Genomic DNA, 144179 nt, shown 5'->3' on the forward strand with positions numbered 1-144179 from the left:
TCTGTGTGTGTGTGTGTGTGTGTGTGTGTGTGCTTCCAAATTTCCCCTTTTTGCAAGGACATCTTTTATATTGGATTAAGGCCCATCCTAATGACCTCATCTTAACTAATTACCTTGGCATTGACTCTATTTTCAAATAAGGTCAAATTCTAAGGTCCTGTGAGGCTTAGGACTTCAACATATGAATTCTACGGGGTGCGGTTCGACGCGTAACAGCAGCCTTGTTCATAGTCACCCTTCCCCAGGATGACTGCTGGTCTCGCCATCACCATGCAGTTGGTGTATTTTCTTCCAGGTTTGCTCTACACGCATACGAACACTCGCGAAATTTATTTTGTAAAACATGGAATCATACAGTTCTCTAATTTGCTTTTTTTTTTTTTACTGAACAAAATGTTCTGAACACCTTTCCACGTGACCAGACACAGATGATATTTAAATGGGTGTATAGAATTCTATGCTTTGATGAGCCATGTTTTATGGATCTAAGAGATGTTCGTTTTTCCACGTTTGCCCTTCAAGCAGAGCAGCCACGAAGATGCCCATATGCAGAGCGCTCTCTGGATTCCTAGCTGCAAGCGGGTCCGCTGGTTTAAAATGGCCCGTGTCTTGCAAAATATTTTGACACATATTGACAACCTGCCCTCCAGAAACGCGGAGGTGACCCTTCACACTCCCGCCGCCAAAACCCTTTCTCCTCCATACCTGCTTCTCCCCAGCCTTCCGTACTTCAGCGAGGACAGCTCCGTTCTAGCGGCCGGGGTCAAACCTTTTTTATTTTTAATTTTGTTATCATGTTTACTTATTTTTGAGAGAAAGAGAGACAGAGCGTGGGTGGTGGAGGGGCAGAGAGAGAGGGAGACCCAGAATCTGAAGCAGGCTCCAGGCTCTGAGCTGTCAGCACGGAGCCCCATGTGGGGCTCAGCCCCGGGGATCATGACATGAGCCGAAGTTGGACGCCTAACCCACCGAGCCACCCAGGCGCCCCTGAGGTCAAATCTTGAAGTCATCCTTGTTGCCTTTTTGCCTCACACCTCGCACTGAAGCTCTCAGCAGGTTCCCTGAGCTCTGTCCCCAAAGTCTATCCAATCGGACCGCTTCTCCTACCTTGGTCCACATCATCTTCTCACGTGGACCATCTCCCTGGTTTCTCACCTTGACCTGACCGGGGTCTGCCCCGCCCCCTCAAAGTCTGTTCTCCCTACAGCCGCCAGAGGGCGCACCTTAAAACGCAAATCAGACCCTGCCCGCCTCTTCTGGGACTTGCCAGAATAAACCGCAAGGCCCTAGCCAGGGGGCTCCAGATCCTATTCCGTGAGGCCCTGCCTGTATCCTTTCCCCGTTTTTCCATTCCCGTGTTTATCTCATAAAAACACAGAGAAGACTCCTTTGCATATTAAGATTATTAGCTCCGTCCACCAGAAGTCACTGGTATTTTTCCCATTTTGACATCTGCCTTTTTATCGCATTCATGGACTGTTTTGATATGTAAATTCATCACATTTTCCATTAGGATTTCTTCCTTGCCTGTACACTTAGAAAGACTCTCTCCTCTTTAAACTTATATATTCACCAATATTTCCTTCTAGCATTGTTATATATAGAACATCGAAAACATTGCTCACTACTTAAAAAAAAAAGTTCTTGACAGTTGTAATGTATTGGCTTCTCAAGACAAATTTTAGAATGCATTTTCTTAGTTGTCTGCAAAACCCTACTGGGATTTTTGTTGGGGGGTGCTTTAATTTGGGGGAGAATGCGTATTCCTATCCAGGAGTTTGGTTTGTCTCTCCATTTATTTTAAGCTTTAGGGCCCCCAGTACAATTTTGTGACTTTTTAAAAAATTTTTATTCATTTTTTGATAGAGACAGAGTGTGAGTGGGGGAGAGGCAAACACCGAATCCAAAACGAGCTCCAGGATCTGAGCAGTCAGCACAGAGCCAACGCGGGGCTCAAACTCGCGAACGGTGAGATCATGACCTGATCGGAGTCGGACGCCCCACTGACTGAGCCACCTAGGCGCCCCTTGTGGCTCATCTTTACCCAAGTATTGTATATTCGTAGTTGTTCTCGCGAAGGGAATGCTTTCGGGGCCGACTCTTTTCCTGGGGACCCCGTAGCAGGCCGGGCCCCTCCTGCTGCCCCTGGGATACCTGGAGGGCGAGAGCGCCCCGGCGCCGCGGACCACTGGAACTCCCAGTTCCACCCGCAGCCCCGCGGTCCCGAGCGGCCGCCTCCGCTGCCTGCCACGGCGATTCGGTGGCGCCCCCTGGTGGCCGTTACCGGTGTGGCGCTTCTGCTGCCTTTCAACGCCACGCGGGCATCACCTTCCCGGCTAGACTGTTGAGTCACCTCCCCATGAAGGAAGGCAAACGATTTTCAACATTTTGGATTCAGCAAAATACACCTCGGAAGATGAATATGAAAAAGTCACCCTAAAGCCAAGCCGCCACTTGAAAATGTAGCAGCTATTTATGTATTCACTCCGAATCGGCTGATGCAACGGGTCTTAGGGGCCAGGCCGCCGCGACACAAACGCGAACCGAGACAGACAAGGGCCCCACTGTTCCCCTGCACAGTGTATTCTAGTGAAAGGAGACACAGATAATCAGATAAGTCAACGTGATTATTTCCAAGAGAAATAAATAATTCGAAGAAAAGAAAGCAGGAACAGAGGCGGTGGGCGTGGCCAGCACTGGCTAGCGGCCAGGGCAGGTGAAGAGGTGTCCCATGGAGGGACAGGGGAACGAGAGGGCCACGCGTGGAGACGGGTGAGCTAGATACGACTCACTCTTGTCCAGTCCGGAGCCCGTCTTTTCTTTACAGAAGTGGAAATTCAGTTGGGAGAAAAGTGGAATATATACGTTCTTACCGCCTTGTCCATTCCTTCATAGCCGTAGTTTACAATGCTGTTATGTTTCACCCACAAGAAAGAGCACAGTTCCTATTCATCACGTGGGGAAGTGGGGTCTGCAGGCCCAGAAAGTGACTCTTGTTCCCGGAATGTGGCTGTCGGGGCTTTGGCCTGGGTGTGGGAGGCATTTCTCTTTTGGCTTTGAGCTGTCTTTCGGGCTGGCTTAATGACATCTTTTTAGGCTGTAATTATTGTTGTCGATACGAAAGAGCAAGTCTAGGAATCGATGACACATAGCGTCCTGGGCTAAATTGGGTCCCCCCCCCCCCCTTCCCAAGTTGAAGTCCTGACCCCACTACCTCAGAACGCGATGGCATTTGGAAACAGCATGTTTGAGGAGGTAATTAAGTTAATGCGGGCTTGGGGGTGGGTCCTCATCCAATACGACCGGAGTCCTTATAAGAAGGGGAGATCAGGACACAGGCACACACAGAGGGAAGACCACGTGAAGACAGCGAGGGGGCGGCCCCTACGAGCCAAGGGGAGAGGCCTCAGTTGGAACCAACACTGACCACAACTTGATCTTGGACCTCCAGCCTCCAGACTTGCCAGAAAGTAATTTCCTACGGTGTAAGCCAGACAGGCTACGGTACTTGTTAGGGCAGCTCTAGGGGACTAATCCATGTAGATGAATGTTCTCTTTAGAACGAAACTTAATGGTTTCGTTGAAATGAAACGATGATGGTTGAAATGAAGGGCTTACTCTAAGAAATGTTTGTAAACACGAGCTTAGAAGGTTTAGGAGCACCTACAAGTGGGGAACCACGAGGTGGGAATGCGGTGAAGCCGAAGGAAGCGGAGACCTGACGGATCCTGCTGGCCCTGGGGTGAGGAGGGAATGTGTTAGCGGGAAGAAGGTAGAACGTGGATGCTCAGAGGGTGGGGACCAGGCAGCTTGTAGAAACTCACTCATTCAGCCGACACTGAGTCAGGGTCACCTACCGGCCAGGGGATGGCAGTGAATCAAAGCTAAGGAAGGGACCGTGAACTTGGGGGCAAACAAGACAACAGGGAGATGCGCTGGTGAGTCAAGGAGACGTCATCAGGTTTTTCCAGAATCTGCTGAGATAGCCCCTCAGCTCTGCCCTGTCGTCACCCACCCTTCTGCCCTGCTGGACGCTCAGCAAACAACCTTCCAGTTTCCAACTGAGCTTTCCACGTCCCCTGACTGGGAAAGAGATATCCCCTCCCTTCGCCACCCCCCACTCCCCTCGCCACCGCCCCCCTCCTCCCCCAGCCAAGTTTTATATATTGAGGACCTGCTTTGTGCCAGGCACTAGAGATACACAGCGGGGGGTTGACAGGGTCCCTGAAAAGGGAGGCTTTGTGTTCTGGATACGGAGAGAAGTGGGTGGATCCAAGATTGGCTGCACGTAGAGTCAGAAGAATGTGGGAGGGATTGGATCCATGGGGAGGTGGGAAGGAAAAAGAACTCCTAAGGATGATTCCTGGGTTGGAGGGCCAAGGAATAGGCTGCATAATGGGGAAGTGGAAGGGGAATCTAGAATTTTCTTAGGCATCTGGGGTTTCAGATGCTCTTTATGCATCCAGGAGATACCAAACAGCAGCTCGATTTGTGAACTCTGCAATCAGGTTGGGCCGGAGCTAAAAATGTGGGATTCGGCAGTTTGCAGACAGAATTTAAAGTCATGGGACGAGGTCAGGTCACCTGGATAAAGGAGCCGGAGGCCAGGATGACTTTTGATATATTAGGTTTTTATTTTCGTTTATATTAAAATACTTTCTCATTTCCCTCTTTCTTTCTTTCTTTCTTTCTTTCTTTCTTTCTTTCTTTCTTTCTTTCTTTCTTCTTTTTTGACACAGGATTATTGTGAAAAGTGTTTTTTAATTCCTAGATATTTGGGGGATTTGAGAGCTGTCTTTATGTAATTGATTTCTAATTTATTTCCACTGTGGTCAGAGAACGGACCCCAAATAATTTAAATACTTTTTCTTTCAGATTTGTTGAGCCTCACTTGGTGATCCTGTATACAGTTGATCTTGACACACGTTCCACGTGCCCTTGAAAAAACTGTGTATTTTGTGCAGTTTGGGGTTTTAAGTTCTACAAATGTCGATTATGGCAGGTTGGTTGGTAGTATTCGAATCTCCTGTATCCTCAGTAACTTTTTATTTTATTTTATGATTTTTAAGTTTTTATTTAATTTCGAGGGAGAGAGAGAGAGAGAGAGAGAGAGTGAGTGAGCATGAGAGGGGGAGGGGCAGAGAGAGAGGGAGACACAGAATCCGAAGCAGGCTCCAGGCTCCGAGCTGTCAGCACAGAGCCCGATGCGGGGCTTGAACTCACGAACCGGAAGATCATGACCTGAGCCGAAGTCAGACGCTTAACTGACTGAGCCACCCAGGCGCCCCTCCCCAGTAACTTTTTAAAAACTTAACTTCAGGGGCTCCTGGGTGGCTCTGTCAGTTAAACGTTTGACTCTTGATCCCAGCTCAGGTCATGATCTTACGTTTTGTGAGTTTGAGCCCCACGTTGAGCTCCTCGCTGAGTGTGGAGCTGGCTTGGGATTCTCTCTCTCTCTTCTCTGTCTGCCCTTCCCCCGCTCTTTCAAAATAAACAACCATTAAAAAAAATTAACTTCATTTATTAGAACAGTTTTAGATTTACAGAAAAATTACATATAAAGGACAGTTCCCAGATGCCTCACATCCAATTTCCCTCACAATTAACATCTTACATGTAGATGTTTTATTCACATCAGGAATCCATATGGATATACTATTATTAACTACAGTTCATGCTTTATTCAGATTTCCTTAGTTTTTAGCTAATGTGACTTTTCTGTTCCAGGATCTTACCCAGGATCCCACATGATAGTAATTACATTTCCTTAGGCTGCCCTTGGCTGTGATATTTTCTCAGACTTTCCTTGTCTTTTTTTTTATTATTATTTAAAAAAATTTTTTTTAAATGTTTTTATTTACTTTTGAGACAGAGAGAGACAGAGCATGAGCAGGGGAGGGGCAGAGAGAGAGAGGGAGACACAGAATCCGAAGCAGGCTCCAGGCTCTGAGCTGTCAGCCCAGAGCCCGACACGGGGCTCGAACTCACGGACCGTGAGACCATGACCTGAGCCGAAGTCGGATGCTCAACTGACTGAGCCACCCAGGCACCCCTGACTTTCCTTGTTTTTGATGACCTTGACAGTGTTGAGGTATTTTGTAGAAAGTCCCACTGGGGGATTTGTCTGATGTGCTTGTTACGATTAGATGGGGGTTAGGGGGTTGGGGGAGGAGGACCAGAGGTGAAGCGTCATTCTTACCGCGTCATGTCAGAGCTACGTATTATCAACATGCCTCACCCCTGATGCTGCTGACCACCAGGCTGAGGAGACACTGGTCAGTTTACCTGGGCATCCTGCCTTTTATCGGGCAACCCTCTCCAGGGGTCCTCCTGGCCTCTGCCAAATGTCCCCGTGGAACATCGGGGATGTAAGAATACTCTTCCAAATACATACATTCTTCCCCAGTGACTTACATCTGGATGTAGGAATGTTCTCAACGTTCCAAGCGTTTCTTTCCCAGCCGCCAGTGCTCTCCGCCCATCACCGAGAGTGTTTTTTCTCTCGTGGGAAATAAACCGGCTTCGGTAACGGCCCACGATCCTCTTGAATTTTCCCGATGGAATTTTGGCTCCCGTTCCGCAGTTGTCCAGCGCGGCCGGTCCTGCCATCTGCTTTGGAAAGATTCTCCTCTCCCGTTAAAGGGCAGATTCCTTCCAGCTTGGCTATTTGCTGAGCGTTCGTTTGTTTGTCTCGCTGTAATTCAGGAAGGACTCAAAATTTCTGCTGGCGTTATTGCCTCGCCCTTTCTGTGTTTTCCTGACCTCGGCGAAGCTTTCGCAGTTTGAAGACTCTACATCTGCGGGGTTATACTTCGTTTTCCTCGGCTGATTTAGTGTGCATCTGGTTTCCTTTCAAGTGTTTTGAAATAACGCTTTTAACTCAGTGGCATCAACCAGTTTCTTCAAAAGTGCTTCGATTTGTCCAGGAAGCGTCTGTTTGCTCCTGTGTTCCTTACGCCGGGTCCCCGGCCCCACCATCCAGGCTATCTTCCCCCGAGACCACCACCCAGGCGCTCCTCCTTGGTGAGCGGTCACCTAGAGGCGTCATCTGATTTTCTTCCAAGTTTTCTTTTTTTTTTTTTTTAAATTTTTTTTAACGTTTATTTTTGAGACAGAGAGAGACAGAGCATGAACGGGGGAGGGTCAGAGAGAGAGAGACACAGAATCTGAAACAGGCTCCAGGCTCTGAGCTGTCAGCACAGAGCCCGACATGGGGCTCAAACTCACGGACCGTGAGATCATGACCTGAGCCGAAGTCGGACGCTTAATCGACTGAGCCACGCAGGCGCCCCTCTTCCGAGTTTTCTAACATTCCACTTTGTTTCATCTGTCCACTGACCCTCCTATTCCCTTCTTTGGCTTCTTGTGAAATCAACTTCGCGCATCCCTGAAGGTCATCATTTTCATCCAAAGTGTCTTTACCGTCGTCCCAAGCTGTCCTTTTCTTCCTTCTGATGTATTTTGAAGATTGTTCTGGCTGCAGGTACGTGACAGCGATGTGTTCTGACACATCTTCTGAAGACTGAAGGTTTCTTATGATGCTGGCTGCCCGCTCCACCTGTTCTGAATGTTCAGATTTCCCTCTGACACGTCCTTTTCTGAAAGCCTCTGTTTTAAGTCCAAGAAGAGTCGGTGGTTTCCAGCTCTTTATTAATGGTACCCAGGTTTTTAAAAAGACTATCTTTTTAAAAAAATTTTTTTTAATGTTTATTTTTGAGAGAGAGAGCATGCGAGTAGAGGAAGGGAGGAGAGAGAGGGAGACACGGAATCCAAAGCAGGCTCCAGGCTCTGAGCTGTCAGCATAGAGCCCGACGTGGGGCTCGAACTCACGGACTGTGAGATCATGATCTGAGCTGAAGTCAGACGCTTAGCTGACTGAGCCACCCAGGTGCCCCCCAAAAGACTATCTTTTTTAAAGAAACATCTTGAAGTCACAGTAAAATCGAGAGGAAGGCACAGAGACTTCCCATATCCCATCTGCCTCCACTCATGCACAGCCTCCCCCATCATCAACATCCTCCACCAGAGTGGGGCATTGTTACAGTTGATAAACCTGCATTGACGTGTCCTTATCACCCATGGTCTTAAGACCCAGCCTTATGGTCTACACTAGGCTTCCTCCCTGGTGTTGTACATTCTGTGAGTCTGGGCACATGTACAATGACACGTATCCATAAGGTTTTTTTCACTTCCCTGAAGATCCTGGCCATTTTAGTAAGTATGTGGTGGTGTGGCCTTGATGTTTCAATTTGTATTTCTCTGATGATCTCTGATGTACGGCATCTTTTCATATGCTTCTTTGCCATTGGAATATTTTCTTTGGTGAGGTGTCTGTTAATAATGGCCCATTTTTAAATCAGGTTGTTTGCTTTCTTATTGTTGAGTTTTAAGAACTCTTTGTATATTTTGGATAATAGCACTTTGTCAGATGTGTCTTTTGCAAATATTTCTCCTAGTCGGTGGCTTATCTTTTCTTTCTCTTGATAATGTCACTTGCAGAGCAGAAATTTTTAGTTTTTCTTTTCTTTCTCTTTCTTTTTTCTTTTCTTCTTTTCTTTTCTTTTCTTTTCTTTTCTTTTCTTTTCTTTTCTTTTCTTTCCTTTCCTTTTCTTTTCTTTCTTTCTTAAAAAGAGAGAGCTCTTGAGCCAGAGAGCAGGGCAGAGGGAAGAAGAGAGAGAATCTGAAGCAGGTTCCACACTCAGCTTAGAGCCCAACGTGGGCTCGACCACCCCATGACCCTGGGATCATGACCTGAGCTGAAATCAAGAGTCGGGCGCTCAACCGACTGAGCCACACAGGTGTCCCAAAAATTTTCAACGAAGTCCTGCCTATCAGTCATTTCTTTCGTGGGTTATCCATTTGGTTGTAAAGAAAAGGTCATCACCATATCCAAGGTCATGTCTCCTATGTTATCCTCTGGGAGTTTCATAATTTTGCTTTTTACACTCAGGTCTATATCCATTTCGAGTTAATTTTTTATGAAGGGTGAAAGATCTTTGTTTAGACTCTGGAAGAGCCCCCGGAACCAGTCGCCGCCCGAGTGGCTGGGATTATACGCTTTCTTTCTACTCACCATCCCCTACCCCTACTGCTGTTTTCTTGACCAAACTCAGTGGAGGGGATTTCTGGGTCGAGTGAACTGTTCTTGTGTTGGGGGCTCTTCCAGACTCCCGTCTGTCTTAGGAACCCTCTCCATTTTCTAAGCTCTGCCCGATTTCCTCTTACCCTTGCAAAGTTTCTCCATCCATGGCAGGACTGCTCTTATCCAGACCTCGCAGCACCTCCCCGTGGAAGCTCCCCTCAGCTCACCCACGAGAGCCTCAGTCCTCTCGGGAACTAGTTCATCAAGGCTCCCCTGTGCCTGCCAGCCTGGACCCAGCATCACCACGAGTTGGAGAGGAACACCCTGAAGCTACCGGATGTCCCCACCTCTCCTGGGACGCCACCCTCAGCCAGCAGCTTGCTCTTCCGGAAGCACCTCCCGAGGGCCTCAATTCTTGGCATCCCCTCTGCACTGCCCCCAGACAGGCTGCTGTGGAATGAGGATGAACCAGGCCCCCAGGATCCCCACCAAGCCTGGAGGAACACGTGGTCCTGCCTTATGCCCCGTCTGCCTGCATCTCGGATGGGACACAGAGATCACGGCCACCATGTTAGTTGGTGATGCTTCCCCCAGCCAGACTCAGAGCCACCACCCCAGTGACAGCTCGGGAATGTCCTCCTCACATGCCTCGTTCATGAGCAGTGGCAGGCCATGGGGCAGAGGCCCTCTTGGAAGGTCCAGTGGGAGGGTGGGTGCCCTCCCCTCCTCAACAAGAACTTGGGCCAGTCTTCCGGTTGCTTCCTGGGCTTGAAGACCCAGGAACGCTCAGGTTCCCAGCCTGGGGTGGACAGTCGCCTCCCTGCCTTCAGCAAGTCTGAGCTCCTGGCCCCTAAGAACCTAAGCCACCAGCCCAGCTTGGGTTCATGTTATTTTGTTCCATCACTGAGCGGCAGCCCTGATGGTGGTTTGTGGGCATTTGTCCCCAAGACGCTCCCCTGCCATCTGCTGGAAAGCTGTCAGGTTGAATAGACAGACTTGGATATGATAGGAAGGTGATGGTGCCCCTAGAGGCGTGCAGTGTGGTCCCCTGTTGGGATGTAGCTCTTGAGCTGAGCTTGAGTGATGCCCGACCCCTGAGCTCCCCAATCGGGGGAAGCTCACGGTCTAGGGGGACAGGGACAGACCCAGAAACAGAAACAGAAGGTGTGATATGCAGGAGAAGGATGGACAACCAACTGTGGGGGTCCAGCTCAGACCCACACCCTTTCTTGGGTGGCTGCACTTCCGGGTGTGGGTCCAGGCCTGGCTCAGTCCTCTGGCCCCCAGGCGGGTCCGCACCACACCCAGCCCCCCTGGTCTCTCTGGTGACCACGGCCATCGTGGGTGGCATCACAGCCCTGCCCTGTGCCCGGGGCCCATCCTCATCCTGGAGAGGTCCATCTACCTCAACCCCCTCAACCCCCAGCCTGTGCCTGGGGGCTGCTCCTTATTCCTTTGCATGGAAGCCGGATAACCAGCGGTTGATGTCACCTGCCCTCTCTTGCTTCTCCAGGTGTGGCCCCTGGGCCGCAGCACCTGGGGGCTGGTTAGAAGAGCAGAATCTCAGGCCCCATCCCAGACCCTCCGGACCAGAACTAGCTTTTTATCAAAACCCCTACGTGAGCAGCAAGCACATCACTGAGACCGGGCAGCACCTCGGAGGTGGGAGCACCTAGGGGCTGGGAGAACCACGGAGGTGGGAGCACCTCGGGGCTGGGAGAACCACGGAGGTGGGAGCACCTCAGGGCTGGGAGAATCACAGAGGTGGGAGCACCTCGGGGCTGGGAGCGTCACAGGGCTCCAGGAGCCTATGACGGTAAAACACTCCAGTCTAACGTACAAGGAGAGTGCCAGATGAATAGCTGCTTTGCTGTTAAACAGGCGATCAGAGTGGGAGGGATTCTGAGACCCCCCCCCCTTTGCTACTGTTCATTTTGCTCCTGGGGTGGGGGGGGTCACAGGTAGAAAGTACACCAGGTGAGTTGTCTCGCAAAGCAGATAAAGAGATCACAGGGAATAACTTCTGAAGCTCTGACTCCCCGGCAGGGGTGAGTGGGTTTCCTTTATTTAGGGTTAGGATGAATATTTAGAAAGGGGAGGGCGTCATCGTACGTGGAGGGCGTAGGGCCACGCATGCACCGTGAGGAAACGTGCCTATTCACACAGTGTGATGTAAGTGAGGCTCGTGTTTGTCTTCGGGTGGGGACTTCAGTATCGTCATGAGGTACAGGTAACTGGGTCACTCGTGGGCCATTCCACGGTCCATCTGCGCAGGTGGAAGTCAGGGCTTGAGCTCAAACTGGTCTGGGCCGTCTGGGCCGCTTGAGCTCTTGGTCCGTCCGGGCGGTTATGGCTTGAAGGGTAGTGTGGGTTTCCGTCAGAGGATGCTGTGCCCGTCTGGTCCTTTGCCTGAGTTAAGAGATAAACTGGAAAGAAGGGCTCAAGGCAAACATGTGGGAGAGAGGCTGATGGGTATAAGCAGGTGAGCAGTAAAGGTTAGGTGTTGGGCTGCAGCTGGTGACAACTGGGCCTCAATTATCTGCTTACTGATGATTTTTGGAGGAAGGCAGGCAGCTGGAAGAGCGTGTGGAACGTCGGACTAAAGAAGAGGTACTGCCTGCCGGGTCCACTCCTGGCTCTGCTGCCTGCTGCTGTGTGGCCTTGGCCAAGTTGCTTGACCTCTCTCTGTGCCTGTTTCCTCATCTGTCAAATCAGGATCCCAGAGGACCCACTTATCCGAGTGTCGTGAGGATTGAGTTAGCCCTTGTAGACACTTGGTAATCACTCAGTCAATATTAATGAGGGTTGTAGGCGGTTAACAGAGAACCTTGAAAGAGTGGGGCTCTGTTGACATGGGTGGTTTCGGAGGATTTAGCACATGGAGGTCAGCAAATATTTACCTGCCAGTTACCACAAAACAGAAATTAAATCAATACTCATTCTTTAAAAAAAAAAAAAAAATTTGTTTTTGGGAGAGCACAAGCAAGGGAGGGGCAGAGAGAGAGGGGGACAGAGGATCCAGAAGCAGGCTCCGCGCTGACAGCTCGAACTCATGAATCGGGAGATCATGACCTGAGCCAAAGTCCGATGCCCAACTGACTGAGCCACCCAGGTGCCGCATCAATACTTCTTCCGTATTGCATCATCACGCAATCGAATTTCTAAGTCTGTTTCCTAAGGAGGGAAGAGAGTTTTCCCGATTTGAGAATGCTTGTTATAATTATCGTAAGGATGACTGATTTGCAAGTCCCGGACCAACACATCTCAAGGCGGAGCCAAGCAGGATTTGCTGTCGACTGGATGGGAGGAGGGGGTAGCCGATGAGGCAGGAAGTCCAGGATGATGTTAAGTGTTAAGTCAACACTTAAGGAACCAGGGCTGGAGGGGCTGGGGGGGTGGGGTGCCCTGGCAGGTGGGCTGACGTGAGTTCCGGGTTGGGCCCGCCTCATCCGGGACTGCTGTTGGACGCCCATGGGCCGTGGGTGGCTGCAGCTGGAGAGTGAACTCCGGAGGACGGGTTGTGGGTGCTGCTGGGTCCCCTCACATCCCTCAAAGCCACGTGGCCCTGGGGTTCAGCGGTATCTGCTGGGTGTATATCCCCCTCCCCGGGGCAATATTTTTGGATCATTTATTTTGTTGCCACCATTGTATTACAAAACATTTCAAGTGTTCAGAAGATACTACAAGGGAATTTTACAGGGGAAAATGATCTGATGGGGAGAAGAGACAGATGCCTCATGCAGAAAAATTCCAAATAATCGACGTAGATACTTGCTCTCAAGGAAGTGGAGCCTAATCCCCACTCCGTGAGTGTGGGCAGACATAGCAACTGTTTCCTGGGGACAGACTCGAAAGAGGGAAAGCGAACGAGCAGCTTTACTGCAGAGAAACCAGACCATGCCGTCTCCACCAGGTGATCAAGGTCAACATCAAGGGATTGAGTCACGGGGCTGCGCGCACCCTTGATGAGCTGTGATGAGGGCAGCGCTCTCTCTGGGTGGTCTCCTAATCAGGAGAGAAATAATCGGACAGATCCCACCTGTGGGGGATTCTACCAAGTGCCTGTCATGGAAAACACGCAGAGTCTGAGACACTGCCCAGCCAAGAGGAGCCTACCGACACAGGAGGGCTAGTAAGTGTCATCGTGGGGTTCTGGATGGGATCCGGCACAGGGAAAGGGAAAACTAGGGACATCTGAGTAATGGATGCGCTTTAAGTATTAATAATACTTTCACATATTAATAGTAGGACATCAATATTCGTCCATTAATTATGACAAATACACCACGCTAATTTACGACGTTAATAATAGGAGAAACCAGGTGCAGGGTGGATATGGAAACTCCCTGTATCATCTTTGCCTTTTTTTCTGCAACTCTAAAATTCTTTCAGACAATAAAGCTGCTTCAAAACCAAACAGCCATATACCCACCACCTAAATTCTGCCCTTCACACTTTACTGTCCACATCAGACATTACGTGTGTATCACGCATCTATCCGTCTCTGTTTACCTCTCTTGACTGCCCTCTCTTTTTTGCTCAAGACGGCACGTGGGAAGCTGGGACAGGTGGGCTCTCAATGCCAAGGGGTCTCGGGGTCTCCAGGTCTCCGGGTCTCCGAGTCTGGTACGCTCTAGGAATGCCCCGTCCCCAGCCTCGGCTGTAGCTGGAAACAAAGAACTCTACTGTCACCCAATGGATACTTAGAGAAATGAAAGTTGAGTGGTTGAGGGCCAGCTGAGGAGGCCCAGCAAGGCAGGGAGCCCCTCTGGCTGGGGGCCAAGGCAGGACCCCTGACCCCTTGGCCAGTTCTAGCCTAGACCTGGACGTCTGCCAACTCTGGCCCCAGTTCCCAATGGCGCAGCCATTTCGTAAGGTTATGCGTACTACACTTTTCAAAAAAGTCTTTTCTGGAAGGAGGTAGAGCATGAGGGAACCGGGAGTCTTCTTTCCAGTTCTGCTAGTATTTTTGATGACCAGGAAGAACAATTTCGGAGCAGTGGCAGGGCCTGTCCAGCTGCTTTGGAAAGAGAAGTGTCTGGGGGCAGGGGCGTCGGCTGACGGGGCTTGGGGGGGCCCGGGGCACCGGCGGGAGGCCCAGGTCTGCGGCCTGTCTGGGGCCACAGGTACCTGGTGTCCGGCTTTGCCACACACGCTGTGGCCACAGCGCCTCCTGAATATGGAGGCGAGAGGGACGGGAAGCGTGTGACCTGAAGGGCGGGCGGCACAGCTTGGTTGTTCCACGTCCTGCTCTTCTAAGAGGGGCCCCACCCATGAAGCGGCTGACCACAGGCGTGGCTGCTCATGCCTCAGGGTTAGGAAAAGGAACAGAGTGTGCCTTAGTCTGGGTTTCCCCAGCAGCAGAGCCCGGGACAAGGGTTCGAACACTGGTCATTTATTCGGAACTTGATCCCAGCAAGCCCCTGTACAGAGTGGGACGGGAGCCAGGGGAGGGAAAAGATCGGATACAGCGTATGTCATTACACCACTAACATTGTGGTTTTGGGGCTCCGCCCTGCTGGGAAGCCCCCCCGCCCCCCGCCCATCCCAGCTGACGGCTGAGGACGCTGGGGCGAGGGCTGCTTCCAGGGACTCTTAACTGCCACCCTTCTGGTGCCCTGGCCCAGGGTAAGTAGCTTCTAGAGGGCAGAAGCGGGTGCTACGGGGAGGCTGGGGGCACCGCTCGGTCCTCTGTGTGTTCATGTGTCGAGGGTTGGCACTCGACCCGACCCCGCCCGCCTCATTCCCCATGGGGAGAGGTCCACGGCGGGGCTGCCCGAGGGCCGGGGAGAGGACCCCTCGCAGAATCAACGGAGCACGAGAAGGTACTATTTGGGTTAGGAGTGGGGCCGGGACGAGGGGACCCTCATCCCTTCTCCACACAGGTGACACCGTCAGGTGGGGAGATGTCAATCTCTCTCAAGTGTGGAAGGGGGTGTGTGGGGCAGCTCACCAGGGAGGAAGGAGAGGAAACCGGCTGGGGCGCGGCCTCGTCTGGAAGCTTCCCCTGGGCTGGCCCCGAGGCTCCCCCTACAGCCTTGTCCGCTGCCCCCGCTTCATCTCCACCGAACCGAAGACCCAGGTGCTGAAGAACAGAACAGGACCGTGTTATTTCCACAGATCACCAAGTACGTAGGTGATAAAAATTTGTTACCGAGGAACAGGAGTCCTGAGGAGCTGAAGTTCGTCTGGTAGAGAATGCTGAAAAGTTGAAATCTTCCCCCTAAATCTCTAGTGGCTGTCTTCTGGAAGGGCTACCTAGAAAAAAGTACTGCACAAGTTATAGAGGACACGACCTCCTACCTAGAAACCTGGCTGTCCCTGTACTGGGAGCCCCAGGTCCCCGGGGACGAGCCCAGCACTAGCCCTCGGGGCCCGAGGTCGTCGGCTCCCACCGGACCATCACGCGGGCAACCACACACCAGCGGGGCCGCGGCGGTCGCTGTGAACAAACGCCGTGCGGAGGCGTCACGCCACTCGTGAGGGGACACAGCTTTGTGCAAAGATCACCACCTCTTCGGTCAGCGTGAACCGGGGCAGGGACGAGTCTCCACGACAGGCTGTGAAGGCCTTTGTCCCTACTGACCGTGTCTTGGGTTCTAGACCCCGCGGAGGATCGCAGGCTGACCACAAGCGGTCAGGCGGGCGGGCGCTGACCGTCAGCGTGGAGAGGTGTTCAGATGGCTCCTGAGGGAGGCTTCCCTGTGGGGTTAGTTCCTGGGATCCAGCGCACAGGCCTTTGAGATTGTAGTGTGTGGGGTGTCTGGCCTCGTCCCTCACACCTTCCAGAAACAAAACGGCCGGAGAGAGGGCACGAGGCTCTGAAAGTGGCGGGAAGGCCGCAAAGGGCCGGGGAGGAAGAACCCTCCTTGTAAACCGAGCGGTAGCTGAAGGGCAGTGTGTCTGGGGGCATTTCTGGCAAATTCTCAGGGGATCGCTCATTCATGACCTCGGAATGGCAGAAAAAGCCATCGGGCACTGAGGCCTCACAGAGCTGGGAGAGTCATGATCTTCTTTGGCCCTTACAAATAATATATATAAATAAGGAGGGCAGGGTAAGTGCTACACGTTGACCCCCGAGCAGCCCGAGACTCGCTTTTTCTTGGTGCGGGGAAGTGACACCGACAGGTGACAGGTGGGAAGTAGAATGTGAGCTAACGCACAAGTCCAGCCCTCAGCGTGGCCACTTCCTGTCTGATCAGAGAAAGGGCCAAGTCACAAGGTGTGACCTCACGGGGCCGTGTCATCTCTGGAGACGAGGGACCGAACTACCTGGAAGAAACAGGCAACGAATAAGATGTGTTCGGATGCGGGGTTGTGGCAAGGACATGTCCCAGGCCACGGCCCCAGAGAGTGGCGATCCCATTTACAGACAAGGGTTAAATTAAAAAGCGAGGACAGGGCTGTGCACCCCACAGCACAGGAGGCCCGGGGACAGAGGGCTCTCTCGCCCTCACTGTGATCTCACCCTTGGAACTTCTAATCCTCCTGCCAAATGTACAGTTTTACCCTCGAACATTAATAATAAAGGGTCTCAGAGCCATGGGCAAAGGGTCCGCTCCCCAAACGCTAGGGTCTAAAAAAAGCAATCAAACAAGGAGTAATATACTGCACGTGAAAGGCAGGGCGAGGGAGCTGGGAGCCCGGTCGCATAACACTCCAAAAGTCGTGTAACTTTTAAGGGAAAGTCGCACCAGACACCAAAAATCAAACCCTGAATAGGAAAAAAGACTTAGAAAGGCATGTGTGTTAGCTGTTTCCCGTTAGTTTGTGACAAAATGTGGACCGGGGTGTCTCCTGACAGGGCTGTTCACAGAGACACAAATGCAACTCTCTGGAAGACACCATAAAAACGGACAGCGCTGTTTCTCCAAAATTTTATTTTTAATTTAAATTACAGGGCCAGCCAGATATTCTGATAAGAAATTTACGTTTCCTCAGGAGAAAGGAAATGCTTTCAGGGCACTGTTAACAACTGTATACATCTCCACCTTTTTTTTTTTTTAAGGGTTAAAAATCACATTGAGTAACTGTACCTGACTCATGTAAAATTAAACCTTTGTAACACAAAAAGAAACCACTTCCAGTATAATAGTTTTGGTGATATGAATATATTAAATGATCGCAACTTTTCACCTTTGAAGGTTTTCACATTGTTGTTAGAAAACAAAAACAGAATGGGTCTTAACTATCCCCGGCTCCCAACGCAATGGTGGCACATCGCCGATCTCTGGGACGTGCTGCACCCTCGCTGTCTCCCACACACAAGTGCAGGTGCCACCGCCCAAGTGGAAGCTGTTTTGTTGTTTCAAGTTCTAAGAGCCAGCTTGGCGGGGAAACTTTTCTTCCACTTGGTGTAACTGATGTTTTCGCACCAAATCCAGACACCAAGCACTGGACCGCGAGACCCAGAACGTTTCCTCACGGTCGAGTCCCCCGTTCCCTTCCTAAGTATCTTGGGTATTTTTCATTTCCGGGAGTTTGGATCGCTTTCCCGACTTCCAGTAGAAAAACGTGACTTATTTTACACAGATTTTGGAAAAGACAGCCTCAGGAAAAGCAATTATAATGCAGACTGCCTTTTGACTGAGATAGGATAAAACACATTTATATCTTCTGGAGCTATTTTCCTCGCCGGTATTCCCAGGAGGTCTGAAAACCTGCCGATGCTTAAAACATCAATTGGGAGTCTCATGTTGCTGGCTGATAAATAATTCAATTAGTAAGAGAGGCTAGCAAAGAGTAATTATATAAATTTCTTAATCAGCTACAGCCATGCTGAATTCAAACTGGCAAACTCTGATTTGTTAAGTTGTTAGTTGTGATCTTTGTATCACTAAGATGAACAGATACCATTCTAAGAACTTGACATAGATATGTTCTAGGAGACGTTCTGCCGTGGTCACAGTAACAAAGTGGTGCAAAATCAGTTACTTTATAAATACTGATAATTTGCAGCATTAAGGAACAGGACATTAAAACAAAATAAGTTTCCCCATAGGACACCTATGACTAGGGGCTCTTCTTTTCCTAAGAGAAGCCGAAGTTTTAATTATTCAGTTTCACAACTATTGTACTGGATTACTTACTCTAAGAAAGAAAAGGTGCTCTACAGAGGTTCCCCCCCAACCCCATGAAGAATCAGCATGAACTTAGCATAATCAGCATCATTCATGTCTGGCAAGCTCATGACTCATTGAAATGAATAAGGCTGATACTGCGCAGGGAAGCGTGGCTGGCTGAGTGCCAGGCCTACCGAACGGCACCCCAGTAGATAGCTGAATACAAAGGATTGGTTTCCATTTTGTCTTTTAATGCTGTGATACTTAAAAGTTAAATCAGCATTTTCATGTGATCGGAAGTCTTTCAATTACATATGAGCATTCATTTTTTTTTTTTTTTTGCAAAAACTCAATATTAGGTAATAGTTACATACTAATACAGTAACATTCCTCTGCTGTACAAATTAAATCATTTAAAAGAAAGGAGCATTCTAAGAATTATATACAAAAGAAACCTGTAAGCATTGTTGAAATGAAACGCAAGGTGTCACTGTTAGCTCTACTGGTTTAAAATACCTTCCAAAAAGTAAAATTAACAAATACCCTTCAACATATCCAGGTTTACAAGTCTCAAGAAAATCAAATGTCAAAAAATTCTAGAAAGCTGTGAAAAGCATATATACATTTTCCTCATGACCTTATGAAGCTTCACGCCTTTGAAAAGTTGCTATCGATTCATTCGCACGCCAACTTTATCCACCCCAAAAGCTCCTACCTTGGATACAGCTCCCCTCTGATCTCAAACACAGCTCTGCTCGATCTTCCTTCAGCGAAGGCGTACAACCTCACCACGAACCCACGCTCAGATCTTTAACAGAGATCAAAGCAAGCACGCAGGTTGAATCTGAAAACACCAACCCCCTTCTTCCCTAAACCACACCGTCATCTACACATCTGCCTGCAGGAGCCTAGCCAGCCACGTTCAGAACTCTCACAGCAAACAGAGTCCTCGAATTCTGAAGCGACACACAGATCAAGAAAAAGTCCACGTGTGCTCTAGTGGGCAAGAAAGCAGCAGCTACGTTCTCCAACTTGGACTAAAAAAAAACAAAAAAGGTAAAATGAAAAACCGTTCACTTAACAGCAGGTTAGCAGTAATGTTCCTCATGAACCGAGAAGAGTGCCTGATGCTGAATAGCTAACAGCAAACGCTGAATCTGGATTTACTATTTTAGGCGTTGATTGGAAATTAGGCTTCTTGCTGAGCTGGTCTCTTCAAATCCCTGATCTGTTTAACTAAATAGGTCTTCTCATCGTTAAATTGTTCGTCCTCGGTCCTGTCATTCTGAAACTTGCTGAGGAACTCTATGAGTTTGGTCTGGTTCTTGAGGAGGATGTCTAGGATGGGCTGCGTCTTGTTAGGATTGGCTACGAACACCTGCACGGAGAGAAAGCAGCATCAGTCGCAGGAAGGGATGAGACCCAGATGTCCGCCCACAGCCAGCAGGGCACGCGTGGCACACGCCCGATGCTTCCCCGGGGCCTGTGGTCAAGTCATGGTTCAGAGGATTTTGTTTTGGAAGACTGCATTTTACAAGTGGGGGGGGGGGGGGTGAGGGGTCGGAGGGTGAGGTGGAGAATTACATGTTTCAGCACAGAAAGGACTGACAGATTCATTCATGCTCTGAAATTCTGCAGCTTGGTATTAAAATATAGACTGATTTCAGAATAAAATGGGCAGAAATTATTTCTGGGCAAGGAAAGTCAGAATGGATTCCAAGTACTAAAACCTCCATGAAAAGCATTAAAAAATGCACTAAAAAATGCTTTACTTCGTGATTAGCAGTAGTCTACATCAGAAATGAATGATTCTCCCCTTGTCCCCCAGTGCAGATGGTGTACCTTTCTGGGTCTGTTTTTGTCAAATGTTGTGCTACACAAATAGGAGCTCAGATGACCAACACGAAGCTAGTAAAACCACAGCTAGTGGTAAATGAAGTGAGATGAACAACTGGAGAAGGAAATCCTGTCTGTGGCTCCCATGCTGTACCTTAAACACGTGGAAGGCCTCAAACTGGATGTTACGACTCTTGTCTCGGAGGAGATTCATCATCAACTTGAGGTTCTCTGGTTTACTGATGTATTTTGTCATAATTGTGAAGTTGTGTCTGTCTAACAGTAGTTCACCGAGAAGCTGAGAAGACATTTAAACAATTACTCTTACATTATCATCGAGATTTCAAGTAAGTCCAAAGTTTAAAAAAATAATTCACTTTATAATCATCACTGTTAAGCCCAGAACAGTAGGCACTCAAAAGACCGATGAGTGGAACCGAATTACGACCTACAAGCTACCGAGAGCCCACCACCTGCCACCCGACCACGTACACCGTTCTTCTGGGGGCTTAACCTATGCAGAGTCCAACACCGCTCCCTGGTCTTGACATGTGCCAGCGCACATTTGGCCCAGAATCTGAAACTGTCACAGCCTACTTTTCACATAAGCATTCCTGTTGTCTCATTAAAAAACAAAAACGGAAACAAAAAACTATCAAAGAAAATGGTTAGAAGATAGGTTATTGATAATTCTTGTTTGACTTAACTACAAATCTTAGTGTAATTAATTAAAATTATTTTATTTACTTGGATTTCCCAGGGAAGAGTGTTTCAGGGCCAAAGGTTTCCACACACTTACCCTTGAACTCGCCAAAGTTATGCTTTTATCATACCTGATTCAGGTACGTTTATGAGTATTTCTCTGTTCATTCTTTCTTTAGCAAACTATCCTGAAGATACTCTAGTTTTTTCTTAATGATTCATCATCACTAATGACATTAAGCTAAAAAAATGTCTGTCTCCAGGGCTTACTGAGTTCTAGAGTCATTATATACCACATCGGTCCTTGATTTTCCAACCGTCCCTGCTCGCTCTAGCTCTCTTCGTCTGAAACCAGTAGTCACCTCCTCATGTCAGTGAGTCAGCTTCTAGGTGAGGTCTAGCATGCCCGCCGTGGAGGAGGAATAGAGTTGCAGTCCTTGGGGCTGGGGCTGGGGCAGGGGCAGGGGCAGGGGCAGAAGCTGGGCCCCTGCATCAGCCCACCTGGGCTTAAATCCTGGCTCCCCACTGCCTGTAAGCTATGCAACCTTGAGCACATTAATTTCCTGGTGCCCCAGTTTCATCATCCACAGTGGGAGTGGATGACAGTACCTATACCTCCTGAGATATATGCATAGTGGGAAATAAAAGCACGAATATGTGCAAGGCCCGTGGGACTGGAGTCTACATAGAGACATGGACTGAGCTCTAAGGGAAGGAAAATGCATGAGTAGAGTTATTCTGCCCTGGATTAATTGCTCTGGTTAATTCCTTTCTGGATTCTTGACTGTGTCCTAGATAGTTGAAAATTTCCAGACAACTATCTCTAGATAAGTAATATGTAATATTAAATAAAAAATAACCTGATGTGCAGGAGAACAAATCTATTCTACTTAGGATTTATAATGAAATTCTAGAAAGAATTCAAAAGCTCAAGCTCAGGTTTCACATCAATCTGAATCACGAAATGTACAACTATCAGGGCACCTGGTGGCTCAGTCGGCTGAGTGTCCGACTCTTGATCTCAGCTCAGGACGTGATCTCACGGTTCATCAGTTCGAGCCCTGCGTCTGGCTCTGCGCTGACAACTCAGAGCCTGCTTGAGATTCTACCCCCCCCCCCCCACCCCGTCTCTCTGCTCTTCCCCAGCATGCGTGAGCGCACATGCACTCTCTCAAAATAAACTTTAAAAAAAACCCCACAAACCCAAAATATACAACTTTCAAGGTAAGAAGCAACAAGTATTTACTCTTACAAAGACTCAAAAGTTACTATTAAGCATGTGAAGGGGTACAGCTTTCCTGGTGTTCATTTTCTATCACAGACACCAAAGAAATACCAAGCATGGCTCACTTGGTTATCTGGAGGAGGATAACTGGTAATTCTTTAAATTTCTTGAGACCTAAACAAAAAAGTTGGAGGTCTTGCACAGGGAATACGCATTTGCTGGTAAAATAAATAGAGGAATACTTAATGCCTGTGTAGCTGGAAAAAAAGAGCACAAGTAAAAATCCATGTTTAAAGTACCACTGGTTCTCGCAATTGCTGCATGCGTCCTGAGGTGTCACAGAGCCGCGGGAGCTGGGGACCGGCCCCATGTCCGTGACCGAGGGCTCGCACACAGCGGTCTTAACCGTCCTTTTCAGGTTGGCAGTTCCAAAGTGGCCAGAAGGTCTTGAATGCCCTTCTCCTTAGCGAAGCAACCCCAAGATTCAGAATTTGATTTGCGGACACACTACCTTCCTCCCCCTCTCGTGAGAGGTATTGGCCCTGGAAGCTACTATCCTAGGTAGTCCTGCCTGGCCTCCTTGGCCTTGGAAGACACTGGCTCCATCCAGCTGCTCATCCCTGTGTGACTGCTGGGGAGACAGGGCATCCTGGCCCTCAGATATGAAGAGGTCACTTTACTGTGTTGAGAATCACAGGGGAGCCTACATTATATTATAAATATTACAAGTGTATATGACATTATAGTACACTGATGTACAGGGAAGACAAATTCCTGAAACAGCTGCCAGAATTTCCACACCCACCCCTGAGGATGAAAGGACTGGCCTTACCGGCGGCCATCGCCCAGCCAGCGCACCTGGAGAGATGACAGGATGGGCTGGGTGGCGAGGCCCCAACAGCGGCAATGAGCAGAGAGCACCCCAGCCTGAAGGGCCATTTCGGCCGTGATAGATTTCCAAGCTGCGGCTATTACTGGTCCCCAACTGTAGGAGTTAGTCTTAAGAGAAAAGAAGGAAGTATCTGGCCAGATGGAAAGGATTCTTTTGGACATTTGGGTGGTAGAGAGTGTTCTAGTCAAAGGATACAAAGTATAAAAGAGGCTCCTGAGGTCCTTTAGTCAATCCCCAGAGAAAGGTAAGGTCTTGAAGAGTGCTCTCCCTCTGGCAGGAGGGCAAGCAGGAATGGAGTCCCGATCAAAATGAATTTGGACACCTCTGAGAGGAACAACTCGGAGCAGAACAGAATTTGAAGTGGACCCAGCAAAAAGTACAGGTCGAGTTAGGATTCCGCCTTCCACCCCCAATCCTTTGTGAGCTGTACCTACAGTTCCTGTCAGCACCACTTACTGACAGAGTGAGGGGTATGCTTTTGTTAACTGCAATGAGAATCTTCTAGAGCAGAGGTCAGCAAACTTTCCGTAATGGACCAGAGACAGTAAATGTTTCAGACTTGGCAGGCCCATAGAGTCTCTGTGGCCACCATTCAAATCTGCTGTTATACTCTAAAGTAGTCTTATATGATATAGAAGTAAATGAATGTATCTATGTGCCAATAAACCTTTATTTACAAAAACAGGCATTGGGCTGGATTTGGCTCATGAGCCCTAGTTTGCCAATCCCTATTCCTGAGTTTTAACTTTTTTTTTTAAGTTTATACATTTAGAGAGAGAGAGAGAGAGAGAGAGAGAGAGAGAGAGAGAGAGAGAAAGTGTACGCGTGTGCATGAGCAGGGGAGGAGCAGAGAGAAAGGGAGAGAGAGAGTTTGCCCAAGCAGGCTCCGTGCTGTCAGCGCATGGACCAGGCCAACACAGGGCTCAAGCTCACGAACCGTGAGATCATGACCTGAACTGAAATCAAGAGCCGGCACTTACTAGGCCACCCAGGCGCCCCTTGAATTTAAATTTCAAATGGAAGTATGCATGTCCTGGTCTGATACAAAGCGGCCAAACCTGCCTGCGGTTGAAGGTTTCACTGCTCATGGCCGCCCTGCCCCCTCCTCATGCAACAGCCTGCGTCATCCCGGAAGCACAACAGCTACCAAGACTTCATCTAGTTGGTATGAGTCTAAATTTCAAAAACAGGCTTCCAAATCTAAAATACTGCATTGCTAAGAGGTAGAGACCTCTTCAAAATTCTGCATATTCTATGTTGATTTCTCCACTTACAAGCAGGTGGGCAGGTGCCCTGTGCCGACCACAGCTGGACTTCGTTTCCACAAAAATCCTGACCAAGGACAAATGTATCTTCCTCTCAAAGGTCTAAGACCCACACCAGCATATCTCCCATTCCCCAAACACAAATTTCATGCGCAGGGTGAAGAGAAGTAAAATACATAAAATAATCAGCCATACCTTGAGTGACTGTCTTTTTGTCACATAGTTTTCTGAATGAAGTAACTTCTCATATTCACTGAAGAACTAAAAGACAAGAAAACATGTATCAGGAATTATTTTCTTAAAGACTGGTAGAGGACCTTAAAAAGCTTGAGCACAAACTTCTAACACCACGAAGGCCAACCACTGCCCATCTGTCTCACACAGCCTTCCTCAGTGGCGCTCAGAGACCCTCAGGCCCCCGCCCCGAGGATTACCTCCAGGAGGGGGGCTCCTGGGACCGAGTCCCACCCAGTGCTGGCCAGGCCCACACAGCTCGAACCTGGTCCTCCTCTGTCATCCAAACTCCACACGCATAAAACAGAACTCCTACCCTCCAGCTGTCTGCTCAAGGTGGAGTCTGGTCTCATTTCTTGGTTTTAGGTTAGAAGATTTCCTATTTTTTTTTTTATAGTTCAGTGAGTCCAAAGCATATAGACAAAGAGAAAGTCACCTATTCTTTCAATGCATCAGGCAAGAGGAGAAAATAATTAAAACCAGACAAGAGGAGAAATTCAACACTCTCAAATAGGTAGGTGTCCTAGAAAAGGTGGGACTTGGGCTCAATCTTGAATAATAGCAGGGATTTCAAAAAAGGGGAGGAGATAAAATGGGAAGGACACAGCATGAGTGAAGGCTGGAGAATGCACAACGTGACACACTTAGGAAGTGACACATGTCCACCAGATTTACACAGTGCTGCTCACTAACAAGCACGGTGTCACTGGCATGGTGAGGCGTGGCAGCCGATCAAAGCAGGAGGTAGGAAATGGACAGGAGGGACACAGGGTCCAAGGCCACAGTTGCTAACACGGGGCCTATGCTTCATGAGGGGTCCTGCTCAGCCACTCAGCTGTGATGCAGAGCAGGGACTCCTCGAGGAGCTGCTCTCAGGGAATTGCACTTCTGTCACCTCACCTCGAGGGCTGCATCTGCTACAGGCCACCGTGATCAGATCCCCCTGAGAACGCCCCTGGGAGAATGTGTTTTGTTTTACAGATGTTGTCATCTTTCGGTTGATTTTGTTCCCCTGAGTGCTTTCGGTTATTAGAAAGCTCAGGGCCGAAGTGTACAGGATTTGAGATCGTGTGATTTTGTAATTTTGTGTAAAAGCAATCCTCCCGGTTTAATTTAAATTACCTGCCTCCTCACTTTCCTTCTCCCTCCCTCAGATCTGACTGCATTATCTACACATTTCTGTTAGTTGCCTCACATAAATATTCCTGAAATTTTGTTGACCAATGTCATCTATTGATAACCTGGCTGAAGGTTAATAATTGTAGTAATATTAATTACTAGCAAACTGACGTCAATGCCTGAAGTTAAATTTCTTGGAAATTGGTTTGTATCTTTGGTAGGCTTTAAACTAAGATACTGGTATGTCAGATTCTTTCGAATCTTTGAGGCCATGTCGTAGCACAAACAATCCGGCTGACGTTTACTGACGCGCTCACCGAGTTCCGGCAGTGCCCTCAGGCACTCGACACACATTCTTACTTAATCCTCACAACAACCCGCCACAACGCTTAGGTGCGATCACGATCACGAGCCTTCTTTTAGGGCTGAAGATCCTGAAGGCAGAGGGTGAACGAAGGCAGCCGCCCAAGGTCTGGCAGCACAAGGTGGGGCTGGCGCCCGAAGCCCACACTTCTAATTGCTGCAGAAAGGCACCCGTGAGGTGACTGTGCTGCCGTCTGAAACCAACGCACAAAGACACACACCACACCCCGGTGGAAAATCAAAAAAACCTGACCGGCAACGTTTAAGCCCCTCCGGAGACTGCCTCCGAGGGACGGGGATGCACTCAGCACTGCATGCTACCGAGTGGAAGGGAGAGGCGAACACACAGTTCGAAAGCGTAGATTCTGCCTCTGAGAACCTTACAACTGAAATTTAGTTGAAGAGTAAAGTGAACAATGAAGTATCAGCAGTGACTAAGATTTCAAAAATTCAAACGACAAGTGAAGAATGAAAACCCACGCCAAATCTCGCGGGTCAGACGGGAATTTCAAGCGGACTGTTATTATCCTGACTTCTCCAAGAACACCCATCGTCTGGCTGTGGGCAGCGTGTAAGTCAGGCCAGTCCGGCCTAAGGATGCGCCCCTGGGCACGGCGGGGGCAGAGCTGGTGCGAGGTGGGGGCGAGCACCTGACCCTGGGACCTGAAGGCTGCTGTGCGGGTCAAGGGCACTCAAAATTGTTTATGTCGCTCAGGATGTCGGACATCAACTCAAACTGCTGGGCTAGTCCAGTGTCCTCACTTTACAAAGAGGACGGACTTCTGAATCCCCGGGGTAATGGCCTCAGCCATGGCCCCGAGGAGCCAGTGGCAGGAGCAGGGCTTCCCGAGGCAAGTGCTCTGCTCGCCCTCGCAGCTGCCGCCCCACTCTCTCTCCCGGAGGTGGCAGCAGTGTGGGCAGCCGATGGAAAGGAAGGGAAACTTAAAGTTTGATAATAATTTTCTTTTTATCTTAAATGTATTAACTGAGGGTCGATGGGGGATGGGAGACGCGGGGAGGGTGGGTGACGGGCATTGAGGAGGGCACCTGTTGGGATGAGCACTGGATGTTGTATGGAAACCAATTTGACAATAAATTTCATATTAAAAAAAAATGTATACTGTCCTTTGGCAGCAAAGGGCTTTTACTTCCTCCCCTAAAGCAAGAAAAGAAGGGTAGCGTGTCAATCAAAAGATAAAAATTCTGCTTCTGACCAAGTAACAGTCAATACCTTAGTTCAGTAGAGAAATGATTACAGCACCGTCTAAAACGATTACATATGCAAAATAAGTATCCGGGATACAATCTAATTTCAATCTTTCATTTCTGGTACAAAACTTACAATTTTAAAGTAGAATTTCATATACTTACTTTATCATAATGCTGTTCCAAAAATTCTGCACTGAGCAATTTATGTCTTGTAAGTAAATCCTAGAGAAAGAAAATACACTATTTTACAGCGGTTCTGCATTTAAGTTCTTTTAGAAAGAGAATCCTAAAACATGCCACGCCATTTTACCTGATAAAAACTGTTGTTAAACTCACTATACTTAAAAACATTTGCACATGAGTTGTACTGAAAATGTGGATTCTACGGAAGAGCAAATAAAATCATTAATAACTGGCAACTGTGATTGTGATGGTGATGATTGGTCACGGGTCTACAGCTCTTAGAAGGAAAAATTTAAAAACAAACACATAAGGCAAGAGAAATACAAATTCAAAGAAGGGGAACATGGCAATAAAGTGAAAGAAAAGTAAATGATTGTGGTAAAGTATCAAAGAGAATACTGCTTCTGGAGGAGAAAGAGGGAATTTCTTTCACTAGAAAAAGTACTGGAGGTTCCATTTTCTTCCTCCTAACTTCTGTTATATTTAATTTCATATCTAATGAAGTCTTTTTTTTTTTTTTTTTTTGGATGCAAAAAGGTGATTTTATTAAAGCACAGGGACAGGACCCGTGGGCAGAAAGAGCTGCCGGAGACAGACTGTTTTAAAAAAGCCCCATTGTGTTATAAACATTAGCTCCTAAGTAAGCACAAAGCTGCCGAAGTGTAGGATCAAACATCAGAGTGACCTGGAGTCCAGCTGCATTCCTCACCACGTGGCTTTCCCAGAAAACAACTCCAGGATCATTCATTCAGAAAACATATACTATGTGCCAGGTAAAGTTCTAGGTGCTGGGGCTCCAAAGACAGAAAGATGTGGTCCCTGCCTTTAAGGACCTAAAAGTTAGCAATGACTAGCCTGGGTCTCACCACATGGGAAAGAGAATGGGAACTCAGGACAGCATAAATGGTCAATATTTGATGAATTATGGAATAAAATTCCTTTAGAGCGGCCTACTGGAGAGGTTAGTGCCAATAATCCCCTTTCTCCGAACCAACTTTCCTTGTTCTCTTAGCTGTTTGTGTTTGAGTGGCCCAGGTCACAACGAACCATTGTTTCCTGAGGTATGTCCAAGTGTAAGATCGGTCCTGAGAAACGTTCGAGGAAACGTCCCATGGCCAAATGCATGTGGAAAATGCTATAGCTCTGGTTCCCTTGTGGGGAGCTGGCAGGTCTCGAGAGACCCTACAGGGAGCTCTTCTGTCATGTACTTTGTTACTGCCCTTCCCAAAAGGCCTTCCTCACACAGGCTTTCCCCTTGGCCTGCTGACCTACTGACCACCTTCGGATCTCGCCCCCACATCACTGCCATAGCTTCCAGACTGGTCACCAGCACGGACAAAGTTGTCTTTACGTCTGTGAGATTACATGACTGCCATCTCCCATGCTAGACTATAAGTTTTATAAATACCACGTTCATGTCTATTTTTACGAATCTTTGAACCCCCAGCACCGATGCAGTGCCCAGCACATAGAAGAGTGTGATATTTAATACATAAATGAATGAACCAACAAAATCAGGAAACAGGTTTGGGAAAACATCACATCAAGCAATCCTTAAAGCATGCTTTTAAGAAGGTTTCTAACTCCACCCCAAAGATTTACCGGTGTTCAAACTGCTGGATAGGGTACGCATCGTATGCCTTTCTTGGGCCATTTTTTCCAAATCCCCCTTGGGGATTCAATAGACAAAATTAGAAAACCTGGAGTTTGAGCATCCTCAAGAAGCTGGAAGAGAAATGCCATGAAGCTTCCCAGTATGGGGGAGGAGACGGGGGCGGGGAGAGGAGAATTTATATTAGTGTACTGGCCCACAGGGTCAGCTATTAGGGAGACAGGGACATGAGAACTTGAGGGCAATATATGAGGCATGCTTGTTAAAGGCACCTCCTCCTTCTCTATAGTTACTGCGATCTGCTTATGGTGGTCCCCCCGGTGTAGGAACCTCAAGGGCAGGGGTTTGTCTGGTTCACTGCTGAACTCCAGCACCTAAAGAACAGTGCCTGACACAGGGTAGGCAGACTCGTGGAATGAGCCGAATGAACAAATGAGTAAACGGATTAAGGGATTAGTGTGTCAGGATCCATATAAGACTATGTGTCATTTCTACTTTTTTTGTGGCTAAATCATTCTGGAGACCACTAGAAGGAAGTACAGAGAAAAGAACTTGGTGTTCACTGCTCTGCCATAACCTGACAGAAGACAATGCCAAAGGAGGGGATCTTAGAGACAATGGCTCTCAACTACGGTTGAATTTCAGGAACAGGAAGGTAGAAGATATTGCTCTAGAAAGCAAAATTCCTAGACACGTTGTGCATACACTTTTACTGAAGTTTTGAGTAAGAAAACTACTCTGAAGGATAGATCTCAAGTAGGAACAAGAGCCTCGCAGCTGGGCCACACACGAAAAGGGGACCTCCAACGTTTCCCCAACTAGGAAAGATTTTCTTCATTATCATCTGGTTTAAAGAGACCAGGAAACTCAGGAAACCACTGCCAATGTAGGAACCAAATCTCAATGGCCTTGGAGTAGGAGAGACTGAAGGGGTGCTCTGAGATGGCTAACATAGGAGACGGACCCCAATGCACAGCAGGACGAAAGCCCCTTGTTAAGAGGGCCACACCAGGGCCTGGAGAGGAGAGTGAAACACTGGTAGGAGAGAAGAACTGCTGAGAGCCAGCACAGAGAAAAAGGCTGATTCCAAGCTGGGAAGAGAGGAGGTGGGGACTTGGGCAGAGCCTCTACCTACTGAGCGATGAGAAGGAATCTCACCCTAGGAGCTGGAGCCACGTGCTTTGGAGGGCTCCCCCAGGGTCGGGGACAGAAACCGACAGAAGAGAAGATGAGGGGGAAAGGTCATGCAGTCAGTGGTCAGTGAGCTGCAAAATTTCCAGCGTGCCACATGGTCCCAGACCACGAACTGCTGGGTCGGCTAGCAGTGGGGAGGAGAAGCAGGATCTAATTTCCCACCTCCCTAAATTCCAGTACATCCAAGGCCCTGGTAGCACTGGCAGACAGGGGTCACCTCCTGAGCCCAGCAGATTGAGCACCAACTTCTGGGTACACTGAATTTAGAAAGATTCCTAAAAGTGGGTCTGGGACTCAAACAGCATGTTGCAAGGACAGTCCTGGGATCCCTGAAGAAATGCTGTTGACCCCGGGGCTCGATTTCACAGAGCCCTGGCAAGTTGTTTGGCCCAATTTCTTCCTTGATGCTTGACCATGTACCAGGACGAGAGACTCAACTCTACCAAATGTGTGTGGTTCACTTTTGGAGCTCTTAACAGAAAGTTCTCCCTGTGCTAGAGTCAAACCTGTCCCCAGGTTATTTCCAGAAACTGTCAGAGCCGACAGAAATAGGTTCAACCCACTTTCTATAGGACCCCAACTCCACATACATGAAGTGCTCTCACGGCAAGTCCCTACCGAGTCTTCTCTTCTCCAGGCTAAATACGTCCAACTTCCTTTAACCACTCCTCGAAAGACAGGATCTGAGTCCCCCTCACCATCTACTGTCTTCTGAAAGCCATCTATTTGTCTATGTGCCTCTTACAGTGTAGCGCCTGGAACGGAACACATTTATGTGCTGTTACCTTAATGGCTCATGGTGGGGCCAGACCGTCAACAGCTCCTTAGGTCACACACTACGTGGTCACATGTAGCTCTGGGGCAGCAGCATCATACTGTTTAATTTTTACTGCACGTATTCAGAATTCTGTGTACTCAGAGTGGGCTCTGTAGGCAGACTGCCTGGGTTCAAACTCTGGCCTCCCATTTTTTGCCTGACCTCACCCAATACTTCTAGGCTTCAGTTTCCTTCTCTGTAAAGGAGATAGTAAAAATACCTCCCCCAGAGAGTTGGTTGAGTAGGGTATGAAATTGCCTGCACTTTAGTAATTGTTATACTTAGCAATTATTATATTTAGTATTGACTATATTATTATGCCTTATTCCCACATCCCTTATTTATAGAGTTGGGTCTTCAAGTGGAAGACGTCAGTTTGTTCTGTTCCATGCTGGCCTCTCTGGATCATTCTGAAGCCTTATTTTAGGATTACCGCGGTCTGCTGTCTTTCCCTTTGTAGCTCTCACCTATACATTTGAGAAGTTGTAGGCCTTGTCACATTTTATCTAAGTCATTAATAAAAATGTTCAGCTAGACTGAGACAAAGCCCACTGGAAATCCACTAGAAATTTCTCTCCAGGGTGATGGCAATCCATTTTGCAGCACCTTATGCATATGACCTTTAGTTAGATGTAAATCACTACACTGAAATTCTACCTAGCTCCTGTCTTTTCATTGATTCCATCGAAACAGATCTGTACAATTATTCAACATCCAGTATATCTTCATAGTTATAAAGGAGTAATTCTAATAGCTGCTGTTTGCTCCACACATAGTGTGTGGGGACACAATATTACCCTGACATACTAGTATTCTTACCTCTATTTTAACAGATGAAGAGCTTGAGATTAAATCCGCAGCAGGGCCGGGAACCGAACCCAGGCAGCCACACTCTGAGTACCCTCATCTACTGGCAACTATGAGATTAATATGACTGAACTTACTCTTCGTGAATCCATGCTGGCTGTGGGTACACGGTTTCCTTTCCAAAATGCTCAGATATCATCTCTTTAGAAACACTTTCTAGAACCTTACACAGGTAAAACATCAAGCTCCAAGCTCCACCAGCCTCTCTGGGGAATCTACCTTCTTTTACTCTGGAAAAATTGGAAATATATTTGTTGGCCTTCTGATGCCCCTCCCGTCTCAAGTCCTCAAAAAAGAAATCACGAACAATATTTGGCCACTGAGTTACTATCTTAGTACACATTCATTTAAGCTATGGATCTTGTTAGTTTTAATTCAGAGGGGGTAGTTTTAATTTCCTTTTGAGACCTAGCACCCATTCCACAGATTTGTAAATTCCAAGTTTATGGATGAGCTGCATTTCTTCAAATTTTTTTGTGCACAGTGCAGTTTCTGGGGAGACAGGTCTGGTCACATTCTTCAAGGAGAGTGCGAGCCCCGGATCTACCCTCCTTTTCCGTTATGCAAATATTCTCTCAAAAAGGACGCCAGCAAACCAGGACAGGAGAGTTCTTCCTCCCCCTAAGCACCTTTGGCGTGAGGCTATCAGACCCTCACCGCTCTGACGGGGTTCCCTCTCAGAAGGATGGGGAGGGAAGGTATGTTCTGATAGGTCCCGTGCCTCTCTCTCACATGTCGTCTTGGTCTGGGCTCTGCTTGATTTTGTCTTGGGCAGCTCTCTGTTCAGGGGCCTCTTTAGGGAGCGCTGCCCTTTCTACGTAATCAGGAGCGGCTGAGATACAGAAGCCAAGCCAGCTTCCCAACAAACACGGTGTCTTCCAGAGTCCATCCTTCGAATCCTGAACCATCTTTGAAAGCTTCCCTTCTTCAGGGAGACACTACCTGCCTGGCTCTGCCCAGTCTTTTCCTCTCTGGCTTAACATGAGCTGACAGGGTTGATTTACCCACAGTGATTCCATCACCACCATTTTCTCCTTGGGGAGAATGGAATTCAAAGAAGCAGCCCTAACTGAGGGCTGATAATGAAATTATCAGCAAGGCCAATCGAGACTGTCAGATTCTGTGAATCACATTTCTGGCACAGCGTTAACACGTCTCCTTCCCGTCAGCCAGCCGTGCCACCTGTGCTAGGCGCATGGCATCGAGCACTCCGCTGGGCCGGGAGGTACGACTGTGCCCCACCCCCCACTCCTCTCCTTCCCACCCCACCCCCACCTCTCCCAGAGTGGCCGCTCGCAGCTCATGGCTTGCTTTCTACACAGGATCTCTTCCCAACATGTGGTATCACCACACCTCCCTTCATAACAGGCCTGCTGCTTTTCTTTTTTTTTTTTTTTTTTTTTTTTTTTATAACGTTTTTTATTTATTTTTGGGACAGAGAGAGACAGAGCATGAACGGGGGAGGGGCAGAGAGAGAGGGAGACACAGAATCGGAAACAGGCTCCAGGCTCCGAGCCATCAGCCCAGAGCCTGACGCGGGGCTCGAACTCACGGACCGCGAGATCGTGACCTGGCTGAAGTCGGACGCTTAACCGACTGCGCCACCCAGGCGCCCCAGGCCTGCTGCTTTTCAATGGAGCATCCCCTTCCACCAATATATCCTAATTATGAGTCCTAGCCCCAAAATGCAGTGACACAAAGACATCAGATTTGTCACTTTATGTTATAATCTCGAATTCATTTCATTCTGCTTTATAAATTGACATATAAATATCTGAGATCTTACCTAAGGCTTCTGACATCCTCTTTAATAGTTTTAGGAAAATAAATCCTCGGGTACTTCTCACGCTATTACCTTATTCTCATTCCAGGTGAAACCCTAATGGCCAGGTCCCCAGGTTTTCATCCTGTTTTAAGGGTGTTCATTCACTGTGAGGGACATATTTTACCTAGAGACCAAGGCGTATGCTCATTATCTCAAGGGCTGTTTACCCTCATAAAACTGACCCTCACGAGGAAGTGGCTACTTCTCACCATAAGAGTGTCCATGGTTCCTGAGCATAGCTGTCTGCAGGTTAGTATGTTAAATCCTGATTAAAGTAGAGGTTCTAAATAGTCACCTATGAGGTCAGACATTTTATATAAGGGAACGTAACATACAAAGGTGTACTTTCATTGTGAGGAACACTAACAAATATTACTGCTTTATTTACTGTAAACAGCACAGAACCTTGCAATTCAAAACACAAATCTGCATGTTGTACAGTGCTATTGAATCCTAGGTGCGTTTAATTTATACAAATATAGAACAGGGCGATAGGGTGTACTGGGAAGGGAGGCCACATAAAAACGTGAACAGGGCAGGCAATTCTGCTCCCCTTGCCCCGAGCGTTCAATAAATAAGCTTTGGCATGAACATGGGACGGAGAGCTAAGTCCATTGTTCCCCAGGGCCTGTCCACAGTGTGGAAACTTCTGCCCTGATTGTGCTTCTAATATTTCAAGACATGCATACTCCAAATTAGCATGGCCCTGAACAGAAGACAACGGCTTGGTGTTTAACCAAAGCAACTGCGACAGTACGTTCCAACACAGGAGAAAAACTCGTTTGTCCCACACACTGTGTATCAACATACCACGCTGATGAGTATGTTCACAGAAAAGTGTACTTGTGACCATACTGCCCATACTTTTAGACAGAGTTTGCAATCTAACCCTCCCACCCTGTCGAAGCTGTGACTCTACTGCACACACCTAAGTCACACATACACACAGAAAGCAGATCTTCTCTCTTGCCGCTAGAGGGCAGACGGGTATAGACTCAGAGGTTAGACGTTTAGGAAAGAACAGCAAACTGGTTAATCTCACAAGTATATTTAGAATTCTACAGTTTTTATGTTACCTTGAATGTGGCAAATGCATCTGAAGCTATGTCAAACGTTGACATTTCGACATATCTGAAGAAGTCATAGAATTGTTCTGACCACAGAATGATTTTTGCAAGTGGTTCATGTCTGATGCATTCTCTTAACATTATCCCACAATTTAGAGCTATTTCTGGAGATTCATACCTGCAAAACGAAAAAAAACAACAACAAACCAACCATGATTGCTGTTTCAAAACCCCTATCACTAAACCGTTCACATTTTTAGAACAGGAAGTTGAGATGTGTCTTAATCAAGTGACCAGAGTGGGTTACAAAAGGCATCTCTGTCACAGCAGGGTGTGGTGAGCTCAAGTGGGTTTACCCCAGAGGGTGTGCGCACGCACGTGTGTGCACACACGCACACATACACACACACACACCTAGCTGGCAACAACTGCTTCAACCCAAAGAAAAATAAAAGGCATGGGAGTGATCACATAAATAAACATTCCTTATTGAAGCTAAAAGATTTGAGAAGTATTCGGGGTCACACCCCCAAACGAATTCGTTTTACGTGGGGTGCCGTCAAGACTTCAGAAAACCCAAAAGCTGAATTAAAAAAAACACAACAGGAAACAAACAAAATCGTTTCCCAAACTCAGAGTATCTACATAGGTCTATCAAATATGCAGCATTTTTACTTCGTTGTTTCAAGTCAATACTCAAAACAGCGCCTCCAAGGCTCTTGACAATGCCAAGCCTACGAAGCCAAAGGCCTGACCCTGTGGTCACAGAGCGCTTGTCAAGGAGGCCCTGCGGGACTTCACAGTGGGTACTGGGGACGCCCTGGCATCTGTTCGGCACCCATGGCTGCGTCTCCCCTCTGTCAGGAAGGAGCCCCGTTTTGCTCTCAGCCCCACCGCCCCCAACCCCCCCACTGCCTCTTGGGCTGTACGTGCTGGCCACGTGTCCTTCCCAAGCGGCGTCCCCTCTACCCTCCCGCGCTCGTTGCATTTCCCCACATCCAACTAGCAAGGACCTCCTCCTGGCCGAAACAGACTTCTCTCATGACATAAATTCCACTACTTAGTGTCCCAATGGTGCTGACCTCTGCATCTCTGTCTTTGGAAAAGGAAAGAAAAAGCTCTCTCAGTTCTCCTTTCCACCCCTCGGACTGTTCCTCTTTCTTGCCTGGCCGAGGGCATCCCTCCGGTGCCGCCAGCCTGCTGGTGGTGGGGCATGCCCCCCCCCCCCCCCCCCCCGCGACTCCTAAATCCCTGCTCAGGTCTGCTCCTGGACCCTAGTCAGGCATTTTCTGTTGCCACTGGACACTTTCAGTGAAAGGTCTACCGCAGCACTACATCTCAAAATTCGAATCTCTTCTCCCTCCACAGAACAGCCGCCCTCCCCTGCTTCCTCATTTCTGTTTTCTGGCACCGTGATGTGGTTTCAGAAACCGGGTCTAAGGTCTTGCAGAACCTCCTCGTCCGATAACGGAAGCGTCCTAGAGCTGCAGTTACTACTAGCCACACGTGGCTACTGAGCACTCCAAATCTGGCTAGTTTGACCGAGGGACTGAATTTTACGTGTTAAGTTAACGCAAAATGAAATGACCGCCTGCAGCTTGGAAGAACTGCACTGGACAGAACAGTTCAAACCTCCCGCCTTCGTCTCTTCTCAACGCTTCCATCTTTAGAGCCACCACTGGTCCTCGGGAAGACTTCTTTGAAACATTTTAGTTTCATTTCCTTTCATCCATTCCCACGGCTGCATTAACCCACACCTAGAGAAAGGTAAGTGCTCCCTAACCAGCATCTTTGCTTAAGCTCTGTCTTAACGAATTTACCCAGCACACAAGAAGATCAAGAGCATTTCCAGTTGAGGAGTTCAAAATGATTTCTCCTGCCCATCAAATAAAGACAAACTTCCGGGCTTAAACGTCCAGGCTCATGAGATCCGCTCCTTCAGGAAAACGTCACCGTCCATTCTGCCATCAAGCACTCCAGTTATCTCCCTATTGCTGCCAATCACCATGTTCATTCCTGTCCCTGGACCCACTCTCCTTTTTTCTACTAGAATTCTAAACCCTCTGGAACTTCAATCCTTAGTCTCACCTCTTCCACCAACCCTTGCCTTATTGACTAAACCCACACCGCACCCCGTTATCCCACAGTCCTAATCGTTATCTGCAGTGTTATCCTTCTGTTACACACAGGTTCATCACAGAGCCTCAAGAAATGACTCCTTTGGATCACTTATGGCACAGCTTCTAGCAGGCTGACTGGCGCTTGGGTGACTACAGTGTCTGCCCACAAAGTGGCTGGTCAAACAATTCACCTTCGCTGATCTGAATTTAACAAGCAGGAGACCGGAAAGACAAGAGTAAGACAGTTTGGTACAACAAGTTGGGCAGGTTTTGAGTGGTTTTTCCAGCTTGTCTTAAATGAGTAAGCCATAAACTATCGAGTACAAGGCAAACAGTTATGCTGTACAACCTGTTAGCACCAGAGTGGAGAGCACATTCACATTTAAGTCACCGGGGGGAAAAAACTGCTGCCTCCAGATGCAGCCTAACACTAGCGACAAGCCTATGTTGAAACGCACAGTGACTCCGCCGGATGGCTAACGTCAAAGCACTTACGGCCTACGCGGTGGTCACACTGCAGGAGAAGAGTCTAGACTCGTTAAGTGAAGTACAAAAACCTTAAAAGGTAGCTCACAAGGCTCCTTGAAGAAACGGCTATTTCCAGGTCTGAGGCGGGAATCTGTACAAAATCAGCACGGGTCGTCTTGTGCCAGAAAGCAAGGAAGCTATCAAAGACTGATGGGGTCCTGCCAAAAGGACACAAGAGCCAATCTGAAGGAGCTTCCCGATGGCCCAAGATGATGCAACTTGGATATAAAAATTTGGACATCATGACTGTGATGGATTGAAACACACCAAGTATATTTTTAAAAACCCACAACTGGAGTTCATAACGACCTGATCACCAATTTAAGAGAAAAGAGGACAAAGGAACATGTTAAATGAAACCACAGGGATGTAAAATTCAAAATATGTGATTTTTCTACAAAACATATGACCCCGTTGCTTCAACAAGTAAATGGCATTAAAAAAAAAAAAGGTGTAAGAGTCATATTAACCAAATTCAGTTTGTGCACCTCGCATGGAACTGGATTTAAACAAACTAACTGAAAAGTGACATTTTTGTGTGTGAAAATCAGGGACATCTGAACATTGGGTACAAGACAATGTTAGGTCTGTAAATGGTATGGCGAGTATGGTAGGGGAAAAAAAAAATCCTGGGGTGCACTATGTACTGGGGACGCACGCTGAAGGAATCTTATGTGTGAGGAGGGAAACAAGGAGGCAAAGCGTGTGAAGTAATAACGACAGAATGTCAACAACCGTCCGCACTGGGTGACGGGTAGGAAATGGCTATTTTATTCCCTCCAGTTCTCTGCGCAGTTTCCACTCTAAGGGCTACGCGGGACGGGGAGACAGGCGCTGGCGGGCACGGGCACCGGCACCAGCTCCTCGCCTCCCTGGCGGACGTCTCTGCTGCAGCCACTCACGTGAGAGCTGTCAACTTTTAAGAAAAAGATAATTTAAAGATAAACTGTACCTCAAAATTCTGACTTTAACAACGTTTATATCGTTCTTTTGGCTACTCTTAAGCGAAAACACAGGCCAACTAATTGATGATTTTTAACCACCACTGCTTTCTACGGAAAAGGAAATACTCAGTTTAAAAATACACAAAGGCATCTGGAAGGTGCTCTAAAAACACCAAAATTTCAAACTACTCACTACATGCTTACACACACAACTCTGGATTGGTAACAACAAAAAATGAGATGCCAAAAGTTCTGTATGGCAACATCTGAAGAAGCAACCAACAGAGATTTAGAAACAGAATGAAGGAAACAGAATGCTGGCATCAAACACATGCACTGACTCATGCTTTGTCTAAACAAGTTTGAACTTGGGGGAAGTGTTAAACCACAGAGATGTGAATCAGAGGGAGGCAAGCTACGATGCGAGCGGTAGGAGAGCAAGCTGATTCACGCCAGCAGTCGTGCCAGTAAAACGCCTGTCCGCCAAGTTAATAGAACAGCACCAACACTGGGACAAACAGATACACACCAGACCCAGAGCTGGCGAACAACTCCTGTGTGAAGCAATAAGGTGACCCTGCCAATCGGGGAGGCTCACTGATGAGGGAGAAGAGGACTGGTTTTCTTTTGAGGTTTCGGTTTTTAGGCTTTTCTGGTTTTTGTTTGTTTTTTTCATACTGACAGACTACCACAAATGCCTGCTTACTAGTCCAGTAGTTAAATGCGCTGTCAAGTACCAACCACGTCGGTTGGTGAGTGGACACAAACAGGTACAAAGCAAAGAGCACTACTTCATAAGCATGTTCTTTGTTGACCGAACAGAGTCAAGCTATGTAGCATCCAAGCTCCATTTACTAGGCAGCTTTCACCGTCTCACAGTGTGCATGTCTGCCCAAAGATGTCTTTAAGCACACGATTTAACTGATATTTCATATAAATAAACTTCTAAAATCTAGAGAACAGAAAGAAGACCACAGAAGACTTTTTTCTTCAGTTGCATAGGAGCTGAGAATTTAAGGCCTCACGATTCATCCACCTTTAAACTCCCATAGGTATTTGCAAATTCAATTTAACTCACTGGCTGAATTTTAAGAGGGAAGTGTGTTCAGGGCACCTGGGTGGCTCAGTCGGTTGAGCGTCCAGTTCTTGATACAGGCTCAGGTCATGATCTCAACAGTTCATGGGTTCAAGCCCTGTGTCAGGCTCTGTGCTGACAGTGTGGGGCCTGCTTGGGATTCTCTCTCTCCCTCTCTTTGCCCCTCCCCCGCTCATTTTTTTTTTCCTCTCTCTAAATAAACAAAAAAAAAAAAAAAAAAAAAGAGGGAAATGTGTTCAAGATCTATGGGAAAATGAAATGACTGAACTACAGAGAGAATACTTTCCCACATTCACCATCGTGTTTTTGCCTAAGACCATCTTTCCTTTTTATTTTTCAACTGAGAATATAAATTTTGTTATATTGTACATACCCTTTCAATAACATGAACAAAATATTCTGTTGAGTGCAGATGTATTCAACAGTAGGAGTTCTTGTACCAATTTGTCTTCTGAGAATATTGTTGAAAATTTGAGCCACGTCTTTTTTGCCCTATTAGGAATACAATCATTAAAATATTTACCCGACTAACGACCAAAAAGCCCAGCCACCCTCCCAAATAAACTCAAATTAAGGCATTGCATATTTATATAATTATGACTGAATAGCTGACTTTAAAGTGCTCATAGATACTAAATTTTCTTTATTTATAATTTCAAATTCTAAGTCTTAATAGTATACTATATTTACCATGAGCAATGTATTCAAAGTGAAATGTTACTACATATAATTTCTAACCCTTAAAATCATGCAGACTCAGATATGAAAAATAAAACCTTGCTATATGCTTACAATGTTCAGGGATCTGATTCCCACCCATAGGGAACAAACAGCCTCCAATAAAATGCTCGTGTTGTAAACAATACACGTAATTTCCTCTTATACTGATGGATGAGGAGAAGCTGCACGCTGCTAGTATAATAAAAATGAAAGAATTCTGTAAGAAGCTGAGCTTTCATGGCAAGCAGACATATCCCCCTATTTAGTTAGGTCTGTTCAGGAGAGATTTTCTTTGATTAATCATGAAGGTTCTAAGTACCACATGATGTAGCAGTTCAGAGACCAGAATTATGTAACTGTGCTTTACAAGACGCAATAGAAGGACGTGACTGCTATACAGTGAACCTTATGATAAGAAAACTGCATAAGAAATTAACAAACGGAGAACTGAACCCCAGGAGAGGTTTCAGAAGGGCCACTTGTTACGAGGCTGACGAGCCTGCAGGGCACTGAGTGAAATGCTAGCTTTCCAGTGCCAGAGATCATCCCGGGGCCTGTGCTAGATCAGGAGCGGCAACGGCAGTCTCGAAGAACCCATCTCAAGGGCACACACTTCTTGGTAAATTTAAGTCACTAAAGTCCCAAGTGAACATTAAATTCAGTGACCACGTTGGGGAATGAGATGTGTGGACAAAGGAGAAGGAACTGGACGTTCCAGTGCGTTCCCCACTTTGCAGGCAATAAAAACTGTTGTTGGTGGAATTTGATACACTATTAAAAATACATGAAATCGGCTCCCTGAATGGAAATATCATTTTTATGTGTTCTACAGGAGAGCAATACTTTCTATTGTCCTTTATTACCAATATTATTCAAGCAACCTACGAACCACACTCTCTCATGACTCTTCAAAACTGAATCTGGCTATGTATCTGCCATTCTTTCCCCTGGTTTTTCAGGCACCTGCACAGACATCTGATCGACCACTCAGGATGATAAACACTGGGGCTTAAAACAAAGCCCACCCGTGACAAAGACTCAGAGGAACCTGCTCATAACCATGCCACAGCCCTTCATTACCATATATACTTCTCAGACTACTTTTCAGACTGCTGTCAAGGACCATTATTCTCACTGTTAAATTCACTAGCTAAATGGCACGATTCAGCTGCATAAGCTTGGGCAGTAATAGCAAGTGCCTCCCAGGGCCAGGCAGGAGATGCATATGGGCCCAGCAGGCCTGGAGACAGAACAGCAAGCTGCTGTGTGCAGCACACCCAAGCATGTCATGGTGTAGTGGCTGCTCTGTTCCAGCTGAGGGGCCGGGTGGGCCCACAGGCTCAACGCTGCCAGAGCTAAAATTTTCAAGGGAAGCCAGAAATTCAAAACTGTGCATAAAATCTCCTGCTATTTAACCATTATCCTAATTTAAACATTTAGAAGTAGTGCCACGCGAACAAAACGCATGATCTCTGCTGTAATGAGTTCTCAACAGGTTAAGCAAAACAAAAAACACAAATACATAACTGGATGTCTTCTAAAATCTCTTCTACCTCTAAAATTCTAACATTCCACAGTCTTTAGATTTATACTCTGAGAACGAAAGGCCAGTGAATTAGGTGAAACAGCAGGTGTTTATTAACTATGATGTAAACAAAAGGGCACAATGAATACCTAAGAAGCTTCGTACACGACGTGGTGGAACAGGAGAAGAGAGACCTGGCCCAAGCCTGGGGCGCCCCTGAGCTCCTGCCCAGCTCTGCTAATTAGGTGGGCAGCCTGGGCTGGCTTACAGGTCAGTAAGCCCTGGGCCAAGAGCTCGACAGGAATCTTAGGATGTTTCAAAGGACAGAACACAAGGAAAAGGACCGTGAATAAGGTACTGGTTTTGAAAAATAAGAAACTGATTTCTGACCTCAAAGTCAATGAGCTGTAAATCTGCTACCAGGGTACTCAGGAGCCCGCTGTTGTAGAGTTCTTGAGCGAGCTGCGCCACCGCCTCTGTTTGTGGCTCTTTCTCATTCGTGCCATACAGAATTTCTTTCATGGCAACCAGATTTTTGGAAACTTCTTCTGTAGCCTAGATTTGGGGGGAGAGAAGAGAAACAACTCATTAAAAAAAAAAAAAAAAATATATATATATATATATATATGTGTATATATATATATATAAAAAACATACCTACACTTGTTAAACACCTTCTCTCTACATTACCTACCCAGAAAGCTACGTAAAAGACACAAAGGTGTGCAAGCCCTGTGCCTGACCTGGGAGCTGAGCACTGTGGACGTGTGTACACGTGGGCCCCGACACACGTGTTCGAGGAGGGGCCGGCAGGTTACAACATGCACCCTTGAATACTGCCGACAGTGGTACTGTAGCAGGAACAGAACAGGGAGGGAAAGTTTAATCCGCCCCACCTGGCAGGGAAACAACAAGGAAGAGGCACCTGAGCTGACCGGAGAATGGGGAACACTGACAAGCAAGAATGAGGGAAAAGGAGACTGAGGACAAAGGAGAGGCATGAGGTGCCGATGAGGGAGCGGGAAGAGCACAGGGTCTGTCCAAGAAAAGGCATGGGGGAAATGAGGTAATGACACAGAAGGGGGCTTTGAACGTAGAGTTAAAATGTTAGGAATAAATAAAAAATCACTAAAGAGCCTCCACTTCTGGCCAAGACGGAGGAACAAGCGGCCAATTTACCTTCCTCCATGGAAAAGATGAAAAAATAGAAATTATATGAAACAATAAATTTTAAACCCTGAACTTCGGACAGCACAGGGCAGTCAGTGATCCTTGAGAGGAGGGAAACAAATGAAGTGAGGCTCACACCTGCCCCAGCTTATTGCCTGGAGAGGGTTTCCAGGCCACATCACAGGGAGGGAGAAGGCAGGCAGAACCAGCCATCTCCACAAGTTGAGGAGACAGCTGGGAAACTGCAGGGCAGGGTACCAGAGAGGAGAGAGATTAGCTTCTGTAGTGGAGTACTGATAAGCAGGTGCATGGGAGGAACACATCCAAAGTCAGGGAACAGCCATGGAGCTCTTTCCAGACAGCCTGCCCATCTCTGGTCTTCTCCAGAAAACCCCCTGTCAGGTTCTGTAACTGTTCTTTAAGAAAGGGGGGGGGGGGCTAATGCCCCAATCCCATCTAGAATGGAATGATGCAGAAGACACTAGACCACAACCTCCCTGTAAATGTCACAAATGTTAATGTACCCTGAGGCTACCATCAAGAATTTCTGCAACTAAATCAGAGAATTCATTTGAAGCCAGGTCTCTGAATGACACTGCAATGAAGGCTTTCATTTGGCCTCATTAACAGCCCATCATTCAACTCTGTGGAGGTAGCTCTAGACTGTGAAGGGCATCCAACATATCAGCTATCACTCTCATATTTGCAATCATCCGAGGATCTGACACGGCCACCTCCCATGGCCTCCATCGTTAACCACAACACTGAAAAGGAAATAACTGAATGGAACCCACCGTTATGCCTTTGAATCATCATACTTTTTTCAGTTAACAATCTACTAATAATCTTTGGGCATGGTCCTCAGTGACTTACATATAAACTTATTTCCAAATCATATGCAAACGACTTTCTGTTAAATACTTTGATAAAATACGAAAACATTTGACCCATGAACCACAAAAGGGTTTGAACTGTGCTAGTCCACTCACACGCATCTTTTATAGGACAGTACTATAAATGTATTCTCTCTTATGATTTTTCTTAGTAGCATTTTCTTTTCTCTAGCTTACTATAAGAATACAGCATCCAACATATATAACACACAAAACGTGTTAACTGTTTATTTTATTGGTAAGGCTTCTGGTCAACAGCAGGCTATTAGTAGTTAAGTTCTGGGGGAGTCCAAGGTTGTATATGGATTTTTGACTGTGTGTGGGGGGGAAGGCAGCGGCCTTATCCCCGTGTTGTTCAAGGGTCAACTGGATACTATTTCTTCCACATTTCCTGAACATAAGAAAACAAGATAAAGTTAATTTGGTATGATCTTTTTATTAGGCCTATGCTGATTTCTAAGGACTACTACTTTCTTTTCTAAATGTTTAAAATCATCCTATTAATCCCATACAAAACCTTATTCAGTACCAATGATAAACAGAATCTCTAACTTTTCCAGTCTGCTGTTACTACCCTGTTCTGTTAACGCCTTAGATTTCTGATCGCAGTTCATCATCCAATACATCAATTTTAAGCATCCCAAAATGTACTTTTTGGGGGCCAGTAGGTAAAATCATTTATCAATAGTCAATGTTCTCTTACAAACTAAGTACATGTGTTACCTCTGTAATTTCATTTTATTCATCTTTATTCTTCAGATGATTTTCTTTGACAGGGAGGAACCTGACATTCAGCAGGTTTTCGGAGTGTATTATCTGTGGGTTTTATACCAGTGACCCTAAGTAGTAGGCCTTAGCCCCGTGTGCTTCTCTGGCTAGCTTACCGTTGTGAGGCTCTTGGTAACCTTTCATATGCCTCAGCTTACAAATGCTCTTCTTTGAAGTCACGAGTTTAGATCTGAATCCAGACCATACTCTGTGCTGTCTTCCGACAGCAAAAGACAAATAAGAAGGAGGGGGGTGATAGTTAAAAGGTATGAAGTTTCTTTCTGAGGCGATGAAATGTCCTAAAATCGACTGTGGTTATGGTTGCACACTGTGAATAAACTAAAAACCACGGAACTGTGTGAGTTACCTCAATAATGCTACTTAAAAGAATAGGGAGGAGAGAAGCAAGGAAACAGAAAGCAACTTACAGTATTTCTGAGATGAAAGGCAACCTAGACCCACTCTTCTTCCACTCAGAAGACAACACTGTCACCTGTATTATGGGTGGTGGCGGGATGCGGGGGGCCGGCGGGGGGCACCAATGGCCTTCCCACATCTGCTAACCACTGCACTCATCTGCTTATGCTGATCCTTCTGGATTCCACTCACTGTCTGGCTTTCTCAGGAACTCAACATGTCTATTTTCTCACCTCCTTCTCTAGTCAACTCCGTCTCACTTGTTTTTCCCCCAATCAGGTTTTAAATATGACCAGAATCATTAACAAAATCAAATAAGCTCTCCTTTGACCAACCACACAGAACCTTCCCGGCTACTGCCCACCTGTAATTAAGCCTCTAAAAAGCATCTACCTGTGAGTGCTACAGTCCACATCTCCTTCCTAGTCACTTCCAGCCCAATCCCACGTGGCTTCTCCACTGAGTACATTACAGCTTTTAGCCAGTCACCAATGACCCGCCTGCCAGGAAACAGAATTCTCAGTCTTTAGTACATGTCAGCTCTTGGCAGCATTTAAAGGTGTTGATTACACCCTTCTTTTAAAACTGCTCCTCCCCTGTCCTCTGTGACTCACCACCACCCTAATTTTTCCTGCCTGTCTCCCTGGTTGCTCCTTCTTGGCTCGTCCCTCTTGAAGAGGCCATTTAAATATTGGGAATTCCTCAAGGCAGGGTACAAGGCCTCTTCTTCTCGTTCTATCATCTCTCCCCCGGTGATTGTCATCTACACCCACAGCTTTAATTAACACCTAAATGCAGATGCCTCACAGATTCCTATCTCTAATCCAGTTCTCTTACTAGTACATTCCGCAGCCTACTTGAAATGTCTCCACTTGAATGTCTTGAGGTACCACAAACCCAATGCTACCAAAAACAGAACTCCTGATCTTGCCCTGATGCCTGATACATTTTTCTCTTGTTCTCTATTTCAGGGGATGATACCACTCCCGCTGCTCTTATGAATGTCAGAAACTCAGAAGCCATCTTCAACCCTTTCCTCTTTCTCACCCCATCCCAATACCTAATTCAACACCGTGTCTCCCCAATCCATCCATTTATCCCCGTACCACCACCACCCACATCAGAGTTCCCATAATTCTTGCCTGGACTATAGTTTACTGACTAATTTTCTTGAATTCCTTATAATCCATTCTCCGTATCACAACTAGAATGATCTTTTTTTTTTTTTTTTTTTAAGTCTATTTATTTAATTTGAGAGAGAGAGCATGAGTTGGGTAGGGACAGAGGGAGAGAGGGAGAGACAATTTTAAACAGGCTCCGTGTTGTCAGCGCAGAGCTCAACGCAGGGCTTGAACTCACAGACCGTGAGATCATGACCTGAATTGAGATCAAGAGTCAGATGTTTAACTGACTGAGCCACCAGGGCGCCCCTAGAACGATCCTTTCTTAGCACAAATAAGATTGTCATTACCTTTGCTTCAAATGCTCCAATTACCTACTGTTCTCGGGAAGGAGAAAATTTCTTAACGTGGCCTGTAAAACCCTGCATGGTCTGACCCCATCTTACCTTACCCTGGGCTACAATTTCTCCCCCACTATCTCTACGTCAATACTCTGGTCACACCGGAATTCTTTCAGGATCCCTGCGCATGTGGTCTGCCAGGCCCATGCCCTGCCCCCACCTCCCGGCCACCTCACATTCTTCCTTCATTGCTCAACTCAATGCTCGCTTCCTCAGAGGTGATCTTTCTAGGTAAATTCCATCATACATTCACCACCACCACGTACTTCTTTTCTCACGGTTGCATGTAATTCTGCTTTTCCTTGTGATTTCTAATTAACGTATTTTCTTCTGCTTTGTCAGGAGCCCAGTGCTTGCAAGTGTGCTATACACGGTCGATGAATGGCTCAACATCTGCATCATGATCATGGGGATGTAAAAAAAATCCAAATGAAAACCGAACACAGGGAAATATGATGTTATCACACCATGAAGCCAACGAATTCCTAAGACATAGTGCATCCAAGAAAGGTAATCTACCTGACAGAGCTACATCAGTGAGCAATGAACATCAATCCCTGTGCCATCACAGAGAACAATCTGGAAGAAGACACCCCAAACTGAGTATAGTCTGCCTATGGCAACAGGTAAGAAGAATATATATATATATATATATATATATATATATATATATATATATATATATATTTTTTTTTTTTTTTTTAAAGTTTATTTATTTTGCCAGAGAGAGAGAGAGATCGATCAAGGGAGAGAGTGCGCACACATGTGTGAGAGCAGGGGTGGGGCAGAGAGAGGGAGAGAGAATCCCAAGCAGGCTCTGTGCTGTCAGCGTAGAGACTGACTCGGGGCTCGATCTCACAAACTGTGAGATCACAACCTGAGCTGAGATCAAGAGTTGGATGCTTACCCAACTGAGCACCCCAAGGAGAATATTTTCACTTTTCACTTGCTCTATTTCAGATCTGTATATTTTACAATTCACATTTTATTTTTTTTTAAAGGAGCAAAAAAAATAAAGGGAATGAGATAAATAGATCAAAGTGCTTACTACACTGGTGCTGATTTATCTTCTTTAAAAAAATTTTTTTTAATGTTTATGTGTATTTGAGAGAGGGAGAGAGAGTGTGAGCAGAGGAGGGGCAGAGAGATGGAGACAAAGGATCTAAAGTGGGCTCTGTGCTGACGCAGTGAGCCAAATGTGGGGCTTAAATCCATAAACCGTGAGGTTGAAACACGACCTGAGCCGAAGTCGGACACCCAACCGACTGAGCTACCCAGGTGCTCCTGATTTATCTTATCTCTGCTTCTGTTCACTTTTTTCACTCCTCCCCAGAAGATATCCCCTCTAAATTTCTAAAACTTCAAACAAATACTAGTATTACATATGTAAGTAGTTTACATATGTAAGTAGTAACTAATCACACCTTGAAAATCAACAGGGCCACAAACAATGCCAAATGAAAAGCTAAAGACTGGAATGAGTTTAACAATAAAAGGCTAACTTGAACTCATCAGAAACAGAGAGTGGCACTGGGGACAGGAGACTTCCAAACCTGGGCATATCGTGCTCTCTCTGTATCTGAACATCTAGCTTCACTCCTGCCATATTGAGATAAGACTTCATAATGAGGAAATCCATGGTTAGTTAGCATCTACAGAAGATAATCAGCAGCATGATATGAAAAAACTAAACCTCATCAACCTTGTTATTTACTAGCAGTCCTGATAAATGAGAGATCAGGTGCATATTTCAATTGAGGACTTTTAATTTTATGCATATTTCAACTGTTTCTGTGATGTCTGTTCCATATGACATGGATAACTGTAAGCTGATTAAACTACAACTTAAAAAAAAAAAGAAGAAGAAGAAGAAGAAACCTGTCCAAAGTTTACTAAAACATGATCAGAAAACCTTAAGAAGTATTTCACCTGAAAAGGTGATGTGGCGGGTGTTTACTGAATGAAGATACAAGAGAGAACAGATACCCTCGCCTGTTCTTGTGTAGATTTGGCTTGGTTCCCTTCATCAGCATTCACAGTGGTGACCCCGCCTAGCCCCCCCCATCTCTGACCTGCTTGCATTAAGTCAACATGTTCTCTGCCTCTCTGACCACATCCTCCTTACCTGCACCTCCTTGTCTGTCCCTTCACACCTCATGAGCAAGCTACTCACACCTGCATTTCTCCAAGCCCTATACCCTTTCAAACTGCTGAGATCATCATGTCACCTAAGCCACTGGGCTCCTTAATGACCACGTGGCCTATCCTGCTAAGACTGCATGTTTTAGTGCTGCCCGTGCCCACAGCTCCAGGTCTCTTGCCCCCCTAAACGTTGGATGTTCTTCACTGGAACTTTCTCTATTTCAGCAACCAGGGTTCTGAGCACTGTAGAGAAAGGGCCGGAACCTGCGGACACTTGGTTTGCCAAAGTTCATGCTGTTCAATTGCCTTCAATCCAGTCAGAAACATTTCTACAAACTGGATTATTTCTAACCAGTAACTCCTAGCAGCAGATGTTTCAAAACTGCTCTACTTTCCTCAAGAGACTTCAGTCTTTCTCTCTGCTCCCTATCTGAACATCTAGCTTCACACCTTCCATGCTGAGATAAGACTTCATAATGAAAACGTCCCTGACTTCCTCCATCCATCTTGATGTATTTCTGCCATGCTCCATCTCAACTCTGGACACACACCATAATCACTTGGGGCCTTGAAAAAAGATGCCCCATCCCCCCGAGAGACTTACTAATGACAAAAGGAAAAATAGTACTTTCACATGCAGACACCATCACACAGGAGATCAAAGTAAATGGCAACGAGACCATTGAGCTCATAGCCTCCTGAGGAGGCGCTGCAAAGGGTACAGCATTCTGTGATTTTCTGGCCAAAAAGGCCTCACCTGCATTGAATCATAAGGAAACATCGGCCAAACCCAAACAAAGAGACAGTCTACAAAATAACTGGCCAGTACTTTTCAGAAGCGTCAAGGTCACAGAAGTCAACAGAAGACTGAGACACTGTTCCAGATTAAAGGAGAGCAAGGAGACGTCACAACTAAATGCAAAGTGACATCCTGAACTGCATCCCGGTCCAGAAAAAGGACATGAGTAGGACAACTGATGGAATTTGAAAAAGATCCATGGATTAGTTAATAGTATCCTATAAATGTCAGTTTCCGGATTCTGATCATTAGACTGTGGTTATGTAAAATGTTAACATTTAGGGAGGCTGGGTGAAAGGCAGTCTCTCTGCAATCATTTTGTAAGAATAAAAAGTTCATCTACTCTCTTATTTTGCTTTTTCTTCACAGGTGAGAGGCATCTCTCCTTAGTTCCAAGGCTGATGGCTCAATATATGTGTGCTGGAGAAAAGGCCCCTAAACAGAGAGTCTGGTCTTTCCTTAAGTCCCCCCATGTGCCATTTTGCCAGTTGTGTGGCCTTGTGGAAGGTGTAGATTCCATACCTTCAGACCTGAGACTCCAAATAAAGGTCCTCCCTATTCTCTACTGCCCTCTCCTCTCCTCACCTTCCTGCCCTGATATCTTTGTGTCTCCTCAAGTGACCCTGAATGCTCACACTACTCCTCTCCACCCTCGGAACCCCCCCATTCACAAAGCCTTCCCTCACTTCCCCCACTCTCGTCCTCTGATGCCACAGCAGTTGCTACGCTGTTTCGGCCCCTGGCCTTGTAGCCTTAGATCTTCTCCTCTCTACCTCGCATTTCCCTAACTTACCCTCGGGCTATGGAAAAGGCTTGCTTACATTTTTTTATCCCCTCCCCTCTCCAATGTCTGAGATGGTGACTTACACGTGGCCTGACTTCAGGATTTTGTTAACTGACTAAACCAAGCCTTTTAGTTAGTCGAACTCGGTGTTGTGGGACACAGATGTTACCCTTGGGTGTCCGCTGAGCATCACATTAAGTTTCATGGGCACAGACTACTAACAGCAGCCAATTGTTTTACAAATACATGGTCATGAAGAAAACCATGCGGAACAATTAGCACCCCTCATGACCAGCCACTCACGTGACTGGAAAATGATGCGGATCATGCCTCACTAATTATGCTGCTGCCCTGTCTGGGTGAGAAGCACAGAACTGTAAGTTCTTAGTTGTTTTCTTGAGGCTTTTGAGCCACACACAGTGGGAATTTGGGGATACCCCACAGAGCAGAGTCACAGGGACAAGAGTCCGGGGCTTGGTAAAGCTTCTTGGAATCAAGGCTCCAAGGTGAGAAGCCTTGCTGCTAACTGCCAGAGGTGAGGCATATTAATCCTATGCCAGAAGCCTCGCTGACTTCCACCTACAGCTTACTGGTAACAACTTCATTTCCAATTAGTATCTTCAAGAAATATTTTAAAATTTAACAATGTAAGTTACAGGATCAACCTAAAGCAGTAACCACCAATACTCCGAAGTTCACCTCCCACACTCACTTCACTAGTAACGATATCAGATCCATACCTCTTTCCCTCCCAGCGTGAGGACACAGGAACTACTTCAAATTTTTAAGTGTAGTATCCATATGATAACCTCTCCAATTAGAACCAAGGCTGGGAGCCTCTGCACCACCTGGTTTCCCATTAAAAAAATACAGTGAAGTGGCAAAATAATTGGTAAGCCAAACATTGGTGAAAATGGCCTATCTCAAGACCACCACCAACTCAGAAGGTTTCGTGTGAAATCTCTTGCCTTAGCCCAATGTTCCCACAGCACCCATCACTGTACTATTTTACTGTCATTAGGGGCAACCACTAGGCACAAAGTAGTGATACAAAAATACCATTTTAGAAGAGGAGAGACTCACTCACTCATTAGTGCTTGCAGACCATGTCCCTAAAGTGCTCATGTCCCTTTTCACCCTCCTCATTTGGACCCAGGCCCAAATACTCAGTAGATCTCAAAGTGGCCTCACAGCAGGAATGCGAGGTGACAAGGTAGCTACTCATAGGTGCAGGCACAGGGTTGTATCTGGTGGGGTGTAAGACTGGGTCTGCCCGCTCTCTTACCCCCAGTTTTTAATACTGTTACTAGGTAAGCCTAATGTTAAGATACAAAGCACACTGAAAAATAAACACAGCTAAAGTAGTATGTTTAAAGTACAGATATGCCTGATTGCAAAATTAAAAGGTAAAAAACCCTTTAAAAAAAGATATTCTACTTCATAACGATAATTAAGTTAAAATGGTCCAATATGTTTTCCCTCCTACCAGAGGCAAAGACTTCTAAAAGATACACTGGGGGGGGGGGGGGGGGTGGAAAATAAAATGAAACAACACACTAGATGGCAATTTGGCAAAATGTAGCAGAAAGTTTTAAAAGGTGCAATCTCTATGAATCCCACATTACACCTCTAGGAATCTATCCAAGGGAAATAGAGAATTATGCAAAGATGTAAGTATAAGCAGTGTGATTTACAATAGCAAAGAATTAGAAAAGTTATCCCACTGACCCGGTTAAATTATAATGTACCCATAAAACAGAAGACCATGGCAAGCTTTAAAAATAAGTAGATCTCTACTGACATGCAAAGATGTTAAGATTAAAATGAAAACATAAACCGGGTTACCGAACAGTATGATCCCACATTCATTTACTTATTTGCCCCAGAGACAGAGTGAGAGGGAGGACACTAGAACAAGAATGAGAATCTGGAAGGATATCCCACCATGTCAACACTAGTTATTTCATGTAGTAGTGGAATTAGGAGGATAAAGCTCCTAAAGATAAAGATACACATATAGAAATCAATCACAACTATCAGACATAACGAAAGGAGCACAGCTCTCTCAGACACGTGCACCCCCATGTTACCCACAGAGTGTTTCAGAAAAGAGAAAACAGAAGGTGCCGATGTCAGCCTCCTCTTGCCCCACCAAACGATTTCAAATGAACAGGACTGTGGCAGATAGATGCTAAAGTAAGGAGAAAGAATCTGATGACTAAGGTTGTGAGCCATGAATACAAAGGCAACATTTCTTTTTCTTTTCTTTTCTTTTCTCTTTTCTTTCTTTCTTTCTCTTTCGTCCTCTCTTCCGTTCTCTCTCTCTCTCTCTCTCTCTCTCTCTCTTTCTAAAGATTTTATTTTTAAGTAAACTTTATGCCCAATGTGGAGCTCAAACTTACAGCCCTGAGACCAAGAGTCGCACGTTCCACTGACTGAGCCAGCCAGGCACCCCAAGGCAACATTTCTTAAACCAGTCGGTCAGGAGGAGAGGGACCAATCCTCTCAGAGAAAATGAATCATGAAATGAACTGTTAAGTTTGAGTGATGCTGCAGTATGCAATCAGAGCACCTTAAGTGTTGAAAGAGACATCAGCAATCCTCCAAGTAAGTGGCTTTTAAATCCTTTTGGGGCCACTGATATTCTGTTCTCTACTCTGTCCATAATCATTTTTTCAAAATAAAAATCTTACGTAGAATCCCAATATACAAATGAGGATAAAGGAAAACTAAAAAAATGTACAAAGGGAGGAGCGCCTGACACCAGAGCCTGCTTCTCGATCTCGAGCACACACCCTTGGAACGTCAGGCTTAAAAGCAAACACACACACAAAACACACATTTCCACCTGCCCCCACTTCTAACCACACTAAAACTCCCTGCTATAATCTGTCTCATTAGAAGTATCAAGTTCCTCTAGATAAGCAGGTAGCAAACTTTTTGTGGGTCATATAGTCTCTGTCACAACTACTCAACTCTGCCACTGCAGCAGGAAAGCAGCCACAGACCGTGTCAATGGATGGGCATGTGTTTAATACTACTACTTTATTTATTAAACCAGGTAAGGGGCCATCCTGGGCTGCAGTTATTGACTCATGCTCTGGAAAATATCTGGTGGGTAGAAAATAGGCCAAAGGGTACTTGACCCTAGAGTTGGCTACAGGCAAGCACCACATCCTCTCAATTCTCCCTCAGAAATCTAGTCTCCTATCTCAATCCTCCTTATCCTTTCATGTTCCCTCTCGCCGGAGTACTCTTACGAAGTGCATCTTCTGCCATTACGTCCGTCTTCTCCAACACACTTCCCATCTCGCCCCATCTCTGACCGAAACGCAGCCGGTGGGAATGGGAAGTGGTACGGCAACTCTGGAAAAGAGTTTGGCGGATTCTTGCAAAACCAAACGTAACGGTTACCTTATGACTCTTGTACTCTTGGGCATTTATCCCAGAGGAATGAAAACCTATGTCCACACAAAACCCGTACAAAAATGTTCACAGCTTTATCTGTAACAGCCAAAGACTGGAAACAGTCTAGATGTCCCTCAATGGGTGAATGACTAAACACACTGGGGTATATCCACAGAATGGACTGGAACTCAACAATCCGGAGGCATTACTGCTACTCAAAACTACCTGCATTGATCTCGTGGGAATTAAGCTGAATGGAAAAAAGCCAGTCTCAAAAGGTTATACGCTGCATGATTCTATTTATAAAATATTCTTGAAATAACAAGATCACAGATTTGTGGTTGCCAGCAAGGGTTAGGGAAAGGGGGAGAGGAGATGGGTGTGGCTATAAAGGGGTAGCAAGGGGGGGCCACTGCGGTGATGGAACAGTTCTGTGTCTGGATTGTGGTGGTGGTTACAAAATGACCACATAGCTACACAGACAAAATTGGTGAAATGTGAACTAGGCCTGTGGACCCCACCAATGTCAACGTCCTGGTCCTGATACTGGACACAGTCATGTGCCATGTTACCACTGGGGGAAACTGGAAGAAAGGCACATGGCATCACCCCGTATACGTTTTTGCAACTTTCGTAAAGAAGTAATTATTTAAAAATAAATTTAAAACAGAGCAAAACAACGACAACAAAGATTTCTCCAGCTCCCTCGGTATATCTTTAGGTTGTACAAAAGGCCTTTTTCAAACCACCACAACCTACATCTGTAGCCTCACTTCCCACCACAATCCTCTATCCAGTCACCCCTATCATGTCACCCTGAACTTGCAACCATGTTCTGGACATTCCATTCCCTCTCACACTTTGCCTGGCAACGCCCTAAAATCCAGTTCAAATACCACTTCAAACCTAACTTTCTACACGTACCTCTCCCTGACAGAGGCCATAACTGCTTTATCCCCTTGGTTCCCACAGAACTTCATTCCTACCTCCAAGCCTCTGTATACTATAATATTTATATACCTATTTCATCTAGTAGATTATAAACTCCTTAAGAATGGGGATAAAATTTGATCCATGTGCCCATCTATCTGCCCACATATATGAGGGCACTAAAATGTCTGTGGATTCAATCAAGTTGGGAATCATCTTTTGCATTAGATGACAATGGAGGTAATGAAGTCATCTTTTGCCAGAGACTGTCCTTCCAACCACTGTGCGCATGAAACTTGGCATAAGGAAACATAATTCACATGGGAATCATTGTTTATAAAGCATTCTTTTTTAGAAACAATTTTGAAATGATCTATTAAGCAGAATTTTCCATGCTTCTGTTCACCATTAGTTTATATAATCGAGTTTATTATAATTTACATGTGACTAGTTTTTATTGAGAAATGTCTCAAAAGAGCCCAGATTTTTGGGGGACTGGGGAGGGAGGCTTAAATAATTTATTATTTTGTCTTATATTTTTATATTTTTGCATTTTATACCCATTTTAGCAAAAAAAAAAAAATCATTTAGCAAACCAGAGTCTTCTAAACACGTAGCAATCTATATTTAATACTTAAATATCAATTCATTCTCAAAAAGGGATCTATTAAATGACCTCATTGAAAAAAAGTAAGTTCTTAAAGCAAAGTAAATTAAGATAAAGGATGAGATGAAATCTAAAAGTAAACTGAAACATGTTGATGCCATTGATAAAAGCAATTCTATTTTCACAGTAATTCTTGTGTTAATTAAAAAAAAAAAAAACAACTCCTATAAACACACACACACATGCACCTCTCTACTAAAGAAAATGTCTGAGTCTTCTAAGCGGAAAGATCATGGGCTAAGAATAACCTATTAATAACCTTATGGTGTCAAAGATTACTCTAAACAAGTTTAGTAACCATGAGTCACTATTAAATGGCCATCCTAGGAAAGGCTACTCCCTCTGCCCCTCTTAAATATGCCAACATAGAGCAAACTTATTCCTCTCATGAAATGAGTGAATATAGCTATTCAACACTGTGAACACATGCATTCACAGCGATGAAGGGACCCAAGTATAAGCTGAACGAGGCAGTCATACCTTCTTTATATAGCATGCCGTGGGCAAAGAGTATGTAAATAGTCATTACATACACAGATTTATGTGGCTGTTAGCAATGAAAGAAAAAATTCCACTCCATCCCACTCCACCCCCATGCCCTAGTTACCTAAAAATAAGGATGGTAAGATAAACCATTTTTTTCCTAAAGGCATAAGGAGAGTAGTTTTTAAATTCTTTTAAAAAGGTGTGACACGGGTCCTAAGGGATTAATCTATTTGTATTATACACAATTCATAATATGGCAACTGTGTACAATATAAAACAAGTAAAAATACCAACACGTTACAAATAGGGGAATAAGCACTCAAATCTTGTATTTATCATTTTGTCCACAAGATCACAAGAAATGAATGAGAAAATGCACATGGATGTAATGAGTAAATCAGAAACAGGCATAATTTCACAATGGGTTTGGCAGAACTGGGAGTGAATTCCATCTCTGACTCCAATACAATGGGTTGTATTAGAAACAATAGCTTTCTTCATGTGGATCATGAGAATAACAACAGGAAACTGCTCTACCTCGAAATAAGATGGATGCCTATTCTCTATGAAGGCACGTTGCAAAATACAGTGCTGTATGCACATAAGGATGTGTCAACCATGAAAGCCTGTATTTCTTTTACAAGAACTAAGTGGGCTCTTAGCCTTTCCCATTCCTTAGGAGACAGAAATCTGCTATCTCATAAGGAAGACAATTTCCACCTATTATTTTTCCTCACGGCAAGATGAAATTGGACCCCCTGTTTTACTTCCACTTACAGGTCTTAGTTCTATCTCCTGCGACCATCTAGAACCTTCCCTTTCCTCATACGAGATATTCCCTTAAAAACATTTTACTAAGAGCCTAGGGCCCACATTTTATTCTTTCTCTACTTCACATCTCCAGTTCATTCGATTATTCCTCATGGCAGAGTTCTCAATTTCTGTGTCAGCTGGTCACTCCTCTCTCAACACATTCTAGTTTCTCTACATTTTCAAGTAAGGATTTGTCTACTCAGAGCAGATGATCACTATGAATTTAAACAGTGTATTTCTATTATTGCCACCTAGGCTTTCAACAGTCTTTCTGGGTATTCTATGACATGATCTATTCTCAGGGCAAACATATGTGGTTTGTAAGCCAACTCTATCTCAGTTGGTCCATGGACAGTCTTTTCTTACTCTTTACTGACTTATAACTGACATGCAACAAACCACAAAGATTTAAAGTGTACAATTTGGTAAGTGTGGGCTTACGTATACACCCATGAAACCATCAAGACAGTAAACATATCCATCACCACTAAGATTCCTCTGTAGTCCCATACTTTGCCAACCTCACTCTAACCCTCCACATCCCTGCCAATCCCAAAGCAACCACTGATCTGCTTTCTGTCATTATGGCTATCCATAGAGTATTGTATAAATAGAAGCATACATTATGTACTCTTTATAGTCTGGTTTCTTTCACTCGACCTCATTATTTTGAGATTTGTTCATGTTGTTGTGTACAGCAACAGTTCCTTCTTTTTTGTTGCTGAGTAGTATTCCATTGTATGGAAGCACCACAACTGGTTTATTTACACACCTAGGCTGTTTCTTATTTTAGACTATTACAGATAACGTCGCTATGAACAGTTAGACACAAGTCTTTGTGTGGACGTAGATTTCTTGTTCTCTTGCGTAAATACCTACGAACGGGATGGCTAGATGTAAGTTTAGCTTTTTAAGAAACCGTCAAACTGCTTTCAGAAGTGGTTTATCATCTTACATTCTCACCACTTCCAGATGTTCTACATAATAATCTACATTTGCTACAGCCCAAGTTTTCAATTTTTGCCATTTTAATAGGTGTGTAGTGGCATCTTCTCATGGTTTTACTTTGCGATTCCCTAATGATAAACATCTTTTCAAGTGCTTATCTGAAATCTGTATATTTTCTTTGATGAAGTGTATATTCAGATTTCTTGCCTGGCTTTTACTGGATTGTTTGTTTCCATATTGTTAAGTTTTCAGAGTTCTTTACATATTCCGGATGCAATCTTTCATCAGATATATGCTTTGCAAAGATCTTCCACCATTCTGTGGCTTTTCAGTCTTTTAACAGTGTCCTTTGAAGAGCAAAAAGTTTTCATGTTGATGAATTTCAATTTATTTTTTCTTTTAATAGAGTATGCTTTTGGTGTCACATCTAAGAATGCTGTGCCTAGCTCAAGGTCACAAAGATTTTGTTTTCTTTTAGAAGCTTTATGGTTTTAGGTTTTACATTTAGTTGTGTGATCCATCTTGAGTTAATTTTTGTATATGGCATAGGTTATGGGTTCAACATTTTTTTGCATATGTGGCTATCAAATTGTTTCAGCACCAACTGTTGAAACAACAACCCTTTCTCCATTGAACTGCATTTGCTCCTTTGTCAAAAACTTTCCATATATGTGTAGATTTATTTCTAGATCCTGTTCTGCTTCCCTGTCCTATTTGTCTATGTTGATGCTACACTATTTTGATTATTGTACCTTTAGAATTATTGGTATTAGATGGTGTGAACCTTCCAACTTTGTTTTTGTTCCAACTTGTTTTGATTATTCGAAGTCCTTTACTTTCCACACAAATTTTAGAACCAGGCTGCCAATTTCTATAAAAAGCCTGTTAGGATTGCAATGAATCTATAAATCAATTTGGGAAGAACTGACATTTTAACAATACTGAGGCTTCCAACCCATGAACAAGGTATATATCTCTCACTTATTTAGGTCTTTCAACTCTTAGCAATATACTGTAGTTTTCAAATGCACAGATCTTTCATTTGATTTGTAAGATTATCCCTAGTGTTTCATATTTTTGATACTACTCCAAATGATTTTTTTCATTTTGATTTTGTAACCTGTAACTTTGCTGAACTTATGTATTAGTTCTACTAGCATTTTTGTAAATTCCTTCAGCTTTTCTAGGTTGTGTCATCCATACATAAAGACAGTTTTACTTCTTCCTTTCCATGCTTTTTTTTTCTTACCTGACTTATAGGCTAAAAACTCCAAGCACAAAGTTAAACAGAAGTGGTACTTTTATTTAACAGAAACTAAACAGACATCCTGTTTTCTTTTTTTACTCCTTTCTTATTTTTGATCGTAGACATACATGATTCAGCCTTTCGCCATTATATGTAGTGCTAGCTGGAGGGTTTTCGTGGATGCCCTTTGTAGACTGTGGAATTTCTATTCCTAATTCGCTGAGAGTTTTATCAGGATCAGAGGCTGGTTTTTTTGTTTTTCCCTCTTCCTCTTTTTCTTTCTTTTCATGTACTGACATGAGTTTGTCAATACAATGAATTACACTGATTGGTTTTTGAATGTTAAACCAGCCATGGGTTCTGGAAATAATACATCGCCTGGTCATGATGCATTGTCCTACTATTAGATTCAATTTGCTAAAATTTAGTTTATAATTTATGCATCTATGCTCATAAGGGATATTAGTCTATAGTTTTCTTGTAATGTCTTTGCCTTTGGTATCAGGATAATCCTGGCCTCACAGAATGAGTTAAGAACTATTTCTTCTTAACTTTTCTAAAAAAGTTTGTGCAGAAATTGTGTCATTTCCTCTTTAAATGTTTGGTAGAGATCGTTAGTGAAACCATCTGTGCCTAGATTTTTCTTTGTGATTAAACTGTTAACTAAATTTTGAATTATTTTAATGGATATACGGCTACTAAAGTTACACACTTTTTTCTTGAGTGAGTTTCAGGACGCTGTGTCTTTCAAAAAATTTGCCCATTTCATCTAGTTGTCAAATTTATTGGTATAACGATGCTCAACTCACAATATCCTTTTATTACCCTTTTAATATCTGTAGAATCTGTAGTGATGTCAACTCTTTTGTTCCACATACTGGTCATTTGTCTTTTCTCCTGATCAGTCCTAGCTAGAGTTTATAAATTTTATTCATCTCAAAGAACCAGTTTTGGTTCTGATTGTTTTGTTTGGTTTTGGTTTTCCTGATTTTTATTTGACAGATTTCTGCTTTGATCTTTATTTCTTGATGTTTAATTTGCTTTTTTTTTTTCTAGTGTCTTAAGGTAAACACTGAGACTTTTCTTCTCTTCTAGTATTTGCACTTAGTGCTATAAAATTTCCCCAAGTAATGCTTTAGCAACATCACACTGATTCAGATGTTGTGTTATTTTTATTTCACTCAAATAATTTTCTAATTTCTCTGATGCATGCATTATTCAGAAGTATGATGTTTAGTTTCCAAATATTTTGGAATTTTTCCCAGGCTCTGTTATCGATATCTAATTTAATTCTATCGTGGTCACAGAACATATGTTATATAAATTTATCTTTTTAAAGTATTGGACCTTCTTTTAAGGCCCAAAATATAGTCTACATTTACTAAAAATGTGTCATATGTCAAAAGGGTGTAGGAGTGTTCTGCTGTTGTTGGATACAGTGTTCTATAAATATCAATTAGGTCAAATTGGTTGACAGTATCATTCTGGTCTACTAGAAGATCCTTGCTGATTTTCTGTTTTGTTCTATCAATTATTGAGATTGGGGCACTAAAATCTCCAATTATAATTGTGGATTTGACAGTTTCATCTTGCAGTTTTATCAGTTTTTGCTTTGTTTTATTTTGCTTTAAGGCTCTGTTACCAGGTGCATAAATATTTAGGATTGTTATGTCCCTTGGATTAGTTGAACTCTATTTTATCATGAAATGATTTTATCCCTGGTGATATTCATTGCTCTAAAATCTACTTGTGTCTGATATTAATAGAGGCACTCCAGCTTTCTTTTCACAAGTATTAGCATGGTATATCTTTTTCCATCTTTGTAATCTAAATGTGTCATTATCTTTAAAGTTCATTTCACATAGGCACATAAAGTTAGGGCTTTTTCATTCAATCTGACAATCTCTGCCTTTTAACTAGGTTATTCAGCCCATTTATATTTAATGTGATTATTGATATGGTACATCTGAGTCTATCAACTTACTGTTTGTTTTCCATTTGTCCCATCTGTTCTTTAATCTTTTCCTCTTTTTCTGCCTTTTTTTGGCTTAATCAAATATTTTATTTTCTCCTTTGGAATCTAGTCTGTTGTATTGTTGTTGCTGTTTTTTAAGATTCTAGTACAAAGCTATACTTTGATCTGTACTGCATTTTATCAGTTAGGATCACGCCCTTCCTTCAAGCCTTACCCTACCAACCCTAACAGCTAACCCTCTGGTGCCTGATTCAGTTACCTATAGAGTTTACTATCCTTCTACAATATTTGTAATTCACAGACTCTGCTAATAATCCCTTTAATTCTCTTCATACAAATCAGTAACAATAAATGTCACAGTTTAGAGTTGAGGACAGTATCTTACAACAGATCACTAGAACCCTGCCTAGAAGCTTAGAGTGATCCACTAATCATGTACTAGGTATAATTATTCATCCAATCATTAAAAATGTCCTCTGAGTATCCTGAACTAATTAATGAACATAAACCTATGTGGAAGATACTAGGCCCAACAGGGTAGATCTCCCAAGAAGGGTCATTTATCTCACTACTTCTGTGTGTGGTAGCTTTAAAGGGAATGTGATCCTTGGCCACCATCATAAAATCTGTAAGATACCTGGCTATTATACCCTCTTATTGGTCACAAACTCAGAATACAAATTGTTACATACTCTCAGTAATACCTGTTTTATCCTATTAAGTAGGAATTAAGAGTTCAGAAGAGTCATAAGGTGACAGTATTTCAAGTTAACTCTGCTTTGTATTCCATTTTCAATAAATCCAAATAGTTATTGAGCTGTCTTTGGAAGGTTTACATTCTAACAGGAGGAAGAAAAAGTAAACAAACATCATTAGTATATTAAAAATGTTAAGTGCTACAAAGGAAAATAGAATAAGATCAAGGGGAACAGGAAAGCCAGGGAGGAGAGCTGCATTTTAAACAGGGGGTTGGGTGAAAAGTGACATTTGAGCAAAGATTTGAAGGTGATAAGGGAGTAAGCCAAGCAGAGAGCTGGGGGAAGAACATTCTAGGCAAAAGCAACAGCCAAATGCAAAGGCCTAAAGGCAAAAGCATGACTGAAGTATATCAGGAAAGGAAGTCGATGTGGGGGGAGCACTTGGAGAAAGGCCCATTGAAGCCCTGGGTCTGACTGTCCAGGGCAAGGGTCATTGTTTATTTTTTTTGCTGAAGGGCAGATAGTAAATATTTTAAGCTTCGCAGGCCACATAAGGTCTCTGCTGCATATTCTTATTTGCTTTTTAAACCAACCCTTTAAAAATGTAAAGACCATTTTTTTTTTAATGTTTGTTTATTTTTGAGAAAGAGAGAGAGACAGAATATGAATGGAGGAGGGGCAGAGAGAGAGAGAGGGAGACCACAGAATCTGAAGCAAGCTCCAGGTTCCCAGCTGTCGGCACAGAGCCCAATGCAGGGCTCGAACTCATGAACCGTGAGATCATGACCCGAGCTGAAGCTGGACACCCAACCGACTGAGCCACCCAGGCGTCCCAGTAAAAATCATTCTTAGCTCACGAGCCTTACAAAAACAGGCCTAAGCAAAGATTTGGTCTGTAGAACTTAGTTCAGGTCCTTGTAAGTACTCTGACTTTTACTCTAAGGGAAATATTGTTTGACTCATGTTTTTTGTTTTTTGTTTAATTTTGTTTTTATTTTTGAGAGAGAGAGAGAGTGAGCGCGCGCAACCAGGGGAAAGGGAGCAGAGAGAGAAAGAAGCTTAAGCAGGCTCCATGCTCAGTGCAGAGCCCGATGCAAGGTTCAATCCCACAACCCTGGGATCATGACCTGAGCCAAAATCAAGAGCTGGACACTTGACCAACTGAGCCACCCAGGTGTCCCATTTGAGTCATGTTTTGAAGGAACGAATATGGCCGTAGGGAGGCAAGAGAGACCAGTTCAAAGGACACTATGGTATTTCAGGGCAGAAGACAAGGGGAGACCACACCAGAGTGTGTAGCAAAATGGGAGACATGGTTAGAGTCTGGCTTTTAAATCCCCCCAACCAAAGTGAATGGATTTGCTCATGAATTGGATTTGGGAAGTGTGAAAGGAGTCATGGATAACACAAGACTTTTGGCCTGAACAAGGACAGAAGGACCAAATTTCATTAACCATGCTTGGAAAGACTGTGAATGGATGTGTGAAGTGGGTGTTTTGCTTCCAAACAAAGTAGAATTTATATTTCTTCAATCCGGCTACAACTTTGTAGCTCATTTATTTATTCTTCTAAAGCTTCAGAATAATTAATGACTTGTCAACTTACAAAAAGATCCTGCTCTGATTTGAATGAAATCACTTTAAGCTTAAACATTAATTTGAAAAGAAACGACATCTTAACTATATTCCATCTGATAGAGTGGACCAGGTATTCTTTGGTGCCTCTGAACAAGGTTTTATAGTTTTCTTCAAACAGGTTCTGCATCCTTCCTGATGAAAGTATTCTCAAACATCTTATTTGTTGTTGTTGTTATTGTAAATGAGATACTTGCTTAAAAGAACTACAATTTCTAGATAGTTTTGATTGGTATTTAGGGAGGCTATGGATTTAGCTGCCTTGTAAATAAACTCATTTTTACGTTGATTTGCTTGTGTTTTGTACAAATATATGAGAATGTCAATAATGTAATTCTCCCTGTTTATTTGCAATAGCTGTATTTTTTATTTCTAAACCATTTCTTCCTTCCTTCCGTCTTCCTTCCTTCCTTCCTTCCTTCCTTCCTTCCTTCCTTCCTTCCTTCCTTTTCTTTTCTTTTCTTTTCTTTTTCTAAACCATTTCTTTATGCACTGGCTGGATTTCCAGAACAAGGCTAAATAAGTCATAGCAAGCACTCTGGTTTTATGGGACTACCTTCAAGCTTTCAGTCTTAAGTATGAGGTCAAAGTTGTTTTTCACGGTTTTTAATTTAGTGGTTAGATTTTCACCTTTCCATGTATTTTCAGGTCTCTGTTCCCTTTTTTGCCATTTGCATCAGTTGCTACTACCTTTTGAATGTTGATAACAAGGTGAATTGGGAAATTGCAGGGTTCTCCTCCCTCTTCTTAATCTATTTCAGAAAAAGTAATTTCTACAAGTTGCCTTTCAGAGTTGTCCCTTTCCACTGAAATGAAATTTATTTTTCATAAATTCAACTATTTTCCTTTGCTTTGTTTATCCTAATAGCAGGAGGTCTATTCTTGCTAAGGTTTAAAGAAATAGCTCTCAACCTTGGTGTTACGGATATTTGGGGCCAGGTAACTCCTTGTTGTGGGAGGCTGTCCCACGTTTAGCAGCATCTCTGGCCTTTCCTAACTAGATGCCAGTAGCAGCCTGTGCTCCAACACAGATTAAAACCAACAATGTCTTTAGACATCGCCAAATGTCCCACAGAAGGCAAACTGCCCCTGGTTGACAACCACTGGTTTAGTCAAGTAGATGATATGGATTCTAACGGAGACTAAACATGCTTTCTATAACTTACAGGACTCACCTCCAGTGCCACCTCCTCATATAGCCCATCTAAGTTAGGACACTCCCCCTACCTGCTGCCACCCCCCACACACCCACACACCTTCAGTCGACTACCACAGAGGTCAAAGCATGGACTCCTGTGGACCCTTGAGACCCTTTCAAAAGGCCCAGGAGGTCAGAACTGTTTTCAAGCAATACAAACACATTTGCCTTTTTCTGCCGAATTGCCATTTGCACTGACAGTGCTGACCCTCTAGCCTGAGTCAAGGCGGGGACAACAAACTGTACCGGCCATCATTGCCATCTTCATCACCATGTACTCAGTTTAAAAAAAAAAAAAAAAAAAAAAAAAAATGCCATTTGGCTTAAGAATGTCATGGGAAAGCAGAAAAAATATTCATTTTATTATATTTTGATATTTGATACAGGGGGTATACGTAAAACACCTTCTGCCCCTTATTAAAGTAAATGGGTTGTCTTACAGAAAAGTAATTGTATGACAGAGCTACAAGCTGAATAAGCCACTTTTTTAATGGAACATCATTTTAACGTGAAAGAAAAACTGACGAATCATTCAGGCTTAGATATTTGGCAGACATTTTCTCAAAAATGAATGAAGTGAGAGCTTGTCACTTTAAGGAAAACACCCTATAGTATCTGCTGCCCAATTTGAATTCTGAAATCTGAACACAACATGCATAAGTCTGACCACTTCCCAGTACTTCCAGACTTTTCTGATGGGATTAGTGGTAATACTTAAAAATGTGAATTTTTGAAATTGTATAATGTGTCAATATTTGGAAGATGTGTATACCTCAGTGATCCAACACTTTCTAAATGATCAATGCATGTTACAACATCATGCATGGATAAAAGATCTTTTCAGGGTGCCTGGGTGGCTCAGTCAAACATCTGACTTCGGCTTAGGTCATGATCCACGGTTCCTGAGTTCGAGTCCCACAGTGGGTGAGCCCTGCTTCCGGTGAGCTCAAACCCCGCTTAGGGTGAGCCCTGCTTCTGTCTCCCACTCCCCCCTCTCTCTTTCTCTCCTGGAATTCTCCCTCTCTCTCTCTCTGCCCCTTGCTCACTTGCGCCCTCTCTCAAAACAAAAAAATCTTTTCAAAATGCAGAGTATGAAAAGTTTATTTATATACTCTCAGATTCTATTACAATCAAGGAGCTATCAATTGGGCTTTTTTCCTTTTTTATTAAAGATTTTTGTTTATTTATTTCGAGAGAGACAGAGACAGCACGTGTGGGGGAGGGGAAGAGACAGAGGGAGAGAGAGAATTCCAAGCAGGCTCTGTGCTGCCAGTTCAGAGCCTGAGGTGGGGCTTCAACTCATGAAACCGTGAGATCATGATCTGAGATGAAACCAAGAATCGTAAGCTTAACCAACTAGGCCACCCAGGTGCCCCAAGGAACTATCAATTGTTGAATTTTGGTGTGGCTATCAAAAATATTCAGAATTATCTGAAAGGCTATTAAAACACACCTCCTTTTTCCACCCATACATCTGTATAAGGCCAGACTTTATAACTTCAACCAAGGAACATATGACATCAGAGTGAATGCAAACACAAATATGAAAATCTAGCTATCATCTGTTATACCCAAATTTTTAAAAAAGTTTTATCCTATCATAAACATTTATCTATTATCTTACAATGGGAATGCAAGAAACTCTAGAATTTCCATGAAAGATCTAAAGTTGAATTATAAAAAAATTTTACTAATTTTAGATTGCTTCTTTGGTTTTAAATATTTATTTGGGGGTGGGGGCAAGGGTTGAGAGAGACAGAGGGAGACAGAGGATCTGAAGCAGGCTCTGCACTGACAGCACAGAGCCAGATGCAGGGCTCAAACTCCTGAACCATGAGATCATGACTTGAGCCCAAGTCAGATGCTTAACTGACTGAGCCACCCAGGCACTCCTAGATTGCTTCCAATGACAGAAAGGTAGATTAACTCAATAGCCTGTAACAAATCTTAATCCCATGGGTGTGAACTTCGTTTTTTTATAGGAACACAGGTAAACCACATCTTAAAAAGATGGTAGTAGTTAAGCAGTCTACTATTCAACCCAAGAGAGGAAACAACCTCCTAAAGTAAACAATAGGGTGCAAGGGGTCATTCCAGTCAAATACTCATTCAAGACACAGCAGGTATCCAGCCCATGGTAGACAGGTACTGTGGAGGGCACGGGTGGGCCAGAAATAACACTGGAGTCAAAGAGCTCATGTTCTAATAAGAGAGAAAAAATACAACACAAATAAAATCAAGTTCAAAGATGGAGGCAGTGCTGGCATTTCCAAAGGAGGTGACCAGAAGGTAGAGATTTGTTTTAGGGGGCAAGCATGAGGAAGCAAAGGGAGTATTCTGGGAAGCCATCTAGGAAAAAGAGAGGTATAGGGTGGTTCTGAAAGATGAATGGGGGCTGGGGTGAAAATCCAAGGGGGTGGACAAGACGAAGGCATTAAAAATGGTATCGCTGACCATTTGCTTTAGTTGCTCTAGTGGACAGAGGCAAGCTGAGATTGCCAGAGCTCACAGAATAGTGGGGAGAAGGGTTGAAAACTGCCTAGAAAAGCAGAGACCAGGTCATGAAGGGTCTTGTGTGCTATGTGAGGAGTCTGCACTGAAGGTTTAAAGCAGGGGAGATATTTCAGAAAGAGCATTAAGGAGGCTACTGCTAAGATCCATAAGAGAGGTCATGAGGATCTTCATCAAGTGGGAATGGCAGTCAGGATCAATTCCTAATCCCTTAGGAAGTAGGATTCATAGTATTTCACGAAGATGACATTTTAAAGAAGGAGGAGAAGGGGTGCCTGGGTGACTCAGTTGGTTTATCTGACTTCGGCTCAGGTCATGATCTCATGGTCTGTGAGTTCAAGCACCACATCGGACTCTGTGCTGACGGCTCAGAGCCTGGATCCTGCTTCAGATTCTGTGTCTCCCTCTCTCTCTGCCCATTCCCGGCTCGTGCTCTGTCTCTCTCTCTTTCAAAAATAAATAAACATTAAAAAAAAAAAAAAAAAAAAAAAAAAGGGAAGGAGACAGATCAGGATGAAAGCCAGGTTTTGGACTGTGGTGACTGGACAGAGGGAGACACTTGTCATTGATACAAGGAACACAGAAAGGAAACTGGGAGAGATGCCACTCCAAGAAGACCACAGGTGGAAACACTGATCAGATAAACCACTTCAACAATGAACCCCCCTCCCCACCAAATTAAATAAATTTGAGAACCTGAAATGAAAAACTGAGAGAAAAGTGAGAAAGCGATCTGTTGGATGGCAGTATGGAAGAAAGTACGTGGTGTCTAGGTAGCAGCAAATGCCATTTGAGGACTCTATTTTAAAACCCCAAATAAACGCAAATTGGGATTTACTGATCTTTTAAAATCACTTCATAATCTGTCTTACATTTGCTCCTAATCAAAAGATTGAAAATATAACATAAAACCAAATGCATACCTTTTCTGCTTTTTTGTCAGAAATGTCTTGCTTTTCCAGAACAGCCATGCTCTCCTTCAGGTTCTTCACAATGTCTGCTGGGGACTTGTGAGACTTCCCAAATGGGAACGGCATGGCGGCAGCGACAGATGCCTCGCTGCGCTCTGCCTGCTTCACCTGGGGGCACAGCACAAGGCACAAGTGAGAAGAAGTGGGGTCAACAGAAGACATACTTTCCAAACCCTAATCTGGGAAGAAACCCACTGTCTGAGAGAGTCATTTTACGACAAGACTTGCAAAGTGAGTAGGAACGAGGAAACCTACAAATATACACAGGAAATGATAATGCAGAGAGATCTTAGAATTACATAATGTTTCGTACCTCTCGAAACACCTTTTTTATCACCTGCTCCCCTAACCACCCATTTGAGGAGGAACATGCTGGTGCTGGTGAGCAGGGCAACTCGCACTGCCAGGCCCCACGCTAAGCACTTTAATTCATCATCTTATGGGATCTTTTCAAACAGTTCCCCGAGGGACATTATTACTCCCATTTACAGGTGAACTTTAATGAGGTCAAGAAACTGGCTCAAGGTACCAAGCTGTAAAACCAGCTCAGGTCGATCTCAATCCAAAGTGTCCTTAATTACCACACGGTACCTCTAATTAACAGGTATCTCTTACGGTTGAGGAAACTGAGGCAAAGAGCTAGGTAAGGAGCTTAGCCAAACAGCACTAGCAACAGGCTCACTATCTAAGTCTCTCCAGATATGCCCTGGCCTGTGTTCATGCTGTTTCCTCCTAAGCACCCCGGGGGCACCCACCACCTTCTCTTCAGTCAGTCAGGGTCTCTGAGTTGGAGAATCTTGGACAGAGCCTTGGGCAAAGCTCCCAGCGGATCCTCAAGTCCCTTACGTGACAGTTTCATCATGGACTCTTTCTGCCTGGAGAGGACTATCTCCTGTGAAGGAACTCACTGGATAAAACCCTTGGGGTAATGAACTTCTGGAAGTTCTTAATTTCTTATGGGCAGCAGAAAACAACATTCCAACCACATAAACCACAATATTATATCATGTAAAAGGAGGACATCCACTAGAAGTCACCATGAAAAAACAAAGTTAACAAGACAAACAATGGAAAGTAACTCGGGAACCAGTCAGAACTTACAACTTCTTTTACTAAATGGAAAGAAGCTATATTCACAGACATTAAACGACCTCATGAAGATACCAAAAGATAACTTTTTTTCCCACATGTGAACATGAAATATCTCCACTGCACAGCATCAGTAACACTTCTTTTGAGCTTTGCCTAAGACTTTATTTGAACAAAGTATTTAAGTGTTTTTTTCTCCAGGGTTTGAGATACAGTGACCTGTTTACAAATAAACATATAGGGGGAAACCTTCATTTGCATGAAGGTCAATGTTAAGCCTACAATTAAATCATGAGCATGTATGTTAATTCTTGACATGTTTTGATATGATCTGTCCTGACCAATCTTTACACCCAAATATCACCTATATAGCTCACTTCCTACCAGACTGTAAATCCTTCTTTGATCGCATTAAAACCACATCTCCATTAACAAAAGAGGTATGTCCTCAAACACAGGTTTCCAAAAACCAAAGATGAATACATTCGTTTCTAAATATCTTTTCTATGATAAGAAGTTTGGATTTTATAGGTGAGTTATCCCAAGTGGCTGTTATATTATCTGATTACCTGGCTAGATGGTACATAAATCGTGGTCACTCTTTTCCATTATTTTCTTTTTAACCTTTTGTTTTTTGAGGGGGTAGGGAGTAATGCAGATGCTTTTCCATAAACACAGTGGACTCAGAATCACAGTAAATCCTCTGAAAATGCAATCTTTCCTATTTGTACTCTGCAAATAATAGCAACGATGCTACAAGTCAATGTTGGGTGGAGGGTGGGAAGAGTTTAATGGTATTTTGCAGGAAGTGTTATGGTGCTATGCAACAGAGATATTTTCAGCTTGGGCTCAATGGTGGAAGAAGTGACTTTCCAGGGCAAAGGGGGTTTTAAAAGGTTCTACCATAAACCAGATACTCGTCATAGCAGAAAGAGTACAGCTGGTGAAGATAACACATATAAAGTGCTTCTGTGAGGGAAAGAGGAAGCATGACACAATCATTCCTTTTTTAATTAGTATACCTATGCAGCCAAGATTTTGCAGAACATATATACTAGTAAGACTGTGCTTTGAGGAAATACAGTTAGTATTTCCTGTACTAAAAACAAGAAGTGGACACTCCTCAGCAAGATCCTTGAAGGATGTGAAACACACAGGCATATGTCTGAGTTTTGGAACTGACAATCCCAAGAGTATGGACATAACCAGGCTGGAAGCAGCAATGGTTAAACAAGCATTAACATGGTTAAGAGACACCTTTCACCGTAACAATCTACCTATCTTCCCTGTTTTCCTTCTTCCTCCTTTATCATCAGCAGTATTTCATTACAAATATCTGAGGGAGTTTTAGGGACTAATAACAAGAGCCCACTGACGAAGGCCCTTCGATAACTCTTCACCGCCCTTATAATAAAATACAAATTCCTACCATGGCCCTCCTAGACTTTGCCCATCTCCAACTCATGGCCCAGCATCCCGACCTTTAACATAGAGGTCCAGCCACACTGAGGTCCTTTCTGTTCTCAGAAGATGCCAACTACTACTAAGCCCGAGTGCCACATTTGCAAATATGGTAAGAATCTTAATTTTTAAATCTAGATGGTGGATATATGGATTTTCATTGTTACTCAGCTTTTGTGTATGTTCAAAGTATTTCTTAATACTGTTTCAAAACTGCCTAAACTACGTTTTGGACATAACTGGAGATCATGAAAGAGATAGACAAAAATATATATTACAATTGAAAAATCATTTAGCTTTCAAATACAAATTTCCTCTGTCCCTCAAAAAAAAAATACATATATATGTGTATGTATGTTTTTGGCTCATAATATACCTCAGCAGGATTCTTTGGACTGAGTCAAAATTATTATTGCGATTGGGAGAAAACCGACCACTGTTAGGGTTCTAAAGAGGGCTGTGGAAACCCATACCTACAAATCTCAAAGTGGAGATAAGCCTGCTCCTGATGGTAAACAAACAGCAGTATATGCTTGAATCCCAAAGATAAAGAAGACTTGGAGGGGAAATTTAGCTTGAAATTTTGAGGGATCGGGGGAAGGGTGGGGTGGGAAATAATGAAACATACTAGTTTCATATTAAAATTAACATTTATGGAATTGCACACTAAAGCTGCACGAAAGGAATCTATGTGAACATGTAGCACTGCATACCCCTTAGCTTCCAAGCACTGCTCTCCCTTAGTTGTTGTTTTCCTTTCTCTCTGAATGCCCTTTCTTTCTGCATTTAATTCAGTGACTCATCTCTACTCCAATGTTGATGTCCTTCAGGGTTCCACCCTCAGCTGTGTTCTTACTCTGTATTCTCTGATTGATCTCACCTACCCATGGTTTCAATAACCTGAAACCCATTTCCTGCTCCAACCAAATGGACTACATTTCCAACTACTATTCTCTATAAATGTCTTCCAGGCAACTCAAACCTCACCCCAAGTCCTGTTTCTAAGTTCCCCTTCACAGTGAATGAATCCATCGTTCACCCAATCACAAAACCCAGTCATCATACCACTCTTTCCACTTGTTAACTCTTCCATATGTGATCAATTCACAGTTTCGGTCAATTCTACTTTCTAAATCTCTATCCTACAGACACCAAATGTGGATCTTCACTGTTCTCCACATAGGGCAGTGGTTGTCAATGGGGCCAATATATCACTTTTAGGGGATGTTTTGGGAAATCTCGTTCACACAATGATTGGTTAGTATACTAACACAAATCACTCTCTCTCTCTCTCTCTCTCTCACACACACACACACACACACACACAAAATAACAACAACAACAAAAAACAAAACCAAAAACAATTTCTGTGCTGTTGTTCACATAAGCATAGCCTTCAGCTAGATTCTATATATTCTTGGGGGTGTGGGGTTCGGCTAGGGATCAGAATAATGAAAGTCTTTCTATCTACTTCTGCATCTATGCCAGCCACCGAGAGTCAAACTTATAGTTTTTAAGAAATGGTTACATTATTCATTAGCAAAATGCAAACACTGAAGCACTACACAAGGCAGACAGTGAAAATCACCTGCAAAGCCTATAGAGACAACAGGTATTAACAGTCTGTCGTACATTCTCCTTTTTATTACTTGCTCCATGTCTGAGGTCGTTCGTACTGGGAGTCTACTCTCTTCTTCAAACAGAGACCAGATGATACTAGAAACGGTCACTTAATTTCTTACAAAGAACAAAAACTGCACATCACTGTTCTGTTATGTGAATGCTCTGAAAAGTACAATGTTCCACCCCCAAGAAAGTGCTGGAGAACATACAGAACACCTACTGGGAAAATAAAAGTCTAACATAATTAGAGTTAGCATTGCTGGGCACTGCCCTTCTTAGGCAATCTGTTTTGGCTTGTGCGGACACCCTCCTAACTGTAGCTAACTCTATTCACCTGTGTATTGACAAATACCGAAAAGTAGTCAAATGGTCCATAAGCCACTGATTAGGACATCCATTCATTTAAATACCAACTATGCACTCACAATATGCCACAAGCTAAAGGCATCAAGGGCACCTGCTCTACAGAAGACAGCATTCTGGTGTGTATGGATGTGGGTGTATGTGTTTAGAGACAATAATGAGAAGCTGCTGAATGACAACACATTCCTAGACGGCTGAGTTAATGGGATTCTATACTAACACACTGTTAGATCTGACTCATAAACACTTGGTGGTCAAATGCAAAAACTGAAAATTGACAAACAGTCCCACATACAATAATAAGACTTGCACACACGGCTGCTAAGGTAAATCAAGCAGTCATGAGAAGTGTGGAATGTACTGCACACTTAAACCCATTTTTAGACAGCTGGCTCTGAGACCTCACCTCCTGCTTCTACAGTTAGTGTTACTTACTTCAAATTAATACTCAATATCTAAAACATGCCAGACTATCCATATAGTAGTGTGGGGCAAGTATATAAAGCACAGTGGTTAATTACACAGCTTTATTTTTTTTTAATTTTTTAACATAATTTATTGTCAAATTGGCTAACATATAGTGTGTAAGGTGTGCTCTTGGTTTTGGGGTAGATTCCCGTGGTTCACTGCTTACCTACAATGCCCAGTGCTCATCCCAACAACAAGTGCCCTCCTCAATGCCCATCACTCATTTTCCCCTCTCCCCCACCCCTACATTCACCCTCAGTTTGTTCTCTGTATTCAAGAGTCTCTTACGGTTTGCCTCCCTCCCTCTCTGTTGTAACTTTTTCCCCCCCTTCCCTTCCCCCATGGTCTTCTGTTAAGTTTCTCAAGATCCACATACGAATTGAGAACATACGATATCCGTCCTTCTCTGACTTATTTCACTCAGCATAGTACCTTCCAGTTCCATCCATGTTGCTGCAAATGGCATGATTTCATTCTTTCTCACTGCCAAGTAGTATTCCCTTGTATATATAAACCACATCTGCTTTATCCATTTATCAGCTGATGGATATTTAGGCTCTTTCCATACTTTGGCTATTGTTGAAAGTGCTGCTATAAACATTGGGGTACACATGCCCCTATGAACCAGCACTCCTGTATCCCTTGGATAAATTCCTATTAGTGTTATTGCTGGGTCGTAGGGTAGTTGGTTCTATTTTTAATTTTTTTGAAGAACCTCCACACTGTTTTCTAAAGTAGCTGCATCAGCTTGCATAATTACACAGCTTTAAAGATAACCTGGGTTCAGATCCTGACTGCCTCATGCCTTAGCTTAGACTTTTGAGACCCTTTTCCACATCTCTAAAATGAGAAAAATAGCTTACCTTACAACTTAGCACAAGAATTAAATTATATGTTTGAACATGCTTATTAGCACAGCATCTGCATATGGTAAAATTTGAATAAATAGTAATAAAGGATAGTTATGCGGGGTTTTTTGTTTCTCCTAACATCTGATTTGTGGGGTGTCTGGGTGGCTTAGTTGGTTAAGTGTCTGACTTGGGCTCGGGTCATGATCTCGCAGTTCATGAGTTTGAGCCCTGCATCAGGCTCTGTGCTGACAGCTCAGAGCCTGGAGCCTGCTTTGGATTCTGTGTCTCCCCCCCCCCCACCCACCCAAAAATAAACAAACATTTTTTTTAAAATTTAAAAATAAATAAAATCTGATTTGTGATCATTTCTAGAATGAAAAATGGGTAAAAAAAAAAAAAGGTATCTACATAGATTGGACAGCAATATAAAATGGTGATCTTATTCGTCTTTTTAATTTTTTTTTTTTAACGTTTATTTATTTTTGAGACAGAGAGAGACAGAGCATGAACAGGGGAGGAGCAGAGAGAGAGGGAGACACAGAATCTGAAACAGGCTCCGGGCTCTGAGCTGTCAGCACAGAGCCCGACGCGGGGCTCGAACTCACGGACCGTGAGATCATGACCTGAGCTGAAGTCGGACGCTCAACCGACCAAGCCACCCAGGCGCCCCCTTATTCGTCTTTTTAAACCTGCATCTTCCAAGTTTTGATTCAGCTTTTGGATGAAAAGGCTACATGCCCTTCTTAGCTGTAAATAAGATGCAATAACTTACCTCCATTAAAATAAACCATGAATAGCTTTAAGAAGCATTTGGACCTTTGGTTAATTACCAAAGCCACCAAATACATACATAGATCATCATTAACTATATCAAAACCAAAATTAAGTGTCCAAGAGATACAAGACTTTGGAGTGTGTTTTGCAATTAATATACCTTGCAGGGGCCAACAGTGTTCAAAACTGGGTACTATTCAGGAGTCAAACTGATACTCTTTTATAGCCTAGATGGTAAACCAGAGGGTTGTAGTTGTAATAGTAGTATTTAAATTATTTGTATGATCTCTCATGCACGTCACAGTTTATAAAGCACTGTCGCTTCTCTGTTCAATACCTCCCCCGATGACTTCCCATTTCACTCAGAATAAAATCCAAACTCCTGACCAAGGCATATAAGGCTCATTGTGATCCACGCCTTTCTATTCTTGTCTCTTACACCCCAGACGTTAGCTACACTCCCTGGCTTGAATTCCTGGGCCAGGCCTATGTACATTCCCCACACTGTCTAAGGAGAGCTTTCAGCTCAAATCCCTGTGGCTCTCTCCCTCATTTTACCCACACTTCTACTCAAATGACACCATATGAATAGGGCCTTCCCAGACCACTATTTCCCAAATAGCACCTCTCCCCTACTTTCATCTCCTTATCTTGCTTCATTGCTCTTCCAGTACTTATCACCATAAACTGACATATGTTTATCTGCTCCTTTCTGTTAAAATAAGTCCTATGAAAACAAGGACTTCACTGGTTTCACTCATTCATTGCTGTATACCCAGAAACTCTTGATTTCAGCTCAGGTCATGATCCTGGGGTTGTGGGATCGAGCCCCACATTGGGCTCTGCAGTGAGAATAGAGCCTGCTTAAGATTCTCTCTCTCTCTCCCCGCTCTGCCCTTTTTCCCTCACTTACGCTCTCTAAAATTAAAAATAAATAAATAAATAAATAATACAAGATCATTTCTCATAGAGGAATCAGGTCTCCATGAAGGAGCAGGAAATACACAAGAGGAGCCTGGGACATGTTCGTTACTTCAGAAAGCAAAGATGAATGAATGGGTTCATACAAAAAAAGACACAGGAGCCAATCTGAGTAGGCTTCCACAGGCCAAAGATGATACAATTGGGGCATAAAAAGGGAAAATGACTACAATGAATTGGCACACAAATTGAACCTTTGCGTATATATTTAGTAGTAATGTAAGTATATATAATTAATAGAAGTAAAACATTAAAATCTATGAAAATTATGGTACTAAAAAAGAAAATTTAGTAGTCACCTTAGAGCCTGTGAGAGCAACACCACAATACCCTCAAAACTGGTAAATGAAGGGAACGGCGCATTTATCCTGTCTCTTCTATATAGCCTGTATTTGAGGGTAACCAAATAGGTGGCAAGGAAAAGTTCTTTATAGAAGATTCACATAAACGTACTAAATGTAGGAAGAAAAATTGAAAATTACCATTTTGTAATCCTTATGAAATAATGGATCTAGGCAACAAACATCAATGGCCATTAAAATCACAAGTGAAAGGGTGAGGGAGAACTTCATAATGGATACACTGGAAAACACTCATCTATTGCTAAAAATAGGACAACCAGACATCAATCTGTCTCATGACATAATGCAATAGGAAATACAAAGTTCCATCTATAAAAATCTGATTTCCTTTCCCCTACTAGAAACAAAAAATCTGAATAACCAAGTTTCTAGAGCCACCAGCCTAAAGGAACAAGTTAAACAACATCACTAGGAAGCAGTAAGTCAAGCCCAGAACAAGGGACAAGTCAAATAACTGGTTTTCTTCAACAGATTAAAGGGCATAAGGCAGGGTGAGGTGAGAAGCAGAGAATATTAAATAGTGAGACACTCACAAGACATCGTCAAATATATGGACCTTCTCTGGACCCTGATTCAAATAAACCAACTTTTAAAAATGATATATTAGCAATCAGAAAAATTATACACTGGACATAATTAAGGAATCACTGTTAATTCTGTCAGGTATCATACTGGACTATAGTAGACAGTCTAACCAACATGTCCCAGGCTCATCTTGTTTGTGTACAGTAGACAAGAGTAGATAGGAAAAAATATCCTCAGTTAGACACACATACCAAAGTTTGAGTGATTTGAGATTTCCTTTAAAATATTCCCTAAGAGTAAGGTGGTGGGGTGGGGGTGGGGGGGGGCAGAGAGAGGAAACAAGGCTAGCGAAGTATTAATCACTGTTGAAACAGGAGATTCATTATACTACAGCCTATTTGTATATGCTTGAACATTTTCATAATTTTAAAAAGATGAGTAATAAGGAAAAGTTCCTATTCTGAAGAATTGGCCTGTCTACTGTGCTTTGCTTTTCCCCTCTTATTTGCCAAAACATCCAAAACGTATGTGTTAACTGCAGACGACCACCTTAATCCATGTTTCTGACTTAAAAACAACACATTCTCCTTTACAGAGCCTCAGAGCTCTCTTACTGCACTGTTCCCATCTACACGTGTTCATTTTGTCCCCTGCAGTTCAATAAGTAAACTTTCCTGTTGAAGGCAGCTAGGAGGAGGAAGAACATTCACAGAGAGTAAGTACATGGGCAATGACTTCAAAAGCTGACATGCAGTGTCCTTCCTTGAAATAATCCTTGGAAAACTACAGCGATACCACCATGGGCAGCCCCTCCTTGGGAGCACAGTTACTTCTCTACTTGCCCCAAACCTGGCCCCTCCCCCTACCACAGATAAATGCCAGTCGCTCCAGGAAGATCCCACAGTGGAGGTCCCCACCCTTCTGACACTCTAAGCTTTTAAAATCCGGATGATGCTGTGCTGTTGTTATTTATATATGTATCACCTCCAAAGAGTCAGGAACCCCTGTGGTGGCCAACTGAGTATTACCCATCACGTTACATGCTTTGTACAAGACTCCAGATAAATTTATTGACAGGGAACCGAAAAAACACTTCTCAAAACAAAAACAAATAAGGCCACAGAAATGACTGATACATAAATAACAAGGAGTTAACTAAAAAATTTTAATTTGAAACCCAGCCTGAAAGGGGTTAGGGGCCACCACCTAAATAGTTTGGGAGGTTAAGTGAGCAGGAAATCCTAGGAAAGTCCCTATAATTTACCTGTTGCTATGCACAAAGCTGGACCCCTACTTACTGAGCAACTCTAATTTACCATATAAACATGGCAAAATTCTGATTAAAGTGTGACGGATTAAGGTATAATTAACCAACATGGAATACTGCTGGGTTCCCAAGATGGTGATACAACTGTAGAACTATCTTGTTTTGATTCGCACAACTTTTTTTGCATGGATTGCTTCTTTAACATTAAACTAGAATGAACTTAACAGCACTGATCACTTGTGCATTATACTGTGATGTATATATATTCTCTAATCCACACTTTTTTTTTCATGTTTATTTATTTTTGGGAGACAGAGACAGAGGGCCAGTAGGGGAGGGGCAGAGAGAGAGGGAGACACAGAATCAGAAGCAGCTCCAGGCTCTGAGCTAATCAGCACAGAGCCTGATATGGGGCTGGAACTCACGAACTGCAAGATTATGACCCGGGCCGAAGTTGGATGCTTAACCGACTGAGCCAGCCAGGCTCTCCAAAACATTTTTTTCCTTAATTCAAGTGTAGTTAACATGCAGTGTTATATCAGGTGTACAAGATAGCAATTCAACAATTTCATGTATTACTCACTGCTCATCAAGTGTACTCTTAATCCCCTTCACCTAATTACCCCCATCCCCCCACCAACCTCCTCTCTGGTAACCACCAGTTTGTATAGTTAAGGGTCTGGTTTTTGGTTTTTCTCTCCTTTCCCCTTTGTTCAATTGTTTTGTTTCTTAAATTCCACATATGGGTAAAATCATATGGTATTTGTCTTTCTCTGACTGGCTTAAGCATTTTGCTTTAGCATTATACTCTCTAGCTCCATCCATATCGTTGCAAGTGGCAAGATTTCATTCTTTTTTATGGCTGAATAATATTCCATTGTACATATATACCAGATCTTTATCCATTCATCTATCAATGGAAACTTGTGCTGCTTCCATAATCTGGCTATTGTAAACAACACTGCAATAAACAGGGGTGCATCTATTCCTTCGAATCAGTGTTTTTGTATTCTTACTACAAACACTTTATCCATTCCCACCTTCTTGAATCCTATGGTAAATACTTTTATACATCTTTCGAGTCACAGAAAAGGCTATCCCTGAGATCCTATAATGAGTGTGTCAGTCAGGATACAAGGCAAGTGTCCTGACTCCAAATTCTCTTTGTATTTACCTGTCCTTTCATCTTTAAAAAATTTTTGTTAATGTTTATTTGAGAGAGAGAGTGAGTGAGAGAGAGAGAGAGAGAGAGAGAGAGCAAGCGAGCATGAGCAGGGGAGTGGCAGTGAGAGAGGTAGACATAGAATCCGAAGCAGGCTCCAGGCTCTGAGCTATCAGCACTTGTGGCTTGAACTCATGAACCATGAGATCACAACCTGAGCCAGTCGAACGCTTAACTGACTGAGCCACCTAGGCACCCCTATCTGTCCTTTCATCTTACATACAGATGAAGTATTACAAAAATGTACAACATAACGGTAATAAATTAATAAGTATCTAGAAATAAATGTTCACCAAGTCACTTTTTACAAAATACTGATTTTTAAAATTCTGATCAAATAGGCAAAAGGCAATCTCTAAGATTACGGAGTTAAATAAATGTGAAAAGAATACCCCTGAATGTCCCCTACCCCTAAAAAACACACAAAATGAAAACTGGTCCATATCTCTGTTTCACTTGGTTTGGAAAAGATTTTTACTACTCATTACTGAAAACCCAAGTTCCTTTTCTATTAAATATCAGAAATGCACTGCATAGAGAGCCAGGCTATGAAAACTGTATACTCCTCTCCAGTTTGAACTAGTATCTCAAACACATGCATCCGTCTGAGTGATCACGTGCTTCTCCATCCACTCATCCTTCATTCTAAGTAAATTATACAATGAGTACTTAATGAAATGGGCTTAGTAAAAGTGATGTTTAGAAATAATTTCACTTTTGTGTTCTTCTAAAACAGGCTGTTAATCCTTGAGAATTTCTTTTATACTAAACATGGAAATGTCAAATTATGAATGCTTATGAAATATTCTCTAATGGTAAAATTCATCCTGTATTTGAGTAACAAAGCAAGAGACACGTACTTCTAGGAGAGGGCTCTGCTTTAAGTAGCTGATTTTTAGAAAAGTAATTTTACAAGAACTTGCTTTAAAGTATGAGATCTTATTTAAAAAAAACAACAACAACAACAGAGCTCTGTGTTAAATTTGCAAAGAGGAACCTCATGGTAAATTTCAAACACTTCTTGAAAGAATCCTACTACTTGTGGTAAGTTGTACTGTGGTAATTCCAGAGTAGCATACAGTCAACATGGACTTTCAAGACTAAAATAAGATAACTAAAGTAAGACTACTAAGTACAATAGAATATTTCAAGCTAAATCCTTTCTGAAACAAAGGCGGGGCATATAGGAACGTCACTCAAACAGTTCCAGGATTCACTTAAAAGAGTGGGAAGTATTTTAACTGAACACAGCTAAATTAACTCTTAGGAGTTAAGAATGTATCACGAATCAGAGCTCTGGGACTTCCTTCAGCACACACACTAGTAACTTCACTTCTGCAGAAAAAAGTTTGCTCTTTGAATACATATTTGTTCTTTGCCCCAGTTGAATATTGGCCTCAGTAGCAGTTTTCAAATGTCTTTTGTTGATTAAAAGAAACGTGGTTTGCTCAGGACTAAAGCAAGATGCCATGAATGGGAGTATTCTTAAAAATGGTTTTCTTCCTTAGATGCCTGGTGGGGGGGGGCGGGCCTCAGTCAGTTAAGCATCTGACTCTTGGTTTCCGCTTAGGTCATGGCCTCATGGTTCGTGGGTTGAAGCCCCATGTCAGGCTCTGCGTTGACAGTGTAGAGCCTGCTTGGGATTCTCTCTCTTCTCTGTCTCTCTCTCCTATTTTCCTCTCTCTCTGACCCTCCCTGCTTTCCTCTCTCTCTCTCTCTCTCTCTCTCTCAAAATAAACTTAAACAAAAAAAAAAAATTTTTTTTAACGTTTTTTTTCTAGAGGCGCCTTGGTTGCTCAGTTGGTTGAGCGTCAACTCTTGATTTCAGCTCAGGTCATGATCTCACAGCTCCTGAGCTCAAGCCCTGCATCTCCCTCTCTGTCTCCCTCTCTCTCTCTCTCTCTGCCCCTCCCCTGTTCATGCTCTCTCCCTCTCTCTCTCTCTCAAAAATAAACTGAAAAAAAATGTTTTTCTTCTACTTGTGACTAAATGAATATCAAATTCTAACTCAGCTTAGTAATATTACAAATAAAGTTGAGTTTTAAAAATTAAGGTCCATGTCTTTTTGTTTCAATTTTCTGCATGAACACAGCTTCGCAAAACTTAATATTTTATATAAATAATTCCATGCAAAATACACCTTTAACAATGTCTTTTAAATTCATCATGAAAGTAAACACACATTTCAAAGCTGAAATTGTTGGATCAACACAACTCTTTACTGAGTCAGCAGGGTGCCACTGTCGCATTTCTCCAAAGGACAGGCTGGTTTGTAACTATTTCAGCAGAAATACTCATGTCACAGCCTTTAGGTCTTATTTCTATTGGGCGCCTGTATGTCCCCCCCATTGTGTTCAGATCTGCCCAGCTTTACTTTGTATTAAGGTACCGGGGCCAGTTGTCCCTGGAAGTCACGTAAAACGAGTGACGGTAAAGAAACTCCTTGTCTTCCCTCTCCTAGGCAGACGTACTGGACTCAGGACTGACACTGAGCATTAAGTGTCAGTTCTTCATCTTTATCAACTCTGAAGAAATGATCCCTGACCAACCCACCTTAGAAGGCAATGTCTCATATGGGGCGCCTGGGTGGCTCAGTCGGTTAAGTGGCCGACTTCAGCTCAGGTCATGATCTCACAGTCCGTGAGCTCGAGCCCCGCGACGTGCTCTGTGCTGACAGCTCAGAGCCTGGAGCCTGCTTCGCATTCTGTGTCTCCCTCTCTCTCTCTGCCCCTTCCCTGCTCATGCTCTGTCTCTCCCTGTCTCAAAAATAAATAAAAACATTAACAAAAAATTACCAAAAAAAGAAGGCGATGTCTCATAAAGAACAAGTAAATAATGGGTTTCTCTGGCCACAAAAAGACCACACAATGTTCTGTACCAGAGTAAAACAAGCCAAAGAGATTCTGAGGGACTCAGGTAAGGCAGCAGTCTGAGTCAAAACATGAAGATTGTTAACTTGTACCAAAAGCGGATGCCAATTTACACTGCCATCAACAGTGTACCAGCTCACTGACAGCAGGCTCTAGTAATCCTTCTGATTTCTTTTGTCAGATTGAAAATGCTATTTTCTTGACCTCCTCCTCTCCCTTCCCCCCTCATCAGTGCAATTCTTTTTATTTGAATTGCTGATAACTGATAACAATGAACACATTTGCATGCCTACTGTCCACGTGTACTTTCTTAGTAAAACTGTACATCTCTACTGCCCGTCAGTCTACTGGGTATGGAGTATGTCTTTTTCCTACTGATTTGTAGGATATTGTATAATTATGAATATTATCTCTTTGGCTGTTATTTTTTTGCAAATATGTTATCCTACTTTGTCATTTTCATTTTAACTTTTTAAATTTAATGCACAAATCATTTTCTTACAGCTTTATCGACAACCTTTCTCTTTATGAATTCCAGAGCTTCTACCAGACTTATAACTGCATGCTGAATACAAATGTAAGATTCCATATTTACAGGTATCAGACATTATTTACATTTAAACAATGAATATCCTTTTCTGAAATAATGTTCTATGAGAATCTAATCTAACAAACCTCACTACATTATCCAGTTTGACAAGGCATGTTAACTTTTACATTAGCACTGCTTAGCAGTGGGGAAAAGGTCAAGAAATCTACTATAACATGAATTCATGACCTTTCTCCAGTTAATCACCAACTAATTAAGTTAGTTGGGAGGGAGGGCGCACAGAATGCATTCTTTATACATAACTATACTAAAACGCATGTTAAGTACAATGTTAAATAAACACGAAAGTTGGTATTTTTCAAAATTATAGATGTATGACTTGAGAATATTTTAAGATGAATCTATAGACATGCCTTTTAGACATGGATTCCAACATGATGTGATGAACTTCCTTTTCCTACACTTTATCCCAGTCTAAGCAAGCCCGAGGCAAATACCAGGATTAGAAGGAAATTGACAATATGCCATCAAACCGCAGTAGCAATTTCAGTGAGCACCAGGTAGGAATATTTTGTAGTAGACGTGTATCCTCGTGTCCTAGGGACTGACGCATCCAGGACTAGAGTAAAAGGAAAGTGAGAGATTCCTGTAGAAGAAACTCAAAGCTTTTTGAGCAGCCTAACCAGACATGTTGCTATGTAAATTACCATCACCACACTAGCCTGTGAGCTGTATGTGTGCAAAAGCCATAGATCCACGTCCAATCTGCACTACATTAAGCACAGGTGGCAATCAAATTCCTATAAAATTTATCCGGTTTTGGTTTTGTTACAGAGAACTGTGGGGGAGGTGACTCAGAGGACCCCCTCAGGTATTCTCCAGCATTCCAGCCTGTCACTGTCCTTAACAGTGCAGTGTTTCACAAATCAGAGGAACATATGGGAAGAAGAAAAAAGAAGAGAGAGACAGGGAAGCAAACCGTAAGAGACTCTTAATGATAGAGAACTGAGAGTGGATGGAAGGAGGTGGGAGGGGGATGGGCTAAATGGGTGATGCGTACTAAGGAGGGCACTTGTTCTGCTGAGCACTGGGTGTTATATGGAAGTGATGAATCACTAAATTCTATACCTGAAACCAGTATTGCACTATATGTTAACCAGAATTTAAATAAAAATTTGAAACAAAATTTCACCCACAAAAAATGCAGTGTTTCAAACTGAACCCTGTATTCCATATGTGCTCTGACTGGCTAAGATCACCCAGCCATGTATTTCATAAACATAATCTTGGACTCCATGAAGAGCTTTGATAGTAACATACATGGCTGTTTTCTATTAAGCAATTTAATTGACCTAGGTCTTCTCCACATGTTCCCCATCTTATTACTTCTCCCTACCAGATTCCTGTCAACTACAAACCTGATCAATAAGTCACACAGGTCTTTCTTTACTTATTAAAAGTACGTATACTGAAGCTTTCCAATTAAAGCAGGCCACCAAACTGCATTATAAGTTTAAACAACCACCAGGCCATCAGGCCACCTAACTGTATTACCACTAGTGGTGATGGCTTACAGATTTCTCTGACCTTATAACACACATATATTCACACGTTAAAAAAGTATCACACACATAGTATGAGCGAACAGTACTTATCCTTAAGAACTAAGATTGCAATGATATTCTCTCTTCTATTTCATTCCATCCTAGTCCCTTGCTCCCTTCCTCCGTTTAAAATGCTACTCAGATGGGGCGCCTGGGTGGCGCAGTCGGTTAAGCGTCCGACTTCAACCAGGTCACGATCTCGCGGTCCGTGAGTTCGAGCCCCGCGTCAGGCTCTGGGCTGATGGCTCGGAGCCTGGAGCCTGTTTCCGATTCTGTGTCTCCCTCTCTCTCTGCCCCTCACCCGTTCATGCTCTGTCTCTCTCTGTCCCAAAAATAAATAAAAAAACGTTGAAAAAAAAATTTAAAAAAAAAAAAAATAAAATGCTACTCAGAGCCCTCTGAGCTGATTTCACAAACAAGTGACAGGATGGAACCTGCAGTCTGTAAAACAGACTTCTAATCAATTAGGGTCACTCTTTTACTAATGACAGCTAACTTATTTACAATGTTGAACTTCTCAAATTATCATAATATGGCAAAAAGATTTCATGACTTGGTTTAAGACTTGAAATTACAATTACATATTACAAAGCCTTATCTAGAAACATCTGTAATACATGACTGATTCCATGAATATGTTAAAGGCCTTTTATCAATATGATCTGTTATCTTTAATTTTATCTACATTGATTCATATACAGATAGTCTCTTTTTTTAATGTTAGGCTGCTTTGTTTTTTTTTAACGTTTACTTATTGAGAGGGAGAGGGGGAGAGAGAGAGAGAGAGAGAGAGAGAGAGAAGGTGTGCTAGTGGGGGAGGAGCAGAGAGAGAGAGACAGAGAATCCTAAGCAGGCTCCGCACTCAGCACAGAGCCAGACGCAGGGCTAGATCTCAAGAACCAGGAGATCATGTACCTGAGCCTAAACCAAGAGTCAGACGCTTAACCAACTGAGCCACCCAGGCACCCCTCATTTACAGATAGTCTTAAGGAATTAGGAGTTACATTGTTACAGTTTGAGAATTCGTTCCAGAAAATGTGAACTGCACAACTATTTCTTTACAACCTAGCACTGTATTTCAATAATAGAGGTTAATCAATGTTCACATTTTAAAATGTGACACCACTCGTCCTCAAGCATGAAATCACAAATCCATTTTTCTTCTAGTTAAATTTACTACTCCCTTTGCTGCAGGGTTGTGTAAATATAGTCCATCTGATCATGGGCAAACATCATGGTTTCACCCATATTTTAGTAAATGAGAAAAGCAAACAGCCAATCCTGCTCTTTTAAAAAGCTGGCAATTCCTTAAAAAGAATGTATAATTCAAACTGGAACTGTAAACAAGTGGGAGAATATGAAACAAAGTTCAAATATGAAGAAAAAAGCCTTTTAGAAAATTATTTTTGTGTCAAAGAAAAGAGAGATTTTTTAAAAAAGTTTAAAAAATGCTGTGGTTCTAAAAAGGTATACCTGAGAGGGGTGAAATGTTCATTTTTCTCTTTTGAGAAAACAATTTCCTATATTTCGAAAAAAACAATTTCCTTTTGAAAATTTACACCCTTCAAACTTCTATCTAAAGGATCCGATATAAACCTGGAAAATCACTTTCCTTCAGGGTCCAGCACTGCTATTTTTGTTCTGGCCAAATGCCCATGAAAGCACAAACATGCCACAAAACCAGCCTGAGCCGAAGCACCATAGTTGGGGATTTGAAGGTTTATTTCCTTTTTAAACCACCGTATAGTGGTATTTAGTGTAAACAGGCTTTTTCCAGCACAAGTATTTGGAGCCACAGAATATATAGTTCCATGGCCCTTCAGAGGATGGTGTAGAACATTTTATACTCAAGGAGGATCTCTCCGAACCAGTCAGCAGATCCCTTCCAGCCCTCCATATCAACATACTAAGTGGCTGGCACGCAGATGTCTGATCCTGGGGTGGGAGAAAAATTCTAGGTGAGATAATGAAGCTAAAAAACAATTCATTTCAGAGGAAGAAACTGGAGGTCATTTGTCAACTGACTGGCACGATGAAATAGAAAAACTCTTGGGAAAAAGCTCCTGATCCTAGAGCCCAGACTCAGCTCATGGACCAAAAGATGTAGTCATGCCTCCTCCTGTGGTGCGCATTCACTAGTTGTTGTTCCAGGACTCCGTTTACCACTGGGGAGCCACGGCACACCCACATGGGATGACCGAAACCTATGGAGGACTAACAGACACCATCAGACCCTGTATGAAAAACCCAGATACGTGACATGAGCAGCAAGTTCAGAGGACAGACACAGCACCCTATGCTGAAGACCTGACTTCAACTGAGGGGATGTTTCTTGAGCTGTGTTCTGTAGACAGGATAAAATTGGGTAAGAGTCAGAAAATGTATTACAATATACTGGAAGGCTTTATGCAGCAATCTGAATTATGGTAAGAAAACAAAAATTATTTTGTGATTTCATCAAGCTCTGGCAGGAAATAAAGTATCAAGTGAAGAGGAAGGCAGAAGGTAAAAAAACTCACGGTAAACCCAAGTGCTGTTTACAGAGTAATCACATGCCTTCTTTTATTGCCCAAAGAACATTCCACACTTGATGGAGTGGTGCTTTCCAGGTGAGTGTTGACATCACAATACAGTCACAATGGAAAACTGCTTTTTAATCTGAAAGCTGTATCTAAAATACACAACAAAAACATCTTATATCCAAGGGAGTACAAAAAGTTAAGTTTTAGGTAGAGATCCCACGCATCCAGGAAGAGCTATGATGGATGCAATTACTTAACACCGAAAACATATTTTCTTCTACAAAAGTTCTGAATATGGGATTCCATGTTTCCTTTACTATTTCAGCAGAAGAATCTACTAACTCAAGTGAATGTGGGGACTAAAGTATTCGTTTAAGTGCTATACAATCTGCAAAAAAACCCACACGAAGATTATCCCTTCTGTGCAAGCTTCAAAAGCTACTTTCTTGGGTTTTTTGTTTGTTTGTTTGTTTTTAATGTTTATTTGAGAGAGATTCCCGTGCATGCAAGAGGGGCAGAGGGAGAGGGTGGAGGCGGGGGGAGGGGAGGGAGAGGGGGACAGAGAGAGAGAGAATATCCCAAGCAGGCTCCTCACTTGTAGCGCAGTGCCTGACATGGGGCTCGATCCCACGAACCGTGAGGTCATGATCTGAGCCGAAATCAAGAGTTGGACGTTTAACCAACTGAGCCACCAGATACCCTAACATTCCTGGTTTTTAACTTTATCTCCCAAATGCTTGGATTATTGCTAACCATATCGCCAATCTGTCAAAATTTTAGTGGTTCAAACAGGAAGTTAATGTTAATGAAAACTGGGCTTTCCACAGGTGTTCCTGGGAGTAGGAGGTTGCACAGGGTGAGCCTGTTCCGGTGGGTGCTTGACGATGCAGGCTTTTTAATTTTTCCAGACTAAAATGACATTAGTCATGAGTCGGACAGTGGCTTCTAAACCTAACTCTAAGGTCCAAGGAAGGCAGGTGAGGGGCCATCTCTTCTCCAGCCCAAACACCTCATTCCTATCGGCTTTTTATACTGAACTTCAGTGCCAGAAATTTAACAAAAATTTTTAAACTACTACTTTATAATAAACATGTCTGCACGTTGAACACAGAACTATTTTCTGAGAAAAAACACTGACCTAGCCTCCAAGTCAATTTATATAACTAGATTTGAAATCAAGTCCTGGTTAAGCTTTCTTTTTTTCACTTTTACTTAAAAAAACGTTTTAACGTTTACTTATTTTTGAGAGAGCGCGACAGGGTGCGAGAGGGGCAGAGGGTGGGGGGTGGCACAGAATCTGAAGTGGACTCCAGGCTCTGAGCTGTCAGCACAGAGCCCAACGCAGGGCTTGAACTTGTGAACCAGGAGATCATGACCTGAGCCGAAGTCGGACGCTTAACTGACTAAGCCACCCAGGTGCCCGTAAGCGCTTTAATTTTCAAAGGCTGATACTGGTACTGCTGGCCAGCTCAGCCAACTGTTAAGGCAGAGTGGTTACTAGAAAGTTGCAACCTTGGACTTCTCTGCTACCCAATTTTAATAAAAAGTTCAGTGGTATGAACGATTACAGAGGGCTGCTCCCAAAGCTCCAGAGCATCAGAAAAATAATGATTTAACTGAACTGTACTCTGGCCTAATATTATTCTTTATGTTTTTATACTAAGATACGTTAAACTTGAACTTGGGTTTTACAGACACTGTAGAGAATTGAGAGAAATGTAGTATGGACTCAGAGCCTGCTAATAAAGGATCCACAGGGTCTCCATTCCTGGAAAGATTACACTTGTCCTAAGCAGCTGGTTTGTTTTTTATCTCAGGAACAGTCTTGCAATTGATCTTGTTTTCTTCTTTGTTCTGGCCACTAAAACTTAAGAGCCACAGGTCTGGTGCCTAAGTATGTAGTGTAAAAGACATGCATTTATTTGTGTACTTACCCTGCCCCAAGAATCATTCTATTTGCCTTTCTTTATTTTTCCTTTGCTCCTTATGTAAATCTTTGGGTGATGGTGGAGGAGGGGGAAGGGACACGAGGGGAAAGAAAAGAGAAGAAAACACACCCCTAACTTTTTCCATTTCCCTAAATTAGAAGGCAAGGAACATGAAAGAACAGCTAATTTTAGCACGAGGGTGTGGCTTTTAACCTTACCAACAGGATAAATTGGGTAAATACTGCAAGATCTAGTGTGTCGATTTTCTTGTTCAAGTGAAAATAGGTAAGGCTGCTAAGGGGACATCCTGTCTGGGAGAGATGACTAAATTAAGTCAAACAGGTAAAGTGTATCAAGGCAATCAACGGGTATGGGGTACGTTAAAATAAGGTACTCGTATCATTTTTCTTCAGAGTCAAATAATTCCTATCTGTGATAACAATGGCCCAGGCGTCCCTGTAATTCGAGAGGTGGTCGGAACAAGCTCGTCTCTCAAACAGCACCTTCTCCGGTGTGCAACGCCTATTTAGGCCCTGTCATTCTCCTTTCTGGTAAGTAAGGATGAATAAAAATATTTCCAAGTTTATTCGACATATTTTTCAAGTCTCTATTATGTGTGAGGCATCGCAGACGTTAAGGTCTAAATGGCTGCCTTTCTAGAAAAACACTTTTTAAAACCACTTATACAAAATGTATTCTATTCAACTAGTGTATAAAATACCACTCATAAATTTAAATGGGTGAGCTGTACTTTCAAACTTTTATACTCTATTCCACTCTCTTCTCACAAATTAGTAAAAGCAGTAAGATTACAACTTGCGGGGAGGGGACAGGCAAAGGGCACAAGGTAAAAATGTAAACAGACTGCAAATAAGGAGAGAAAGCAAAACGCCACCTAGTCAAATACTGGTGTTTTAGACTAAAGCAGATTAACAAAGCCGAACATTCCACCCTTGGGGAGCAAACATTCCAGTCCCTCCTTGTGTATTTCTGGGACTGCTGAGTATCAGTGCAGTAGCTTTTAGTCAGGGCTGGAATTCCTTTGGGATTCTGTGATCCAGTCCTTTATAGACTCCTCTGGGCCCTGAGGATATCTAAGGGCAGAGGAGCTACAAAGGAGCCTGCTTTTCAGACTAAAATGTGAGGACAAAATGAGAACAGGAAGGGGTATGTGGCCTCAGGGCAGACAAATAACCAAGCAGTTCATCTGAACTTATTCTTGGTCACCTGAACAAAGCAGACAGGAGGATAAGAACCCTAACAATCCTCACGGCTGGGAAGGTCACAGGGTCACTCTGAAGATGCCCCCCCCCCATCTCCTTCTGGCAACTGCTCCCCCTCTCCGCCCCCACCATTAACACGGCTCCAAGGGGAGGTGCTCCAAGTGCTGTAAGAACCATACTCCCCCTGGCCCTAGCAAAGTAATGTAGAGGGGCAGGCAGACCTCTCCTTAGTGAAAATCTCAACTGCAGGGCTGAAGCTCCGTGAAAGGACTTTTACGAAATGCAGGTGGCCAGGCTCTCAGGTGGAGGAGGCTGGTCTGCGCAGAGGATGTGGTGAACAAGCAGAGCAGAGAAACGCAGCAGCAAATGGAGAGTCATAATAAAGTCTGCGTTCCTGGTTCCGACTGCTGAAGGCCCCGGTGCGTTACTGCCTTTTCCCATACTCCTCCTGAAATAAGCTTCCACCGAATCCCTGCCTTGTTGGAAGAAACAAGAGAGTTCCAAGTAGCACAGGGGCTACCTCCTAGGTATCGCTGCTCCAGTCCTGTGCCCCAAAAAGGCAGCTCTAACAGAGGGAGGGCTCAGACATTTCTCCTCTTAACTGGACCAGAACCCACCTAGTGAAGACTGAGAGTGGCACTTTTATTCCTGTATGTACCCTACACACCTCCATTCAGAGCTGAATATCTGAAATGCGTCATTAAATGACAGTGGAAGAAACACGAAAAAAATGTGAAAATGGTCTGTTTATTATCACAAATTGAGAATAAAGCTCAAGATTATACAAGCAAATGTAAATGAAATGCAGTTTTTTTTTTCCCAGCCATCCTAAACTGAACTCTCAGGATGATCTTGCAAGACTCCTGATCTTTCCCTTCAGGTACTGATGCTCTAAAACTTGGAAGAAATACGGGCAGGTATAAAGACTAAAAAATTACATAAATTAAAGTGTATGAATAGTGGTATATCATCCCCCTAAACTGTTATATGGCACCCAAGAACAACCATTTAAAAACTAGGACTCCACACCTTCTCTTCTTATTGAGCAGTTCCTGAGAACTGGAGGGAGAGCAGATGAGGGAATCTGGGTGAAAACAAGGTGTTTACATTTCGAGTGTCTCAGTGTCTGACCTGAGGCAAAGCAGAACATTTTAGAGTTAGAACATCACAGCTCTCATTCAAAGAGAAGCCAAGCCAATCCAGTGAAAAGTCCTCTGGGTTCCAGAGGGACTATGTAGCTGCTATGCTCCAGAACTAGTGCTTCGAAATCGAGCTATTTAAGGATCTGATGGACAGCCTTGTACTCTAAGCACCAAAAATGGGGGGGGGGGGGGGGGGGGATCAAGAAACAACTACTTTTGCAACTGCTATATGTTAGATGACATAATTTATCATCCAAACCAGGACAATTTGGGGAATGAAGGGGGATGCAGTGAATACTTATGTGGGGACCAGAGGCATAAACCTGGACTTTCCCTGGCGAACAGGACATTTGGTCACCAATACTAAATTGTGGCTACCGTGCCTCCCCTATGACACCCAACTTTTCTATTTCATTTCCCCCGATTAAGGAAAGCACCCTCCACTTACAGCCGGGCTTAGCAGAGTCACCTGCACATAAATAATTTATTAGTGGTGATAAAAATATGTCTCCCTTGGCAATATTTGGTATTTCAAATCAGTAAACATCAAAATTCACTAGGTTGATGAAGGAATATGCCCATGTCACAGAGTAACTGTAACTCTTCACTTCCCACCAAATACTCTTTGCTCCAGGCCAGGTGGTCAACAAGTTGCCAGTTCCCTTATAAGCTGAAATATTAGTCTGATTCACCCCACCATGCTGTCATTGCTGAAGGGATCACAACAGGCTGATCTAACTGATCTAATTTCCGCAAGAGCCCAGCTCCCCATCTCCATACCCCTGCCCAAACCTCTGAGCTATTTTACCCTGGCTTATGTACCCTTGTATTGGAAAATTACAAGAAATACATTTCATGTTTGCCCCTACGGAACAAGGGCCATCTTCACATCATCTTCACAAGGTAGGATACTAAAGGAAAATCAACAGTGAGAGGTGCGTTTGTGCACACACATGAGTTTTAAATAAAGGTTAGGTGTAATGTGTCTCCTAACATCCAAGCACGTGATCTTAGGAATGACTTTGATAAACCTGAAACCAAAAACCTTCTGAGCTCCCTGCTAAGAGATGACTTCACTAGGCTTCCAGCTGTCTCTACTTTGACCACTAGGAGGATATCCTCAGCACTAATTTCACCTTCTTTAGGTTTATGGTGCTGCATCAGATAGGGCATTCCAATAAATCAGTGCAACATCAACTGGAAGAATCTAATTTTGAATATCTTTAACAATTCAATGATTCAGAGAAGCAAACTCCATTTTCTTCCTTCACCCAATAGCTAATTTAAAATAAAAGCTTTGCTGACAATAATTTACATACCACACAATTCGCTTGAAGTATACAATTCAATAGTTTCAATAGTTCAGAGTTGTGCAGCCATCACCACAACCAATAAAATACCTGGATTTTTTTGTTTGTTTTGAGACGCTGGAGATCACTTGCCGTGAGGATGAAAAACAAATGCGTGTTATTTTATCTTCTGGCTTACATGAAAGGAATATCTCAAGAATCTGGATATATGCTGGACCGAAATATTTCACAGAAAAGCCAAATGGGCAGCATATGAAATTGCCTTACTCTCCCTCTCAATGCATCCCTACTAACATAAGCATTGCCACTTAAAAAAAAAATCTCAATTAAAATCCCCCTCATTGTTTATTTGTATTTCTTTTATTTAGCCACTACCTGAATTGGCTGTTTATTTATCCAGTGTTTGAGTCTTTGACATGTTTGAAAAACAGCATGCTTCAAGGGTTAAGAGGATAAGCTCTTACCAGACCCAAGTTGGAACCCCAGTTCTGCCATTTAGAAGAGAAGTATATACCTCTTGGGCAAAACATTTACCTGATTATAAAATGATAGCATGACTTAAAATTTTAACATGATTAAACATCCAAGGTAGCATTTACTAATAAACAGCAGTTGCCAGTTTGAACAAGCTTTTGCTATACTGAGCTAAATATTAACCCTTTGTCTATGATCATGCAAACTTTTTTTCACACATTTATCTTTTTTTGTTTGTTTGTTTGCTTTTTTGCCTTTTGATCACTTGATAGCAATGGAAATAAGCCTACTTCCTCATCCAAAGGTCTATAAATATTCACATAAATGTTCTTCTAATTTATGTTTTTAAACTCATTCTTCCATCAAATTAATTTTCTGAATTGATTTTCCCAAAGAATAACCAATTATCGAAAAATCTTCTGCTAAATAATCCTTCCTCTTTCCCCACTGATGTGTGATCTCACTCACCTAGTAGGTACATATATACCTTTCACTAAGCTCCCTAAGTTAACTTTTTAAATATGACTTTACTCTCTGGCCAACAGTAAGCTAACTTGGGGGCAATTTTCTTGCTTCCTAACATTCATTCAGTCTTCACATTCAAAAACATGGTAACTCTCCATTCTTACATCTTCTTTCCACTCAATTAAGTTTGTAGTTTTCTTCATAGAGATCCTGCCCATCTTAGGCATTTCATTGTTTGTTGTATGAGATTTTTCTCCTAATATATAATATACACAAGCAGGGGAGGGGCAGAAGGAGAGAGAATCCTAAGCAAATCCTAAGCAATCCATGCCCAGTGTGGAGCCCGATACTGGGCTCAATCCCACAACCATGAGATCATGACTTGAGCCAAGATCAAGAGTCGGATGCTTAAGCGACTGAGCCACCCAGGAGCCCCCTAATATTTTTACAACTGGATACTGCAGGAAAGAAAAACAAATGCTACCAATTTTAAATACCTTTATGTGGTATATGGCTACCTTACCAAACTTAGTTTTTCAGTTGATTCTGGTTTTCCTAGGTTTAAGACTGTAACATCTGCATGTATTGCTATTTTCTGCTGGTTTTTCCTAACAGTTATACATTCTACTTGATGTTTTCTAGCATTGGCCAGGTTGATACTGAGCATCAGAAGTGTTACTGGACATGCCTATTTCACCTTCTTATTTCAAGGGGAATTCTACCACAGTTTTCCCATTGGCAGGTTGTTTGCTGTTGGTTTAAGACAGATACTCTTTGGGGCGCCTGGGTGGCGCCATCGGTTAAGTGTCCAACTTCAGCCAGGTCACGATCTCGCGGTCCGTGAGTTCGAGCCCCGCGTCAGGCTCTGGGCTGATGGCTCGGAGCCTGGAGCCTGTTTCCGATTCTGTGTCTCCCTCTCTCTCTGCCCCTCCCCCGTTCATGCTCTGTCTCTCTCTGTCCCAAAAATTAAAAAAAAAAAAAAAAAAAAAAAAAAAAAGTTGAAAAAAAAAAAAAAAGACAGATACTCTTTAATCTCCTACCAGCTTTTGAAGAGCTCATAATCAAGAACTGGTAAATTAGCACTGTTATCTTGGTGCATACTGAGATGACACAGCACAAGGGTGTCATATACACTGGTGCTGGACCCCAATGTACCCCGAGGGTTTGAAACCCCAGGCTGTGTGACTTACTACCCATTTATCCTCGGGCAGATTATTTTACCTCTTGGTCTAAAAACCTTCATCTGTAAAATGAGGCTAATAACACTAATAACCACCTCTTTGTCAGGGCTGTTGGGAGGACTGAAATAATTAGAAAAATGCCTGGCGCGCAGTAAATAGCAAGCGTTACCTGTTACCTATCTTCTTAAAGGAAGACAACTGCCTATTTAATTATTTGCTGGTGTTTTACTTAGGATTTTCATGACTACTTTCCTAGGTGAAATTGAAACATAGTATCCTTCCTTTGTAATGTCTTATCAAGTTGCCATTCTTATATTCTATCAGGTTTGTAAGAGGTTTTGCCAGTTTTGAAACATGACTTCTTTATCTTTTGGTATTATTCTTCCAGGATCTAGAATAAATGAGATCATTTATTGAAAAATCTCTTTAAAATTTTAAAGAGAACTTATACTTTCTGTATCATCCAGGTCCATAGCTCCACTCACTTTTTTGGTTCGGAGGCCATGGCCTTTTAACCTGTATCTAATACATTCCATGGTTAATAACCTATTCAAGTGCTCTACTTCTCAAGACAGTTCTGAAAAGCAACCAGTTCCACCTTCATCGTTAGATCTTTCAAAGTCATACATGACACATTCATTGAGAGCCAGTGTTTCTCTGGTCAATTCTTTCTGGAGGCACTCCTCTGTCTTGTTTCTCCTATTTCTTATTTCTTCCTCCTCTTAACAACGAAAGCCTCTGTAGAAGCGAGTTTTGCCCTTTTCACACACCCACAGAGCGTCTGTATACAACATCCTATGCTAAGCACCCTCATCTCTCTGTCTTCCTTTCACTATATTTAAGTGTAAAATAAGATAAACAAGGAAAAACTAACATGCCTCACCCTCACCACCATCCCCCATAAGGTTTTACCTTGTGTGGAGGAGGAATGCACTCTATTGTCCAGCCCTCTTCCCAAGGAGGCAGCTTCTAATCACACACCATGTAGTTAGTGTTCAGGAATAAGGGCAAGACAAGCTCTTGAGTAAACAAATGGGTTATGAGCAACTGTAAAGAACAGGGATGAATAATTTTAACAATATAAAGCTAGAAAGTATTTACTTTGCTGTGTGCACATCCCAGGAAGCTGCTACCAGTTCTAGCTCCTTTGTGTCTACTTGAGAAGGCAAGGCACAGAGGATGTGGGCCACTGAATTTGTGTCTAATGTGCTCTGCAGTACTTCGGAAGAGCATAATATACAGCTTACATTCTAATGCAATGAACAGAAGTAAAATGATCTTGGAAAAACATCAAAATGATTTCAAATCCTAGAAAATATTCCAACTTATACACTTGTACATTTTTCAGATAATCTCAAATATGAATGAAACTATCTTTACAGACACCTGTATCCTGCCTACATCCTTATCCAAGACACTTAGAATTCTATTACAAAAGGAAATAGTTAATAAACTCTGTTTTGTAGCTTCTAGAAATCAACACTTTGCTAATGACTCACTCCCTTCTGGAGTATGTCAGCAATCAACATCAATTTCAGTCTCTATGATTTGTGGATTCCACCTTTCCCTTTTTTGGAAAAACAGTACATTAGTGTCTCTAATTTTCCTCTCTCTAATCCCCCTGTCTTCACAAGTCCTCAAAGGTCACTGACAGGCAGGGGCACCTGCGTGGTTCAGTCAGTTAAGCATCTGACTCTTGACTTCGGCTCAGGTCATTGAGCCCTGTGTCAGGCTCTGTGCTGACAGCCTGGAGCCAGCCTGGGATTCTCTCTGCCTCTGCCTCTCTCTTCCTCTCTCTCAATAAATAAAACATTAAAAAAAAAAAAAAAAAAAAGACAACTGACAGCCAATCAGTGATGTGAACATTCTCTCAGCGTCCTAAGATCTCACACATCCTGACCAGAAGACTTGACCTCATGTTTCTGTTACAGAAATTTCCTGTGTTCCAGGATAATTCTACATTCCAGTACCTTGTGGTGGAGGCAACATAGTGGTGGGTTACAAGTGCACACTCTGGGACCAGGGTTTCAAACCTAGATGTAGGACTTCAGGTCAATTATCTAGCTTCTTTTTTCTCCATTTACTCACCTGAAAATATGGGGATGAAAACAGGGTTATTATGGGATTAAATTAGGTTAACAGAGAGGTCAACGTGATAGCAGCAGGTAACATACGTGTGTTATGTTAGCAATTATTTATTCTTTTTACTTCGTTTTTGCTTACACAAGTAGATAATCTTTATGCTGCCTAACACTGAACTGGTGGTATACCTCAACGACGCCAATCAGAACCTCTCATTTCAGCAACTCCAGGCCCTACTCAGGACAAATAGGCAATAAAAGAAACAGGGACAGACAATGCAGATGTCTCAGCAGGTTACATAAATGTAGGAGGCAGCCAGCTATGTTCAGAACAGTGAACAGTCTGCAAACTAGATCTGGCACCCCCCATTGTTAATCTCCTATAAATGCCCCTTTTCTTAGGTCAGGACACAAAATTAAACTCCCAATAGCAATGTAAAATATTGAGGATGGAGAATTTTAAAAACTGGCATAAAACAAGAAAAGGCAACTTTTGCCTTGCCTTGTTCTTCCTTTAGTGACCAAAATTATAGGAATGCTAAATTAATCATTGATGTGGGTATGTACATATTTCTATTTGATGACCTGTTATAAAGAGAAATTATTCTACCTTTAAGATATTGTTTAAAAAGAATGGTTTAAACAATAACAGTAATATAGCATAAAGTTCAGCAATTATGAGTCCATTTGCAACTATGAGACAAAACAACTCTAAGTGGGTCCTTTTGACTACTTTAAAACTATTCCAGAAGGTTGATATCACAATGAATGATACATCTAGCTACAGATCAAAAGAGTCGATGTTCACATAGAGTCCGCTTTAACACGTTCAAAGGCTTAAAATATTTGTGAGAACGTGTATGTTGTAGCAGAGTCTCAGAGCTTCAGTCATCATAAAAGCTAAATGGACTGGGCACTCGGAGCACATCAAACACATGATGCAGAGCATTTCTCCCTGAATCTTCACAACTACTTAATGCACAGGTTCGTTCTATTCTCGCTACTTTACAGATGAGAAAGCTGAAGCGGCATGGGGATTAAACACCCGCCCAAGAAAACACAACCAGAATCTCAACCCAGGAATTCCAAGGCTAGAGACCCTCTTCTTATCTCTATGCCGAGCTTTAGTGTTTTAAGTCTCTCCACTGCCTTCTCACAATAGCATCTGAGGCATTTATAAACTCATGTAATTTCACAGTGTTTCTCAAATTACATGGTACATTATTTTAGTAGCTCATACATACATTAAAAAATAAAGCAGAATGAGAAGTATTCGAACACATCATACACAGGAAGGCCTAAGTATTGTTTCATGAAACTTCCTTCTCAGTTTTGACAGTGTGTTCATGTATGGTGCTGGGTCACTGATTGAAAATGTAATTTCTCACATGGGTTGAGGTTTAAAAAAAAAAAAAAAAACTTATCTAGAGTGTTCATTCTTTTACTTAACAAAACTGAAAATCAAATTATTCCAATCTTAGTTGGATTCCAAACCTGATATAAGTAATCATCCCAATCAAAAAGTAAATGCTTTGAATTCCATACTATGTATGGATATGTAAAAAGTATGTAAATAAGAAGCTTTCTCAAATTGTGTTCCAAAAGAACCCTCCTTCAAGACTTTGAGGGGAGTATTTCCTGGGGGGGGGGGGGGAGGTGTTCTTGTAAACAAATTTGGCAAATTGGGAAATACTGCACATTATATTTCCTTTGTGGACAGCCACAATGCACATTACTAAAAACTCTGACAAGCTCTGCAGAAAACAGTAACACAATTACTACCAAAAATTAAAATCCGATTAACTGTTTTTAACCTGGTGTTTTCCCAAACTTCAACTTCATTCTGAAACTTCTCCCAACTACTACTCTCTCATAAGACTAGTGTTCTACAAAACAGAATTTGGGAAACGCTGTTTTAAGTGAGCTGATCTGGAAAAGGGAGATCGATCTCTAAGAAAGTTCAGTTGTTATAGTACATAAACCTTCAAAAATAAGCACAAATATAGCAGAGATAAATAAAATACACAGAAAATTGTGTTTTGGTTAATCTTTCATCTCTGAGCAGTTTTATCAGAATCACACAGCTGTATCATTTAATAAACATTACCAAATAATGTGTTACACTATGAAAACACAGGGTGGGGGAAGAAGGAAGAAAAGAGATATGAAAAGAGATTTTAAAAATCTGCAATTCAAATAAATTACAATCTATTGTACAAAACTTACATACATAGGAAAAACTTAAAACTCACACACGAACACCAAGTAGAGAATAAAACCATACTGTGAAGAGACAGCCCAGATCTGCAAAAGTCTTGATAGTGACCTGAGTTTCTGTCTCACGACTTAGAGAATCTGGAAGTAAACGAACTGGGTGATAACATGACAGCAAAGAGGGGAAGAGTTGTTTACCTAGACTAGGAACACTTTGAGACTGGTATATAGAACAGGACCCAGCATAATGGGCTACAGAAACTTCTTGTGGAACAAATTAGTTCATAACAGATGTTCAGGAGTTATGAATGCTCAGGGGTGGCAAATACGTCTGCCATCTCCTGCCAATGATAGAACCCTGGGCTGGAAGTAATCCCCTGATCTAAACCGGCACACCACCTTTCGTAGAGGATTAGTATCAATTATAGCCAAAGAATATTATCTTTAGTATCAATTATAGCCAAAGAATACTATCTTAAGCATGTTCTTCACATCTTCAAATTTGATTCTACATTTTGGTCCTTTCTTTTCCACCTCCATGGTCTCTGATTAATATTTGTCTTTTTCCCAAAGCAAAGAGCTCCTAGAACTCCACAGCATATATATTTAAAAGCTGACTATAAAATCTGATGTGAAGCGCTTGAGAATTTGTTAATCATTAGTTAGACTTATTAAGCTTGTATTTTACCACCAGATAACATTAGTTCTTAGCCATTTATTTGTAAGTACAAAAGTAGAAAATTTGAAAACACATATTGTGATGTTACATTACCTGAAGCAGAGAACTACCGTACTGTGAAATAACACTAGGCACCTGACCAACCAGAAGAGAAAAATGTTAAAGCGTGGTTACATGCCATAAAGCCCTCATAAAGAAACTGACTTCAAGACCAAAGGCAAAAGGAGAGGTACCTGGTACAGGAAAAAAAGGCAAGTCAGAAAGTTTACACATAGGATCACTGACAATAAGGGCCAAAGAGGGGCACCTGGGTGTCTCAGTCGGTTGAGTATCCATCTGATTTCGCGGGATCAAGCTCCACGCTCAGTGTGGAGCCTGCTTAACATTCTCATTCTCTCTCTGTCTCTCTCTCTCCCTGTCCCTCTGCCCCTCTCCCTACCACCCTCTCACTAAAATGAAGAGGGGGGAAAAAAAAAAAAAGAGCAAAAGAGACAAGGGGTTCTCAGTCTGATCCTCTTAGCGTAACAATGGCATGACTGGAAAGGCCGAGAGGTGGAATAACTTGCCCAGAGTGAACTGATTAGACACTGAGTCAGGACCCAGCCCAGGCCTTCCAATGCCCAGGCTTCTGTGTTGCCCGCTGTAACAAGGGCCTCCCATCTCTCTACAAGGCTACCATGAAAAATAAACACCACCTACTGGCCTAACTAAAACTAGAAACCACTAATCAACTCACAACTCCATACAACCAGAGCATGTAGAACAAACCATCTCATTTTGTATTATAACAGGTGGCTACTGTCTGGAAACCTATTAAAAGCCTCATTAGGCTATATTTACAAACTTAATTCTAAAGTACTAAATCAAGAATGGTCAGCAAAAAAACTAAGACTCTGTAGAAGAAAATAAAACTGAGAGTCATACCGCATTCCAAGGAGCACACATTTTGAAGTGAGGCAAATCTAGGTTTGAATGCTAGCTCAACTGTGCAGTGCCTGTGCGACCTTGGACAAGGCCCTCAACTTTCACTTCCCATCTGTAATGATGCTAGGGGACAACACTACCTACCTCAGAGGTTTGTGCAACACTCAATGGTACTCAAATGGTAATTTTCTCCCCCGATCTATTTTGTCCATCTCCCTTGATTCTTTGTCTATTCCAACTTTTAACTTCATACAACCACCCCCTAAAGACTTGCCAGCTGCATCACAATTTTAAACATGAACACACACCTTTAAAAAGGGATTATGTGCCAAAGAGCATGTAATATGTGAATACAATCTTTGTAAATGTTAGTGAAAAGGTTTAAAGAAGACAGTGCTGCATAAAGTATAAAACTTAGTTTCTTTCAAGCAAACTGGATAAAGAATGAACAGAGCCAGGCTCCAGGATCAGCCCTGTGTCTAGTAAGTCACAGGACCCCGAGCAAGTGACTCCACTTTGCAGAAAGCCCCACGGGTTACTGCTCAAAGTTAGCCACACACGACTCTAGTTATAGTGGGCCTGTGTTCCCGTCTGCAGAAAGAACTATTCTGACCGCAGGGTCTCTAAAATGCTCAGGTTTCTTCCCCCTGCAACAAGTTTGGCATCAGCATCATCACAAAACTTATTGTGTCCAGTGCTTTTTATTCGCCAGGCCCTGTTCTGAGCACTTGAGATGCGGTACCTAATTTAATCCCCCTATGGTTTTCTCACATATGGGCTATATTACACCTGTCCAAGAAATCTAAGCTACAGAGAAGTCAAGGAACTTGCCTAAAGTTACAGAGCCCGCAGGATGGGCGAGGGTTCAACAATCCAGGGAGTCTGGTTGCAGGGAGTCTGTTAGTGCTTTTAACCACTAGTAATACCGCCTCTCAGAATTCCATAAATCCCAGAGTGGGCCTTAACTATAGGCATGTAAAAAGAAATGTGCTCACGCTATTTCTTCCTCATGCCCAGATACAGCTGATACAGAACCCACTGTGGAGGGAGAGAACCATGAGTAACGCGTTACTATAGACCAAGCTATTAGACGAAGTTATAAAGTAGCAACTTAATTAAGATCAAGCAACAAAATGTATATTTTGTTTCTCAAACATTTCATCAAAATAGTCAAAGTAATGTGATGCTTTAACATGATCATACTTCCTTAGTCATCAACAATTGATCTTCTGAGTAATGTTCACAGGGAACAATTCTAAAAAAAAAAAAATGAGACTGCCACTAAACACTGGTTAACTAGATTTTCTCAGTCTTCGTAACTACGCATATGGAAATGCATGTATACATACAAACAAACAAACCCAAATACACAACACTATACTTTCAGTACAAAGTGTGAAGTTAGACACAGTGTATTAAGAATCATGCAAATAGGTACGTGCCGGACGCTGCCAATTAAATGGCCAGAGCGTCTACCTCCCTCCTCTGGGGCCACTTTACACCTGACTGACCTCTTGCAATTCTCCGCATGCCATTCTTCCTTCCTCTGCCAGCTTAACATCACAGATGCTAATAAGGCACAACTCCTCCATCCCCTCACCCCTTGTATCTCAAGAGAGAAGTTAACAGCACAGTGGAGCCAGGAAGCTCAGGAAGGTAGAGAAGGACGCATACACATATGCACACACACAAATCCCAAAACAAAATGCTAATGGCAACCACCTGTTAAGCTTCATTTTACCACTATCAGTCTAGCATCTGTCACCCATTCTATAGTAACTCTGCTCCCAATCCTTGGAAGGCCTGAGAACCAGAAGCAGAACAAACATTTCACGCTTACCGCCGGACGGGTCTACTCCACAAACGCTGGCTGTGGAAACGCTTGACTCACTTTGCTCTGCCGCCATGCTCTGGACTGATAAAGGCAGTGACGAGGGTCCAGTCAGATAGCATCGAAGGGTGAAACACACAAAGGAAGAGCGCTCGTACAGCTCAGTTCCTCCTTTAATCAAGGATGGCCCCGACACCAGGCTTCTCTCCAGTAACAACCAAACTATAGACTGATGACTAAATCTTTATGCCATTTTTAGGCTACTTGGCTTGATCTGCATTCACACAAATACAAGATCTTCACACCTCAGTAATAATAAAACAAGTCACAAGCAACCTAACCTGGAGGTTCAGAGATTTGCTCTTTCCCACAATCTGGTAACACAACAAAGTTTTACCATTTTGCTATGATCCATACTAATCCACCTAACACATTCCTATTTCTGTAACACCAGACAACATCCACGAAATTCCAAATCAAAAGGAGCCATGGAAAAAAAGAAAATGGATTTTTAAAACAGAAATACCACCAGAAAGGTAACCAGAAGACACTTCCTGAAGTGAAATTTTACCCTATACTGGATTTTATATTCTGTGTGCTGGGTGTGGATTTGGATTTGTCTGTATTTTTACGGCAGATGGCAAAACCGGGAATGATCAGAAATCAATCCCTCCTGGAAAAAAGACTCTTTGGTAAGCGTGGCAGTAATTACAGAAATCTGCAACTTACCAAAGTTGATCAAAAGAAAAAAACTTTAGTAAATATTTAAAAGTAATAAAGGGTGCTTTGTGGTATATACATTTGGAATATAAAAATAAAGATTCAAATAAAACCAAGTTATAAAACAAAACCCCATACTTACATTAGACTTTTTAAACTATTTTTTTTTTTTTAATTTTTTTTTCAACGTTTTTTATTTATTTTTGGGACAGAGAGAGACAGAGCATGAACGGGGGAGGGGCAGAGAGAGAGGGAGACACAGAATCGGAAACAGGCTCCAGGCTCCGAGCCATCAGCCCAGACCCTGACGCGGGGCTCGAACTCACGGACCGCGAGATCGTGACCTGGCTGAAGTCGGACGCTTAACCGACTGCGCCACCCAGGCGCCCCTTTTTAAACTATTTTTATATTAACTTTATGAAAATTTATAAAACCCAACTCAACATCTCACTTTATATGAAACAGAAGCAGAGTCCTCATTAATACGTTTTAGAATGTAAAGCAAAAGGGAAAAAAAAAAACTGTTTTAAATGAGAACCTGCAGTCTGAAATGCAAAGGAACTAACTTGAAGGGTCTTGAAATTTAAAAAAAAAAAAAAAAAAAAAAAAAGTCCCTTTTGTTATAGCAGCAAATTATTTCACCAAATTCTGTATTTTACTAAAGAACACCAACAGAAGAACTAAATATATACAGACTAAATCTCTGTGATATCATGATCAAAAAGTAGTTAACTTATATGGACACACCTAGCATAAAGACTATTGGGGGGGGCGGTGCTGGGATGGGGAGTGTATCACTGTGTAAGGGAGATATTATACCAGCTAAGAAAATAATCTTTTTATAGTGCCTTTTAAAAAAATTCATACACTCATACAGCAGAATGTGTGATCTCTTCCATATCTGACGACAACACACACCCCAAATAATAAAATCTTTCTTTATTCAACAATAGGATCCAAATCCTACAAAGAAGTTAATAAATATACTCCAAACAAAACGCCTTTAGAAAAAGTTCTGCCCACAGTAGCAGTTATTAAGCATGACTACTGCATTTGATCTGAGATAAATAATGCAACTTGTCAGAAAAAAAAAAAATACATTTAAGACTTCCCTTACTTGGGTAAAAATATTTTTACATAAAGATATTTAATGACAAAAAATTTTAATAAAATCTCTCTCTCTTTCTCTCTCTCTCTCTATATATGCAGTTTTTATTTCATCACACAAAGAAAAAACAAGCACAAAAAGACTGAAAAGAAAATATGCAAAAATGTTAACAGTAACCAAATCTAAATGGTTAAGATTACAGAAGATAATTTTAAAAAATTTTCTAGTACTTAACTGCATTTTACAAGTTTTTTTAACTGAAAAAGTTGACATTCAATCGTCATATAAGCAAACAACAAGTAAGTGTTTACAAAACCAACACGGGTCCTAAGCTTCTTCAACAGATCATATTCCAGACTTCAAATACAGCTATTTGCCAGTAATTTGGGAAAAAAATGTACACAATCACACTAGATTTTCACGTCTCACTCTCCTACATTTTCATAACTAAAAACTAATAAAGGAATGTTTACCTTTTTCTAAATAGGTTCTATGTCCAACTTGCCATCCCAGAATATTAGTAACAATCTGATTTTTTTTTTAAATATCAATTTAGATTGCTTTACACAAATGCCACTTCAAAGACGTTATGATCAGCTCAGTAATTCCAAAGCGTAGCCACCTCATAATACACAGTGGAAGAAGTTTTGATGCATCTTAGTGAACTGCCTACAGAAATGCCTAGGTGCAGACAACCTTATTTTATACACATCTTTCCAATACCTCTTAAGCACCTGATATCTAGTGAAGCTTTTTGCAAAAGGTACTTCTCTTAGCTTGAACATGAATTTATTTGTAGCTGTCAAAATCGATCTCAAACTGCATTATATTCAAGGCACAGAATGTCAACTCTTTACTGGGCCTCCTCTTTCTTTCACAAGAACGCCTTTAGTATCTCCTAGCTTACATTTCCGGGCCCATGAGTCACTGAGAAATGAGCTCCAGGTTTACCTTAGAATGCCGTTCAAACAGCTCCTCTACAGTATTCACGGATCTGGCCCCCAAATACCTCTTTAGCCTACCCTTAACTGCCCAACATGGTCATAGGCAACTTAATTATCCACTACTTCTAGACTATGCCTTTTTATCTTTGTCCTCTAGTTTGCTGCCCCTCCACATACCGTCTCTTGCCCAGCCGTCCTCTCCTAAACCCCATAAGCCTTCAAGACTCCGCTTAGCACCACCTCGCCCAGGAAGCCTTCCAGATTTCTGCTAGGCGGAAGTGATCGATCGGTTCGGTCATCCCTGGGTGCCTTCCTAGCACTTTGTAGTTCTTTCACAGGACTTATCACCTCCTTCCTGGTACCGAGGTTATTTGTGTACTGGTCTTATCTCCCACACCAGAAAGTGAGCTCCTGGGGGGAGGGGACCGTGGGCCCCTGTTCACCTTTGAATCCCTCCGGCGCGGACCGACTACGGCACCTGCACGCAGTGCAGCGGTCAGCCTGGTTCGACCGAACTCGGGAACGCTCTGGCCGCACAATTCCTAACCAGAAGTCAGTTAGGCATTTTCCCGAAATGAAGATCACAAAGATGCTGCCTGCCGCCCCATAACAGGAAGTTTACCAGGGGCCAGGAGCCCGTGCGCGGTGGGAGTGACAGCTGGCCCGGCCCGCACCTCCCTGCCCTCCCGACTCCGGCCGCGGCCGCCCCCACCCGCCATCCCTGCCAGAGAACCGCGGAGGGGTGGCAGGAGAGCACCGGGCTCCCAGAGCTCCGGCCGCAGGCCTCTGGGCGCCGCGCCGGCGACGGCGAGAGCAAGGGAGGGAAAGCTCCGCGAGGGGCCCGGGCCGGGCCGAGCCGAGCCGAGCCCAGCCGGGAGGGCGGGCCGAGCCGGGCCCGCCGCCTCCGCCACCCGAGAAAATGGAGGCAGCCCGGGGCCGGTGACGGGCCGGGGCAGGCGGAAGCCGGGCGGGCGTCCGCGCCGCGAGCAGGGCCGGGCCGGGGGTCACTCACGGGGCTGGGCCGGGCGGCTCCCTCTCCGCCTCCGCGTCGTCGCCGTCCCCGTCCTCGGCCGCCGCCGCCTCGGGCTGCTCGCTCGGTCCCCGCGGGGCGGCACGGGCGCTCGGCCCCTCCGTTGTCTTCCGCCTGCTCCTGCTCCCGGCGACGGGCTCCCGCGGCAGCGGCGGCGGCGGCTGAGCGGGCGGACGGCGGCCCAGGGGCTCCCGCGGCGGCCGCCGCACTGCTGCGCTCGCTCGCTCGGGCTGCGGCTGCGGCTGCTGCTGCGGGGCCCGGCGCCGCCTTCGCCTTCGCCTTTTAGCCGGCTTCTGGAAGCTCAGTCTCTCCCAGGCCGCGCCGCTCCCAGCTCCCGGCCCGAGCCCGGCTTTGACGTACGCACTGCGCAGCCGCCGAGGGCGCGACGTCGGGCGGTGCCGCAACGCCCCCTTCAGCCTCGGGCGCCCCCGGGCGGCCGGGCGGACTCGAGCCACCGGAGTCGGTCCCGAGGCCGAAGCAGAGGGGGACGCCGAGAAAAAACAGCAGCAGCGGAGGACGCGAGGTCTTTCCCCTGCCACTTTAAATGTTGGTGCTCAGCCCTTCTTTGTCGGTCTCGGCTCTCTTCCCGGAGGAACCCTACGTCTGCTTTCTACGACCACTTCCTCAACTCTTCACAAAGCCTTGTTTCTGCTAAAAGCTTTATTTTTGTTATTCGCTATTCTCGGTGGTGGCCAGTGAACGAAACAGTCCCTGCTCCTGAGACAACCAATAAACAAAGAAACCAGCACATATATGTCATTGGATGTTTCCAGTGCTATGGAGAAGCTAAGGAGGGGAGAGAACGGAAGATGTTGTTACAGCACTCCTGCAAGGAGAAGCTGCTTGAAGAAAGAGCGTGCTGTGGGCTTCGTGTTATGGAAAGGCAGAGGGAACAGCAAGGATGAAGGCCCTGAGGTGGGACAACAGGGAGTCCAGCAAGGCAAACGCAGTGAGGGAGGGGACAGGGGAGAGAGAAGGAGAGAATGGGGGCCAAATAGAACACAGGGAGGACTTTGGTTTTTACTCTACTGGAGATGTGAAACTATTTGAGGGGTTTTCAGCAGAGAAAGTCCTGATCTGACATTTCAGACAGCTGTAGAGACTAGCCTAAAGGGCCCGAGGGTTTCAGCCAAGAGACTGAATTGGGGTGATAGTTGATAGGGCCAAAGCAGATTTTTTTTTTTTTTTAAGTTTTATTTCATTTTGCGCGCTTCAAGAGACTGGTTAGAAGGCTTTTGAAATAATCTAGTCAAGAGAAGACAGGGGGCACCTGGGTGGCTGGGTCGGTTAAGCATCTGACTCTTGATTTTGGCTCAGGTCATGATCTCACGGTTTGTGGGTTGGAGCCCTGCGTCCAGTCTCTGTGCTGACAGCACAGAGCCTGCTTGGGATTCTTTCTCTCTCTCTCTCTCTCTCTCTCTCTCTCTCTCTCTCTCTCTCTCTCTCTGAAAATTAATAAATATTAAGAGAGAGAGAAGACAGGCTCAGTCCAGGGTGGTAGCACTGAAAAAAATAAAGAAGTCCGGTTCTAGACACATTTGGAAGGGAGCACTGACAGATTTTTGCTGATTCCTAAAGTTTTTTTCTTTTCTCAAGCAACTGGAAGATGCACTTGGTAAAGTGAGGAAGACTTAAATAAAAGCAGACGGGAAGGGAGGAACTTGGGAATCCATTTGGGGGCATGTTAACTTTGAGCTGCCTGTTAGACACCCAAGTTGGAACCCGGATATAGAAGTCTGGGGCTTGGGGGAGAGGTCCAGGCTGGAAATAGAATTTTGGGAGTCCTCAGAATAGGTAAAATCTGAGGACTCAATGAGAACATTTGGGAAGTGTTAATGAAGCGTAAGGTCAGGGATGAGCCTGAGGCCCCCAACGCTGAGAGGTCAGTCGGGGAGATAACAAGGAACCAGCAAAGGATTCTGAAGAAAGGAGCAAGGGTGCCATGGGAGACTGAGGAAAGCATCATGTGCTAGAAGTCCAAGGATAGAGGACGGATTAATGCTGCCATAGCAGCTAATGGTTCAAGTAAGGTTAGTGTTGGTGATTTGGACATGGGTATCAGCACCACAGAGGTAACTAGTGGCCTTGGTAAGCGCTCTTGAAGCAGAGATGGGTGGGAAAGTCTGACTGGAGTGGTTTCCAGGAAGAATGAGATCTAGGAAGATCTCTAGAAAGAATGGGACTGTAGAAAGGGATCACGTGTATAGACAACTTTTCCATGAAGTTTTTCCCCCGAGGATGAGCAGAGAATTAGGGTGATAGTTGGAAGGGAATATAGGATCAAAGCAGATTTTGTTGTTGTTTTATTTCATTTTGCATAATTCATTTAACCTGTTTGCATGCTGATGGGAATGACTTGGTAGTGAGGGAAAACTTGGTAATGCAAGTAGGTGGGACAGGGGGCATTTTCTGGAGAGCTTTCTTGAGCGAGCAAGAAGAGAAGTTCTGGCCTTGGATCCCAGCAAGACAGGTGTTCACTGGCAGTAACAGAGGGCAGGCAGAGTGTGGGCCCAGGGGCAGGGAGCCAGTTGGAAAAAGTGCCAGAACATGTGGACTTGTCCTTCTAAGAGCTTCTCTTTTCTCAGGGAAACAGGAAGCAAGGTCATCAGCTTGGAGTGTGGAGAGGGAGGAGGTGTTGGAAACTGGAGGGAAGAGGAGAAGGTGTAAACAAGGATCAGACGGCAGGGTTATTCTGTGTTTTTCACCAGCCACGTTGTGCTGGGAAGGTGCAGGCACAGGAAGGTGGGGAGTAGGATTCAACCGGGGTTGTTTTCGTCAGCTAACTCCATGGAGAGAGAAAAGGAAAGAAAGGAGAGGGTATATGCAAAGAAGTAATAGTGACAATGGCCAGCCGTTGAATCCAAACCAGATAAGAGGGGAGTGAGAAAACTGGGGTGGGGGTGGCAGGGGCAGTGGTAGGGGAGGGACCCTGTAAAAGTGGTCAATCAATGGAATGATGGATGAAAGGATTGTTGGAATCAGCACAGTAAGGGGAGTGAACCGGAAAGAAGGAGGTACTGGTTGAAAAGCCAGATTGCTTGCACTGAGATCACGTGAGGGACAATTTTGAGTACATGCAAAAGGCCTGGGGCAGCTTCTCAAACGGTAATGTCCACGTGCATTCTCAGGAGATCTTGGCAAAATGCACACTGATTCCATTGGTCTAGGGTGGGGACCATGAGCCTACATTTCAAACAAGTTGGGGGTAGAATGGGTGAAGATGCCGATTATTTTTACTCTTGTTCATAGTCTTGATACCCAAACCTCCGTTAATGCAACACACACACACACGCACACATACACACACACACACACACAACTATACTAATCTTGCTAGTGAATATATATGAAAAATCTAAACAAAGAGCTATGAAATAGAAGTACAATGACAGTATGTTAAAAGCAAAATTCACCAACCAAAGACAATTGAGAAGCCCTTAGAAAGGCCATAGCTGTCTAGGGACTGTCTCTGCTCACAGAGAAATAAGCTGACAAGCAGTCCAGAGCAAGCCCTGGACCTGGGGAGTGGCTGGTGCCCGGAGCTCTCTCTTTGCTTTGCTCTGGTAACAGTGGGAGGGAGGTATCCAGCGGTCTCAAGTTTTATCTAATTTTGAAACTTTGTTGCATGAGGACTTTACCCCCATAGCATTTTTATTTGTTTGTTTGTTTGCATTTTTAACTATAGTCCCAAAGGAAGGCCTTTGGTGTCCTCACATTCTGCAAAAACACCTCAAGACCCAACTTCCCACAGAATAAAAGAATGTAGGGGGGTGGATAATCCCATATGAAGGGGTTTGATTCCTTTGTTTCAAGGGTCAGAGCAGGGTTCCGGATTAATCTCTTCACTGGAATAAACCCACTGCAGTGGCAAGATGGCACATATTTCTGGAGCAGGGGTTTGTAACAAATTCTGAAGCCCAAGTGGAAGGAGTCATGTCATTTGACTGCTTGAATTTAGCTGGGAGACACCTTCTCAATCCTTCCATAGAGCCTTCTGGAAAGCCCTTTCTATGAATATATTTCTTTGTAGGCACAACCTCTTTCTGGGAAATTCTTCTATGTCTTCATCTTGAAACCCTGTTCACAGCCCCCCCTCCCCTCCCCCTCCCCACCCCCACCTTCCTGTGCAGTGTCTACAGATCTCAGGATCATAAGGCAGGGTCATCATGTTCAAGGAAAATCAGTCAGTGATGGTCCTGTGTAAATGTCTTGTCACTTTCATTTCCCTTCCTCTCCTCTGTTGAAGCTGGGCCATCAGATGAAGGCACCTCCCTAGCCTTCATCATATCATCTGTGAAAGGACTTTGGAGCCTGACTCACAGCTTCCTCTCCACCCCACCCCATGCCTGACTTCTCCTGGGCAACATAAGTGCCACTCATCTAAATATGTTGGATCATAGTCTCCTCGTATGGTCCGCCCCGGTGACCTTCACTTCCCTTCCACTTCAACAACTGCTTGATTGGCCCTACCATAGTCTCTGCAGTGGCCAGACTCTCCCTTTGAGACTTGAACTCTGTGACTTTCCTGGGTAACTGCTCCTCCCATCCACCCACCCTCTCCACACCCTCACACCCAGAAAACCTGCTCTAAATCTCAATGAAACCTTAGTTATTCAACAAAGACTTTTTGGAAGCATATAATTACTGAGCATAAGCAATGGGAATGAAACACTGAACCATCCACGGTCCCTGCTCTCAATGAGCTTATAGTCCAGGAGAGACACACAAGAAAACTGGCAATTACAGTAGGCTGAGACCTGAAGCATAAATAAGATCTAGGCAGTTGAAGATGGGGGTGAATGTTCCAGGAAAATCATGCAAATACCATGAAAGCAGGAAAGCACAGTGAATTTGGGGAAGTGCATATGAATAGCTCAGTATACAGAGCTTAGAGTTTTACTTTTTTATGCTTTTTTAAAAATTTATATCCAGGTTAGTTAGCATTTAGTGCAACAATGGTTTCAGGAGTAGATTCTTTAATGCCCCTTATCCATTTAGCCCATCGCCCCTCCCACAACCCCTCCAGCAACCCTCTGTTTGTTCTCTATATTTAAGAGTCTCTTCTGTTTTGTCCCCCTCCCTGTTTTTATATTAGTTTTGCTTCCCTTCCCTTATGTTCATCTGTTTTGTATCTTCAAGTCCTCATATGAGTGAAGTCATATGATATTTGTCTTTCTCTGACTAATTTCACTTAGCAAGAGCTTAGAGGTTTAGAATAGAATTTTTTCACTGTGATTTTTCCTCAGCTTTATTAAGATATTATTGACATATACATAAGTTTAAGGGGTACAATGTGATTAGATACATGTGTATGTGGCAAAATGATCACCACGGTCTTATTTCTTAGGAATGCATGATCCTACCTTATTCAGGTGCTCAAATCTCCTGATGACGTTTAATATTTTGCCTTCCCCAAGTTGAATCTAAGTGATACCTTTTGCACCTAAAACGGTCTTTTGAGCTTTCCCAAGGGAAAAATCACAAATGATTTGTTCTTCTATTTGTTCTTAAGAAGAGAGATGCTAGGGAGAGTTGGGTTTACTTGATGCTTGTTCTTGATGAGTTGTATAGGAAGAGATGCTGCTTAGCCTGTCCTGGGTTAAATCGGTATGGTCAGATTTCTAGAACCGTATGTTGTGCGGGAAATTCCCAGAGCTTTACCCACGGCCTTGCTGGCCCTGACATTTTTGGTGCTGCTGTAGCTGATAGTAGACAACCAAGGTCGATGTGGTCAGTTAGAATTTCAGATATTTCTCCAAATGGTGATTTGCTTACAACTTGCTTAATTTGAATCTAGTATCTCTTCTGGTGGCGGTTTCCAACAGGAACTCACATCACTTAACTGTGGAGTTATATTCGCAGGCCAATGTTTAGAACTTATTCCAGATTTCCAGAGTATCTCTACTTGACATTCTTTATATGTTCTTAGTGTATTCTATCTGTATGTTGAGTAAACTCATGGAATATTATGTCAGGATTATTCAGTGTTATGTCTGAAGATTTATTTTCTCTGTGAAGATGATGGTCTTCCATTTTTATGAATTAGATACAACATCTGCTCCTTTTTGAAAATACAGTAAGGCATTATGTTAATTGACATATTTTGTCTACAAGTTTGTCTGGATTGAGTTTATTATTTCGGTTTGCATGCCACATCAACAGCCAATGTCCTTGTCTGTTGTACTGTTCTTGTTATGAACTCCCAAGAGATAGTACACTTTTGAAAATTGTCAGTAATAGGTTAACTACAGACATTTTATTTTGTCATCGCAGATAGTTTTTTTTTTTTTTTTTTTTAATTTTTTTTTTTCAACGTTTTTTATTTATTTTTGGGACAGAGAGAGACAGAGCATGAACGGGGGAGGGGCAGAAAGAGAGGGAGACACAGAATCGGAAACAGGCTCCAGGCTCCGAGCTGTCAGCCCAGAGCCTGACGCGGGGCTCGAACTCACGGACCGCGAGATCGTGACCTGGCTGAAGTCGGACGCTTAACCGACTGCGCCACCCAGGCGCCCCCATCGCAGATAGTTTTTTGTTTTTTGTTTTCTCTGACGCTTCCCTGAAAGTACTTGCAATCAGCTGCATTGTAGGGCGAATGTCCTCGAGGCACGTTAGGTTGCCTTGTAGCTGGCCTTTCCTCCAGAATCTGAAGAAGGCCTGTGAGCTAAAGCCCCATAACTTGGCATCAACCTCAAGGGGTCCAGCACACCGCAGCAGACCATGCCCGGGCTGGAATTGTCCCTTGACAAGCTGCTGCTGAGCCGCGAGGGAAGTCTGACGAAACGCTTGGGTCCCCTGTGCTTTTGAAGACTATGGACATCTTAGCTTTGAGAAACTCAAGAAGGGATATTGCTAGATTTTCTTCTGTTGACCCCCGGAGTCCACTGGACAGGTTAATTCTCAAGCTTTAACTCCTGGCTCCTAACTCTAATAGGACTACTATAGTATTATTTCTCTTTTTGGGGCATCCCTCTTTGAAGATGTCTGATCTCTAGGACTCTAAAACCATTGACCCAATTTGCCCCACCTCTCAAGAGACGGCTCACTGATTTTACAGGAACAACCCCGGCAAGAGTCTCGGAGGAACTATTTCTTAGGCCTTGCTTCATCCCGCTTGGGAGGTGTATGATTACTGAGTTATTCAGTGCCAAATGACTTTCATCTTGATCAAAAGGTGGTTCTGACAAGGTTGAACTTTATCTGAGCCCGGGTGTACCCTCAGCCATGATGGTTAAGAGATCCCTGCCCCCACCCCACCCCCCAACTTTTGTGTTTTGGAAATGGCGAACCAGCTGACCACAAAGGGCCACACTCCCCTCAGAATTTCCAAAAGGGGTCTCATCTCCATCCTTCCTTGTGATTCCCATTAGATTCCAAGATGACCCCTCGTTTGCCTGTCTCTATAAAATTCTAGGCCTCCTTCCTTTTCTTTGAGATGTTCCTCGTTAATGTGCTGTTTACTGCAATAGCCAGAATAAAAAACATCTTCTTAATTATCAGGTGACTTCTCTCTGTTGCAGCCCCAGGAAGACCTCCCTTTGGTGGCAGCCTGCGCCTTACCCCTGACGGTCCCACTGAAGCAACTACTGCGACTACCCCCGAGACTCTACTCAGCCCCACTGTGACTTAACCCTGTTGACAACCACCCTTTCAACAGTTCAAGATGTGAGTAAGCTGAGAAAAGGACGCGTGGCCCTAGATACTTTGGGTCCCGGTGGAGTTGTAGAAGGGAGACAGAAAGAAATCAGTTTGACATGCTTCTGAGCTGAGCCAGGGGCAGACACACCCAGTTACGCCTTTAAAGGAAAGAGGAAATGACATTGAGGCAGCTGAGGTCGCAGTCCAGACAGGTGCCCGACAGAGCGCAGAGCCACTCGAGTCTGGGAAGCTGTCATGGTGGCCAGTATGAAGGTCAGGGGTGACCCTGAAACACACAAATGCCAGGGGGCAGCTCTATAAGCTGGGGGGAGTGGAAGCCCCAAAGAGGGAAAGTCCAGGGGATAAGACTGGCCAAAAAAGTAAATAAAATGCAAGCCTTTAACAAGCCCCGACCCCTCCCATTCCTCTTCTTGTTGGGGGATGGGGGCAGGCGGGGAAGGCTCCACTTCCCTGGGTAGAATGTGCATAGTCAGGGGTGTTTGAAGGCAGCATGCGACAGGATTCGCCACCTCTGCAACTTTACAGGAATCAGAAAGTGGCCTTCCCAATTTCAGCAGGGGCATGTCGCAGAGAAGGGTTAGAAGCCACCGTTCTGGAATCATCTCTCTAGTAGCCTGAAGGCTCTAGACATGTGTGGTGGTTTTTTCTTTGACGTGTCAGATATCGGACTCCCCTCAGTGAAGGGAGCATGTCTGGAGTGAGGTCCCGGGGCCAGTGATATCCAGGGAGCCCCTGAGAATTTTGGGGGCCCTTGCATATTCTCTGTGCTCAGGAGGCATCTCACAGTGCTAGAGAATCTATACTCACTGGGAAGAGTGTGTTCTGTATTATATAGAGACAGGCAGAGCCAGAAAACTCACCAGAGGCAGGGTAAGAGAATGGGTCATGCTTGACCATATGACATGTAGCCAGTGGTCATATTAAAACTATTTAATAACTAGAACCACACAAACACACACTGAGCAGAATGGAATCTGGCTGAAAATCAGGCCTGTATAGAACAATGGTAGGACCTCTCTGGGGTCTGGCTCACTTATTCTTTTAACAAAAGTGAGGGACAGAGGAATGGATTGGCACATATTAGGCTTTGACCTATGCCTCCAGAATTGAGGTGCCCACTGAGGCCCCGTGGACTGGAACTCAACCTTGATGAGCAGGGCTATGATGGCTGGAAATGGGGCTCTGGTCCTGGAGATCGTGCTCATTATCTTGATGATGTCACCCATAACACCAGCAATTCAAGAGCCTGAGATATTATGGGGGTTTAGGTTTTTGGGGCCTGTGGCATCTGAGATGGATAAAGGAGGCTTTAGGGGCTTTCTGGGCCTCACCTTGACCTAAGTATATTCTGCCAGAAGACCTGACATCTGGGTCCTTCTGGGTTGGTGTCCTGGCAGCAACACATACTTGTGCTCTGTTCCCCAAGGAACATGCTGGAAGGGTAGCAATGGCAGAGGAAACTTCCCATATCCCCTGCACCTTGGAATTCTGTACTGCAGGACCTTGTCCAGGGGCTGCTGAAGGCAACACTCTGTTGCTGGTGCCTGATCATGTTCTAAGAGTGCTTAGCCACAACTTTTTTTTCCACAACAGAGGATCTTTTCAAGTTAGGGTGCCCTCAGCTGGTTCCTGTTGTTTGGGATGGTACCACAAGGTTTTTGCTGAGTGATGGCCTAGGCTAGTTGTTTGCCCATCACTGAAAGTCAAGTGCCCACTCCAAGTGGCCAGGGCTAAGTTTGCCTGCCTCTTAGAGTTGTTTCAAGCCACAGTGGTCAGCCTTCAAGGCCCACCAATGCCAGTTTCCGCTGAGTTCATCTCTCCAAGCCGTAAAGCCCCAGGACACAAATTGGCTGCACGTATAGAACTAGAGTCTTCGAAAAACAGGCATAAGAGCAAAAGTTCTCTAGCAACGTGGTGGCCCCAAATAGATGGTTGGGAAGCTTCTAAGTCAGGCAGACATGGCTGGGCTGAGTTAGGACCATCTTTTTTTATTTTTTTAATGGTTATTTATTTTTGAGAGAGAGAGAGAGAAGGAGAGAGAGAAAGACAGAGCACAAGCAGGGGAGGGGCAGAGGGAGAGGGAGATACAGAATCCCAAGCATGTTCCAGGCTCTGAGCTGTCAGCACAGAGCCCCACGCGGGGGCTCAAACCCGTAAACCATGAGGTCATGACCTGAGCCAAAGTCGGATGCTTAACCGACTGAGCCACCCAGGCACCCCTGAGTTGGGGCAGTCTTGAGGACAGAGGAGAGCAGGCTCATGGTTTCCTGAGGAATTTTGGCTCACTTTGGGGTCCAAATAATTTTCCTTTTATTTTGAGAAAGTCCATTGACAAGGTGGTAATGGAAAAGTGGGTTTTTGGATACCTATAGTAAACAGAGAATTTTTATTATTCCTGGGTTTGCTATTTGACTGAAGAAACCTGGTTGTGGTGACCTCAAGTATTTTGAATATATATGTGGGGGAGAGGGCACTGGCCAGGGGTTCATGGTTAGATGGGGCCAGGAGCAGTGGGGCCTCCAGTCGCAAGGACTCATCTGTGCTGTCTGTCTGCCCGTATTGGTGTGGACCAGAGTTCAGAAGTCTCTTTGACACCCTGCCATCCGTCACGACAAAGATTATAGTTACCTGCAATTCCAGAGGTAGCCAGATCCTTTCTGCCCTGGGTTTTAAGGTTAGAGGGATGGGTCTTAATGCCTGACGAATGATATTATCCTTGGGGGCTAACAGGGGATCGATGCAAAGGAGCATCTATTAAGCTGAGGAATGTGCCATGCGTGGTTCCCTTGGGTGGCTTGCCCATTCGGTGGTGAGGACGTGTGAGTGTGAAGCGCATACAGGTGAATGAGCATGTGTGAGAGTAAGCATGAATGTGTGGAAATGTGAGCAAGGTACAGCAGGAGGTGGCCTATAATACTTCCGTAAGAAACCACTGCCCCTTCCCAGCCAGTTCATGCTGGGCTGGTCAGGAATGCAAGAAGATGTAGCTCTCCATCAACCTGCTGTCTTCTGCCTCGTCCATCCCCTACCAAAAACAATGAGTTGAGTGTGTCAGGTGAGGCAAGCCCCAGTGGAGGCATACCCGACCTCCCATGGAAGGGCGATCAGTGACTTCTCCCAGTGTGAGCCCTGGCTTACCTTCTGGAAGGAGAAGAAGCATCAGGGATCAGGGCCATCCAGGCCCACACTCAAGCAGAAGCCTTGGCTGGAGTTCAGCCTTCTCAGGGAGAGAGCCCGGGGAAGCTGCCAGCCACTGTGGGTTAGGCTCACTTCTTCCAGAAAGGATTGTTCAGACCTAGAATGGTGCAGAAGCCAGGCTCTTCCCCATTCAGGCACAGTCTGGATGACAGTGCACCATGGCACATGCCCGGATTGGTGCAGTGAGGACACAGCTCATAGACTTGGCATCCGGCCCCCACCTGCCAGCAGGACCCCCAAGAGGGAGCGGAATCTCTTCAGCTATTTTAAGATCATGCAGGAGATGTTATTTGGATCGCCACAGTGGCTGAGGAACAGGACGTAACAGTATATAAGGTGCGTAAAATGCGCTGGAGATGGCCCAGATCAAATTGATCAAACCGGAGCTTGATTTCTTCCAGGCTGAGGATCCATGTATATAGTCACAGTCTCCACGCAGCTTCTGCACACCCCAGCGCATCCAGCCCAAGCAATTCCAAATTCTCTGCGCGCTTTCCCAGCCACCCCCAGGATCTCGCCAGTACATTTCCAGCCATTACAGGAACCAGCTGAGGGAGAGCTACTGACTAAGCAGGAAGCAAGTTTCAGATTAAAGGAGATAAAAATTACTTTCAAAATATATAAAGTATCAACAGTGTAACATGTTCATTAAAAGTGTCTATTGTCGTGGCGTCTGGGTGGCTCAGTCGGTTAAGTAGCAGACTTTGGCTCAGGTCATGATCTTGCGGTTCATGAGTTCGAACCCCGCGTCGGGCTCTGTACTGACAGCTCAGAGCCTGGAGTCTGCTTCGGATTCTGTGTCTCCCTCTCTCTCTGCCCCTCCCCCGCTCACACTCTGTCTCTCGCTCAAAAAATAAATAAACATTAAAAAATGTTTTTAAAAAGTGTCTGTTGTCTGTTTGTAAGCTTGGGTTGATCCCAAGGGTTCAGATGGCCAGGCCTATTTTATGGTGATTTCACCACAAACCACCCCAGAAGACAGGCCAGGTTGTGGGTAGATGAGATACAGCTAAAAACGTAAAATCCCATTGAGTTCACCAATAATCATTGCGTGTGCCCATCAAAGTTACCAAGGAAATTAACCCTAACATGGAATGTTTTCAATTAAAATTACATTAAAACAGCCCATTTTTCCATCTCAGCATTTCAAACCTAAGTTCCATGCCTGACTGTTTTAACACAAATTATCTCCAAAGAAAAGGCATCTTGATTAAATTAAAGCACATGTTACATCATAGAAAATATTTATAAACATGTTGTTACTTGCCAAGCTATCTTATGATCAGAAACTCAGTTCTGCATTTTTGTGTGATCTGTCTTTTCTGAGTATCATCCTGTCATACAACTTTATACTTTCCTTGAGCAGAATTGGCCCCACTTACATAACTGTATGGTGAATTATGTACAAAACCGAGCATTTTCCCTGGGCTCTGTTCAGCCACAAAGGTAACGTAACAATTGGCAGTTCTACCCCTAGAGTGATTCATTAATAATTCCCTTTCCTCCAAATAATGAGCATCCTGAGTCACTACTTACACGAATTTCTTGGTAAGCTTATTTATCTTGATATTCTAACGTCCTCCCCTGATTCTTGTAACTGAGACCTGCAAAACCGTAAACACTTTGCATCCTGCAGAGAACTTCTCCAGATGCATACAGATCAGACCTTGATTTTACTCTAAATATTACCCCACCGCATTAAGAAATGAAATATTTTTGTAAAAAGCATTTCAAAAACCAAATGAAACGTTCAAACATTCAACTCAAGTACAAATACCCAGCTATTCACACACTAACAAAATTTTAACAGAATTGATACAGGGGCACCTGAGTGGCTCGGTTGAGCGTTGGACTTCGGCTCAGGTCACGATCTCACATTCGTGGGTTCAAGCCCCGCGTCGCGCTCTGTGCTGACAGTTCAGAACCTGGAGCCTGCTTCGGATTCTGTGTCTCCTTCTCTGCCCCTAACCCACGTGCGCCCTCTCTCTCACTCTTTCGCAAAAATAAATAAACATTAAAACAATAAAATTGATACAACCCAAATTGAACAAATCACTTGTGGAGGGGGGGTGGGGTGGCAGTAAGTGGGGGAACCGGCTGGATTCTAAGCTGAGGTAAATTCAGGCATTCTTTCCAGATCTACTGCCATAAACCTAACAGTGTTTTTTCATTTCTTTGAGAATCAGTCGGGAGCTTTGTACCAAGCAATGGGCTCTAGCTTTCCCATTAAAAGGAAAAAAGAAAAGAAAAGGTCGTATGTTTTCAGCTGCCAACTTTACACTAATCAAAGTTCATGGTTTCTTGATTCTTTCAGGACTGGCTCTCTGAGGCTGAGGATTATTGTTCTAGATGTTCTTTGCCCCTGGCTGAGTCAGTCACCAGGCTTCATTCTTTGCCATTCCCGGGCTTGGAACCAGCATCTTTTACATTTAAGTTGCCATTGTAGGGTTTCAATGAGGTGATTGATTAATATTTCACCTTTAGTATTTCCTCTTGCTAAATTCTCTCTGCCCTTCCCCTCCCTCAATCTTCCAGCCTTTACTCTAGTCTCACCTGCAAAGTCAGAGCACATCACCCAAGTCTTGCAAGGATACCTCCTAAGGCTCATACAGGGCCTGAGGCTAGGAGTCAAACAATTCACAGAGACTTGGAAGACTTTTTTTTTTTTTAAGTTAATTTATTTTGAGAGAGAGAGATAGAGAGAATGAGAGAAGGGCAGAGAGAGGAAGAGAGAGAATCCCAAGCAGGCTCTGCACTGTCAGCACAGAACCCGATGTGGGACTTGATCTCATGAACCGCAAGATCACGACCTGAGCCAAAATCAAGAGTTAACCGACTGAGCCACACAGGTGCCCCCGAAGACGTTTTACATATGTTGAAGTAATAGGGTTAAAATAGCAAATTTTTCCTGAGTCTCTAGTATGTTCAGGTCCCGTGCCAGAGGCTTTACCTAGGTGCTTGTTGATTCAAAAAGAAAACGGAAATACCATATTTCATTAAATCCAGCACACTTTGGTCGTTAGACTCACCATTACTTTATGTAACGTTAAAAAAAAAAAAAAAAGAACAACCCACAATCAACTCTAGGGTAACCTGTCACTGATTGCAAATTGCATCTGAATTTCAGAGGTGTTAAAGTGTGGGGCGGGGGGAGGGGAGGAGTACATGTTCAAACTGATGACAAAGAATTTTTCAGAGACGATGGGTAAGGTGGCCAGAACCACAGAGCTAACAAGAGGCAGAGCTGAGTTCAGATTGTTCTAGGGTTCACCGCCTCTCCAGAGGTTTGCAGGCTTTGTTTCCCTGAGCAGTTTCCTCCCCCCAACCCCTGCCTGCCAGTAGTCAGGGACCGGGGTCTAAGCCACCTGTCCTGGAAAACAGAGTCTCCCCTTTAAGTTGGCCTGACAGCTAACTGAGCTGAAACAACTAACCGACTTTCGGTGACCGCTTCCCCTCTGCATGGAGCCTAATTATAGAGACCATTCCGCGGCCGTGGCTACATTATTTTTGGTGGCGTTGGGTCGGAGGGGAAGGAGTGGGTGTCGGCAAAGGCCACGCAAACTTCCCCAGCTCCCAGGCAGCCAGGGGCCACGGCACAGCAAGGAGATTAACCAAATCGGATTTAGGGAGCTGGAAGCTGCCGGGATAATCTACTCACGCCTCTGCTTATCAGATCTCCCTGCTCCTCTCTGTCTCAATGAGCTGCTGCTCCGCTCCCTACCTCAACTTCACCCCTGCGAGCCGAGGCTCGGTGTCTCCAGATGCGAACGCCCATCTGCGGCGCACGTCGTCTGCTTGTCTGGCTTTATTCATCCATTTGTTCATTCGTATTTAGTGAACAGCTACTCTGTCCAGGTGCTCTGAAGACGAACGGCAATCAACACACACAGTTCCTGCCTTCGTGGGGTTCATAGCCTAGCAAGGGCCACCGATGGCATCTCAGAAGCTTGCAGCCAGATGTGAAATGACAATGGTAATAAAAGATTCTCAGGAATTTTGGGGGATGGCTCAGTCAGGTAAGCGTCTGACTCTTGAATTCGGCTAGGGTCATGATCTCACAGTTCGTGAGTTCGAGCCCCGTGTTGGGCTTGAAGTGCAGAGCTTGCTTGGGATTCTCTCTCTCCTTCTCTCTCTGCCCCTCCCCTATGTGCTTGCTCTCTTTCTCTCTGTCAAATAAATAAGGATTAAAAAAATAAAAATAATAAATAAAAATTTCTCAGGAAGGAGCACCTGGGTAGTTCATTCGTTAAGCATCTGACTTCGGCTCAGGTCATGATTTCATGGTTTGTGGGTTTGAGCCCCACGTCGGGCTCTGTGCAGACAGCTCAGAGCCTGGATCCTGCTTCGGATTGTGTTTTCCTCTCTCTCTGCCCCTCCCCCACTCATGCTCCGTCTCTCTCTCTCTCTCTCTCTCTCTCTCTCTCAAAAATAAGTAAACGTTAAAAAAATGCTTCTCGGAAAAAGCTGCACAGAGGCAGTGTTCCCCAAATATTCCGTGTTTTCCCTTACTTTTCCCAGCCCCTTTACAGTTTAGGTTGGGGCCATGTGATTAATGCTGGTCAAGAACCTTCAATAGATGTGCTGTGTGGGGCCTCTGTGGAAAGACTTTGAGAGCTGGGATGTCAGTTTCAACTCTCTTTGCTCTGCTTGATGACCTTGGGCACCGGGTGTTCCAAATGGCATAGCTACAGGATCAAGGAGGGCTATCCACCCCACATGGAACTTTATGGTTAGGAGAAATAAACCTCTGTTGTGCTTGCTCACTGAGACCTCAGATTTGGCTCAGTAGCTGATGGTAATTCCCTTAACCAATATAGAATCACATGTTCCTATGAGGGAAAACAGAGAAAGAACTGATCAAAGGGTCAGGAGAGACATTCTTAGGAAGAGATATTTAAGCAGGGTCAAAAGGAAGAGTGGGAGTTAACTTGGAAAACAGTGTGGGGAGGAGTATTCCAGGAAGACTGACAGACAGCTTGTACAAAGGTCCTGTGGCTAGAGGGTGCAGGACACATTTGGTGAAATGGATACAGGGCAGAGGGGCAGGAGGAGCTCAGTAAGAGGGGCTCATCTACTCGCTATCAGGCTGATCTGAGACAAAGCCTCATGTCCAGGCCACACGCTGGGATGCCAACGCTTCCCAACTCCCCTGGACTGCCATGGCCTGCAGGATGGGTCACCCAGGCTGGAAACGGGGTCAGCTTTGCCCTCCCACCCTCGTTGGGCCCTCACGGCCAGTGTCTCGCCCGTGGTCTTTCCCTCTGTTGCTGTGTCTATTCTTCTAGTGGGACCCGAGGGCCCCGGGGACGGGGTGGAGGCAGGAGTCCTGGGAAGCTCTTACTCAGCATTGCTGGGGCATGGAACCTGAATACTGTTACAGGAGACTCAGGGTAGCTGGGCAAGAAGCCCAGCATCCAATGAGAGGACCATGGTGAGGACCACAAGGCATGCAGAAGAGGCTGGAGGGATGGGACACTGAAGCCTGCGGAGGACTGATCTGACCCGAGCCCCCTCCCATGGTATGCCACAGGGTCTTGACTTCGCTCACGCACAGAGCAGTATAACACGCATCCTGGGTTGCCCATCTCTGGGGGGCCCAGAGGCCTAAAGAGAGTACGGGGGACGGGGCAGTTTGGCACCCAAACTGGTGCCATGATCGTTCCCACCCCCCTCCCCCACCCCCTCGAGCACAAAGTAAACTTGGGCATGAAGTCCAAGGACCCTGAAGCTCTGGCCTCTGACTACTTTCCTGTTACTCTCCTTCTGATCCTGCCCCTCACTGGCTTGAGTCCTACCCCTCTGGAGCAGGACAAGACCCGTTGCAACGGAGCTCACCCTTGCCTAACCAATATCCAGTCCCTGCTTCTTCCTTGAATTTAGTTCCATGCAGCCGTGTGCCCAGCCCCCAGGATTTAAATCTATCATGGCAGTCTCATTCCCAGTTGGCCCAGTTCTCTTGTAGCCAGGGAAGACCATGTGACTGTTTTCTCAAGGAGAGCTAGGCAGGGATCTCCGGGGGGCGGGGGTGGGGTGGGGTGAAGCAATGTCTTCTGGAAATGCTTTTGCTTTCCTAATAACAGGGAACACCTATCATTGTTATGGCTGGTACCACCTTTTCTCTTTCTTCTCTTCTTGACTGCACATGTGAAGGCTGGGGCAGGGGCAGCCACCTTTGAACCATGAGGAAATAAATGACCAAGATCACCCTGTCATCATTAACAACTGTCCATTTCTGGACTTCCTGTTATGTATATCCTGTATTCACGTAAGCCTCTGTAGTCATTTTCTATTGCTTGCAGCTGAATATCATTCCTACCCGGTATGCCTATTCAGGAGCCTAGCCTCAGATTTCTTTGATCTCCTCAATTCCAATGACTCTTACCTCTGCCCCATTTCAGCACCATACCATCTCCAAAGCTTGGGCCTAGAACTATCCATGCCCAAAATATCTGGTCGTCATCTAGAACTATTCCATGCCTGAAATATCTGATACAAACTGCTCGTATTCTGAGCCCAACCCTGATCCTTCCTCATTCCTGGGGTGATGGTAAGAGGGAGCCATTGATTTGGAATTGGGCAGTTATTTTGGACTCCTTGTGGAAAGGGTCAGCTTCTTCAGGCCAGTTCTTATTAATATTTCTCTCCAGTGTTCACCCTGCTATGAACTATGTGTTTCCCCTGTGTTTCACACAGGCCCCCCCACCCTCCCTTGTCTCTGGTCAAGTCCAGCCCTTCTACCAACACACTCGATCCTGTTTCCTCTGGTGCCTCCAGAATTTACCCCGTCCACTCTTATTGCCCTCTGATGTCTTCAACCTCTTCCTACTTACCCTCCACCTGGAAACAGGCCCAAGCCCCCGCCCACCCCCCACAAGCACCTTCCTTTGACCTTGTACTTCCTCTTTCCTCTCCTTTTGCCCTGAGCTTAATAGAACAGCCGTCTTCACTGGGTAGAAGTCCCTCACCTCTCAGTCACTCCCCATCCACTCTGCCTCTATGACTGTTTACAGAAGTCTCCAATGAGTTCCAGATTATCAAGCCCACTGGACACGTTTCATTCCCTCTCTCTCTGGACTGCTTTGTTGATTCGACATGGTGACCATGATCTCATTCTTGGGGCTCCCCACTTCCTTGGCTTCCAAATAGCCTCTCTCTTGTCTGGCAGTCCTTCTACTCATTAACCAGTGCTTCTGAGACTGCTTCATGGAGGCTCAGGGTCTTGAGACCTGAGTCTTGACTCCTCAGGGTTCTGTGTTCAGCGTGGTACTCTTTTCTTTCACACCCTGCCTCCTTTCTCATCCACGTTAGAATTTCTATGACCTCTTTGGTGTCAGTGCTTTGATATATATCTTCAGCCCTGATACTCACTGCTTCTAAGGTTTAAAAAATTATTCTATCACCTGTAGATTATATCTCTAGCTGCCCACGAACATGGCCGCATGGCTGGCCACCAAAGCCAAGTTCCTCGGGATGACATATGTGCCCTCGGGTCTCAGTTCCTGCTCTTTCTTTTGTCTTACTCCCTGCCTAGTCATTCCAGACCCTCTGGGCTTCCCAGCACATGGCGTGATGCCTCATGCCTCTGCGTTTTGATACACACAGCCTGAAACTCCCTTTGCCGCTTCTTCCCTCCCTGCCTCATTCTTACTCACCTTCAGTGCTCACCTCGGGCGTCACCTCTCTGCCAGGAAGCTTTACCTGTCTGGCGTCCTGAGGCAGAGCCATGTGCCCCCCTTCTGGGTGTGCCTTTACCACTGCACGTATCCCAGCACATACCAGACCCAGCCTCTCTCTGTCTCTCTCTCCCTCTCTCTGTCTCTCTCCACCTCTCCATCTCTCTGTGTCTGTCGTTCTCTCACAGCCCCCACCTCTCTGCACACTTGTTCCACGGTCCCCTTGACGGCTTGTGGAGCTTTGCCTCACGTGCGGCACTGACACATGTCACCTCCCAGCTGCACTGCCCACGAGCTAGCTTCCGAAAAGCCGCAGCAGCTCTGGAACTTGGGACTCACTTCCACATCCCCAGGAGAAGGTGGTTAGGTCACGTTGGGTCAGGGACAATCCATGGGAAAACTGGAGAGAGATCTCCTGAAACGCAAGCTGCCTATGTGAGCTGTGGCCTGGAAGGAAATGATACCCATTTCTAGCCTAACTGATTAAAAGAAATAAACCATGAAAAAGAAACTTCTAGAAAACAGCACTAAAGTTGGCTTCTTTTCCCCATGACCAGAGCCAGGGTCTCTGAGTGGATTATGGTTCCTCTGAAGTTATCTGGGCAGGGCTGTCTGCTAGTCATCTGGCTGTCACTACTGCATCGTGATTCAGAATTTGGATTGATTCTTTGCCTGAACTCCTCTTCTTTGAGGGCTCACAGAAATGACATTGGCCCAATCCCCAGAGTTGGTTTCAAGAAGGCCTGAATTGGCAGAGGTTCCTCGGGTGGTCCTGGGATCCAGGGAGAAGCCTTGCTTTGACTTTCTTGGGCCCTTGCTCCTGGGAGACTCGTTGGGTCGTCTGGGGAGGGAGAGACACAGGTTCAGACACCCAGGGATCTCTGGGGTCTCAAGGGGCAAATGGCCACGCGTGTGGCAACGCTGGGAGAGAGGACTACTCAGTAGGGTGCCTGGCAAGGCAGAAGGGAAACACAACCAAATGTCTTTCCTCTGGGAGCACACGGTGAGAGAGACGCGCCCATAACTGATCTCTCTGGCCTCATCCCCTTTGCTACTTTGTTTATCTTTATAGAACTTCAACTCTGACATGCCATGTAGCTTACTTACTTACTTACTTACTTATTGTTTTGTCTCCCTCACACACACTAGAAGGTAGCTTTCGGTTCTTTTGTTCACCGCTGCATCCCCGGGACCTGGGGCAGGTGCATAGTAGGTACTTAAGTATCTCTTAGAGGAACGAATGACATACTAGAAGCAAGGTTGTTACCAGCGCGGAAGTTTAATCCATACTAGGGATTCAGAGACGGCTCTCTGGAGCCAGTCCAGATGTGCTTAAACTACAATCTCTGAGCATCAGCCAGGCAAATCTGGGTAGGAAGAGGAGAGAGGGGATCGAAAGCAAAGGATGGAAGGAAAGAACAGCCCGGTGTGTGCTTGGCTCACCTGCCCGCAGGGTGGGCAGGCTTCTGGATGTGGGTGTGTGGCAGTGGCTGTGGGTCAAGGGCCCAGGCTGGCGGGTACTGATCGGGTGAATGAAGGGCCTGAAGCCACAGGTGTCCCTCTTTGGGGGTGGGCACCGCTGGGTGACACACAGGTGCTCACTCTTGTGTGGGGCCTCAGTACAGGACCAGAAGGGGGGATGTGGCCCCCTCTCCCAGTAGCTGGACAGCCAGGCCCCCTCTGCGGGCACTCACACTGGACCGCAGAACTATGGCACTTTGGGATTCCGGTCTGTGACGGGAGGGGGGCTCAGGATCTTGGTCAGCAGAGGGACAGAAGGGGCCAGGACTCCAGAGGGCACAGGATCCCCAGTGTCAGGGGAAAGTGGATGGAGACTTCAGTCCGACTGCTCACTTTGGCTGCCCCCGCTCCTGCCCCTCCCTGGGGAGTTGCTGCTGGGAAAAGGCGCTGCGTGGAAGAAGGCCTCCTTGTTCTTGCCTGGGATGATGCCCTTACTCCGCTTTTAGCTCAGACGGCAGAAGAGCCCCACCCTCAGCTTCCTGAATGTTCAGTTTACAGCCTCGTACTCAGCCACTGTCTCTGAAAGCCACTCCAGGGGGGAAGCCGGGTTGTTGAAAGCCCTTGTGTTGAACCTGGGCCCTGAGACCTGTCACCACCGTCCTCATGGTGACTTTCCCTCCGAGCGCCTTCCCGCACAGATCTTCATTTGGGACAGCCTCAGCTCATCAGAGGTGCTCATGTGACGCTGAAGCCCGAGAGCCCTGGGGCCAAGATCTGGGCTGCTTTTGTTCTGGGAGCCTCTTTATGCAAAGATGCCCACCCATCCCCAGGCCAGCTCTGCAGGGTCGGGGGCGATGACCTTGAACACCAGCTGCTGCGTCCTCAGAGACCATCCGTGGCTCCGCAATGCTCCCAGCAGCGTCGCACCTCTGGCTCGTCATACCCCGCTCCTGCCAGGGCCACGGGCCCCTGTGTGGTCAGCCTGGAGCTTGCACTTGGTTCCGCTAGGCGTCTGCTTGCACCCGAACTCCCCTGTTACATTGTCCCCCCCTGAGAAGCTTCCCGTCTACACTGTAGTTCCTTCGAAGTCTAGCCCACGTGCAGCCCAGGATCCAAGCGTGGCTTTCAGAGCTGAAACCGGAGCTGAGGTTCTCCTAACCCTCAGGGTGACATAGATGTGGCCGCATCCCAGGCGGCTATGAGTATCGTCTCCCCAGAGACTTGACCAGGGAGTAGCGAGCAGGGGTGGGGTAGGGCTGGTGGCGGAGAAGGGTTCCCCTCTACTATCACCTGGCTCTTGTTAGACCCTATACACCTCCCACTGACTGGGACATACATGAGGTTGCTTTGTACCCACCCCCCCACCCCCACCCCCACCCCCCCACCCCCCCCACCCCCCCACCCCTGCTTTGCTCAGGCTTTGTTCTGCTTTTTCCTGGGCCGGAGGGGGTTTTTACACAGGATGGGGAGAGCACGTTTTGTTAAAAGCTAAGTTGGAGGGAGGGCAGAGAGAGATCAAGTAATTTAGAACATCTTTTTCAAGGCAATAGCTTGACTTGCAAGGCGATTTTTTTCCTCTATAGAAGCTGAATGGCACCTAGATGTTTTTCTTGATTTAGCTTCCACAAGAAATCTTAAAGTGTCCCCAGGCAGATGGAGCACAGACCAAGGTGGAAGTTCAAGTTCTTATTAATGTTTTTTAAGCTAATGGCATACTTTGGTACGCATCCATTCCTCGTGTACAAATACAAAGTTCTTGCTCAAAAGAAAAACAACAACAGCGACAAAAGATTTGGTTTGGCTGTTTGAGGAAAAGGGCTGAGATCTCCTCTTTGCTTCCTTCTTCGCATTTTCTGAGTAACGAATGAGTCAAACAATGAAGGCATCTGTTGGGGCAGCCTTTTATTCTCTCCTCTCAGGTGCCACCATCTCTGCTCCTTTTCTGGCCTCCCTTGTGACCCACACAGCTGTCCTACAGATTGTGGAAGAACGTGGGGTCTCTACCTGCGGTCCTCTGCTGTGGAGAAGCCCTTCCTGCTGGAGACGATGCCAGGATCTCAGGACACAACCTGACTGCGATCCCTGAAGTTGTACAGGGGACACAAATGGGTGGGTTGAGGCCCTCCCCTGGGACATTTGCTCAGTGGGGTGGAGGGGCGATGATAAGGGAGAAGTAAGTTGCACTTCTCACAACTGCCCGTGTGTCCTGAGTATTTATAGAGGGAAAGCTACCAGAGGAAACCGAGTCCCTTGCTCTGTGGGACTCTTTCTGTAGGATGCACGACTCACGCTCAGAACAGAGAACCATGGCGACGGTGACAAAGCGGCTCTGTCCACCTGAGCCTCAACCGGCTGCTCCCTCACCCCAAGCCACACCCATCGGCATGGGAACCCACACAGTCCCCTTTGCCCTACGTCCCATCTCTGGCACCTAGTGGCTAAAAATCTGGGACTTGGCTCCTGAGTGGCCAGTTCAGATTCTGCCTCTGCTCCTTACTGGTTGTGTGTCTTCTGTTCATCTCTCTGAGCCTCAGTTTCCTCATCTATAAACCGGGGATCATGCTAGGACTCTGCCATAGGGTTTTGTGAGGATTAAATGAGATGGAGTTTGGAAGGGGTTAAGCATAGTACGTGGCATGGAGTCCATAAGGAACCCTGGCTAAAGAGCTCTGAGCTGCAGCGGGAAGAGGGGAAGGTGTTAGACTCCGGTTGGGGAAGTAAGACTAACCCATGGTAAGAAAATAGATACTGGCCACAAATAAATTAGGGATGAGATACGAAGAAAAGAAAGGATTGGGGATGGCTAAGGAGGTCTTAGAGCCACTAGAGCTGGTGTCCAATGGGACCAAAAGGACCCTCTTTGAGTACGTAGAGGCCATTCTTCCGAGGCCCCGTTGGGGCTGGCTGAGGCTGAGCCAGCCTCCTGCAGACCCAGATGGTGGGCTCCAGAGATTTGATACTTCCCCAAGGCGATTTGCACTTGGACTTATTAAGCACCTGCTATGTGATCAGCATACATTTGTTGAATAGCCCCAGTTTCACGAAACATTATTCGGGGAAGTGTAAAATACATGATTTGCAGGCTTGTTGTTAACTATATACCTAGAGGCTTCCTGGGTAGGCGTCTGGCAGAGCTGAAAAGCTCGCTTGTTCTTCTGTGATGAGCACCCGACTGAGAAGTTTTTGAGGACAAACCCAGGCTTGCGTTGGCATGATTTTACTCCGCAATCACTGACCCTCCCTTATTTTCCTAGCCATGCCAAGCTTGTTGACTTAGAAAAAGCATTAGTTACAAGTTCCTGTTGTTGTTGTTGTAATTCAAATACCCGTTACACTTGGTTTTGCGATTCTGCAGGAGAACGGACAATTCTTCGGAGATGCCTCGCAAGGCAATGAGGGCTACTGGGTCACCATGTCTACAACACGTCATCAGACACTTCAAATACAGGTGGGTGGGTGGAGACGAGGGCAAAAGGTCAGCAGTTGTTGCCTCTGGACGGAGGCTTCACAAGTGGTTGTATGTATGTTCTTTCCGTTGTTCTGTATGTTTGGAAATTGTCAAGTAAAAAGGTGGGGAAAATACTATCTAGGTAAGGTAAGAGGAACAGCTGTCCTCTCGTGGCTGGTAGTTTGGGGCTCTAGCCAAGGACTTCCCTTCTTGTGCCTCAAGGTGCAGTGTTTCCCCTATACTTCGGGGTTCTTTAAAACTTGGGCATAGTGGCTGTTCACGACAGGTTTCCATTTTCTGCTGTCTGCCCTGGGGCCACCTCTGTGCCTCTCACTGGCTTCATCCTCGGCCGGTTGGACCTTCTGAGGAGCTACCAGACCCTGCCCTGGCTGCCAGGGCAACAGAGGAGCAGCCCCTGGAGGAACGTGAAAGAGAATGGAGAGCCTCTTATTTTTTAAAAAAAATTTTTTTTTCAACGTTTTTTATTTAGTTTTTTGGGACAGAGAGAGACAGAGCATGAACGGGGGAGGGGCAGAGAGAGGGAGACACAGAATCGGAAACAGGCTCCAGGCTCCGAGCCATCAGCCCAGAGCCTGACGCGGGGCTCGAACTCACGGACCGCGAGATCGTGACCTGGCTGAAGTCGGACGCTTAACCGACTGCGCCACCCAGGCGCCCCAAGAGAGCCTCTTATTTTTAAGATTTCTAGACGTGAGTTTTTTGGGGGACATGTTGCATAAACCCTGAGAATCCCTGCAAAGCACCTGTCAGCCCCAAAACCTTGGGAAGACATCTTGGGGTCCCTGGGGAGTCGGGGGAGTACTAGGTCCCTATCCTTAGGTTTTGTGGGGAGTGGGGGGGCGTTGTCTGAGGAGACAGGTCTTGTGGAGGCAATATGGTCCCATTGGACTTACCGAGAGATTTATGCCTTCCTGTTGGAGTTTCAAGGGTGATTTAAACTTTGAGCTCTTCGCAACTTATTCGCTCCCTTTAGACCTAACCTCTACATAGCACACAATGCCACTGTGTAATAAGGTGGTCATTCATTCATTCATTCATTCCACCCATACTACCTAGTGCTTGCCAGTGCTGGGAACACAGGGCTCCACTGTGCCTTCAAATCTGCAGTTACCCCAGGCACTGGGAGAGGAGAGCGCTCTTTGGGAGGTGGTGGTTAAGGCAACGTTCTTTGGAGGGGTGGAGTCGGGGCAGGTAAAAGAGGGATCGAAATTAGATAGAGGAAGGTGCTTTCCTGCAGGCTGGGTGTGCGGGACACCATGAGTGAAGGCAGCATCTGATCAATGTGCATTCTCTAGGCAGATGGAGATTAGTGGGCCTCTGTCAGGCTGGGGAAAAACCTAAAATTAGCCCGACCAGCTGGGCCTGGGCTGTGCAGGACCCACCCCCCCTTACCCCCCTGGCCTCCTCAAATTTCAGAAAGCACGAGTGTGTGCAGGAACAGTGTGCCTTGCCCGGGTCACCAGAGGCAGAGCAGGTCACCCAGGGCTAAGCTGGGCAGGGGGTATGGCTCCCAGCAGAGATACGGTCTCTCGTATGGGCTCCCCAGTCCCACAGGGGCCAGACATGAGGGAAGGGGGAGCCCCTGCCCTTCCCCTCCCTCTCCTTCCTGACACTGCTTCCTCTTTTGCTTCCTCATTCCCCTTCCAGATCCGTGGGCTCTGGCAGCGTGGCCAGAGACAGGTCAGAACATTCCCCGGGCCAGCAAGCTGTGACCGCCACGGGGCAAACCCAACTGGGACGCAGGCCTGGGCAGGCACCTTCCTGGGGTATTGGGGCAGGAGCAAGCAGAAAGCCCTATCTTCACCCACTGCACCCCGTGCCAGCCTCCTTGCTGACCTTGCCTGAAGGTCCCTCCATCAGTCACCACGAGCAAAGAGCGGGTGCTGACATCAAGCCTTGGAGGTTGTTTGAAAAGCTAATCTTGCCTTGGAAGGCGCCGGGGCTGGTGTGAGAGGTAAGGAGCAAAGTGGCACCTTGGGAGTTGTGGGTGAAGCGGGGAGGACCCAGGTGGCGGCACTAGCGGGGGCCGGGGAGCTGGGCAGCCTCCTCAGTGTCCCCTACTCTCTCCCACACAGTGTCCACCCCACTCACATTGGATGGTTTTTCTTATGGGCTGAGCTGTGTCCCCCCCCCCCCCCCAGTTTCGTGTTAGAGCACCTGACAATGTGACTGTATTTGGAGACAGGATTTTTAAAGAGGTAATTATGTGAAAAGGAGGGTGGGCCCTAATCCATTATGACAGGAGTCCTTGGACACCCTCAGACAGAAGATCATCTAGGGACACGGGAGAAGATGGCCAGCTACAAGCCAAGGAGAGAGGCTTCTGAAGCAACCAACCCTGCAGACACGATCTTGAACTTGTACACCTCCAGGACGGCGACGACATAAATTTCAGTTGTTCAGGCCTCCCAGTCTGTGTTGCTTGTCATGGTGGCCTTAGCCCACTAACACAGTCCCTGTCCCCAGAATGTCCTGTCTGGTGCCCCATCTTCTCATCTCTCTCCACTCTGGGGTCTTCCCTCCCGGGCCACCAGCCCCGGCTTTCACAGTCTCTGAGACAGTTGCAAATGCAAGCCTGGTCAGGACGTTTCTTGAACTGCAGGTGTGCTGGAACCTTCTGGGGAATGGAGCACAATGAGCATGAGCAGGGGGGCTCCGGAGCGCTTCCTGAGAAGGTGTGGTGAGGGTGAGCTCCCCGTGCCCTTTCATAAATGGCTCAGCATAAGCTAACGGCAGCAAGAACCTTCCCTGCAGCCTGCTAGGCGGCCCACATGCCCACCAGCAGCATCCATTGATATATGACTTTGGGGTTCCTCTCCCTACATAACTGCCTTCATCCCCTTTCCAGAGCAACGCCTTGCTTGTACGTCCCAGCCTTGGGAATTGGTGGAATATAGAATGGCCTGTCTGCGAAAGGCCTCAGCAAGTGCAAGCTGGCCCCGATTCCCAAGGAATAACAATAAAACTAGCACACAGACCCCGTCTCCCAGCTTCGCATTCCTTCTTTGGCAGAATGGAGAGGGAAGACCTTTGAGAAGCAGCGATCCGGGGTGATCTCCACCCCTCACCCATTAGTACCATGCTCACGGCACCAGGGAGCCCCCGTGACGAGTATGTGTGAGCGATAAGAGGACGCCAGTCTGTAGGATGGGAGCCGTGGACGCTGGCCCACAGGGGCCCCATGTGTAAATGGGAGGAGAGGGCACATTGTTAGAGAAGGGTAAAAAAATCTACCTACCCCCGCCCTGCTCATGCCAGGCAGGCTCTCTAGACCCGCGGCCCCAGGCTCTGCCCTCCCAACTCTGGACTCTCCTGCCAGTTCTGGGGCCATTGCTGCTGGTGGGGGTGGTCCTGGGCCAGTCTGTTGGCTTCAGTTCTGGCCTCGGCAGGGGTCTGGTGCATCACCCACCCTCACCGTACCAAGCTCTGCTGAGAGCAGTGTGCCAGACATCTACCCAATGTCTAGTTTCCCCTTCTTCCTACCAGCGGGACCCTGACTGGGGTTGGGGGGTAGCCATGTGCCCAGGTAAAATGCTTCCTTGGATCCTTTGTAGCTAGTGGTGGCCACGTTGACCCAGTTCTGCCCAATGGAATAAGAGGGAAGTCGGCGGGGAGATATTAAAAAAAGAAATGACTCATCTGGCATGTTCGTCAGCCCTTGGCCTCTGACTGCTGACTTCACCCTATCCCTTTTTGCCTTCCTAGAAGACAGATTGGATGCCTGGAGGCACAGCAGCCATCTTTCACCCATGAGGAGAGAAGTCAGGTGCTAAAGTGTGCTGGAGGAGGAAGGGACAAGGAGTCTGGCTGACACCCTTACACAACAGCACCAACTGTTGACTGCCAACTCCAAACTTAACTTTTCTGTGCGAGTTAAAAAAAAAAAAATCTCTTCTTTGTTTAAGGCCTGGTTACTCTCTGGCTTTCAGTTCTCTGCAGCTGAACACAGTCCTCACTGAGACACAGCTCTTCCTATGCAAAGTCTGGTAGCTCCTTCTGAAATCTCAGCACCTACCCCAGCCCCACAGCAGCCTGGCCCATGGATGGTTGGGCCTCTTCCCTGACCCCACCGCACGGAGGTGATGGCCCGAAGGTACGGGATCGCACCTTTTCTTCTCTGATACTAGAGCTGTGGGTGTGGCGGACTGGCGAGCAGAGATGAGGGGGTTCACAGCCCAATGAATCTGATATGATTTCCTAGGAATAATAGATCAAATCCTCACTGAAGGTTTTGTCAAATGTTGCCTGAGCAAGGCCTACCTTGACTACGCTGTTCAAAATTTCAACCCTTATTTCCGGAGTCCTCTCACCTTGCTCTCTCTTTTTTTTAAATTTCATACAATTGATCACCTTCCAGGACACCACTCGGTTTACTTTCATTGTGTTGGCTGTGTGATGTCTGCGCCTTTCTCCCCACCCCCAGGATGAAGCCCCACACAGATAAGGGTCTGGGTCTGCTTTGTTCTTTAATGCCTTTCTAAAAGCCTGGAAGCATTTCTGGCATAGAGAAAGCATTTGCTGACTGGAATTCATAGCTATGTGTCCTAAGCACCAGCTGTTCTGGGCTGACTTGTGTCCCCCCCCAGTTTGCATGTTGAAGTCCTAACCCCAGGACCTCCGAATGTGAACCGTATTTCGATATGGGGTCTTTGGAGAGGTAGTTAAGTTAAAAGGAGGTCGGTAGGGTGGGCCCGGCTCCAATATGACTGGTGTCCTCGTAAGAAGAACTGATTAGGGACCCAGAATGCAGAGAAGGAAGACGATGTGAAGACACATTGGGAAGATGCCCAACCACGAGCCCAGGAGAGAAGCCTTAGAAGAAACCATCCGTGCTGACATCCTGATCTCCGACTCCCAGCCTTCAGAATCATGAGACATAAATCTCTGTAGTTTAGGCCACCCACCACATCCGTGGCCCTTTGCTATGGTGGCCCCAGCACACGGATACAGCAGCCATACCTGACACAGTTTGGAGGGGTTTGTACGTGTTGTCTCATTTGATCTGAACCACGATCTGAAGAGATAGTACCTACTTTGCAGATGCAGAAACTAAGGCCAGGAAATGTTGACGCGGGGGCCTGAGGAGGCCTACGTGTTGGGGTGCTGGGCCTCATGGGGCTGGGGTGGGGGAGCCTGGGTAGCTGACCCAACAAGGGCCCCTCCTTATCTGGAGTTCTGTGGGCAATCAGGCCGGTCGTCCCTCTGCCTCACTCCCAAACACACCTCGAAACAGGCCCGTGCTAGCCCCTCACACCCCAACCTGCTCTACAGGTTTTTTTTAATATTTACTTTTTTAAAATAATTTTTTAATTTTTTTAATATTTATTTTTTTTTAGTTTTGAAAGACAGAGACAGAGACAGAGCGTGAGCAGGGGAGGGGCTGAGAGTGAGGGAGACACAAAATCCAAAGCAGGTTCCAGGCTTCATGCTGCCAGCATAGATCCCGACGTGGGGCTTGAACCCATGAACCATGAGATCATGTCCTGAGCCGAAGCCAGTCGCTCAACCCACTGAGCCACCCAGGCACCCTGCTCCCTGCAGCTGTGTGCAGAGTCCTGTGATCTGAGACGCTGCCTGACGTTCTATGGGGGCAGTTTCAACGCTGAGGCCAACGGAGGGAGGAGAAATAAGACAGCTTTGGGGACAGTGACCCTCAAAGCAGTTATTGCTGATGTGCTGACCTGCAGGTCTGTGCAGAGAGCCAGGTTCTCCATGAGGAGGGTGTGGGGAGCCCACGACTCTTTAGCTGCCACTCCTAGCCGGGACAACAGCAGCGGCTCATGTTAATTGAGGTCCTGGCAGCTGCCAAGCCCCGTGTTAAGTGCATGATACAGAGTTTCTTATTCAGTCCTCTGAGCAGCACTGCAAGATGGTCACTGATATTATCACCATTTGACAGCTCGGGAAACTGAGGCTCAGAGAGCTCAAGTAAATTGACCCCTCAGCTAGGAGGGGTCAGCTCTCAGCACTCCAGTGCTGGTTCTCTTCACCAGTAACTCACATCAGCTGTATACCCTGCCGTGTGCTTTCTCAGGCTGTAGTTGGAAATGTTCCCCCAAACCCCTTGCACTGGGCAGAGAATTAGGAAGGAAGTTTGTGGGGGGAGAGGACAGAAACTCTGCCAACCCATGTGACACAGATCCGAGCTGCTGAGCGTGTGGCTGGTAACCTCTCCTGCTCGCTCCCGCCTCCCCCGCCAACGACCTCCATCGGGGAGCTGAGGCCATCCCCTCTGTGTGAATCCCCCTTCAAGGCCACCCCGTGCTCATCTCAGCCAGGGTCATGGGGAAGGCAGAGGTGGCCCCTGCCACCCGCTCGTTGTCATCGGTGGCTGGTTGCGAAACACCCTGGCCAGTCCATGGCAGCAAAGGGGGAAGGAATTCCCTTGGATAGTTCTCTGGATAATTCCAGCCCCTTCCTAGGGGTACAGGGACAGCCTGGGGACAGTCTGAAGTGAGTATCCGGTGGTGAACCACCTGTGCTCTGTGACAGTGTGGGGCTGATTCCCTTTGTGCTAAAAGAGTCCCGAGGAGGGGCCATCTGGGACCGTCTGCCATGTAAGCTTGGCTTTGGACTTCACAGCCTGGGACACTGTGGGTCGGAACCTCAGTGCAGGTGAAACGGGGCAGTCTCTTCTCCACTCCTTCCGGAGGGCGGCTGCCGGTGACCTAGCCGTCTCCCCCAAGAGTGGGTGTGGCCCGATCTGGTGGGGGTGGTGTGCCCCCCACGTCGGATGTGCCTCTGTGTTAGGGGTTTGGGTCTCGGGTGCGTGTGCCCAGGAGCATGACCCTTGCCTGCTCGTGGGCCCGCCCCTGTCACCAGACCCCAGGCGGCCTACAGGAAGGTGTTTGGCATGGGAAGAGGGCAGTGATGTCCATGGGCCCAGGGCAAGAGGTAGGAGGACTGGATGGCCTTGGTGGGAAGCCAAAGTGCATGACAAGGCTGCATAGGGCCACGCCTCCTTGCCCGAGTCTGAGGAAGTGGCAAGGCCCCAGCTCCAGGTGCCCGAAAGCCACAGCAGGGCAAAGGCCAAGGGCTTGCACATCCGGGCCTCTCAAGCTGCCGGCTGCAGGGGCTGGGCTGGGCACCAGCTGATGGAGGAGAGCCTCGAGGGAGGGGGTATTCCTGTGTGTCCTGGTGGGGCTCTCTTGGCAGGGGTCCCCCCTCCCAACCGCACTTATCCTGCCCTGCAGGCTGGCTTCTGGGCTCTTCTTTAGAAAAAGTAGCGTAACTGTCATCCTTTCTGACCCTCCCCTCCCCATAACCTGCAACCCCCCCAAACCCTTATCTTCACTATCAGACGCCCAGCACCCTGCTTCTCATTTCCTGGATGACTCTGTGGTTCTAGAAATTCAGAGCCACTGTGTTCTGAGAAGGTGCTTTCTGTCGCCCCTGGGAAGCGGGCAACACAGGCTTCATGACTCCACGGGACGCCCGTGGCTGCTTACAGCAGAAATGGTGGGAGGAGAGGCCCTGGGGCCTGGGCTAGGGCTGGCGCAACAGGCCAAGTTCTTGACGTGGCCGCAGGCGCTTCGCAGGGACAGCTGGGCCAGCAGGCCGCACAGGGGGAGCGGGAAGGCTCAGGGAGGGAGTGCTGGTGTCTTCCTGGTTGAGGGTAGGGAGCAGGAGCAGGTGGGAGGCAGCGGAGGCCTGGCTAAAGATGCTGGGGATACACCGGGCAGGGTAGAGTCATTGTCAGTGGGGGCGGAGGGCCAGGCAGTTTCCCAAGGCAGGGACTATCTATCCCAGGGGCCGTGGTCACCGGGGCTGTGGAAGAGGGTCCCCGGGGCCTCCCTGAGACGGCTGGGTAAGGCCTGGTCAGCCCAGGTGCTGTTTGCTCCACGGCAAGGCTGTTGGGGTCACCGGGGGCCTAGGAGGAGGCACGTGAGGCCCTCTCTATGGGTAGGTGTTCAGGTCAGGATGGGGTCAGAGACAGGAGGACAAGGAACTTTCTTCTGGAAGAGTGCATTGCTGCTGCAGGGGGCCTGAGGCTGTGGTGACATCTACGCCCAGGAGGGGGATGGTGGCCAGAGGAGGGATGACCAGCATGTGCCATCCGGTCCCTTTGGGGCTGTGGCAGAGACCTGTGGTTTGGACACAATAACCACTGAGGGGTCAACTGCCCCAGTTTGGGGAGCAGAGGCTACCACAGCTCCCTTTTGGGGACCCCCTACCCAGCCAAAGGACTAGTTTCTTCCCTTCATGCAGTAGGTCCTTCCAGGTGCCCACGAAGAACCTGACGTGTGCAGGGCACCATGAGAGAGAAAGGTGAACGAGGCAGAGCCCTGTTTCCAGCCCTGAGGAGAAGCAAAAAGGCCCATGTGTCCAAAGAAGTCTTTTTAAATTTTTTTTTTTATTTTTAAGACTCAGAGCGTGGGCTCTGGAGTGAGACCGTCACGGTGGTCTGGGGTGCAGAGCAAGTGACACTTCGCTCGGCCCTGAGGGCTGTATGGGCCACAGACAGAAGGACGACAGGGCCAGGATGGTGGGAGGGGCACGGGATGGCCTGAGGAGTCGAGGTGGAAACGACAACCGCCAGTAGTGACTAGGGATTAGTAATCATAGCCCCGGTCGCTATGGGCGTAAACCAGATGTGCAAAAACACTGGCTCCGGGCCTGGGAAATGGTAGCTGTTAATCCTACAGAAGTTGGCTCCCAGCAAACTGAAAGGCAGAGGTGTGAGTACGAGCCACCTCTTCTTTGCCCCCACGGGCGGGGCTGGGCCCCGGGTGGACCCAGCCCTCTGGAGCGCAGCCCTCCGGAGCTGAGAGCCTGGGGGATGGCAGGACAGCCCCATGCCTTACACATGCTGCCCGCACTGCTTGGGACAGCACCGTGTGGGCCCCTCCACAGCGGATTAAGATGTCCTTTCACCTGGGCCTGGCCATTTCCACTGGGGGAATAGCAGGGTCAAGTTTCTTTGCGACTCGGGGAGATGCCTTCACTGCCCCGGAGCGGGATCTGGGTGTCCTTGCGTGACTCCGAGGGCCCAACTGCGGCTCTGAGGCACTTTGGGGTATGTTCCAGAACGCAGATGAGGAAAGCCCACCCCAACCCCACCCACAGAAGCCAGGGCATCATTTGGATGACTGTCTGTGCCTCAGAACCTGCTCCCTGTCCGGAGATGTGGCCCTGTCACCTACCCAGGTTCTGATCTTTCCACCCCCTCTCTGACTCCTCTCCCACACGTACCCAACTGACTCTGACTGTCTCGTCCAACCCTCTCAGACTCTCTCAAATCTTCCCTCCTCTCCTCCCCGAGGCCCTGTCTTCTCCTGCCTGTTATTACATTAGCCTCTCAATGTCTGGCTCCCCTCCAGACTCTCCCTTTCCGGGCCATTCTCCAAAGACCAAACCCCACGCCAGAGTTCCCCTTGATGACACTCAATAACCTTCTAGATAAAACCCCAGTTCCTCAGCAAACCAGGCTCTCTGTGACAGGGTCCCTCTTTTTCCCACCTGCCTACCTCTTGGACTTTTGGGTCCAGGCCCATTGAGGTCTCCACCTGAAGCCCCTGGCCCTTGCTTTCTCGGAACTCCCATACCTTTGTACCTGCTCCCTCTGCCCGGAACACCTATGCATCGCAAGCTAACTCCTACTCAATATTTACATCTCTATTTTACTTTCGTTTATTTTCTTTTAAACCGGAAATGTCTATCGTTTGCTGGCTGTCAGTGTGACCCAGGATCGCTCTGCTCAGGGGTCACCGCCTTGACATACTTTACTCCCCACCTGGGTGCTCTTCACGTGGGTGCCCTGGTGCCTGCGAAGAACGCACAGGTAGCATGCGCGAGAGTTTTCGTTCTCCAGCTTCTCCTGTTTTATCCTCCCCCAGCAGTTCCTGAGTTGCATTAGGTGCCGAATAAAGACATTGATTAAAACATCTAACTCATAGAGCGGCAAATTCTATTTCAAAGCTGTAGATCCAAGTGTACGAATTTAAAGCTGAGCTTAATTATCCCACCATTCAACTCTGTCTTCAGCCCCCTTTCTGGTTCATGGCAGAGATGTTAGCCAATTCCAGAAACCCACCACTTCTGTGACTCTCCTCCCTCACAGCCCAGTTATGCTCGATTTATTTCATTTCCCCCTCTTCACTTCTGTAGCGGGATCCGTGTGGGGTTGCGTCTGTGACATGTCCAGACGTGGGGGCGAAGAGGTGGGTCATTGGGAGGCATTCTGAAGCCTTGCTGGCATCAGCCCCATTCTCTGTTTGCAGTTGGCACCCGTCCCTCAGCCTTTGCTGAGCTGAATTCTCAGCACGTTACAGAAGACGGAAGGGGACAAGCATTGAGTGCAGGGTCTGGTGGCTTCATTCGCTTCAAAGAGCCCTTTCCTCCTGCAAATCCCAAACCTCAAGACCCTACCCTGAGAAAACAGCACCTTAGAGAAGGAGGTGGGTGAGCAGGTGTCCGCTCAAAAGTGGGGAGGGACCCGAAGAGAGGACAGATGTGGAGAAGGTGCCCCTTTATCTGGTAGAGCACACTTATGAGTCAAAAAACCCTGTGGGGTCCAGGTTGGTGGTAGGAAGTCCTAAGCACATTGCTTTGCATAACGAAGGAGGGAGGAATATCTTTGGAGCTGGAGTTGAGGGTGGGGTTCTGGGCATCAGCAAAGGGGGCGAGTGGGATGAGTAGAGTGACTGCTGGCAGAATGGTCAAGGGACCATTCTTTGTCACTTCCGTGGGATAGGCCCCATCTGTCTCCCCAAACTTTCATAAAGTAGGCTGCACAAACTGAGGGGTTCACCTTTGCAAAGGAAAGGAGGTTCTTTCCATCCCATGTTCAAACTCCCTTCCACCCCCTTGCCCTTGGAGAGGCCCCCGGGGGAGGCAACCACATTTACCCAGAGCCTGCCATCTTGATGTGCCCAGCAGCAAGGAGTTCAGTGCCCAGCATGGCAGACAGTTTTGAAAAGGGTCACCTTTCGGCAGTAGGGTCTCTTGGACAGACCTGGGGCGTGGAGGAATCAATCCCCGACCCTCCTCTATGAACACATTTGGCGATCTTCATGCCAATGGTCTGTAAAAGAAAAATTGTCCCCAAACTGCAAGGGGACAGAACTTTTTTGCGTGTGACGAAGTTAGCAATTTTCTTCTGGGAAGAACTCAGCATTCCTGATGAAACGCACGAGCAGATTTCTGATGAACTTCAATGGAACGGAAACCAGTGCCCTGCCCACCCAGTTGCCTTGAAGAAGGAAGGGGGCAGCGGATATGCCTGCATATAACAGAGACATGGAAATAGCTCTTTCCCAGCTCCTCCCCCGAAGAGAGGCTGTCCACAAACAAATGCCCTAAAACAACAATAAAATACAGGGTAGAGCGTCCACTGGAGTCTGAATGGACTCAGACAGAAACAGGCCCACGGCCACTGTGTGCCGAGATGGGTCTTGGGTGGGAGCACCGCCCACTGGGGGATGACGGAGCTGTTCATCATGAATGGGATCCTCTGTCTCTTTGTCCAGAGGAGGGTCGTGGCCCCGCCTCCGTTCCTTGAAGGCTGGGATGATCAAATAATCCCCAAGGATTAGGTGGGGACATACCTGGAAAAGTGGAAGGCAGCTCGTAAATCAGGGATTTATTATGATTACCATCTGATTCAGAGATAATCTGCCTCACGCCAGTGAAGTTCAAGATGCAGGTTCTATGCTGTTCTTCCTAAAATAGGCCTTCTTTTCGGCGGCGTGCAATTCCCCAACCACCCACCTTCGCCCCGTGCATTTTCTCTTTGCTCGCTGCAGCCTCGAAGCCTCTGAAGTGCATGGCTTCCTTCCTCCCTGCGACAGCTTCCTGACTGTCTTCTGAGGCCTCCCACGCAGGCTCCCCAACATTCAGACCGGCCCAGCCGCTCCCCAGCAGGCCCCCGCTGCTTGTTTTCAGCAAAGCCAAGGCCACCCGAGCCGGTGTTGGGAGAACAGGGTTACTCACCTTCCCAGCCCACAGCGGCCCCTGCCCAGCTTCTGCCCACCCCTAGCCCAGGCCCCTCGAGGTCTGCCTCTTTGCTGATTATGAGATAGCTCATGGCTGTTAGGTCCGCCTGAATAAGCTCTTTTGTCCCAGAGAATTTTCCCATGTCAAACATTTAGTCTGTTGTGTTATGGGTCAGTGAGCAAGGAGATAAGTTTGAATTCTTAAACAACCTTGTGAACGCAAGACATCTGTCTGAAAGGCAATCAAACAACATCTGTCACGCTGTCCCTAGCTTTCAAGACACTTAAAAAAGCAAATCATTATTTTATGTCTTTGTTCTTAGAGAAATACATTTTATTTATTTATTTGTTTCATTTGAAGCTCAAATCTTCCTTTTCTTTTTTCTTTTTTAAGGTTATTTATTTATTTTGAGAGAGAGAGAGGGTGCGAGCAGGGGAGAGGCAGAGAGAGAGAGAGAGAGAGAGAGAGAGAGAGAGAAAGAGGTAATCCCAAGTAGGCTCTGTATGGGCAGCACAGAACCCGACCCGGGCTCGAACCCAGGAACTGGCCGAAACCAAGAGTCAGACGTTATACTGACTGAGCCACCCAGGCACCGCGAACTACAATTTCTTTCAAAAATTCAAATATTATAGGGGCGCCTGGGTGGCTCAGTCGGTTAAGCGTCCGACTTCGGCTCAGGTCACGATCTCGCGGTCCGTGAGTTCGAGCCCCGCGTCGGGCTCTGGGCTGACCGCTCAGAGCCTGGAGCCTGTTTCCGATTCTGTGTCTCCCTCTCTCTGACCCTCCCCCATTCATGCTCTGTCTCTCTCTGTCTCAAAAATAAATAAACGTTAAAAAAAATTTTTTAAAAATTCAAATATTATAGAAATATATAATTTAGAACATGAGAAATCCCTCATAAATTTGTGCCTCCCTTTCCTCCTCCCCTAATGCCAGAAAACTATTGTTAATACTTTGGTGTATGTTGCTAAGATTTTTTTTCCTCTGCACCTACTAACATAGATAGTATTATTATTATCACCATCCTTTCTAACACCGTACCATAGATCTTGTGTTCCAACTTGCTTTTTGACTTAGCACATCTTCAACGTCTTTCGGTGTTAGGATCTCTCTAATTTAACAATTATAGAGTTTGTCTATAACTGTGTCTATGAAAAATCATCTATTTCATAAGTTTCTTACTGACAGGTACTTGAAATTCAACCCCTTCTAATGCAGTTTTTCCTCTATATAAACAGCACTGCATATATGTGTTTGTAGAGTCATGAAGATGTTTCTATGAGCATAGGAAGCAGAAATGCTGGGTCAAAGGTGTAAACACCTAAAATTTAGTAGGCATTGCCAAACTGACAAAGCAAGCGTTGTTGTTCAGTTTGTCGATCTCTTGAAGGTGGAAAATATCACCGGGCACCGAGAGGAGTCAGTGCCAGTAATAAGAAATGGCCGTTCATTTGGGTGTGCTCACGAGAGTGCAAGGCTTGGGACATCTTTTGAGTGTGAGGACTGACTCAGGAGAGGTCAGAGGCATAAACTATCGGTCTGGAAAGTACAGAAATCATCAGTTGAGTGAATTCCAGGAAAGGTGAAGCCTGAATGACACAGACATTTTTTTTTTTGAAGATGTGATTGGGTTTATTAATATGTCCCAGATAGCAAGTAGAGAGATGTTCCCCTGAATGACAAGGACATTTATGAAATTGTCCGTCTGGCACCCATTCTGTCTTTTGGAAACAGCGCATCCCTTTGAGAGAGACCTCTTTCCAATGCCCAGCTCCAGAAATTGGGTTCCAGTAGGATCTGCCTAGGTTATTGTTTACCAGCCTCGGCAGGGTCAGTAAATAGAATCTCTGGCTAATTAGAAGCCTTCCCTAGAATTTTTTGGATGGGGAGTAAGGGAGGAGAGGTCTTGTTTCATGTAAGAGGTTGGGGATACATGTGTTCAGAGGGGGGCAGGGGCTATGGTTTCTGCCCTGCAGAGACAGCTATTTGGGGAGACTGAAGTTGACTTCTAAATAGAAACTCAATCAAGGGCAAAGAAAGCCCCAGAGCCCAAGTGTTGAGTGAGGCCCTGATTCTTGTCATCCCCAAGGCCCAAGGGCTTCCAGTATCTTCCCATACTTCTGATATGGGCCGAAAGATTAGTTTTGCCCGGTTTTGACTGTTGTATAAATGGAATTGTACAATTTGTGCTTATTTGTCCTGGTTTCTTCGACACAACAGTACATTAGTGAGACTCATCCATGTTATTTCATATAGCAGTAGCTTTTCACTTTAACTGATTTATAGTATTCCAATGCTCTTGAGTGCATACCCATGAAAAAGATTGCTGGGCTATGTGATAACTCCATGCTAACTTATTGTTATTATTGTTATTTTTGAGAGAGAGAGAGAGAGAGAGAGAGCCAGAGACAGAGACAGAGCATGAGCGGGGGAAGAGCAGAGAGAGAGGGAGACACAGAATCCAAAATGGGCTCCAGACTCCAAGCTGTCAGCACAGAGCCCGGCGCAGGGCTCGAACTCACGGACCACAGGATCATGACCTGAGCTGGAGTTGGCCACTTAACAGACTGAGCCACCCAGGCGCCCCTCCATGCCAACTTTTTGAGGAACTGTCAAATAGTTTCCCAAAGCACTCACACCATTTTAAGTTCTCACTGAAAGTATGAGGGTTCCAACTTCTCTACATCCACACATATATTTGTTATTTTCTGTTTGTTTGTTTGCTTGTTTGTTTGTTTCGATTATAGCCATCCTAGGGGATGTGAAGTGGTATTCCATTATGGCTTTTCTTTGCATTTCCCTGATGGCTAATGATGTGGAGCAAGTTTTCACGTGCTTATTGGGCATTTGTATATCATCTTTGGAGGAAAATCTATTCAAATTCTTTGCCAAGTTTAAAACTGGGTTATTTGTCTTTTTGAGAGGTGAGTTGTAAGAGTTGTTTAAATATTCTGGATACCAGACTCTTATTGCATATATGCTTTGCAGATATTTTCTCCTGTTCTGGGTTGGCTTGTGTTTTCAAAAGATCACTCTGTGTTACTATTTGGACAGTAGGCTCTGGGGAGGGAGAAGAGTTGGAAACTGGGAGAACAGATATGAGGCTAACGCAGTCATTCAGCAAGAGAAGATGATGGTCAAAATGAAGTCGGACTCCCTGAGTTGTAAGGCAGATCCTTGTGTCTGCTCTAAAATCTCTGTCTGGCTCTGGCCCTGGCATTGTCTTCGACTCTCCCTGGCTCTGACCTATTTTTCTTTCTTTTTTTTTCTTTTTTTTGCCTATAGTTTTGCTTGCCTCTGCCTGATTTCATTTTATGTCCATGTCCCCATTTTCCCTTCCATTTCTTCATATCTTGCCAAATAGTAGGCAGTTCTGTGAATCACCTCATATCCCCTTTGCAATGGGTCCAAAACATGAGAAAATAAAGATAAAGCGGCTGTAGATAGGAAAATGGGTAGATAGGAAGATGGACTCCTGGCTTCCATGGACTTACGGAAGCTAGGCTCCTCCTGGCACTTGCCCTTCCACAGC

The 144179-nt window shown here is 45.2% G+C and overlaps 2 protein-coding genes and 4 long non-coding RNA genes across 9 annotated transcripts; 4 read left to right on the plus strand and 2 right to left on the minus strand.

Moving 5' to 3' along the window:
* The first annotated feature begins 2038 nt into the window (after positions 1-2038).
* LOC131496372 (uncharacterized) lies at positions 2039-10090 on the plus strand. The gene is made up of 3 exons (XR_009254465.1): positions 2039-2623; positions 4886-5002; positions 9236-10090. It is a non-coding gene; the product is annotated as an uncharacterized LOC131496372 (long non-coding RNA).
* A 6855-nt stretch (positions 10091-16945) lies between these two features.
* Positions 16946-105364, minus strand: CAB39 (calcium binding protein 39). Of its 3 annotated transcripts, none has more exons than XM_058701841.1 (9): positions 105236-105364; positions 67420-67575; positions 41878-42042; positions 39616-39734; positions 34564-34732; positions 27152-27211; positions 24260-24325; positions 20135-20278; positions 16946-19522 (listed from the first exon to the last, which is right to left on the minus strand). In XM_058701841.1, the coding sequence occupies exons 2-9, from the start codon at positions 67531-67533 to the stop codon at positions 19334-19336; spliced, it is 1026 nt and encodes a 341-aa protein (XP_058557824.1). In that variant the 5' UTR covers positions 67534-67575; positions 105236-105364; the 3' UTR covers positions 16946-19333. The 3 variants fall into 3 exon arrangements, with proteins under 3 accessions (XP_058557824.1, XP_058557839.1, XP_058557831.1); XM_058701856.1 differs by lacking the exon at positions 105236-105364 and adding an exon at positions 104401-104551; XM_058701848.1 differs by lacking the exon at positions 105236-105364 and adding an exon at positions 95693-95810.
* Positions 28188-32888, minus strand: LOC131496370 (uncharacterized). The gene is made up of 2 exons (XR_009254464.1): positions 31740-32888; positions 28188-30733 (listed from the first exon to the last, which is right to left on the minus strand). It is a non-coding gene; the product is annotated as an uncharacterized LOC131496370 (long non-coding RNA).
* On the plus strand, positions 104317-116956 carry LOC131505698 (basic proline-rich protein). Its single transcript, XM_058719543.1, has 4 exons — positions 104317-104326; positions 104837-106168; positions 112774-112918; positions 116512-116956. Exons 1-2 carry the CDS (start codon positions 104317-104319, stop codon positions 106156-106158), a joined length of 1332 nt encoding a protein of 443 aa, XP_058575526.1. The 3' UTR covers positions 106159-106168; positions 112774-112918; positions 116512-116956.
* Positions 116957-120090: 3134 nt separating this feature from the next.
* On the plus strand, positions 120091-129141 carry LOC131492738 (uncharacterized). The gene is made up of 3 exons (XR_009252269.1): positions 120091-120126; positions 127164-127353; positions 128600-129141. It is a non-coding gene; the product is annotated as an uncharacterized LOC131492738 (long non-coding RNA).
* A 1090-nt stretch (positions 129142-130231) lies between these two features.
* LOC131496374 (uncharacterized) lies at positions 130232-133676 on the plus strand. Of its 2 annotated transcripts, none has more exons than XR_009254469.1 (4): positions 130232-130667; positions 130789-131388; positions 132419-132479; positions 132643-133676. It is a non-coding gene; the product is annotated as an uncharacterized LOC131496374 (long non-coding RNA). The 2 variants fall into 2 exon arrangements; XR_009254468.1 differs by having other exon boundaries at positions 130956-131388.
* Positions 133677-144179: the final 10503 nt, after the last annotated feature.

Source organism: Neofelis nebulosa, chromosome 2 (genome assembly GCF_028018385.1).
Source record: "Neofelis nebulosa isolate mNeoNeb1 chromosome 2, mNeoNeb1.pri, whole genome shotgun sequence".
NCBI classification, from domain to species: domain Eukaryota; kingdom Metazoa; phylum Chordata; class Mammalia; order Carnivora; family Felidae; genus Neofelis; species Neofelis nebulosa.

Bases quoted from the DNA above. Each gene is read 5' to 3' on its own strand.
- CAB39 (XM_058701841.1), bottom strand. From the start codon at position 67,533: ATGCCGTTCCCATTTGGGAAGTCTCACAAGTCCCCAGCAGACATTGTG. The intron at 20,279-24,259 runs GTATGGCTGATT...ATGTCTTCTCAG, and splicing joins CAAAAAGACAGTCACTCAAG to CTTCTCGGTGAACTACTGTT. The intron at 19,523-20,134 runs GTACAGCATGGG...CTCTCCGTGCAG, and splicing joins AGGCCTTCCACGTGTTTAAG to GTGTTCGTAGCCAATCCTAA.